At 45.8% G+C, this 144,179-nt stretch overlaps 2 protein-coding genes and 1 long non-coding RNA gene across 9 annotated transcripts; 2 read left to right on the top strand and 1 right to left on the bottom strand.

Moving 5' to 3' along the window:
* Nucleotides 1-26,824: 26,824 nt before the first annotated feature.
* Nucleotides 26,825-47,702, top strand: Ccni (cyclin I). Of its 2 annotated transcripts, XM_059274690.1 has the most exons (7): nucleotides 26,827-27,416; nucleotides 30,185-30,342; nucleotides 40,974-41,102; nucleotides 41,418-41,492; nucleotides 42,531-42,671; nucleotides 42,930-43,160; nucleotides 46,210-47,702. In XM_059274690.1, the coding sequence occupies exons 2-7, from the start codon at nucleotides 30,229-30,231 to the stop codon at nucleotides 46,651-46,653; spliced, it is 1,134 nt and encodes a 377-aa protein (XP_059130673.1). In that variant the 5' UTR covers nucleotides 26,827-27,416; nucleotides 30,185-30,228; the 3' UTR covers nucleotides 46,654-47,702. The 2 variants fall into 2 exon arrangements, with proteins under 2 accessions (XP_059130674.1, XP_059130673.1); XM_059274691.1 differs by lacking the exon at nucleotides 30,185-30,342 and having other exon boundaries at nucleotides 26,825-27,416.
* Nucleotides 47,703-52,316: 4,614 nt separating this feature from the next.
* On the bottom strand, nucleotides 52,317-141,436 carry Septin11 (septin 11). Of its 5 annotated transcripts, none has more exons than XR_009381629.1 (10): nucleotides 141,297-141,436; nucleotides 96,287-96,401; nucleotides 85,279-85,474; nucleotides 78,499-78,685; nucleotides 75,354-75,515; nucleotides 71,447-71,543; nucleotides 70,520-70,688; nucleotides 62,811-62,943; nucleotides 59,999-60,962; nucleotides 52,317-52,519 (listed from the first exon to the last, which is right to left on the bottom strand). XR_009381629.1 is itself a non-coding variant. In XM_059274689.1 (10 exons), the coding sequence occupies exons 1-10, from the start codon at nucleotides 141,321-141,323 to the stop codon at nucleotides 52,516-52,518; spliced, it is 1,278 nt and encodes a 425-aa protein (XP_059130672.1). In that variant the 5' UTR covers nucleotides 141,324-141,436; the 3' UTR covers nucleotides 52,317-52,515. The 5 variants fall into 5 exon arrangements, 3 of the variants coding, with proteins under 3 accessions (XP_059130672.1, XP_059130671.1, XP_059130670.1); XM_059274689.1 differs by having other exon boundaries at nucleotides 60,775-60,962; XR_009381630.1 differs by lacking the exon at nucleotides 52,317-52,519 and adding an exon at nucleotides 52,576-53,149.
* LOC131920355 (uncharacterized) lies at nucleotides 115,680-116,925 on the top strand. 2 transcript variants are annotated; one of them, XR_009381632.1, is made up of 3 exons: nucleotides 115,680-115,734; nucleotides 116,092-116,213; nucleotides 116,759-116,925. It is a non-coding gene; the product is annotated as an uncharacterized LOC131920355 (long non-coding RNA). The 2 variants fall into 2 exon arrangements; XR_009381631.1 differs by having other exon boundaries at nucleotides 115,690-115,745.
* Nucleotides 141,437-144,179: the final 2,743 nt, after the last annotated feature.

Here is a 144,179-nt window from a genome sequence, read left to right as displayed (position 1 = left end):
CCCCTCCCCGGGGAAGGCTGGAAGCGGATACGGTCAATAGCTTGCTGACCTTTATGCTATCTGTGTGACCCAGATCACACTTGATCCACCCCCAGACTTTTATCTTCAGCTTGCTTATCTCAGCTGATCTATGGAGCTCATGTTTATGGAAGAAATCACTTGTACTTGACAAAGAGTTTTGATGTAGTTGTAGCATGAATTGTTAGAACGTCTTATTAATAAAAACAAACCCGGAGCCAGGTATTGGTGTGAACGCTGAAAGATCAGAGAAACAGAACAAGCCAGCCAACCTCACCTCGCCAATTCCTCAGCTGATCTCATTTCCTCAAACTGGAAGCCTCTGTGTCCTCATCCAAATGGATCTCAGCAGAACTGCTGCTAAAAGCCTAAAAGCTTAACCAGGCTCTAGTTTCTGGTCCTCACGCCTTATATACCTTTCTGCTTCCTGCCACCACTTCCTGGAATTAAAGGCGTGTGTCACCATGCCTGGCTGTTTCCAGTGTGGCTTTGAACTCATAGATATCCAATGGATCTCTGTCTCCAGAATGCTAGGATTAAAGGTGTGTGTGCCATCATTTTCTGGCCACTATATCTAATGGCTGTTCTGTTCTCTGACCCAAGATAAGTTTATTGGGGTGCACAATATGTAGTCATTCCCTAAGCTTTGTTGTGCACATGGGATTGAGTTAATATCACCATGAAATTTTTTTCACCAAATTGTTCTGTGCTTCAATATGCCTAAAATAAACTACTTGGGGTCAGACTCTGGAAGTCTGAACCGACACCAGGTGCTGAGATGTTGGACCAAACTGCCTTCCTGACTCTGACAACAACTCTGCTGCCTGTGGTGTCTGCAGAGACCTCCCAAATTATTTTATTTACAAGAAATTGCAATAAAGACAATAAGTAAAAATATATTTAATAATAACAATAAATAAGATTGTAGCAGGAATCTTAAAAGTTCTTATTAATAAAGTCAAACCTGAAGCCAGTTATTGGGGTGAACACTGGATGATCAGAGAGACAGAACAAGCCACAGCTATCTCACCTTGCCAATTCCTCAGCTGGTCCTGTTTCCTCAGACTGGAAGCTTCTGTGTTCTCATCCCAATGGCTCTCAGCTGAACTGTGTTGTTAGAAGCCTGAATGCTTAACCAGCCAAAATGCTTAACCAGCCAAACGCTTATCCAGGCAAATGCTTCTAGTTTCTGGTCCTCACACCTTTTATATCTTTCTGCTTTCTGCCTCACTCCCTGGGATTAAAGGCTCGCTTTCTGGCATTAAAGGTGTGAGTCACCATGCTTGGCTGTATCCTTGAACACATGGATTTCTGCCTCTGGAATGCTAGGATTAAAGGTGTGTGCTACCACTGCCTAACTTCTATGTTTAATATTGTGGCTGTTCTGTCTCTGACCTCAGATAAGTTTATTAGCATGCACATTATTTGGGGGAATACAATACCACATAAGATAACAATAATATATAATAATAGAAACAATAAATAAATAACTGCTGGAGCTTAAACTCAGGGCCTAAATTGTGCTAGGCAACTGTGTTACATCCTCCAGCTCCATAACTTTGTTTTAAAAAAACATTCATCTAGCCAAGCAGTGGTGACACATGCCTTTAATCCTTGCACTCGGGAGGCAGAGGCAGGTGGATTTCTGTGAGTTCAAGGCCAATCTGGTCTACAGAGTGAGTTCCAGTACAGCCAGTGATGTTACACAGAGAAACCCTGTCTCAAGAAACCAAAACATTCATCTACTTATTTTGTGTATATGTGTGAGCACATGTATGCAATGATACATGTTTGGCAGTCAGAAGACAACTTGCTGAAATCCTTTTTCTGTTTTCACTCTTTGGGTCCTGGGGATCAAACTCAGGTCATTAGTCCTGAGAACAAGCACCTTTACCGGATGACTCAACTTGCTGGCCCTATTTTTTTCCCCTGTAACTTCCTCTTTATATTAAACACTGTGTGTGAAAGCTATCTAAGGCACCTGATAGAGATAAGAGCCCAGAGGATGTTTCTAGGATCTTATAATCTAATGTTCTTTTATGTTTCAACAAGCCTTGTAGCTCCGGAGAAGCTGATTGGCTGATATTGTCTCCTGTTTGCAGTCGTCAAACATGTTCACAGAGCTTGGGGCTGGGGCTGGATTATGAACAAGAAACCCTATTATTTCGGAGTGGTAGAGACTGATTGCCCAAAATACTGTGGTATTAAACTGTATCAGGAGGCACTGAATCATAAGAAAGCACAAAAATATTTTTGCACAAGAAATATAAGCCCCAAAACTCTAATGGAATTAATTGCCTAATTAAAACTTTGCTCATAAATTACACCTAGATTAAATGGTTAACTAATAAATGTTTTTATAACCACAAGTTATGGGAGGCATGTAGCTCATGAATAATCACTGGGCTGCACAGAGCTGAGCAAGGTTTCATGTGGGAAAAAGGAGGTGAAACCTTGGAAACCGATTTAGAGAGAGTTTCTGAAATCTACTTTGCATGTAAGTGTGTGCACACTGAATGTCAATAGTGAATGATGTCGGGGCGGCGGCGGCGGCGGCGGCGGCGGCGGCGGCGGCGGCGAGGGTGGGGGTGGGGACCCGGGAAGGATGCAGAGCTGGGGTTGAGAATCTGGAACTAAAGCTGCATCAGATATTTGGAAACAATGGAAAGTTCACAGACCTCTGAGGACAAATCTCACTACTTCAAAAGATTTACTGAGTTGGTCCCCATTCTCTTGATAACCGCATAGAACTCAGATTTCCCTCCTTAGGAGGAAGCCCAGGGGTGGCACTATGGCAGAGTGTGAGAGTATCTACCTAACATGTGTGAAGCCTGGGTTCAACCCCCGGGTCTCCCTCCTTCAGAGAAAAAGAAAAGAAAGAAAAAGCAATTGAGACTCAAAGGCTAGCATGGTTGCTAAGGATGCTGATAAAAAGCACACCACGGATGGGAATGTACATGCACCCATTACGGGAAATGTATAGAGATGCCTCAGAAAATATAATAAAATTTAATTACTATATGGTCCGTCAATCCCACTTCGGGGTGTATATTCAAAGGTAATAAAATCACCATCTTAAAAAAAATCGTCTCGCTTTACTTTCTGTGTATGTGGGCACGCACATGCCATGGTGTATATGTGGCAGTCAGAGGACAACTTTTGGGGGTTGCAGGTCCCCAGGGGTTGAAGTCAGGTTGCCTTCTTGGTGACAGGTGCCTTTATCCACTGAGCCATCTCACCAGCCGTGAAGTCACTGTCTGGAAGAACATCTGCGCTTGCATATTCATTTCATCATGGCTCACAATAGCTAAGAATTGACATAACCTAAAAAAAAATCCATCAAATGCGGGGCGGTGGTGGCCCACGCCTTTAATCCCAGCACTCGGGAGGCAGAGGCAGGCAGATCTCTGTGAGTTCCAGGCCAGCCTGGGCTACAGAGTGAGTTCCAGGACAGGCTCCAAAGCTACATAGAGAAACCCTGTCTCGAAAACCAAAAACTAAAACAAAACAAAACAAAAATCCATCAACAAACAAATGAATACAAAAAATTTTCACATACATATACACATAGTAAAAGTTTACTTTTCTAAAAACATCTTTTACTTTACATCCTTTAAAAGGGACAGAGTCTGGCATGATGCCTCATCCTGCAAGTCTAAATTTGGGAAGGCTGAGGTTCAGGAGGATTGTGGGTTTAAGGCTAGCCTGGGCTATATATTGAGTCTCAGGACAGCTTAAGATAATGCGGAAAATCTGCCCTTTGCACAACCTGGATAGCTCTGGAGGACATTCTGTTTCATGAAATAAGTGAGTCACAAAAATAAAAATACTGTGTAATGTCATATCTGAAATCTGAAAAATTAGTCTCATGGAAGTACCTCATAGAAAAACCTTTGTAGGTGTCAACAAAGGCCGGGGGTGGGGAAACAGAGTATTGTGCAGGCATAGGGGTTCATTCGTGTAGGCTGAGTGAATGATGGGTCTCTACTGCACAGTATGGTGACTACAATTGATAGTGTTTTCAACACACACACACACACACACACACACACACACACACACACACACACACACACACACACACATATACCGCAATGGACATGCTAATTAGCTTGTGGTATCATCTCCCAATATACATGTATGTTACATGATCACATGATAGACCTTTAGAGTAGATAGCTTGTTAATAATACCCCTGAAAAGGTGAGGAAAATCATACTCATTGAGGAGGACTGCACCATTGCCCTCATTAGGCAGAGGCAGGGCCAGATGGAGAACTCTTTGCGCCATCTGTCACATCCTGGCACAGCCAGATGGCAAATAGGTTTTGGGGAAGGACAGTTGATTTTTGCTGGCTTCTCTCTCAGCAGAAATCTCACCTAACTCCATCCCATACATCATTTCCACCACCCAACCCTCCTCTCTCGGTCTCTAACCTGCCTCAGAGAGCTCATTGCTGGAACAGTCTTCATAACTGAGCAGAGATACCCACAGTCAATAAGCTGGAAGCATGGGGTCATGACTGCTGGGTGCCTGGGTGCTGGGAGGAAGGGACATTGAAATATGGTAGGTTTTCCCTAGACTCTCAGAGCCTCCTTTAAAGCTAAGCTGGAGCCATTTGATAGGCTCTCGTCAGTGTACTGGAGGCAGAAGTGGTATGTGTCTTTCCCAATCTATGACAGCCAGGGGCATGGGTGAGTTTCTGACCCTCCATCTATGTTCCCACAAGCCTTGAGTTACTTCACAAAGAGTGGCTGTTAATATGAAAGGAAAGAAGGAAGGAAGGAAGGAAGGAAGGAAGGAAGGAAGGAAGGAAGGAAGGAAGGAAGGAGGAAGGAAGGAAAGAAGAGAATATCATACCAAAAATGCACTGTTAACTTGTAAAAAAACAAAACAAAACAAAACAAAACAAAAAAACAACCAAAAAAACGGGGGGGGGGGGAATTAACCAGAGAAATTAGATTAATTGCAAGCATTCTATAAGACATCGATTTACTAAACTCTAATGGAAATTGCCTTTATTGATGCTGTGGGTGGCATGCACAGGTGAACAGGATAAGAAAATCACCTTCATAAATTCTACTTCACAGCCTTGGCAGCACCCTGGGTCCTAAAATACCTGCATAAAAATGCTTCCCATTTGGACCTGCTGATACACACCTTTAATCCCAGCACTTGGGAGGCAGAGGCAGGTGGATCTCTTTGGGTTAGAGGCTAGTCTGGTCTATGTAGTGAATTCTAGGACAGTCAGTGCTACACAGAGAGACCTTGTCTCAAAAAATTAAATTAAATTAAAAAGCCTCCCCCACATTCCTGTTTCACCAAACATGGAAGGTAGAGGTCCCAGTGGAGAAAAGGGCCCAGGCTTCTCTCCCTGCCCTATTTCCCCGGTCTCCTGTGCCTGGATGCCTGCTTCTCCTCCCTGCCCTGTTTCCCCGGTCTCCTGTGCCTGGATTCCTGCTTCTCCTCCCTGCCCTGTTTCCCCGGTCTCCTGTGCCTGGATGCCTGCTTCTCTTCCTGCCCTGCTTCCCCGGTCTCCTGTGCCTGGATGCCTGCTTCTCTTCCTGCCCTGTTTCCCCGGTCTCCTGTGCCTGGATGCCTGCTTCTCTTCCCGCCCTGTTTCCCCAGTCTCCTGTGCCTGGATGACTACACCTGTAGCAAACTTTCTGGGTGGACCATCTTTGGACTGCCACCCCACAAATAATGACCCAGAGACTTATTATTAATTAGCTTGGCCTTAGCTTAGGCTTTTTCCAAAGTAGCTCTTATAATTTAATTAATCCATGTTTTTTAATCTACATTCTGCCACGTGGCTTGGTTACCTCTTCTTAGTACGGCACATCCAAACTTGTTCCAAGTCTGCTGGGGAAATCGCGGGCCTAGATTCCTCTTCCCAGTTTCTCTCTCTCAGCCTGGAAGTCTCGCCTATTCTCTCCTGCCTAGCTATTGGCCATTTAGCTCTTTATTAAACCAATCAGAAGGTGCCTGAGGCAGAGACACATCTTTACAGTGCAAACAAGCATTCCACAACATACACCCCTCTCCTTCTTCTCAAATTGCTGACAGTTTCTTATCAGTAATTGATTCTCTCTCTGAGAAACATCCACATTTGGGGACAGTGAAGTTCTCTTATTGAATTCCACAATGAAGACTTTCCTCAGAAAGCTTTGAACTCTAATTGTGGCATTGTGGGTGGCTTGACCCATTAAATGGATGTTTTGGTAGATGGAGGAACTAGGAATTTAGGATTATAGTCAAATTATGAGGCAGAAGAATTGATCTTTATTCACAGAAAGAATTTTATGCTAGCAGGGGTAGGGGTTGGGGTATGAAGGTCTAAAAGCACAGCACTCCCTGTCTCTCCTCTTCAAACAGCACCTGTCACCTACACATGAAGAGGAGTGGTCACTTGGGAAGGCCCCGGGAATGCTCAGCAGTAGCCAAGCTTTCCCGAGGCCTGGACATTATCTTGTCATTGCAGAAAACTCTAGAACATTTCTTCTATCCCCTGCCCTCGCCCCTTCTCAGCTAGAGATGGACATCAAGCTCACCTTCCCCATTCTGGATTTTAATATTTTCCTTTCCCTTGCTCTCACGAACTGCCGTTTTAACCAAGGCATGGAAGAAATGCCATCAAACCCATGCTTGTCCACAGGACTGGCCCTCTGTTTGCACGTGCATCCTTACTTCCTTATGAAGACACCAGTCACACCGGATCGAGTGCACCAATGATTTCATTTTACCTTCCTAGCTGCTTTCCAGACCCTTTCTGTAATTACAGTCACGTTCTGAGATGCTAAGAGCTAGAGCTTCGGCAGATGAATTTGGGGGAGGGCACAATTCAGCTCACATCAGAATCTATTTCCAACAAGATGGTGATTACATATCCTGCCCAAGCCACCTGCTGAAAGCCACCAAAATTCCACTTAGAATATGCAAAACATCTTTTTAAAATGCATCACAGAACAGAGAAAAAAACTATATGCATAGGCCCCAACCTAAACTGAAATGGAGATTCAGAAAAATAATAGGAGCAATGAAACAGACTACATTTGCAGGCTCTTAGCAAAACCCACTTAAGAACTGAGAGTTTAGTTTGGTTTGGTTTGGTTTAGCTGTGTAGTTGGATTTTTCTTTGGTCTGCCAGCTCACAAGTAATGACACGGAGGCTTATTACTAATTATGAAAGCTTGCTCTTAGTGTAGGCTTGTTTTTAATTAGCTCTTATAACTTAATCTATTTTTATTAATCTATGTTCTGTCATATACCACCCATCCTGCCTCTTCCATGTCTCCTGGTGTCTCTCTGGCACGCCTTAATTTATCTCTCTCTGCCCAGAAGTCCCACCTATACCTCCTGCCTAGATATTTATTAAACCAACCACAGCAACATATCTTCATACAGTGTACAAATATCCCACAACATGGATCTACATAGTGAGTTCCAGGCTAGCCAGGGCTACACAGTGAGACTTTAAAATGATAAATTTGAAAAGTTAGTGTTTTCAGTTTGCCGTTTTTAATTTTCTGGAAACAGAGAATTTGTAGTTATAAATAAGTCTCAAGCAGGCGTTCGTTCCCCTAAATCAGTGTTTCTCAATCTCTGGGTCAACCTTTGGGGGTGTCAAACAATCCTTTCACAGAGGTCACCTAAGTCCATTGGAAAACACAGATATTTACATTACAATTCATAAGGCTAGTAAAATCACAGTTATAAAGCAGCAATGAAAATAATTCTATGGTTGAGGTCAGCACAACATGAGGAAATGTACTAAAGGGTCGCAGTGTTAGGAAAGTTCAGAACCACTGCCCTAAACCTTCAGACCTAGAATTTAGTTTAAAGTAACCTATGGTTGGTCTTGCTCCCAGGGAGCCAAGAGACATGCCCTGATTGCCAAATTGCTCAGGGAGAACCACAGGGAAGCATGTGGAAGTAGGTTCTTTCTAGAAAAGTCATTGGAGTCTCAGCTGTTTTTCCCCCCAGATAAAGTCCCCTAAAATATCAGTGCAAGACCATAAAATATATAAAATTAATAAAGAAAGCCTTTTATATAAGAGGCAGCAGAAGCAACTAACAGAATAATTCTGTCACAAAACTTCAAACTCTTTTAACTCGGAAAATAAAGTAAGCAGGCTAATATGTTACCATTACATGACTGAGCTCCAGAAGGGCTCCACTCTGGACCACAGATTGCTGACTTATTATTGTGTCCTCAAACGGTAGGAGTTCACAAGAGCCCCACTTTCACCAACGAAAGGCTCCGCATCTTTTTTGTTCGTTTAGGACAGGGTCTCTCTATGTAGTTCTGATTGCCCTGAAACTCACTATATGGAGCAGGCCAGCCTCACAGATCCACCAGCCTCTGCTGCCTCTCAAGTGCTGTCTTCTAGGGCATGTGCCATCATGCCCAGCAAGGCTCCAGCTCTTAACGTCCTTGCATCAGGTGTTAGGACTTGGAGACACGAACTTGGGAGGGACACATATATTTATTCCACAGCAGTGTAAAGCAATAAGAGACGAGTTTAAAACACAGATATGGGGACTAGAGTGATGGCTCAGGAGTTAAAAACACGTTTTCTTTGAGTAATATCACACGTAATTCGCACTTATCGGAGATATTATAAACAGAAAACGCTGAAGAGAAATGTAGAGTTGCTGGAGGAAACGAAATGTACTTAAAACCTAATCTTTCTTATTTATGGTAAATATATTCTAAGTGTTCACATTAACAGTATGCTAACAATTTTAGAAATTCTAAAATGTCAATGAACAAAGAAATAGGTCAGTTGTAACCAATAAGCTAAAAATGACCTTAAATAGAAAAATACCCAGCCTTGCAAGCAATCAAAATTTATAAGACAATTTATAAATGAAAAGCTAAAATGGCCTAATAAACAAATAAAAAACTATTCAGTCTCACTAGCTATCAGGGCAACAGAAAACAATATTTTATTTTTGTCTAAAAAATTTCTCTTAGAATTAGATATCATACTCAAAGCTAGCCCCCAGAAAAGAGATGCCATGTTTGTTACGTTGCTGGCTGGGCTAAAACCTCAGGGAAGTTGGTTTATAAAATTAGATCCAGTAATTCCATTTCTGGGAATCTACCATGAGAAAAATTCTGAGTGAAGCATACAAATGATTCAGGCACAAAAAGGGAATGTAGCTCAAGAAAACTTAAAAAAAAAAAAATCAAATATGCTTTTCTTTCTCTTCTTCCTTCCTTCCTATGCTCCCTTCCACTCAGTTATTCACTGCCTGGGAAATTCAATAATTAATTAATTAATTAATTTATTATTATTAATAATAATAAACAACCTTCTAGGCTGGGAACCAGCAAAGCGGGTGTCCTGTGGGATGAGATGGAGGAGAAAGAACTGGTAACCCATTCAGTGGCTCACACAAGGCAAGAGCCCTAGCGGGAGGAGAGAATTTATATGCACATGGTAAGAGGGGATCCAGCGCCTTGGATGGAGGGCGTTGCAGGTTGAGAAGGTGGTGGCAGCGAGCAGAACTGGTCATATGCGGGGGCACACATCAAATGAGTGTGGCAGCACTTACACTAATGGTCTAGGATTTGATCATTAGTAGAGTGTCAAGTGCCACAAAGTCATAGCTTCATAAGTACCTTAAAACAAATGACCATTTTATTCATTGGAATAGCAACTATCACAATAATAAAATGTGGCTAAGTCAACAGGCTTTTATAACTTAATGATATTATTTACTGAGCCATGACTTTGAAAATCTCTAGTTTAATACTAAAGCCTTTGAGGACTTATGTTCATTGTATAGACACTAGACAGTGCTCTCTACCACGTGCCTGTGTGGCTTTTCTAGGCTCATTTCACTATAAATTCCCCATATTCTTCTCATATTCTTTTTTAAAACACTTTTTTATGTATATGAACATTCTGCCTACCTGTATGTATGTGCACTGCACATGTGCCTGATACCTGTAGAGGACAAAAAACAGCATCAGATCCCCTGGAACTGGGGTTATAGGCAGTTGTTGAGTTGCCATGTGGGTGCTGGGACTTGAACTCAGGTCTTCTGCAAGCACAGCAAGTGTTTAACCATTTAGCCATCTCTCCAGCCCTCTATATTCTTTAAAAATATTTTTAAGCTGGCCATGGTGTCACATACCTTTGATCTCAGCACTTGGGACATAGAGGCAGGTGGATTTCTATAAGTTCAAGACAGCCTGGTCTATACAGAGAGTCCCAGGCCAGCCAAGGCTATCTAGTGAAGCCCTATCTCAAAACAACAAAATAAAACCAAAAAAAAAAAAAAAAAAAAAGGAACAAAACTAAACAAAGAAATGTTTTCCTTTTGAATTAGATATATGCTGTGTGTCTGTGTGGTAAGTGCACTTGAGTGCAGGTGCTCAAAGAAGCCATTGGATCCTCCAGCTGGAGATACAGGCAGTCCTGAGCCTGCCACCCTGAGCTCTGGGAGTTGAACTTGGATCCTCTCCAAGAACAGTATAGGCTCTTAACCATCTCTCCAGACTTTCTTCCTATAGTCTAACCACATCAGATTAACCTGGCAGACTTCTCCTCACCCTTTATATTTGCTCAAATCTAACCTTCCCCTAAGAATTCAAATTCACTGAAGACACACACTTCGTTCACTCTGGCTTCTATACTCCACAGAGGAATGCATAGCACACACTTAAGAATTCATTAAAAAAAATGTACATGCAGATGCTCCCTTTTAATGGGGAGGGACATAAGATCTACACTCAATCTTAGCTCAAAGGCTGAGGTGGTGGGACACTTATTTCTGACACAGCAGACACAGTCTAATGACTTCATACGTGTCTGATTTTGTTAATCAACGAGACACGATTACTGTCTACACTTTGCAAATGAGGGAACAGAGTCTCAGGGAGGCCATATCATCCTCAGTTACTTAGGAGAGAATGGGAAATACTTAGATCTGGGCGACTTCAACACTTGGGCCACATCCTTATGCAATACAATTTTTCAATGTCAGCAATAACCACAGTAAACTATAAAAGCTGGGTTTGTTGCTCTCAAACTAAATTCTCAGTATGAAGACAAAATCTTAGCTACTTCTGTATTCTTGGCACCTACAGAGGATCTGGTAATAAAAGAACCCTGTGTTTTCTTCTGGGATGAATACAACACAATCGTACATTTAACAGTTCAATAAAAATTCAAAGTACTTTGTGATAGAATGTACAAGTGTGTGGTTCAGATGGTAAGCAATTTTCCAGAGACTTGAGAATTAGAGATCCATGCTCACTGTAACATTTTCTGAAGGCTTTATTGTGGTCTGGAACTACATCTTCCCTTAAAATGAGAATTTGATTTGATGATGGGAGAAAACACATGTATAAAGAAATGGAATGAACAGAGTGTGTTTATATACATTAGAGGACTCAGTCTCAATGTATGCAGAGAGAAAGGAAAACTCAAATTTGATCTGAAGGATAGAAGCAGTTTGTGGAGTCACACTAAGGGTTTTTTTGTTTGTTTTTGGAGACAGGGTTTCCCTGTGTAGCCCTGGTTGTCCCAGAACTCGCTCTGTAGCCCAGGCTGGCCTTGCCCTCACAGAGAGCCACCTGCCTCTGCCTCCCAAATGCTGGGATTAAAGGTTAAAGGTGTGCACCACCACCGGCTGGCAACGCTGAGGGGTTTGTAAAGCAGAGGAAAAAACTGAAACCATGACTTGAGGTTTCAAGTGAAGTTTCTGTTCTAGCGTGACCAGTACTGAGTGAACTTGAATGCTCATGCCTCGAGTTCTTCCAGCTGTAGAAATACTTCTTATTGGCATTCTTCTGCTTGACGTGATTAATTCATAAGGAGAGAACTTAGCATGCCATCAGCATATAGTAAACATGCAGTAAATATTAGTTATTGATATTGTAATTGTTAATAATGGGAGCTCTCAGCTAAAACTGCAATGTATTAGAAATGTTCTAGAAGGATTATTCATTCTGTCACACTTGGGAGGATAGAATCTGAAGGCAAGCTAGTGTTGACCTATAGTCTTTAAAGGCATAGGTTAGAACCATGTAAGAAGGGAAAAGCACTCTGAGACATGAATTGAAGGCAAAAATTTTAGAATTTAGGAAGTGGACTTGTGAGACAGAGAATGGAAATGTGGTCTTAGGCCTGTTTGGTAGACCGATCATGTCGTTGATTTTCCTGTGTCGTTCCTCCCCCCCCCGCCCCCCCCCCCCGCCCCCCCGGTCCTGCAGTCGCTTGGTCCCAAGTAAACACACAGAGGCTTATATAATTTACAAAATGTATGGCCTATGGGTCAGGCTTCTTCCTAGCTAGTTCTTATAACTTAACTCAACCCATTTCTATTAATCTACAAGTTGCCACGTGGCCGTGGCCTTACCTGTCTGCTAGCATCTTGTTGCTCCTTGGGTGGCGAGCTGGCATCTCTCCCAACTCCACCCTTCTTCCTCTCAATTCAGTTTGAATGTACTGCCTAACCTTAGCCTGCCCTGCCATAGGCCAATGCAGCTTTGTTTATTATCCAGTAGAAGCCACACATATTCACAGCATACAGAAAGATATCCCACAGCACTGGCATCAGTTTTTCCTACATCCATTGATGGTCATGCCTAGAACAGGGTTGGTACCCAGACTGCACTTAGCCCCAGTAATCACAAAGCACACATCTCCAAGAGCAGAAAGCCACAGACGAAAGGTCTTTAATGCAACAAGCTCAACTGCCATCTCCCAAGTGAGTTTTGTGACCTGTGTTTTCAGACAAGTTCCAGCTTGTCCCTGACAACCATCTCCAGGATAACTGGGGGCAGGGGCAGCACTGCAGGCATAGGTCTGAACACAGCACCTGGGTCTTCCCTGCATTGACCGGAGAGTAGAGTGTCACTTCCAGAGTTGACTCGTGACTGGTTCCTACTGCCTTTCCTGGTGATGTGGAAAATACTTGAAACCATGGAACTTTGTGGTGAACTTTACCAAGTGATTTGGAGTCATGTTCTTATGCTTTTAATGATTAGTTATGAAATCATGAATTGAAAAAAAACACAACTGTTTTTACGTGAGTTAGTGGATATAAAACATGAGATGTGTGTTTGTATTTAGATTCAGTTTTTGAGAATGGCAGGACCTTTCTCAGCCCAGGTGCATTTGGGTCCAGCAACTCAGGATGTTGGGAACTCGGTAGCCCCCGAAGGGCAGCCTGGGACAGTGGCTCTTGGGTGAGGTTTCTAATGCTGATGAAGATTAAAAACTGAACATGCGTGGGAGTAGGCAAAGTGAGGTGAAGCTTTATTAAGAGAAATTAAGGTAAAGTGAGAGAAACTCCGGAGAGTGTGAGTGGTGCCTGACAGAGGACAACTCATTGTCGTGGTTTGTTTCTGGGGTTTTATAGGACTCATTACAGAAACTGGACAAAGATTAAGGCTTCTGCTGGATTGGTTAGCTCTCTGGGCTATCATGAACCAAGCAATGGGGGACCCACAAGTGCTATGCATGTCCCCCTGGCCCAACCATGTACTCATTATCTACCCAGTTAGGGGGGTTTGAGGCCCTCCTTTGTCAACTGCTGACCTTCACAGGCTATTAGCTAGCCCTGGCCATCACTGTAACCCCTGACCTTGCACGTGTCTGGCCGGCTGTTAATTAAACTGGGTTCTCCTGTTCAGGTGGCCAGCCTTTCAGCTTTCCCTTAGGCCTAACTCTGTCATAGCTACCAAAATGAAGCTCTAAAATCCCTTCTCTGCACAGACAGCCTTCAAGCCCACTCTGTATGAGGCTGCTGGGTGCTTCAGGCTGTCTCTCAGAAGACAAATCAGGTCACTCTAGAGCCAGGGCTTAAAGTGACAGCAACAAATGTATGGGGCCAAGTGTCCAAAATGTCCAAAAGACGCAAAATTTTGTTGAAGTGCCTAGAACTTTTTACAATACTGTGACAGACTGCAAACACACATGTATGGTTATGAGCGGTTTAAATAACACATCCATATGTGCTTAGGCCTGCAACTAAGATGAATAAGGCTGTAAATCACACACTGCAGCTTAAAAACCCGTGCAGGAGCCTTTCCAGGAAGCACAGAGCTATGATTTTGTCTAATGACAGGTACTAAAGCAGGCCTATGAGAGGGTTGCATTCACTGGGTACAAGAGGCTTTCTGTGTCCTAGAGACTGTCCTGAGACACAGTCACTTACCTGGAGCAGGTGGACAGACTCATTGGAGAATGAGGCCTTGTTTTTGTCTCAAAGCTCAAATCAGAACTGAGAGAGTGGCTTGTTGGCACTGGGCCAGGAAGGCACTGATAGCAATTCTGGAGAAAGCTGGCAAATGGGCAGCAGAGCCTCGGGGCTTGGACTCAGTTGCTTCCTAACATTCTGGCAGAAAATGACCTTTCTTTAAAAAGTAAAAGAGACCTTTCTTTTTTCCTTTGGGGCTAGAAAGTTTTATGTTTAAAATAAATATAGTTTGTGTTCCAAGAATGCTTGGGTCTACTGAACGCTATTCTGGGCAGCCTTACACCTCCCCAACCCCTTGGAACATGACCTTCCATTCACAGCCCTGAGATGAAACTCTGCCCTTTATTTCCAAGGTCAGAGAGACCCCAGAAGGGCACTCAGGAGAGGCCAATCTTTGCAACAGAAACCATGAAGCTTATGTCCTAAGGCTCCAATGATCAGTAAAGTGTGGTAATTCTATGACTCTCCCATAGGGTTTTGCCACTCTCGAGGTCCCCGAAATTTTTATAATGGTATTTCCTCAAAACTATAAGGTCAGGCTAACTTCTGTAACTCAAAAATATTTTCATCTCTATATAAATTCCACAGAGCTTTTGCTTGACTACATCATGCTGTTAGGTTAGCTCAGTAGTTTAATTCAATAAACTCCCAAATTTGGCCTTGGGTTAAAAATGTGAAGAAGTCGGGCAGTGGTGGCACACGCCTTTAATCCCAGCACTCAGGAGGCAGAGCCAGGCGGATCTATGTGAGTTCGAGGCCAGCCTGGGCTACCAAGTGAGTTCCAGGAAAGGCGCAAAGCTACACAGAGAAACCCTGTCTCGAAAAACCAAAAATAAAAAAAAAAAAAAAAAAAAAAATGTGAAGAACTGGGGTGAGAAATGGTGGAGGGTGGGGAGTGGGGGTAGTGCACCCCTTTAATCCATTTTAAATGTAAGCCTTTAAGCACTCAGGAGGCAGAGGTAGGCGGATCTCTGTGAGTTCAAGGCCAGCCTGGTCTACAGAGCGAGTCCAGAGAAACAGAGAAACCCTGTCCTGAAAACAACAACAAACCAACAAAAAAGAAAAGAAGAACTCGGCATGATGGCTGGTGCCTGTAAAATACTAGCATGTAGGAGGCTGTGGAAGGAAGATCACAAGTTCAAGGCCAGCCTGGGCTATACAGAAAGTACTGAGCCAGCCTAGGCCACAGTCAGACTTTGTCTCAAAAACAACAAATAAGGAAGAAGAAAGGAAAAGAGGGGGAGGGGTGGGCGGGAGGAGAGGAAGACTATGATGGCACATATCAGCATCCCCTACCCACAACCCCAGTGTTCATGCTTCCTGAAGGGAGAGAAAATGTCTGACTCAGGAGGGGTCCATCACACGTTCTCGTGGGAGAATTTGAACCGAAAGGCAGAGCTCAATTGAGGCTGTTTCTACCGTGCACCGTTCTGAGGTATAGGCGCACTGAGACAAACATGGCTACCGTAAATCAAAGCCATATGGGTGAGTGAATCCGCAAAGCCTGGGGAGGTCAAAAAGGATGTGATAAAGGAAGAAGCAGAAATGAGGACCATCTGATCCTCTGAATGGGTAGTTGTCAGATGAGCACATACCCTGAGATAATACTCTGTATTTTAAAGTTAGCTTCCCTGATGTGCCCACCTGCACCCATGGAGCTGAGTGGAAATTTTGGTTCCCATCAACAGCCTAATTAAGATGATGGTGTACTTAACAGCCACAGTTTCTGAGAAGTTAAGGATGGAAGCGCACTTCCTGTGTGTGGACATGCTCAGCTTCCTGTGAACTCAGGTAGTGTTGAAGTTCTAGCTTATAGCATTAGAAAGTAGGAGGCAGAGTCAGTAAGTCAGGAACCCAGGGCGGAGACATTCCAAAAGACAGGGATGGGATGTAGGTCACCGGTAGAGTGCACCCCTGGTAAGCACAAGACCCTGGGTTTGATCCCCCTGGAGTCGGGGGGGGGGGGGGGAGGAGAAGATACTTCCAGACAGGATAACAGCCTACTGACAGAATAAAGTATAAAATGATGGGCATTCAAAACTACTGGACTTTTGGCTACAGAGGGATGTGTGTGTGTGTGTGTGTGTGTGTGTGTGTGTGTGTGTATGTGTGTGTGTGTGTGTGTGGTGTCTGTGTGTACATATATGTATATATACATATATGTATATATATTCATTTTCCTAGTCTTACTATTTAATTATAGCTTAATGTATTATACTGTTGATTTATATTCACTTTTCGTTTTTCGAGACAGGGTTTCTCTGCATAGTTTTGGTGCCTGTCCTGGAGCTCACTCTGTAGCCCAGGCTGGCCTTGAACTCAGAGTTCTGCCTGCCTCTGCCTCCCGAGTGCTGGGTTTAAATGCGTGAGCCACCACTGCCCGGCTGTATATTCACTTTTTGATAGTCAACTAAAATATGGCCAAGGTTATACCTTTTTCGGGATCTGCACAGGGACTGAAATGAGATCCAAATGTCTTATTGTCTCCATCAGGCTCCACTTGACTTCCTCCGTCTCACCGCTCCTAGCCAAGCAGGAGTTCCAAAGGAGCTAGGGTGGAAGCGCTGTGCCGGCCAGAGCACCAACTGCCGGCTATGGCTTTGGAAAGTCCACTTCTAAGAGATACGCGTTATATTAGCAGGTGGTGGAATTTGCTAATGTCCTCTCATAGCTCTGCACCACTAATCAAGAGGAATTCAAGTCTAGCTGGACTACACAGTCAACAGAAGGTCCACAGAAGAGCGATGATGTATGCAACTTCTCTATCAGGTGCATCACTCACGCTTTTCTCTCCGAGTGAGCTGGACTGAGGATGTGCCGGAAGAGCCATCTTGGGGCATAAAAATGAAGCCAGCTCCCTCAGGATGACAAAAGAACAAGGTGAAGGAACTCCATTCTCTGCTACTGAGCCACTCTTTGGAGGTCTTTGTATTTGTCTTTTTTGGTCATAACTTAGTAAGTACCCTAAATAACACCTAATGAACCCTGACCAGCAGGACAGAGAAGGTTCTCTCCACATGTATTTTGAACCTAACAGAAATTTATGAGAAGAATACAGAATAGGGAGATGATAGATACACCACTGTACAGTGAACTTAGACCAGGGGTAGGTGATAAACAGAAGTCCTAAGAGGTAGAGCCCACTAGCTTAAGTGAGATCTTTAAAAAAGGAACATGCTAGCCGGACTGTGGGGGCACTCGCCTTTGATCTCAGCACTGGATCTCTGTGAGTTTGAGGCCAGCCTGGTCTACAGAGCATTCCAGGACAGCCAGGACTACACAGAGAAACCCTGTCTGGGGGGAAAAAAGGAATGTGCTTAAGAATACTCAGGAAGTAGAAACTTGGTGTGGAGAGAGGAATGAGTTTGAGTTCAATGAAAGGAGAGATTGGGGGAGATATACAAGATAGTTGACAAGAAGCGGTTTCTTAGTGGTGATTGTATTTTGACTTTTTCTTTGGCAGAAATCATTGGGAAAGGGGCTCAGAAACAAAATCTATTAAAACTTAGAAGCTGAAGATCTAGTTTGTAGGGATTGGAAAATCTGAGATCTAGGTGCCAGCTAGACACTGTTCCTGGCTCACAGCCAGCGCCTTTCGGTGGGGTCCTCAAAAGGCTAAGGGGTCTTTTCCATACGCTTCTTATAAGGTACTGATTTCACTCATGATGGGCCCACTCTCCTGAAAAAGTTACTTTTCAAAGGCCACACTTCCAAATATCATTGCTTTGGGGATCTGCCTTTAGCATATGAATTTGAGAGAAACACATTCAGTCAGCACTGTGCTACTAGAAAACTGTGGGAATGTATGACTCTACTCTGGCCAGCAATATTTCACACTGGACCACTGCGTAATGGTCAGTTGGTCTATGAGTTTTGGGGCATTTTCTTCCTTTTCTGATCTGGTTAAATTCTGGAGAATATTCAGCACAAACCCAATTTGACATTGAAAAAGATATTTTAAATTATTATGAAAGATTATGAATTAATTGTTCTATGTCTTTGTCTTATCACTGTTCTATTGCTGTGAAGAGACACCATGACCAAGGCAACTCTTAGAAGAGAAAATTTTTAACTGGAGGCTGCTTACAGTTGCAGAGGGTTAGTCCGCCATCATCATGGTGGGGAGCAGGGTGGCGTGCAGCCAGGCATACTGCTGCTGGAGAAGGAGCTGAGAACTGCATCCTGATCCCAGACAGCAGGCAGAGAGGGGAGGGGGAGAGGGAGGGAGAGCACGCGCGAGCACACGAGAGAGAGAGAGAGAGAGAGAGAGAGAGAGAGAGAGAGAGAGAGAGAGAGAGAGAGAGAGAGAGAGGGAACGCGCTTTTGAAACCTCAGTTCATCAACTGAGGACTAAGCCTGCAAATATATGAGTCTCTGAGGGACAATCTCATTGAAACCACCATAGACTTCATGGGTAACTTCATTCAAGATAGAGAGGTTTCTAATTTTGTTACACAAAATATTTTCAGTACTTCACAACTTTCCTTTAAAAATACAATTAAGCCAAGCAGTGGTGTTGCATGCCTTTGACCCCAGCACTTGGGAGGCAGAGCTAGGCGGATCTCTGTGAGTTTGAGGCCAGCCTGGTCTACAGAGTGAGATCCAGGACAGGCACCAAAACTACACAGAGAAACCCTGTCTTGAAAAAACAAAACAAAAATTACAATCAATGTGCATTTACCAATAAATGTACGAGTGTTTGTGGTGTTACCTCCTCTTTATGGCCCGACATTTAATTCATCCCATGATCTCATTCATGGCTGATGTTCAATAACTATTTGGATATTTGTTTATTGAATCACATGGGGTTAAACAGCACCAGCTTTTACCAGAAAATTCGCCTTGTGAAACCAACAGACGCCGGCATGAACATGAAGCGCACGGTCTCGTTCTGTGTTTAATGAAGAAATGGCTCGGGAACTCCTTTGTACTCTGGGTCTTGAAACTGAAAGGCACTTAAATTGCACTTTGAAAAAAGATGCCTAATCTTGGAAGTCACAGACATGGGGACTGTACTGAAAAGGCATAATTTCATTAACTTGCTGGCACACAAGCACACACAGCACAGAATGACTGTGTGTTCTGGCAAGGGTGCCTCATTCTGGGAACTTGTCCCTCCCTGCAGTTTCTCTGCAGGTCCTCCTCAGGAAGGAAGCTTGGGAGGAAAAAAGCAAATAGCAGATCATCAAAGTCCAGTGTGCTCTGAAGAGCCGGAAGTTGTGGAGGAAACAGTTTTCCTGACAGGACAGGCCCCCTGAACACATGAACTCCCAGCAGCTGTGGCTGCATGCATAACACCCAAGAAAGATCGAGACAGTCAAGGTTCCCACATGGCTTTGGGGAGGAGCTCACAAAGCTCTCAGCACCCCAGCGGATGGCAATTAGCCGCTGATGGCTGCTGGGGGCGGGGTGTGTCAGTTTTCTTCAGGTAGGTTGTCTGCACTGCAGTCAACGGCCTCACGCAGATGCACATACCCCCAGCACCCACTCTACTCGGCAGTTAAAAAGTATATGAAGTTGGAAGAAAGACCTGGTGGTGGGGATCAGAGAGGAACTGGAGGGGAGGCACTATGGGGTAGGTGGGATTAAAATATGTATGAGGCTCTCAAATAGATGATATATACAAATGCATCTCAAAGAAATCAATATATCCTTTGAAAAAGTAATACTGGGGCTGGAGAACTGTCTCAGGGGTTAAAGACACTTCTTGTTCTTCTAGAGGACCCAAGGGTTGTTTGGTTCCTGGCGCCCACGTCAGGTGGCTCCCAATTGTCTCTAACTTCAGCTCCAGGGAGCCAATGAGCTCTTCTGGCCTCTTTGAGTACTCATATACATAGTGCGCGCGCGCACACACAAATAAATATACAATCTGAAAACAACTTTAAAAAATACTATGACTAGCAATTTTCCCCCATACAGATAAGATTCAGTTTCTGTAATCTTAGTTAATACCTTGTAGTTTGAGGACTATGGTGTACAAGGAATGTGGGAGTAACTGTCAAACGCAGTCTGACAGTTCTAAATCAATTCAGTGGTACTCTGGAAGGAAAATAATGACTTGGCATCCAAATCAGTCTTTTAATATTCATTACCTATGTATGCTGCAACTTCCTGAGTTACAGAGGCCAAGCTTCAGTGGACCAATAAAAATGGATCAGGGGCCATCTCCAAGAGGCATGGTAGAGAATATTTGATATTTGAGGAAGAGGAGAGTTTCTCTTGCATAAAAATCGAGTCCTTTCACTGCCTACCTCTGATGTTACTTTTTCCCCTCAATATCCAACTTTATCTTCAAGTATTCAGAAAGAAATTCAGATTCTGGAAGAGACATTACCATATACTTTAGAGTAAGGGATTTAGGAATGTATATATATGTATGTATATGTGTGTAATTTTTCCTTCAAAATGCAAGTGGTTATTAATACAAATAAAATTTGAATGCTGAGATTAGATGTTGGCCTCCCACATGCTAGGCTGGTGCTCTACCCTGACCTACACCTCCAGAGGCTTTTTATACTTACTTTGAAATAGGGTCACTAAGTTGTCAGGCAGACCTTGAACTTATGATCATCCTGCCTCAGTTTCCTGTGTCTGCGAAGGCCAGAAGAGGACACCAGAGCTCCTGGAACTGGAGTTACAGCTTACTGCACTGAGAACCAATCCCAGCTCTCTGTGCTGGTGCTCAACCACTGAGCCATCTCTCCAGCCTCCCTTATGGCACTGTCGTTCTGTTTCATTTTGGTTGACTCTCCGCCTCTTCCTCAACTGCTGGATTTTGACATGCTCCTCTGAACCCTTCCTCCCATTTCAATATGCGTTAAGAGTTCTTCATGTTATTTATTACACTGGTGCTTCCTCTCTCCTGACGTCATAGTAGTTGGTCTGGGAAGTTTACTCAGACATTCTGTCTCTGGAGAGATGGGTGAAAACAGCAGGTAGATCCTAGAGATAAGTGATTGCAATGGTATACATGATTTCTTTGGTTTTCACTCTTTCTCCAACAAGACAGTGTCTTTATAAATTGTCTCATGAAAACTTCATCTGAAAAGCTCAGTTAAGACAAAGGAGACAGGCAATTCCAGACATTCAAGATCAATAGGCTTGCAATATGGAAACCAGCATGGCAGTTCCTCAGGAAGACGGGAATCAATTTACCTCAAGATCCAGCTATACCACTCTTGGCCATATACCCAAAGGATGCTCCATCCTACCCGAGACACTTGCTCAACCATGCTCACTGCTGCTCTATTCATAACAGCCAGAAATTGGAAACAACCTGAATGTCCCTCCACAGATGAATGGATAAAGAAAATGTGGTGCATTTACATAATAGAAGATTAATTACTCAGCTGTTAAAAAATGAAATCATGAAATTCATGGATAAATGGATGGCATTAGGAAAAAAAATCATCCTGAGTGAGGTAAGTCAGACTCAGAAAGACAAATATGGTATGGATTCAATTATATGTGGATATTAGCCATGACGTCAATGAAAACAAAGGTACAATCTGAGGTTAGTTAGATACAGAGTAAAGGATGGGGCAGGGGGCAGATAGAGCTTCCCAGTAAATGGAAATAGAACAGATGGGGGGACTGGAATGACATGCAGGAAAGAAGAGGGTGATAGGGGAGGGAACATGGGAAGAGACAGCTAAAATTAAGGGCATTTGAGGGATAGTATGGAAACAATACAGTAGACTCTTCCTACAATCTATACATATATGAAGGTGATCTAAATGAAATTGTCAAATAATGAGGGAGACAGAGCCATTTAGACATCACTTGTCACCAAATGAAGCTTCCAGTGCCAGGAATGGGTTACATCTAATTGAGTTGTTGGTCAAAAGGGTCCCATGGGAACCCCCAGATAGCCGAGACTGTTGCCAAGCCTATAGGGTGCTCTCCACAAACTGATGGCAGGGTCCTATTGCTGGAGACAACACCCACACAACTCACTGAACATGGAAAAGTTGGCTGGTGCCTACATAGAGCCTTCAGCCCAGGAGCTAGTATCTTTGGTACAGGAAGGTACTCTGCAGCTATTAACCCTTTGATCTACAATGCTGTCCTACCTGCAAGCTATACTAGGGCAATGGTGGCACAGAGTCTGTGGGAGTAGCCAACCAACATCTGACTTGACCTAAGACCCACTCCACACGATGGAACCATACATGATGCTGCCTGGGTGACCAAGAACCTGAGACTAGATGGCCCAGGTTTACTTAGGGTAAAACCAATTACCACTGTTTTACTAAAGACTGTAACAGTAAAATGACTCCTAATGCCGTTCCACTACCCTCATAGATCAGTGCCTTGCTCAGCCATCATCGGAGAAGCTTCCTCTTGCCGCAGATGGGAACAAATGCAGAGACCCACAGCTGAACAATATGCAGAGAGTGAGGGAGTGACCTTGGAACACTCAGCCCTGAAATGGATGTCTCCATCGAATCTCACCCCTCAAGGGCTCAGGGAATCCTACAGAAGAGGAGGTGGGAACAACGTAAGAGCTAGAGCAGATGGAGGACACCAAGGAACCAAGGCTCTCTAACTCAATAGGATCAATGCATATATGAGATCTCTGAGACGGAGGCAGCATGCACAGGCCTGCACCAGATGGGGTCCTAGAGCTGAAAGGAGAAGTGGACACATGCCCCATCCCTTACCCTGAAGCTATCTCCAATTGACAACCACTTGCAAATGAAAACTTAGTTTTTCCCTAGAGAATCTCAAAGGGAAAACAAACTGCTCTTAATCTCTCTCTCTCTCTCTCTCTCTCTCTCTATATATATATATATATATATATATATATATGTATGTATATATATATGTATGTATGTATATTATGGCCGGCAGTTTGGTGTTTTTATGGGATTCCTGAGTGTATGAACGGGTCAGCTTCCGCATCTGTATCCACCCCTCGTGCCTTTGCAGTTTGTTCTGTCCTGTTCCGATATGTTAGGGTTTTTTTTGTATCTTATCGTGTTATTATCCCTTAGAAGCTTGTTTGTTTTCTTTTTCTTTCTTTCTTTTTTTTTTCTTTTGGCTTTTGGAGACAGGATTTCTCTGTGTAGTCCTAGCTGTCCCGGAACTCACTTTGTAGACCAGGCTGGACCTGAACTCACAGAGATCCACCTACATCTGCCTCCCAAGTGCTGGAATTAAAGATGTGCACCACCATGCCCAGCAAGTCTAAAATTTTAATAACCCCTTCTCCAAAACAAGGCAAATGCTTTAGAAACAAAAGTAAAAACTAGACTGCTAAAAAAAAAAAAATGTTCTAAGATTAAAGCCAAAAACACAATAGGTTTTTATTCTAAAATTTAAAGAAGCCAGTAATACCCCAGGGACAAATCAGAAATGAAAGCACAGGCAAGCTTTGGGTGGGTCAAGCTGGGGTTGAGTCCCGGCTGTGCGTGGCCAACCTTCACCATCTACCGCTTTCCCTTCCGCAGCACTGGGGCACCAAACAGACAGACACGACAATAACAACAAGGAGCCCTACAGACTTGGGGACTAAAAAAAAGGATACAATGAATGTGCTCAGTGCTATGCCCACCGCACAGTGAGCCACAGTCTCAGACACCATGTGGAAGGGCACTATAAAACCTACTATCTGGGAAACATTCCTGGAAATATACTAAAAACCCACAAATTTCTAACCAATGCATTTGTCTTTATAAGGCTTATTTTCCCAGAGGATTTATAACTTTCCACCATGTAACCATACTTCACTGCAAAATACAGTCGTTAAAAAAGAAAAGATCCCGAGCCAAAGTGTAACAAATGAATGGTGGGGGCCGGAGAGATGGCTCAGGGGTTAGGAGCACCGACTGCCCTTCCAGAGGACCGGGGTTCAATTCCCAGCACCCACATGGCAGCTCACAACTGTCTGCAACTCCAGTCCCAGGGGATCCGACACAGACATGATGTACAGACCCATGGGTAGGCAGAACATGATGCACAGACCCATGGGTAGGCAGAACATGATGTACAGACCCATAGGTAGGCAGAACACCCATTCACATAACTGAAAAATAACAGGTTAAAAAAAACATTTAAAAATGGTGAAGAGTATCCATATTTTTCTTCAGACAACTGAAACTGGTTTCTAGAAGGCACACCATTGCAAAAGGTCTATTTCAATGAATGGTCCATGAAACTTGTGCGTGTTGCTTTGCGCTGGGGCGGCCATGAGACTGGCGGGTGAAACCTGACCATGTTGGGTTTATTTTCAAGGTGATGAAAATGTTCTAAAATGGATTGTGATGATGACTGCTCCAAATACATTAGAAGCTAGTGAACCACACACTTTAGATGGCTCATATGTCAATAAAGCTGTTACTTGAAAAATGAAAACAATCTAGTATCTTTTACACATAACCTTCTTTGAGGTTATTCTTGCATACAACAGTATTTGCATTTTTATGGCTTTTGATGAATATTTTGCCAAGTTGTTTGACATAAGAATTAAGCCGATTAAACTGTAACCAGGGGTATTTAAGAGCTCTCAATCATAAACTTATTTTTTGAAGTTCATGATTGCCAGCGGCAATTTAATCCACAGTACTCTAAGCAGAAACACAAGTCATCAATAAGTGGGTGAGGAAGCAGTTTCTGTTGCTTCCCCTTTTACCTGTTATGAACAATGCTTCTGTGAGTATCTGCATACATCTTCTTTTTAAAATAAGGTTTTCATTATGTGGATATGCGTGTGGGGGAGGTATGTGCCTATATAGTGCAGGTGCCTGTGGGGTCCAGAAGAGGATGCCAGGTCACCAGGAGCTGGAGGTGTGGACAGTTGTGAGACACACACACACGGTGCTACGAGGGATTGAATCGAAGCCCTTCCACAGGTTAGGAGAGTGGACTACTGCCGAGCTGTACTACTGACTCCTACCCAGACATTCCTGCAGGAATGAGAACCAGAAGCGATTCCATGGTCCAACGATAGAGTTGTGCTACACTAAATTATGCAGAAAGACTACATACACTCTTGAGAAAATTATCCAGAAAAACGTTGGTCACATAAAATGAAGACCAGGTAACAATACAGAAAAGGACTGCACTGGGCGGGGAAATGCCGGGCACACACATCCGTACTTGAAATCCTTCCAGCGAGTCCTACTCACCACTGTGTGCTGTGGAACCCTGCTCCCTGGCCTCAGCTTCCTCCCCCTCATCTCTCAGAGGAAGGTCAGCCTCAGAGCCTTTGTGTAGGTTGCTTCTTTTGCTGGTACTTTCCTTTGCCTAGTGGTCTCGAGTCTCATCTTAATCACTTCTTCAAAGAAACCTTCCTGAGCCCAGCCCAGCTGTGGGTGTTTCCATAGCAGCCTGCAATTTTCCATCATGGTCCTCGGCTACTGGTACTGGTTTATTCAGCCAGCAGTCAAACATCGGGAGCCTTTCACACGCAGAGATGCGGCATAAAACAAAGTAAGCAAGACCCCTGCCATCTGGGACCTTATATTCTAGGGAGGGGAGGACTGTACAGTGAAATAGTGATTCCAGATCGTGATAATTAGTTCAATGGCTATTCACTGTGCTCGTACTGCAAACTCCTCGCAGGCAGGGGCCTTCTCTGTCTTCAAGCTAGTTTTGTAAGAACCTGGTCTGTATTTTTTTTTCCTTGATGTAAAATGAGTATTTGACTACCTAAACGGTCGAGTTCTAGCTTTTCCACCTTCCCCAAAGCTATCTGCTAAGACGGCATTCTGTTCATAATTAGGACCATTAAGTGACAAGTAAAACTTACTATCTGGAGTAAAAAGGACTCCAAGTTAATAAAACACACTGCACACTCGCTAAGCACCCACCTGGTGATAAAAACGGACCCTGAAATACTAGACACATTGGTTGGTAACTTGAATTCCCTTGGCGCACCGCCAAAGCGTCAGTAGTGTAATGCACTGTTTTAAAAAGTGGCCGTAAGCACCCGGGATGTGACCCTCTTACTTTGTCCCATTTCTGAAGTGCTTCCGAGTCTCCCATCACCCACAGGGCAGTAAAAAGTCTCACGCCCATACCCGTCAATAGGAAGGGCACAACATAATTTCTTTCGGTGAGGTCAATCAAGAATGTAACCTTTACATAAAAGATCACCAGCCCTGTTCAAGAAATTCGCTCAGGAGCTCTAGAGACAAGCTGGGCTGGAAAACACCAGGAGACTCCAGGTTGGGCGTACCCGCTCTCTCAGAAACCCTTCCCTCGGGCGAGCGCTCGGGGACGCCTTTCTTTACCGAGGCGCATGCGCAGCACACTCTCCGGCCACTGCACGCCTCCTCGGCTCACCAAGCCGCTTACGTCACCGAGCGGAAGGAGAAGGGTTCCTCCGCTGGCCCAAGAGAAAGGAGTCCGCGCACCTCTCCTTCTCCTTCGTGCACACCAAACGCACTTCCTCCTTCCACGGGAGTTCCAGCGCCTTCCCTAGATCTTCCCCGGAGGCTGAGCTTTTGCTCAAGCTCTTTTACGCGTCCGGCGGGGGGGACACCGGAGTTTGCGGGGCGAGAACCCTGGCGTTGTTTACAGACGCGCGCGGCCGAGATCCGTCCGCGAGGGCGGAGCTAGGCGGCCGGCGCTCGTTGCTCGCCCCTCCCTCCCTCCCCAGCCTTCCCCGCGAGCGGACGCGCCAGCGCCTCTGTCTCGCTTTTTCTTATTTTCTCCCCCTTTTCCCCCTTCCTTTTCTTTTCTTTTTTTTCCCCCTTCCCCCCCTTCCACCATTTCCCCTCGGAGGCGCTTCCCCCGGGCAGGGGCAGAGCCGGCCTCACCCCGCGCCTCTCCCCGGCCCCCGCCGCCCTATGGAGAGAGGGCGCCTCCTCCTCACCCGGGCACCAGCGGCGGCGGCGGCGGTCGGAGGAGCGGGACCGGCGGCGGCGGCGGCCTCGGGCCCAGGGTCATCATGGAACTAGTTCGCTGACTGACCCTTCGGCCCGCAGCCGTGCGTCCCGCCCGAGTGCCCGCGCCCGCGCCCGCGCCCGCGCCCCGCCGGCCCGGTTCGCCCTCTTCTCCCTCCTCTGTCGGCCCGGCCCCTGGTCCCGCCGCCGCGCGCCCCGCTGCCGCGCGCCGAGGATCATGAGGTGGTAACGGGCCCCCGGATGACCCCGCGTCACCACTGTGAGGCCTACAGTTCTGCCGGGGAGGAGGAGGAGGAAGAGGAGGAGGAGGAGGAGGAGAAGAAGAAGGTGAGGGCGGGGGCGCGGCGCGGCCGCCGTGCGCGCCGCCCGAGTGGGAGCTCGCGGGGGCGCGCGCCGCTCCCCTGGGACCCGTCCCTTCGGCGGTCCTTATCTGGGCTCCTTAGGGACGCCTCCATCCCCCACCCCACCCCCGCCGCCTCTGGTCGTGCCGGGTGGGTTTCCTTTGGGCCCGGTGTTTCTGTCCCCAAGTAACTTGGAGCCCCCGTGCGTCACCGACTAGGGTTACCAGTTACCGGCTCCGCGAGCCAGGCTAATAAAGAAGGGGACACACCCCCACCCTCCGGGGCTACCGATCCCGCGGGGCCACGCGAAGATCATTTACGGGGCAAGGCGGAGTGAATGCCAAGCTAACAGTGCACCCTCCTGACTGCCTCCCCCACCCCACCCCACCCCACCCCACCCCGCGGTAATTGCGGGAGCGTAACGTTACCCCAGGGCTTGGGCTGGTGGAGGAGACGAGAAAGATGAGGGGCCTGAGTGAAGTGCATCGTGAAAGACAGAAAAAAAAAAATGCCCTCGGCCAACCGGCTCCACCGCGGGTCCTTGAGGCAGAAGTTGAACATTGTGGTACAGTAGTGGAAGGTGTCAAGTAGATGGATCAACTGAAGATCTTAGAAAAGCAAAGTAAAACACTTCGATTTCCCTCGCAGCGAGGAGCCATTGAGCATTTTGAACAGCAGCCTCGTATACCCAGCGAGTTTCTGGACAGCGAGGGCTACATAGTGAGACCCTGTCCTTTTTTTCTTTTCTTTTCTTTTCTTTTCTTTTCTTTTCTTTCTTTTTTCTTTTTTTTTTTTAAGAGGGAGGCGGAGTCAAGATTAGAAGCGAAGAGTGTTTATTCTGGTCGTGTAATTCTTTAAAATTTCAACTTACCTCTGTGTGCTTGTTCATCGTTTAAGTGGGTTTAGTAATTCCACCGTCGTAGTGTTGAGCAAGGATTAAATAGGTTAATATGAACAATAGCTGGCCGAATAGCAAAGCATGGAGGGCTGTTGCTTGATAAGCACCTGACAGGTGCAAGCTGTTTTTTTTTGGGCATGATGCTAAATTCTGGAAACGGTTTGTGGTCAGGGAACTCACTAGTTGAAAAAGCAGGTCTATCAGTGGTCGTGCAGTAGTTAAATGCAAAGGTAGAATTATGTCCAAGTGCAGCTAAAGGAAGGTGGGGTGTTCCTGCACGATTCCAAAAGGGGATATTACTAGATCGATAGCAAATTTAGTGGGAGGAATTGGATCTGCAGAAGGCACTGCAAGTGGGAAGAACCGTGGATAGCATAGAGATTGAACCCACTGTTTGGGAATCAACTATGACCCAGTATTTCTGGTGTGTAAAGTCAAGGAGGGAATAGTAGATAGGAGAACCTCAAAAGTCAGGGAGGGAATAGTAGATATGAGAACCTTAAAGGCTCACGTTGATGATAATCCTTGTTCAGAAAAGGAAGAGCTGGAAGTCAACAGTCGGTCCAAGATTATTAATAGAGTTGGTGTTGTGATTACCTTGATAGGAGTGTAAAAATGCTTTTTCCAAATTTTACTTTTTTCTTTTTTTGTCTTATGTATGTGGCATATATTAGGACATTTTACTCCTAAAATTCATATCTCCTATGAATAGGAATATTCTCTTACAGAATTACAGTACATTTTTTAAATTTTAGTGAATGGAGGTTTGATGCATATAGACTATAATCTACAGTTAACATTCCATTTATCTCTTTGATCTAGTAATGTCCCTTAAAATATGCCTTGTAAAATATGCCATGCTCTCCCCCAGTACAGGAGCCAGTTCAGTTAGAGCTGCATTTGAACTGGATCCTCTTCATGCTAATTCTCGATTTTGTTGTTTCTCCTTTTCATCACATTGTTCCAGCAATTAATTACTTGAAAAGCCCAGGCTGATCTTAAACTTGCAGTGTAGCCAAGAATGACTTTGAACTTCTCATCTTCCTGTTTCTGTCTCCCAAGTTTACAAGTGTGCACCACCAGGCCTGGTTTACAGGTTTGGGGTTTGTTTTTGTTTTAAGGAAGTTTTTTTTTTTTTTTTTACCCCCCCCCCCCCTTTTTTTTAAACACAAGGTCTTGCTGTGTAGCATAGGTCCTCATAAGTTCCAAAATTAAATGCATCACTACACATGACTTACATTGTAAAAAGACAATAAAAAGAAGACCTAAAAAGAGGTGGAGGTTTAGGTGGAGGCAAATAATTTGGGATATTTTAATATAGACATTTTCAGGAATGAATTTTCTCCTTAGCTCCCACAGGTTTCTTTGCATCTTGTAAGTTTTTGATGTCTTCATTTTTCTTAAAATGTTTTCTAGATTCTTTTTTTAGTTGATAACATCTGAACATTACATGTAGGAGAACAGAGAATCCCTTAGATCAGTCTTGTTACCCCTTAACATGGCTTAAAATGGTTTAATGTAATCATGAAATTAGTGTGTTTATATAATAAATAAAAATAATGACCCTTACTGAGTAGTTTTATTTTATTTTATTTTTTAGGGAGAACAGGACAATTATTTCTAATATAAAAAGTCAGTGGTCTTAGAATTTCAGATTTAAAGTGAGGATGCTTTAGATAACATTGTTGCTAGCTTTAATATATGGTATTTTTAAAGAGCTATAAAATCCTATACTGCCTCATAACGTTCTTACTTTGTTTTATAAATTGCTTAATAAGTACTAACATTTATAAATGTGTACATTATACTTATTCTGTAATTAAGTGATGAACATTATTTATATTTGATTTTAATAGGTAGCTACATCAAGCTGGGTGGCAGGCAGATCCAAAGGGATATCATGAAGTTTCCAGGACCTTTGGAAAACCAGAGATTGTCTTTCCTATTGGAAAGGGCAATCTCCAGGGAAGCCCAGATGTGGAAGGTCAATGTGCCGAAAATGCCTACAAATCAGGTAATTTCTCTCTAGAGACAGATGTTTTATTAGAAGTGCACTATTGGCATAATGTATATCCTGATGCTACATTGGGAATATTTGTATTATTAAGCATGTTCTCAGCTGGGTGTGATGATGCATACTTGTAATCCTAGCACTTAAGAGGAGTTCAAGGCTAGTGTTAGTTGGAGGCTCTCCTGAGCTACACAAGACCTTGTCTCAAAAAAACCAAGCAAAAAACATTCTTTAAGAAACATCATCTGCCGGGTGGTGGTGGCGCATGCCTGTAATCCCAGCACTCGGGAGGCAGAGGCAGGTGGATCTCTGTGAGTTCGAGGCCAGCCTGGTCTCCAGACCTAGTCCTGGACAGGCTCCAAAGCTACAGAGAAACCCTGTCTTGAAAAAACAAAAAAAAACAAAAAAAAAAAGAGAAATGCTGTGGGATGGTCTGTTTGGTTACATCTACAAAGAAACATCATCTTTCTGAAACAAAGCAAGATAAAACTTGTTTTACTTGAGTTACAGGAAATTACATCCATTCATTTTCCTTATAGACTAATTTAGTAGTAAGCTTTTATTTCTAAGAGGGAACATCTTCGTACTATTATATTTAGGGAACAACATAAGGAGTTCAAGTGAGTTATTAAGGTAATAGCTGTGTTGCAAGTCTTTTGAGAGATAGTTAGCTGAACTCTTTGCTATTGGCTATCCACTTTTTCCTTTAGACATTTTCATACTTTAATCATATTCTGGTAGTTAACATTTTAATAATAAGTAACTAAAAATGTATCCCCTCCAGTAGTTAACTATGTAAAACTTGTACCTCTTTTTATCCCTAGTACCTAACAAGGTGCTTGGGTGTAGAAGAGTGGCCAAGAAATTTTTAGTAAGTACCAGTGATGAAATGGCAATGCTGTTTTAGGTTTTCTTTAGCTTTATAGGCTTTTGATGTCTATGTTTTCTGATTCTACTCCTGACTTCCTACAAGCTGAAGAAATGTGTTCTGCATTTACTATTTGTCAGTCTGCATGTTGAAGACTGGCTGACTTTGAATAAGTACTGTCTGTAGTAGGAACACTTAGCACGATCATTCAGTATTACATTTGATTCTCTTAAGGTAGGTATGGTCCTGTGTTAACTCAAGACTTCAATAATCAGTGACAGTTATAATTTGAATCTACTTGAGGCAATGCAATCTCTTCTTACACTCTTTCATTCTATTTTTGTATGAATGTAGGTTTAGATTTTTTTGTAAATGCTTATTGAGTATTTGCTACTCCAGGTACAACTCTACACATTGGAGATAGCAGTGGAGAAAACTCTGAATTTTTGGACTGTGTTGAGACTCAAAGCCTCCCAACAGAGTTCTAAAAAGAGCTCTGTCTTTCCCCTTTCTCCTGCCATCCCCTTAAGTCAGTGTGTAGCTAACCGTAATAACCATAGGCAGCATAGCTGTGAAGGGGGTACTTTACGGTGCTGCGGTAAATTGCTGAATTACCGTGTTACCTGGTCTGTTCTGTAGCCAAGCTAACAAGCATCATTGAGGTAATGGCAGAGAACAAGGCAGGATCAAAACTTGTAAGGTGGACCTACTTCTTCTTTTTCCTTTTCTGAAACAACTTTTTAAACAGGACAACTACAACATAATTTAAAATATTTGTAATCTGGTCACAAAAAGATAAAGTATGTTGTGGCTTATAGATTCTTACAACTAAAGTCATTCATCAAATCTTACACTAATGTGTAGGTTCCAAATTGAATAGTCATGAGTTATATTAATGGATCTCTTTCCTTTTAACATTTCTATATTATCTCTGATATTGATTCCCTTTTCAAATAGCATCTACAAATTAAAGGATGTTTAATTTGTTAAAGGATGAATAAAATTCTCCGGCCTGTAGTTTTAGTTTACAGAAAATTCTAGGACCTGTGAGATGAAATACTAACATTTACTATTTATATGTGTGGATGCCACAGTGTTTATGTGGGATCCAACACAGTTTGCTAGATCTGAGCTGCAAAGGCCTCTACCTACTAAGCCATCCTGCTGGCCTTGACACCAAATACATTCCTACTAAATTTTGGAAACATTGATGTGAATGCTACAGATAATCCTTGAGACCAAACCCTTAACTAGTTACTCTTTACACCAAGCTTGCTGATGTGTGACGGACTTTACCTGGGGAGATGCAACACAGTAGTCTGCTTCTCCCAGATAGGAAATCCACAACAGACCCAAGTATGGATACCACTAAAGTCTAAACTTGGTGAACTGTTACTTACAGGATTACAAGACTCAAAGACAGCTATACCAAGGCCCACCCCTGCATGGGTAGCAACTCAAGCTGAAAATCTGGCATACACTGCACAGCTTTGAGGCAGCTTAACAGGATAAAGAGTGTCCTTTCCAGGTGGATCAGTGGTCCTGAACCTTTTCCAGGCAGCTCTAACACACGTGACTAGAACACCTATATTTTCAGATACCAAATGGGTTATTTTTACAAAAGGAATTGGTAACAAATTCCTTCATATAACACTACAGTTCCCTAGAAAAAAACCTCAATATACAAGGTTTTTTGTTTTGAAAGCAGCAGCTCCAGAAAACAGGAAATGACTTGTTACTTTTCCTATGCCTTTGTGTCAGTTTGAAAAACACTAGAGGCAGCATGAAGTGTTGCATATATTGTCCAAGAATTTGATTTTTTTAATTTTAACTTCAGGTTTTCTTCCTTAATTGCATTTGTTCCTGTAGAAAGATCTTCAAGTGTGTATTGGAATTCCAACGCTGGCATGTTCTTTTTCCTTCTGTTCTACCTGGTTTTTAGCATCAACTTGACATCAGCATTCATTATTTTGGGTAACAAACTTAAGCCTTAGATACAAAATCCTTGAAGGTCTCCTGGTTAAGGCACCCAGAGTGGGTGAATCATCAGGCTCCAGTCAGGACGCCTGGACCAGATGATGCAGGCATTCCTGCCCTTCCCGCACACTGATAGTGCACTGAGAGCGGAGGGCCTATGAATGATCCACGTGAGATACTGACAACCACGCTATTCAAACCAATTAAAAGGCTTACCTTTTTATTGATGGCTGGACCAAGAGCAGGCTTGTGCCTCTGAAAAGCCTCTTGGTGCCCCACCAAGCTCAGGGGTACAGAGTTTTTAAAGACAAAATCCACAGACCATAATTGACATCAAAGTGAGAATGAGGGTCAGAGTAACCTTGAATGCTCATTACTGGCATAGCACAGTCATTTTAGATATAACATGCCAGTTATTTTTGACATATGTTTTCTAGTAATTTTAGTCTAATTATTTTGGTTAATACATTTGGACTATGGTCAAGGCCATGGAAATCTCATGTGTGTTGCCAAGACAGATGTGACTGTTGGGAGGAGAGGGATGGGCAGAGGGCTGAGAACTGTCCAAGCAATCACAAAATGGAGTCAGAACAGCGGGGCATTAGTCAAGGCATTTCATCTGTTTAAGGACTCGCTTTAATGCCAAGTAATTCTACTTAATATATTAAACTTAGTGGGCTTGGTCTGATGGGAACAGGAGAGGATATGGGTTTAGGCTTAAAAGAACAGTTCTAATTCCTGGTCAGTGACTGGCCTTTCTACTGTTACACATCTTTAAGTGCTGGTAAAAAGAGAAAAGTGCGGTATTTTAGGGCTTCCCTTTATGCTGCTTGCTTCTGCTTTCTTTTACTTCCTGTGCTTGTCCCCTGCAAGTGCAAGGCCATTCTCACAGTTCTCTTTTCATTTTAGCTCCCACCCTCAATGTCGACCAAAATGTAGCCAGGCAAGACAATACTCCTGTTACACCAGTGACTCCCCTCCCTACCCCCACAGAACCCTGTACTTGTCCTATGATAATACAGTATCATTTCCTGATGATTTGACTCAGTTTCCTTGGTCGTGATGTTGTGTCATTGTTTTTTGACATACTGTAATATTGTTACTTTCTGATGACGTTTGGAGTTGGGGTCTCATGCAGCCTAGGCTGGCCTCAGACTTGCTTTGCAGATGAATGCTAGACTTTAACTCCTGATCATTCTATGTCTACCAGTGAGTGCTGGGGTTTCAGGTGTGTGTTAGCACACCCAGTTAAACTTTTAAATGAATGGTTATGGCTTCTTTATAATTTATTCAAGTAGTGGTCTATTGTGTGTTCTTGGTACTTACAGAAAAGTTCTTCTATAGAATACTTGAAGTTTTTTATAGTTGCATAAATGAATTTAGGGAAAAATTGAAAACAGTGACACTTTCAGATTGTCTACATTTATTTTGCTCCAAGTGCTTTCAATTGCAAAGAAAGTCCTGTCACAAACTTTTTTCTTTTCTTTCTTTCTTTTTCTTTTTCTCTCTTTTTTTTTTTTTTTTTGTGTTTTTTGTTTTTTGTTTTTTTTGAGACAGGGTTTCTCTGTGTAGTTTTGATGCCTGTCCTGGAACTCACTCTGTAGACCAGGATGTCCTCGAACTCACAGAGATCTACCTGGCTCTGCCTTCCGAGTGCTGGGATTAAAGGTGTGCGCCATAGCCACCTGGCCCTGTCACAAACTTTAAAGTGGTTTTGTTAGGCCATCTGATTATATGGTTTCAGAAACAGGATTTATGCTAAGGATGGCTGAAACACAGGTGTGCACGCACCACTTGGTGACTAGATGGGTCAGAATTACCTGAAATTACTTAAAACTTGGCATTTTCAGCTGGGTGTGGTGGTTCACACCTGTAGTTCAGTGCTGGTGTGGCAGAGGCAGGAGAATCCCTGGAGTTCAGTGGCCAGCCAGCCTAATGATGAGCTCCAGGTCAGTGGAGAACTGTGTTTTGAAGGAGATGCACAGCATCCACATCCTTAACATCTGTGGTTGTCCTCTGGCCTCCACATGCACACATCTGGATGCACACACCAGCATATGCACCCAGACACATCATACACACTCATGCACACACAGACAATGCCCTGGCCACTTAGTGGTTCTGGTTCCATCCATGTAAGTAATGTAGAGTAAATCTGTATTTTAAATGATGGTCCTTTACATACCTAAGCTAGATTTTATTTTCACAAAGTCATCTTTTTAGCTGAGTCTGTGCCTGCGTGTATGTTTTGCCATTCCAGTGTTTCCTTTCTCTGGGTAGACTAATGCATAGTGAATTAGATTATGACTTTGACTTACATTGGCTTATTTCGTTAATCTATCCCTAAACTTGGTTTTGTTAGGCAGCAATATGGTATTGGCTTGTATTTGCTCTTTAAGCCGAGTGTATATTGTGCATGTGTTTGCTTTTCATTGTACTAGGCAGTGAACTCAGGGCTCGGCAAGTGCTTGTTAACACAGAGCTACAGCCTCAACTCTACAACTTTATCGCCCTTACCAGCAATTTCCCTGGTAATGAATATAGAAGTGTTAGCTTGCAACTTAGAGTACATTTATTTCCAAATACTGCTTTTTGTTCTTTTTTTTATTATCAAAATTTCATCATTTTGTTATTTGCTGTTTACTTTTTAAAAATATAACTTACTGTTCTTTAAGAGAAACACTTAAATTATTTTCTAGCATTTTTCTTCTAACTGTAATGTGTTTAGATTTATAAATTTTCTATTATATAATTTAGTTTTTTTACATTTATCTACTTAGGGTGTGTGAACACACTTGGGTGTATGCATGGCATTCATGTGGGGATCAGAAGACAACTTTATGGGATTGGTTCTTTCCTTCTACCATATGGGTCTTGGGGATTAAACTTGAGTTTCCAGGGTTGGCAGAATGTGCCGTTACTCTCTGGTTCCTAGACTTAACAAATTTTTTTCAAGGCAACAAACATAGCTGACTAATCATGTAATTTTTGTTAGGTGAACACTTGAGTTTTTTAGTTTTAGTTACTATATTTTTCAGTTTTAGCTCTTTGATTGTATTTGATTTATCTAGCAAAATTCATTTTTGTCTGTTTTTTTCATGTACTGTAAATTTTATAGTTGTGTGTGTGTACATGTGTGACGTGCTCTCTGAGTCCAGAAGGGGGCTTTGTATGACTCCTTGAAGTTAAAGGCATTTATGAGCCACCTGATGTGGATGCTGAAATCGAACTCAAGTCCTCTAATAGAGCAGTGCCACCTCCTGGCCCCTGTACTGAGATTCTTGTGTGGTAAACCCTTTGTTCTGATAAAGATCTTCCTTCCAGTTGCCTGGTTTCTTCTCTTGGCTTTTAGTTTGTTTACTTAGGTGTAGCTAGAGTTTTCCTGCCTGGCCCACAGTCAGGACAAATCTCTCTCACCTGCCAGTCCCACAGCCTCTCAGACCCAACCAAGTAAACACAGAGATTTATATTGGTTACAAACTGTGTGGCCGTGGCAGGCTTCTTGCTAACTGTTCTTACAGCTTAAATTAATCCATTTCTATAAGTCTATACCTTGCCACATGGCTCGTGGCTTACCAGCATCTTCACATGCTGTTTGTCATTGTCGCAGCTGGCAGTGTCTCTCTGACTCAGCCTTCCACTTCTCAGCTTTATTCTCCTCCTTGTCCCGCCTACACTTCCTGCCTAGCCAATGGCCAATCAGTGTTTTATTTATTGACTAATTAGCAACACATTTGCCATACAGAACATCCCACAGCACTTAGGTTTTTGTTGTTGGTCTCCTGATAAATTTTTGATTTAACACTGAACATTCTATTATTTTAAAAATGGTATAGACTTGGTTATTTTTTATCTTTGAGGGGTTGGTCAAACCAGGATATTCTGCTTCCTAAGCAAAAACTATGCCTTTGAGCTACATTCTGAGCCTGTCGTGGGAACTTAGAGGTACTTCCCCTCTGTAGAGGGTTCAGTCTTCCCTCAGCGAGCAGACTGAATTGGGACTAATCACTTTAGTCCAAGGAAGGATTAGGCTAATTGAAGGCCAGACTTCAGTTGGATGTGACTTCTTTAGCTGTTACTAAAAGTGAAGCTGTGTGTGTGCCTAGGTTTTTAGATCTCTACTATTCATCTTTAGGATTTCATTTGGGAAATGTTTTAAGAGGAAAATCAGTCTTAGAGTTTGAATATAAAATGTCTCCCACAGACTCAGTGTATAGAAGCCAAAGGTCCCCAACTGGTGGCCCCGTTTTCACAGGTGCTGGAAACTTTAGGAGATGGAGCCTCACTGGGGACAGACTTTGGTGGTATTTTGTCCCTGGCCTCTTCCTTCCTTTTTGTTTGCCTGCTTCCTCTTTCCTTCCTCTTTCCCCCTTGTCTGCTCTAGGATCCTGTCTTATCCTTTTTATTTACTTCTCTACCCCCTTCCTTTCCTCTCCTTCCTCCTCCAGTGCTACATACACCACTGATATCTTTGAACAGTGAGGCAGAGTAAGTCTTCCTCCTTGGGAATCGTCTGCCAGTTACTTGGTCACAGCTCTGAGAAAAACGTAACTAATCCCATCAGCCAAGTAATTGTTTTTTCCCCTTTCAGATTTCTGACCACCTACTTCCACTAGTTAGTTCCTTGGTTTTTCAAGTCTCAGATTTTGTCTGTCTCTCTGTAACTCTCCTATATGATTTACCAGTTTATTCTTAGCTGCTTGTCCTTATCTCAGAATGTTGACTTATCACTTCATTACTTCCTCTCCAGAATCATGGTTCTTCAGGACCTGGTTGTCACAGCAGTACTGTGACTAAAAAAACCATACCCAGTGTTTTGAAATGTATGTGTGTGATGTGTGTGTGTGTTGTAAGTCAAGTAAAATAGAGAAAGGAGTATTTCATTTAGAAGGGATGATTAACCATGAAAGCAGGATGTAAAATATGGTAAGGAAGAATCAGTCTTAAGTACTGTTGCACTGTGAAGGTTAAGGCAGAAAGTAACATGTGTTCCTTCTATTCATCTTTTATAAGTCTCCAAGTTTTTATGTTTGCTTAAAGTCAAGTGTACCAGGTAAGGATATAGTCTGCTATTTGGGAATATTATTTCTCCCTCTTGAGTGTATGTCTGACATGACTGTATAGTTAATGTTGCCCCTGTTTCTTGTGACTCCCGGTCATTGTTCCTTTTCTCTCCTGAGAGCCCCCCAACTGCATCAGATGGTATCACTACCTACCTCTTGTGAATTTGTTTCTTCATTGTTGGTTTATTTGGCTGGCTGAATTTTCCTTAAGTGTTCAACTTCTTATTTGGAAGAGACTACCTTTACTTCCAGAGATCTTTAGGGGACAGAACGAGATTTTATTAGTAATACCTTGGGGCTCTGAAAATACAGAAAATCATGGAATTAGGGACCTTACCAACTGATAGTTACCAATATCTAGCTGCAAAACTGTACTGATGTCCTCTCACCTAGACAGTGGTGGTTTTTGTCAAAGGGTTGATCAGTTTAGGTTATTGATGGCCTGACTCTAGGCAGGAGGTGTAGCTCTGTGGTTAGAGTGCTTGTCTGGCATACGTAAAGCTCTGGGTTTAGTACCCAGCACTGCATAAACCGGGTGTGGTGGTGCACACCTCTAGTCCCCGTAGTGGAAGCAGGAGAATCAGAAGTTTAAAGTCGTCCTTGGTTACATGGCAAGTTTGAGATGAGCCTGGCCTACATGAGACCCTGTCTCTTAAAGAAAAAAATTTTGACTCCATTTTTCAGTCAAACTGGACAGTAGTCTGCAGTGCATAAATTTTTCTGCTATTCTATTAAAAAAGAACCTTCAGGCTGATAGCTTTAGTCTCAAAACTGCCTTAAGTCCTTTTCTTGTTTGATCTTAGAATTCTAAGGATTGATTCTCTGGGCAGCGGTCCCCGGTTCTCTACCTACCTTAATCTTGTTTGCTTTTCAGAAGAGCTTAACTGTGTTACTGCCTTGAGTTTGAAATCATTTCTATCCTCCGTCAGAAAGTCCATGGGCTTAAACACCAAGACTCCTGTATCTTGTAGCACAGATGATTCCCCCACCTTGTTTTTTTAAGATATGAGTTAGTTGCTGTTTCTTCTATGAAGATTTCATTACACTCCCACACCGGTCCAGTTGTCCCTAGAGCACCATATGTAACTGTGGTTTTAATACCATTTTATGGTCTGCTCGGCTATAAGACTTAAGTTTTGAAGTGTAAACAACTTTTACTCTTTGCCAACTTTGTAGTGAGTTGTTAATAAAACAGATTGTAAATCACTTTTATCTTACTAGTATTTCTATTCATCATTGTTCCAGAAGGGTTGACCAGAAGGTAGGTATATGTTAATTCTCCACTAAAAATACCAGTTACAACTGAGTTTAGAGCTAGATGTAAGAATTATGTAAGTGTGTTAGTTGGTTTGGTCATGTAGAAGAACACTTTGTCATGTCAGAGCTGACAAGAAAAGTGACAGCAAGTCCCGAGGAGGAGGAGGAGGACTGGAATGAGAAGCCAGCAGATGCAGCGGCAAGGACTTGAATGAGTGTAGCTAGATGTGTTCCATCACCCATCAAATGAGCGGTTGACAACAATCAGGAACAGTGTTTGTACTGTGATCACTATACTGAACTCCTTAAAGAAAGATGAGCTAGCATAGAGTTCCGGACTTGGGTAGATTGTGTAGGATGATCCTTTATTGAAAACACTTCCATTGGTACTTCCTTGTGTTCACACTACACACACAGTCTGTGGTAATCAAGGGCTGGGGTGGATGGCTCGTTTGGGAAAGTTGGTCTCCTTGTATGAAGCCCTAGAACCCCAAGCATACATAAACTGGGTGTGGTGTGGGCCTCTGGGTCTAGCACTGGAGAGCTGGACGCCGGAGGAGCGGATCTTTAAGGTCACCCTCAACTACAGAGTGAGTTTGGGACTCACCTGGGCTCCTATGGCCCGTAAGGAGTCTTTAAAAGAACCTCTTTTAGCATCAATAGTACACTCATTGTTTAGTAGTTACTGAAACTCTGATAAAAGTAAAATAATTCCTACCTGCTATTTTAAAGTGTATTTATACCTTTTAAAATGTAAGCTTTTACTCAAAAGTTCAAAATAGTATTTAGGGAAATTAAAATGATTGATTGTTTTGCTTTTAGTGGACTAATCCTTCGGTTTGATTTGATGGTCCATTTATATTTCCTAAGATAAGCTAATGGGTATTTCCTGACTCAGAAATTATATTATTCTCAAGAGTTGAGAAAACTTAACATTATCAATTAGTAGTGATTTACTTACGTTTTAAAATGTTCTGTTTCCTGAATATCTAAACTTAATTCAAACTGTTTCCTGAATATCTAAACTTAATTCAAATAATAGATATTTGGTAAAATGGATAGTAAAGATTTTAATAAAGTAAATTATCAGATAATATTAAATGTGATATAGTATATAAAATTTTCATTTATCTCGGGTGCAATTTTGAATGACCTTAAAATATTTTAACTTATTAGTGCATTTTCTCTTGTATTTCCTAATGTTAAAACCTGTCACATTTATTAATTTTGTGTGTGTGGGCATGCATGTGCCGTGGTCCATGTTGGAGGTTAGAGGACAGCCTGTGGGGGTTGGTTCTCTCCTTTCACTGTGTGGATCTCAGGGATTGAACTTAGGTCATCAAGCTTGGCAGCAGGTGCCTTCACCCGCTGAACTGTCTCCTCAGCCCTCTAGGTAGAGAACTCTAAATGTACACCTAATGAGAACTGAAACTTTGTGATCTTTGTTTTTCTTAATTATTCCCTTATAGAATGTTTCTCCATCCCAGAGAGATGAAGTAATTCAGTGGTTGGCCAAACTCAAATACCAGTTCAACCTTTACCCAGAAACATTTGCTCTGGCAAGCAGTCTTTTGGACAGGTTTTTGGCTACGGTCAAAGTAAGTATTATAAGTAAGGTACTCTCTCTCGTGTTAGCCATAGGTCCCTAGTAAAAACGCTGTCGTGGCCGATGTAGAGATGTCGGGAGGACAGGGTTACTTTGGTTTGAAAATTTTGGAAATAACTCCAGTTTAGACCTTTCCATAGCATTTATTTAACAGTGGGTATGAAAGAACAGAACAGAAACTTATTTTTGTGCTTAGGAAGATGTAAACGGGGAACTGTGAGCTAAATGTATATTTAGGTTTTAAAAACAGAAAAAGCTCAGTTCAGTATAATCACTAACCTTGCTTTTTTCCTTTTCAAAATTTTAGGCCCATCCAAAATATTTGAATTGTATTGCAATCAGCTGTTTTTTTCTAGCTGCTAAAACTGTTGAAGAAGATGAGGTAATGAATCCTTTCGAGGTTTATTCTGTATATGTTGGTAGGTTTTACTTGGAGAATTTTTTCATTTGTTTGTATTTTTGGTTGTGAGCCTAGCCTTTAGCGGCTGAGCCATTTCACCAGCCCCCATTTATTACTTTTTTAAACCTTTATTACTAAACGTGTGCTATACTTCTGAGGGGAGAGGCTTCCCTAGTAACAAGTGTTGCATCTCTGAGGGGAAAGGTATCCTCATAGTTGGGAGCCAAGGAAAGTACCACAAAGTCACACTGCACAACAAACCTCACACGAGATTTATTGGGAAAGACACAGATGGCTGGCTGCCTCTACTCTGAAGAGAAACAGCAAAGAACTAAGGAGGAGGCAGGCTTTTATATAGGGTTTCTTGGGGATGGCGGCTTTCTAGGGTTGTCTGAAATTGGTAGGATTCTATGGCCTGATCGTGGGGCAAGCTCAGAGATAAGTGGGATTTCAAGCTCAGGGATTGGTGGGATTCTGTGGCCTGATCTTGGGCTTTTTTTCTCTGTAGGGTGGAGCTTGGCCACCTTTGGTCTCCAGGGGATGGACACAGCCATTAGAGTAGTCTGGGAGCAGGGCCTGGCCACTTGAGGCCCTAGGGGCTTAAAAAAATGAATGCTGTCTTACATAAATGACAATTTCAGTTAAGTGTTTAGATGTGTTGTCCCTCTAAAATGCTTGCTTTAGAAGATCAGCTTTTTTTAAAATTTATTTTTATTTTATGTGGATTAGTGTTTTGCCTGAATGTATGTATGTGTACTGTGCCTGGTGCACACAGAGGTCAGAAAAGGGCATTGGATTCTCTGGGCCTGGAGTTAGGACGCTTGTAAGTCACAGTGAATTGAACTTAAGTTCAGGAAGAATAGCCACTGCTCTTAACCACTGAGCTACCTCTCCCGTTCATTTTAGTTTTTGAATTTTTTTCTCTATTAGTTTATATTTTGTTTGTCAGAACATTCTGTCAGGTTCATTTCTGACCTGAAAATGAGTTCATTTGTTTCCTGTACCTTTTGCCTTGGATAGAAAATTCCAGTACTAAAGGTATTGGCAAGAGACAGTTTCTGTGGCTGTTCCACATCTGAGATTTTGAGAATGGAGAGAATTATTCTGGATAAGTTGAACTGGGATCTTCACACAGCCACACCATTGGATTTTCTTCATATTGTAAGTATATTCACAATGTTTTAGTTCTTACTGGAACACACAGTTCTGGCCCAGTAACTTGGACAGAGGTTTCCTGTTGATGTATTTTGTATGGATTTGGGGAAACCTATTGAAATTAGTCAAGGAAAAATTAGATTCTGAAAATATATCAAATCACTGCATTACAAACCTGCATAGTACCTGAGAAGTTATTTCTGTGTATACTTTCCTAGTTCTTTTCCTTAAGTAACAGTTGTGTGGTTTTTCTCCCCACCCTAGTTCCACGCCATTGCGGTGTCCACTAGGCCTCAGTTACTTTTCAGTTTGCCCAAATTGAGCCCGTCTCAACATTTGGCAGTCTTGACCAAGCAACTACTTCACTGTATGGCCTGCAACCAACTTCTGCAGTTCAAAGGATCCATGCTTGCTCTGGCCATGGTTAGTTTGGAAATGGAGAAACTCATTCCCGATTGGCTTCCTCTTACAATTGAACTGCTTCAGAAAGCACAGGTAGCTATCAGCTTCACTTGTGTTTCCTACACTTTTTTTCCTTAATGGAAGTGAGAGGGTTACTATATATATGTGGTTTTAAAGTAAATCTAAGAGGGGTTGGAGATTGAGGTCAGTGGTAGAGAAAGAAGGGCCTGGGTTCAGTCCTCAGCTTAAAATAAAAAATCAGTTTGTAACTGGTATTTTCAGACGGTTTCAAATGGTGACCACCTCAGTACAATGAAAAGTTTAGATGGAGAAAATTCTATTCAGATGTAGTAGAGTGATAGTGCTGTGTTAGTAACTATTTAAAAGCCTTGTTCTGCTCATGCCACCTGAGAGAATTCAGGTTTAGATTTGCAAACTGGTGTCCATGGAGACTGATGAGTTTTCTTTGGATGTGTTCTGGGACCCAAAGAAATTCCTTATTTAAACTTGTCTTTTCCTTAGCTGACTTGATGGGATCTTAGAAATCACTTTACTCATCAGGTACAGCTTCAGTTTAGGGAATTTGAGAGTTCATTAGAGTGGCATGGAACTTCTTGGTTGTGGAGGCTAAAAGGAGCGGTGGTGGTCTGATGGTTACATGTATGTTGTGAGCTACCTGATGTGGGTGCTGGAATTTGAACTTCAGTGCTCTGCAAGAGCAGAAGGTGCTCTTCCCACAGAGCCATCTGCATCCCTTTTTGTTTGTAACACCCAAATCTTACAGAGTCTAGTCCAGGGCTAGAGAGTGGCTCGGTGGGGAAGTTCTTTTTTTTTTTTTTTTTTTGGTTTTTCGAGACAGGGTTTCTCTGTGTAGCTTTGCGCCTTTCCTGGGACTCACTTGGTAGCCCAGGCTGGCCTCGAACTCACAGAGATCCGCCTGGCTCTGCCTCCCGAGTGCTGGGATTAAAGGCGTGCGCCACCACTGCCCGGCGGTGGGGAAGTTCTTATGTGCAGGCACAAAGACATCCTTGGGGACCCAGCATGATGGCTGCTAGTTCTTCTGGGCGTAGTTCTGTCCTTGCTGAGTTCGTCTGTCTGTCTGTAGATCAGAATGCAAGGTCTTGTTTCTTTGTAAGTGGACCCATGACAAGACCTAGACTTGACATCAGATCATGTCGGTATTGCCCCCTCCCGTGTTAAGCAAGTACTCTGCCATTGAGTTCACCCCGTTCTGCATGCGTTCGGTTGTCTTCACTCTGCCTCTGCTCCTTCTGGACTTGGCACACATTCTTGCTTTGAAAGGCAAGCTGCCTCTTGTTCCTCTTAGGCTTCCCCCCACTCAGCCCACTCTAATGCTCCTGTGCCACTGTGGATCTCCATGTTAGGATGGCCACGCCTTTATTGTAGTTTATTTATATGACTATGCTCGGGTCCTCCACTTTCTGAACCTATAGCGACCCACCCTGATTATCAGGTAATCGGGTGTCAATTCTGTTGTGGTCTCTGTAGCTGCCTGGTAAGCAGGGGTCAAAGTAGACGTTCTTATTTAAACTAAAATTAAATTGCACACTCTCCTACCATAGACTCTTGGTTACTCTGGAAGGTGCCTGATATTCCAACAGGTATTTTCAGTGTTTGTGCCGCTCACCACATGGGTGCTCTGGGACCTAACACGGTTCATGCTGTGTGCCCCCTCTTTATTGGGAACCTGTGGGATTGTTTTATGGCTGCTGGACACATTCTCCTGGCCGGCTAAGTGGTTAGCAATGTTTTCTTGTTTTTGACAAGGGATACTTAGAAATGGTCACTATATTGAAATTTGGGCGACATAGTCATAAAAATGGCTAGTAAAGGTTCTCAGAGTTCAAAATAGATGGTTTATTTTTAAATGCTTAAATTTTAAGAGCAAGATCAGGACTTGTCTGCACCAAGAGTTGGTAATTGTAGTATATGTACTTAAGTACACTTTACTACAAAAGCAGCAGATTGGGGTTGGCTTGTTGTTATTTTAAAAGGACAAATTCATATTGTGCTAGATTAGGATTTATTTTGATGTGTTATTTTGGACAAGGTTTATTTTGGGACCCCAATGGAAAGTAGAGTTCAAATAGATGGTATTTATTTAAATAATTTCTAATGTCTTACCATTTTTTGATAGTCTTCACCTCTATAAAATAACTCTTGGGGGCTGGAAAGATGACTCAGTGGTTGAGAGCACTGGTCCCTGTTCCAGAGGACCCGGGTTCACTTTCCAGCACCCACATGGCAGCTCACAACTGTCTGTAACTCTCATTCCAGGGGATCAAGACACACACACACACACACACACACACACACATACACACACACACACGGATATACATGTAGGCAAAACATCAATGCACATAAAATAAAAATGAATCATTAAAAAAAATCCTCATTTCTCTTTTTCATCAACAGAGATAATAGTGAGTGTTACTTTTAAATACATTTTCAGGATCATGACCAGTGTACAAGGGGTTAGAACATCTGTGGCACTTTTACTGTTGAAACAGAAACATATGACCATGGAAATTGGGAGTATTCAAGAGGTTGAGGGGGTCAAGTGTTTGTTACTCCAGAAGGGATTAATATCTGAACTAACTATACTGAAGGATAAGGAAAAAATACCAATTCCTAAACTATGTAGTGTTCTTAATGAGTGAGGTCTTACTATTTTCTACAAAAATATGACTTCTTTAACATTTCCAGTTGTTTTAAAACAATACTTAAATCTTTTTAGCTAAGTGAACTTCCCTATCACCCTGATTTAATGGTTTTCATTGCTTTTGACTCTTCTTAAATTGTTGACTGCCATGTGCCTGTCTTCAAGAGAGTGGGGTAAAGGCCTTGTAGACAGACATTGCTAATGCAGCAGTGAACGGGAAAGTTTCTGTTCGTAAGTGCCGAGACACAAGTTCAGATTTATGTTTGAATCATGGATGTAAACATATTTCAGAAGGACAGCCGGTAGGTGGAAGAATCCGTGAGTGAGGTGGAGGGTGTGGTGAGGAGAGAAGAAGCTGAAGGGAGAGAAGGCCCAGGCCGGAACAGTGACTAGTAAAGGTAACAAACAGGTCTGTGTTAATTAATGAGCGATGGCCTTTTGTTTTTCCTGGTCCAGATGGACAGCTCCCAGTTGATCCACTGTCGGGAGCTGGCGGCACATCACCTCTCTGCTCTGCAGTCTTCCCTGCCTCTAAATTCCGTTTATGTCTACCGTCCCCTCAAGCACACCCTGGTGACCTGCGACAGAGGAGCGTTCAAATTACATCCCTCCTCTATCGCAGGCCCAGATTTCTCCAAGGACAACAGCAAGCCAGAAGTGCCAGTCAGAGGTACCTCAGCCTTCTGCCATCACCTCCCAGCTGCCGGCGGGTGCAAGCACGCCTCCGCTAAACGCAAGGTGGAGGAGATGGAAGTAGATGACTTCTATGATGGGATCAAGCGGCTCTACAATGAAGATACTGCTTCAGAGAACATGGGCTCTGTGTGTGGCACTGATTTAGCGAGGCAAGAGGGGCATGCTTCTCCCTGTCCACCTTTGCAGCCTGTTTCAGTCATGTAGTTTCAGGTGTTCCTTCCAGTGCACTAGGGCTGACTACTCAGAAGTGCGACTAGAAAACCAGGAAAGGCTGTAGAGAAGGGCGTGTGCTTTATCAGACTGAAGTGAGCCAGGGAAAGAGAAAAACACCCTTGTTCCTTTGTGCGGCTACTACAATTCAACACTCTTTAATATAAAGGCATATATTTATAGACTCAAGATCCAAAATATATTTAAAAGTAAAGAAAACGTTCTTTGTACTATGGCAGTTCCACTTTTTTCTTTGTTAAAATAATAGTTTGTCCCATGTCCAAAAAAATAAAATAAAAATCCATGAAAGGGGGAAAGTTGCAAAATTTATAGCTAGAGACCTTGTTTCCAGTGTCCTCATTTTTCTCTCACCTTTTCTTGCCTCTCTGTTGGATTCTGAATAAGTTTTGTGCTTGTTGATGTATGTGTTCTGACTTCCACTGAATAAGTAGCCCCCAACTTTTTTTTTTTTTAAGCAAATTAGTTTTTGTGCGGCAGCCATGTTTAATCCATGGCTCAAGTTCGTTAGTTTGAAAAGGGCACTTTGAAGCTATCCCCATGAATCAGTGGTAATGAAAAAGTTCTCTTTGTGTGTCTCATTACAGTTTTTAGTTTAAAAACAAGGTTACTGTCCTTTTGTTTACCTTAAAGCTTAAAAATGGCATGTAATTAGGACATTTTGAGCATTTTTGACATTTTATAAAGAATTTCTTATAAAGTTAATATATCTGGGTGCTCACCAAAGAAACATGTATGTAACATATACTTGGATTTTTGTAAATGATCTGTTTTCATTCATTTAAAATCACTAGGAGCAACTGTCTAGATATTGGGGCAGCCCTGATTTGAGTCTGTAACTTATAATTGAATTCAGTACCCTAGTTTTATATTAAGCTATTAGGATTTTCTTGGTAACAAGTTATTCCCCTTGTTTTTCTGACTTCTGGACCCTGAGCTCCCTTTGCAGTCTGAAGAAGGCACACTGCAGTCAGAACCATGTACTGGTGATAAAGCCTCTGGTAGCAATAAAATGTTGTCCTTAACCCTGGTTTCCGTGGGATTTTTTGTTGGTTGGTTTTACTTATGAAGAAGGTACAGTTTCTGACTTCTTGGGCACTTCATTTTCAACTAAGGAAAACCTAAAAATAATCTTTCTTGACTGTGCTATGGAAGATGAAGGGTGTGGAGTGTGAATGGTTACACATAAGAATTGCCCTTGAGTATTTTCCTGCTGCTGGGCTGTGGACCTTATAGTTAACACCTATGAGGGCAGGCTCAAGGTTACATCCAGGTAATACTTTTCGCTCGTTGATTTTTAAGTTTAACAGAGCAAGAGTATCTTCAGGTCAACATCTGACTTTAGAAACTGGTGGAAGACTTAACTGCTTATTTTATATGACCTTAAAAATCCAATTGGGGAAGCATTGTGTGTGTAAGGATGGGAGTTGGGAGACACAGGAAGAAGTGAAAGAATGGTTTTGTGTGCAAGGGATTAGTTTCACAGACATTTTTTATAAAATCACATCCCGATTTTCAGCTTTCTCGATTCCAAATTATGGGAGCTCCAGCTTCATAGTGTGTATGATATGAATGGAGCCCCCCCCCCCCCCACTCAGATGGGGTATAGAACTAGAGTCAGAGTCTGCATATCTAATCCATAATCCAGAAGATGGGTATAAAACTAGAGTCAAGAGTCTGCATATCTAACCCATAATCCAGAAGATGGGTATAAAACTAGAGTCAGAGTCTGCATATCTAATCCATAATCCAGAAGCTGCAAATTGCAAAACCGGGAGACAGTAAGACTTGAGCTGTTTGATCTCCAGGTTTCCTAATGCTGATGGTAAACGTGCTGGAGTGCATCTGTGGTCCTAGCTACTAAGGCCGCTGGCAGGGCATTGCTTTAGTCTGGGCAGCCTAGGCAATAGTGAGACCTCGTCGTAAAAACCAGTAGTGAATTTGGAGTATGGTTTCCATGGACACGGAAACAAGCGGTTTGGTTCAGTGGTAACAGCTGAGCGCTGCTCTCTTCCAGCTAACCCTAGTGAGTGTCGAGAGCCCCCAGCCATCCCTCAAAACCCACTCTTCAGAACTTCAGCCTGACACTGAAAGCAAACAGTGAACACGAATTTCAGTGGAGAGCATTCCTGCTGTTCACTTTTCTAGTCTTCCCTCAGCTACTCGGGTTACTTGCAAACTACCAACGATTCAGAAGCTTGAGCTTCATGTGTTGTGTCTGTCGCCTCCTGGTGGTTAAAAGAGGCTTCATCCTTGAATCCTCCAGGAAGGAGGTCAAAGGATGGGCATGGTGTAGTATTTGCAAGTTGAAACTAGAAGCTATTCACTGCATCCTCTAAAAGGCAGGTGAGAAGTTGGTTATCGGTGGAGAGGAAGGGGTATGAACATCAGATACAGGTTTTGTTAGTGTTCCTGACACCATGGTTGGCTCTGAGGGAGGCTGGTGAGAACTCAGAGGTTCCCACTTAAGAACTATCCCAGTGGCTGCTGTCTCTTTATGTTGCTTTACCCAGGACCCTGAAGTGAAGCAAGCTGTACTTGAACATCACTGCCCAAAGCAATGTGATGGCCTCTCTCCTTCAGAAGAAAATGTGGTTCAGCTCCTGCAACATGTTCTCAATGGGAAAGGAAGGTACTGTGCCAAATGTTCTCACCATTCAGAGGAGCAAATACCCTCAGATCACAACAAATTCAGGGTTGGATGAAGTTCGTCTTCAAAGTATCTCAGATCTTCACCTTTTATCTGACAGGAAGTTTTAACAGGAATGCTATTTCTGAAAGCTCCCAAGTTAGTGAACCTTTAAGCTATGTTAATGAGGTCTCCTATAACCATTATTAATGTTTTGAGTGCTGGCCACTAGGTGGTGCTCCCAGGAAAAGGATGAATCACCTTTTTAACTTCATGAAAAATTGTGGTGGTTGGGTTCACTATGGTACTAGCAGATAAACGATCATCCGGCGACCAAGTCCCTCCTGATACATCCTCAGGTTTTGTGGTTATAATTTTACTCCATTTCGGGGGGGGTGTACGGATGGAGGTCGTAGGACAACTTGAAGCAGGTTTTTCTCCTTCCACCATTGGGGCTTGTGAGACTGAAGAAATTTGCAAGGAGCAGATAACTGCTGCATACTAAGTCTCAGGCAAACAAAAACCCAGAACCACTTCTATACATCAAGCACCCTGATGAGTGAGTTGTGTGTAGTCCCACAAAGGAGACTAGAAATAAAGGGGAAAGACTGAAAGGCATCCAGATCCCAGAATCTTGCGGCTTTTGGTTTGAGTTGGATTTAACCAATCATTAGGACACGAGAGATAAGTGCATACATTTAAAATAATTGTCATTAGGAATTAGACTGGAAGTTTTCTATTCCTGATCGATTTGTCTTCATGGGGTTTTGCATACACTGATGTGTAAGACGCAGGGTAGGACAGAGAGAAACTGTTTGGGCCAGCTCTGTTACTTTTTGTTGAAAAGGTATAAAGAGGTGACCAAGAATGTCTTGCCTGCTATACAAGTTCTGGGCTAAGGGTAGAAAGAAGAACTCTTGACTCAATATAACCTTCATAGTCTACCAAATACCAGAACTGTTCAGCTTATTGTGTTACACACAGCTAAGCAGAGAGAAAAAACGAACCCCTCTGTGTTCAGTGAACTTGCTGCTCATTTGGTGGAAACAGTTGAAGAGTAGGACACTCCAGAATGAAAACCAACATTAGCAAACAGCTATGGAATGTGCTTGTAGGAGGATGGAGCCCTACTGCTCTTCAGAACATTTGTCTCAGACGAGTAAGAGACTGGCATCCCTTTCCTTGGTTCCAAACACTGGCTGTGCTTAAGAGGTACACTGAGGAGTAAGTATGAGTGAGCATGTGGCTAGTCTCAGCTCCTAATGTGGGCTGGGCACATGGGACAGAATACAGTATTCAGAAAGGGGAAGGAATGGATACGGACAGCTAGGAGAGCTGTCCCCAAATCCCGCTGAGAAAACCTGCTTTTTATGGGATGTTACTCCATTCCTCTCATTCACTAAGTTGTGCTTTGTGGGACAGGATTTGGCAGCCACGGTTTTAAGTTTCCGCAGTGGACTGAAAGGCACCACCAGCAGCAGCGAGGCAGACATGAAACTGCTGCATCTCACGTGATGTTCTGCAGACATCCACCGGTGCACTTATGGACAGCTACCAGTCGGGACTAGGAGGCTGGAGTGGGAGGGAATGGGCATTTAGGGTCAAACCAACACATTCCTTCTTCCCACTAGTCGGTACAGCAGTTGCTTGCTAGTGACTGATCTGAAAGCTAGATGGTGCCAGACATAAAGGACTAGGTGTCACTATAAGCATTCAAGCACAAGGGTCTTTGAAGGAGCTACAGTGCCCTGTCGATCTCCATGGCAGAAAGATGGCTTTCTGCAAAGCAAAAGGCCTTGTGTAGGTCATTATATACGGTCACAATTGTATTTCTTAGACATCCAAAAGTGTTTGCCCCGTAGTCTGTGTCAGTGGTGAACAAAGAACTAAGGAAAGTTTTGTATGGCTGGTACCATCCATCGATGCTGAAATGTCTGCATGTTTGGTCACGCATACATTGATGCTGAAATGTCTGCGTGTTTGGTCACGCATATTGAGATGTGTGCCTGTCCCCCCTTACCACCCCAGCTCAGCATACATTAATTCAGGACATATTTCTCCTTCATAATGTGCTGTGCTGGTCTCAAGCAGAACTATACTTGGATAAGCAAGTATTTGAAACTGAGTGGTACTTCTTAAAGTTTAAGTGGAGAACAAAAAGGCTGTTGCCATCAGAACCAGGTTCTAGAGGCTCAGTTCTGTTTTTCTTTCCTACAGTCTAGGATAAGCCAATACATTTATTATTTCACAGGAGGATCTGAGGACTCAGCAGTTTCGTCAACATCTGAGAAAAGGAGCCCCCTGAAGCAACATGCCAGATGAATGGCAGTCTGTCTTAGGAGACAGACCAGGTACTTGGCCAGTGAGTTCCACAACTGGGGTCCCTAAGGTCACTGAAGACGCTAGCCTGCTTGGACTCCCCGATCCCAGGAGGACAAGCCACTCACACTTCTCACCTAGGGTCTCAGAACAAAGGGAACAAGTATGAGACTACACACTCTTCTTAGGCAAAACCCTGCTACCCGACTTGATTTTTAAACGTGGGTGGATTTTAAGTGATCTGATGCAAATGCTTTCACCCCAGCAAGCCTTTTGCAGACAGTCTGGGGAAAGGCATGTGAGTCCTCTGCGAAGACATGGACCTTTGTTACCGATGCACTTATTGGGGAGGGGTCTAGACATTATTTGGTGTTCATTACATGGTTTAAAAAAGAAAAAAAAAAAACAGTAAAACCATGGACAGGAGGTGAAGCAGGGCTTCAGAACAGACACAAAGGCAGGGACGGGCCAGAACTTATTTTAAGATATCTTTAAATATAAATTGAGCCCCAGAGGCAGAAAAGTCATTTACCCAACACTGGCACAATTTAAACATAATTAAGACTTGTAGATCAAAACTCTAGTAACAAAAAGGGGCATTTTCAAATTGCATCTAAGATAAGATATTAAACAGAATGTTGAGCCTTAAAAGTGATGGTATTTCCCCCTTGAAGTGAGCTTGAGACCGGCATAATTTTTGATACCAAAAGTAAGTTTAAGTAACAAATACAAAAAGCAGGACGGGCTGGTTGGAATCCCCTGCCCCCCCAAATGAACAGAACTTCCTCTCCAACAGCTTATGTAAGGGGTGCAGGCAACAGGGTCAAATAAAAAATGGCTCCTGAACTTAAAGGAAGGATGCCCACTTCTTCCTCTCAAGAGGCAGATGGTCAGCTGAAAAATAAAAACACCGTATCAATAGGACGTTCCAGAGGAAAAACTGCAGCCACCTCTGTACATGCAATAGCAAATACTTTTTCTTTAATCCCAAACCGAAACAACCCACAAAACTAACAGAAGGCAAGGGTTGTCCCACTCTTAGGACCTGCTGATGGCTGAGGATCCTGATGGGGCTGGTCAGAGTTGCCAGAGGGATAGAGATCAAGGGGTACCATGAGCTAAGTTTGCCCCACAGGTGGTGCCCACCTCAAGTGGGGTACATGCTCTCTTCGGTCCATAAGGTCTTAGATCAGGAGGTTCAAGAATATGGCAGCTAGGCAAGAGCATTCCAGCCCGAGACCCGGGGTTTGGACCCAGGTTCTCTATTTCACTTTCAATAATATTGTCACTATTTTTGGTAGTTGAAGTCACTTCAGGAGCCACTGAGGGTGGTGGTTTGTAAACAGACAATGACAAATACAAACAGCAGTGCAATATTTGACCCAGACTGTAAAGGACGGGAGGCGATGACGGAAATGAGGTAACTCTTCCCCAACTCGTGTGAGCAGACAGCTCCTGCTCTTCTAATGCTGTCCATTAAGAGAGAGTAGGGCTTGGCAACGGGATGGCTACATAAAGAAGAAGCTACAGAGAGAAAAAAGAAAGGTTCAGATTCAAATTGATTCTTAAAGCCAAAAAAAATAAAAGCACACTTCTCTACAACCAGCTGTGGAGGCAGCGGTGTGTCCGTTAAAGGGGGGCAGTGTTACGAAGTGCGGCTGAGGGGAGGGGTGTGGTGGCAATGTGGACACCGGACACCCGGACCAAGGGAGGGGAGGATGCCTCTGCTGGACACTGAGGGTCATGGATGCACTGAGCAGGCAGGGGCAGGAAGGACTGTGGTGAGGAATGTGTGAGCTACAGGACACCCTAGGGCAAGCGTCTTGGAGAAGCTGGGCCGACCAGACAGCAGCGCTGAGGTCCACCACACAAGGCAAGATGGCAAGAGACGGTGGCGTCCCCACTTCTTTATGTGATGTAACAAGCACGCGTGTGTACATAGGCATGTCAGGCAGGGGCTGGAAAGAACTCACAAACGGGCACACAGAACAACGGTTGGGTAAAAATATATTTCCCGTTTTACGTCTTGGCACTAGTGATATATGCATAGGTCACCTGTCACCACACCATGTTAACAGACACTGGAGGGACTCAGCGGGCCGCTGAGTCAGCACTTTCGAACTTGCAGGAACGAGATGCTTCACATCAGTACAGTTATTTTAGTTCTTAGAAAAACATGACACGTGTCTAACATGCAGCGTACATACATGACAATTCTGCATCAACACTGAAGGATTACACAACAGTTTAGAAAACATTGGTTATCTTCAAACAGCAAAAAACGACAGTTCTACATCTACAGTTTAAGGCATATCAGCATATTTTAAAATCAAGAAATAGACGAAAGTTCTAATGCTGTTCACAGCTTAATTTGCAATTCATTTTTAAAAATCCCCTTCATACCGACACACAAACTAGACTCTGCAGGTCATAATTCAGCTAACAACTCCGTAATAAACGTCCTGTCATGGAACTAGGACTTTTGGAAACTGACACCTGACAAGTCCAGACACTTGTGAATGGCAAAGTCAAGGGATTCAAATGGACAGTTCTGGTAGGACCACACAGAGACAGTATGATGTGGGTGGGTGGGATGAGGGGTCGCCTGAACACCGACTCTGTGGAACACTTAGGGGTGTGTCAGGAAAGCGAGACAGCCGAGTCCACCCATCAGAGGTGCACAGGATGGAGAGGAGGCAAGAGCTGTTGCTGGTGAGTTGCAAAGTAGAGAGGGAGGAAAGGGAGAAACCCAGGCCCCAAGTCAGGTGGAATGGTTCCCCTGGCTGAGAGATGCCCCTGTGGATCAGTTAATACAGGGCCCAAGCTGGGAAACCAGTCCTGCACTGCCTCCGCATTCTCATGCCGGCCGTTCCGTCGTGGCCTGCAGCATGGAAGACAGCACAGGGAGCACGGTCCAGAAGGAGCAAAAGATGCTCAGAGAGGCCAGACAAGGCTGTCCGACAAAACAAAAAGAAGTGGCCACTGTGCATTCAGCACAAAGGTCAGGCCATGAGACTATGATCCCAATGGTAAGGGAGCAGGAAGGGCGCAGAGACGCTGTTTTCTGACTTTTTTGTTCAGGGGCATGGTGGGAGTTTCTTTCTCCCACTGTCAGAATCAAAGGCCCGCCACAGGATGCCATGCAGAACGACGTCTGCAATGAGTAACCAATACTCTACTTCCACTGAGACCTAGAGGAAGCAGAAACTGTGGGGCAAAATAGAAACATGGCCGGCAGAGATGCACTTAGCTTAAAAAAAAACAGAAACAAAAAAAACAAAAACCAAACTCATCTGTCCCGTTTGTTTCCCCTAATCTCAAACAGAAAGATCCCAGAGTTCTCACTCCTGTACTTACATGCAAAGGCGAAAGCACATCCAATTAGATTTGAGAGTATCGTTTATTCCGTGCAGAGCCAGGGACTACTGTGAAGAAAGGCATAGATACGGAAAGAAAGGAGCAGCAACAACAGACTCCAGGAGGCTTGGGAGCAGTGGGGGAAGAGTTTCAGAAGCAATACAGCTTTTTGTGTTTTCTTTTTTTTTTTTTAAACTTTTTTTTAGGATTCCCTTGGCTTTTTATTCCCTGACTCTCCATAGGATTTATTTTACTGTGAAAAAAAAAAAATTGTAAAGAAAAAAATTCAATCAATAATATCTTGGCATCAAAAAGTCCACTGGATGATTTTTTTAAAAAAAATTTTTGCTGAGCTTATCTTAAAAAGCTTTTAGGGATGTGAGAAACCAAATGCAAAGGGTTATTTTCTATTACAAGGCATTAAAAACAAAACGCTCACACAAGCAGTGGCTGGAAACAAGCACACGACACAAATGCTCAAGCTCTTACGCGGTGCCCAGCGAAGCAGCAAATGCAGCCACAGTTAGTGAGCATGCATGCCACCAGTGCTGCTGCTCCACAGCTAGCCAGAGAAACCGAAGCAAAGCCAGTGTCTGTCCTGGAGCTCCTCCTCCATCCACGAGGATGGCGGCGGTGGTGGGTGGGGGCGGCGGCTGCTCTGCAGCTTCTGTCCAAGCCTGGTCTGTACCCCAGTGAAGGCAAGTTCCTTACTTTGCCTAAAGAAGCCTAGATCAGTTTATGAAAGACCCCTGCTTTCTTCATATGGCTGGGAGATGAAGAAAAGGAGAATATAAAAACTTGGCTGAGATCAGATCGGGGCTGGCTGGACAATTTTTTTTTTTTAAGTGTATGTCACAAAGCGGGAGATGCAGCATTTTTTTTTTTTTTTTTATCCCATTCCTGGGTAACTGGTGATGTTTGAGGGAAGATGCAGAGGCGAAGGCCTGGGTTCATGAGAAGCGTCAGACGGCAGGGAAAGCCAGGGGATCTTGTTAGGAGGGGCAGCTGAGCAGATGACAAGAAGGAAAAGTGGACAGGAGAGAGGTTGTGCCCTTCTCCCTCTCACACAGCAGGCAGATGGGGCATGGGGCAGATGGCACATGAATCAGTGCTGGCCCAGGGGGAGGCCCGGTGACTGATGACCCCAAGAGACAGAGCAGGAGGAACTAGTCACAGTGAGGGATGAGTGAGGAAAATTCCTTAGAGACGGCTGTATCTCAACGTGAGCAAGAGGCAGAAGCAAAGCTGGCCCACAGCCTCTTCATTCTCTACTTTGAGTGACGGTACACTGTGCTCACTCCTGTCCATCCTTCTAGATCTGTGCTACAGGTAATACAGTGAGGCAAGTCTTCTATCTGAACTACTTATGGCGGTTTTTTTTTTTTTTTCATTGCGACTTGTGAAAATTTCTATTAGAAGTAGCCATATCCTGGAGTCAACCTCCATGTCTCCCCTCAGCCTGCTTAAGGCAAATGCAGGTGGGTGGGGAGGGTCTGGAGAACAGGGTGTGGGGTAAATCCCCTCATCCTTAGTGGAAGATTCTCTAGCTAAGCAATATTTAATGAGCTGGTCTTTGAGATCTGGACCCATGAAAGCATCAGGGACTCCCTGGTGGAGGTGAACAGAACCACGTTTCTTACACCAGGCCACAGCAGCTCAGCCAGGCTTTGAAGTGGGCATTCAGATGCAGCCTCCATCCCTAAGAGGGTCTGAGCAGACCACAAGCTTGGGCCAAATAACCAAGTGATTAAATGAAAAAGTCATACAATCGAACAGCCCTCTAGGATGCCCACTCACCAGGCTGCCGACTTCCAAGCCTGCCTGTGGTTTGTGGCCAGTGTGGAGAAGAGACAATCGGCTCAGGGGCTGGGCAAGCATGAGATGAATAATCAAGACAAGGCGAGCTGCTGACATAGCTACTCAGGGTTTTAGTTCAGCTGCTGAGGCGGTGAGCTTTCCCGTCAGATGCACAGGTCGTATTTTACCCCACTCTCCTTGGTCCAAAGCGGCATACGGGTGACAGACATGCTTCCTGCCGCCACTTGGAACAGGCAGACAAGGCAACCCATCAACTTTCCGGAAACCAAGTCCAGCTGCACGAGCGTTTGCTGTCACTCCCCTTGGTCTACGGTTCTCTACCACCCGACAACATTCAGCAAAGTGAGCGAGGAGTTACTGGGATGTGGGAGGGAGGCAACACAAAATCAAAGAGGGCACGGATGACAGAGATGCACTATCACTGCAAAAGCAGGTGAATGCGGGAGCGTCCTTGGCTGGCCCGGCTTTATGTGAAGCTTGCACTGTAAGTTAAAACACAGAACGAAAAAGTTAGAAACGATCACAAATTAAATGAAAAGAAAATCAGGAGCGCCAGCACCAGCATTCAGCGATGGCGAATGCTCATGCGATGATTACGGGACTGACAGAAATCAAGAGGGAAAAAAAAAAATCCGAGTAGGCCATTCCACAGGAAGAGCAAAGCAAACCTTGACTACTGAACAGGCAGCCCGTGCTCCGTTCCCTCTAGCATGGACTTGACATTCGGGAGCGACTTCTTGAAACCAAGGCACAGTCCAGCGGAAGGATCCACTGTTTGGTTTTGTTTCTCTCAAATAACACAAAACTATGGTCTGTGAGGAGTGCAGATCACACTGGGACTGAACGGAAGCTTCATCTTCCACTTCCGGGCTGCGGGGGCGGGGTGGGGGAGTGGGGGGTGGAGCCAGAGAATAAACAGACAACAGGTGTCTTTGTACGGGTGACTTGGAGCTCTACAGGAGTTTGCAAACTGGAATAGAGTGGATGGAGGACACGCTACTGGCCTAGCTGGGCTGAGAAAGAACATGGTCAGAGCTACAGCAATGCCAGGATCTCCCCCCCTTAAGACCAAAGCAACGCCAAACCTGGGATCTGCACGGCTAATTTTAGGCAATTCCAAACATGCACCTTGATTACTTAGCAAAAACCCAAACCAATAATAAAAAATTCGTTTAGAAAAAACAAAACAAAACAAAACAAAACAAAACAGGGAGAGGTGAGTAGACATGTGCACAGTGCAGTCACCATGTGCCAGTTGAAAAGGAGGACGCTGAGGCCCCCTTTGGGGTCAGATGCAGCTCAACCAGCAAGTGCCTCCTTTTCAGGAGAGAGAGAGACACTGTCCACTGCAAAACTTACCCTTGGACAGTCCTACCACAGCAGTACAGCCCCGAATGAGCAAAGTGACTTGGTGGCCAGAGAGGGCAGAAGGTGGGGTCCAGCTAATGGCAGGGCCAGGGTTAGTTCTACTTTGTAATCTTAGGAAATGTTATAGCTCTCATGCCATCTACTTACCTAGGTTAAAAAAGGAGCGTGTTGTTAGAATAGAAAAAAAAAAACAAAAAAAAACCAAAGAGTTTCAAGCTATTAGAAAATGCACTGACTGGAGATGGGTGCACAGCGGCCTTCTGCTCGGCACAGCGGCCTTGTGCTCGGCACAGCCAGCTCCTAGGGGCGTGGGGCAACCTCACACCTGCTGCAGTGATGGCCAGGAGGAAGAACCTTCCTCTTCCTGCTCAAAGCGCTGCTCTGGTTCTCTCGGTTACTGTCTTTCTGTGGTCCTTAGCCAAAACCCTCCACCGTCACTGACAATAAGAGGGGTGCTTTCCCCCCCCCCCTCTTTTTTGAATTCAGGCCTCCAACTAGCCTTTGCTTTCATTATACAAGCAGAAGTATGGAAAAGGGTAAGAACCAAGGGATGCAAAAAATCCATGCCACTGTCAGGCACTGCACCTAGGGATTATTGAGAACCAAGTCTAACACCATCGATAATAGATGAGAATATATAAATAAAGCTAAAATAGATTTTAACACAGACGTCATGTAAACTTTAAAAGCATTATACATTGGTAAAGCCCAGGGTGGGAAGGAAATAAGTCAGCATGTTCCAGAGCAAAAAAATGTCTGTTTCTAGAAGGAGGGTTTTAATGGAGGTACAATAATGGTCAGTTCTTGGGACTTTTATTGCTAAAAGGCACATCTAGTATACATGAAATATTTTTAACATTGCTGGTCTTGTAGAAACATTTTTTAGTTTAAAACTTGTACCTCTGCACACTTCAATGCTTCAGGGTAAGAAAGGCTATGACTTTTTGGGCTTCCTAAGCTCTGAGTGAGCAGCCTCTTCTCTCTCTCTCTCTCTCTCTCTCTCTCTCTCTCTCTCTCTCTCTCTCTCTCTCCCAATTACACACACACACACACACACACACACAGAGAGAGAGAGAGAAAAACTTCTGTAGTTTTTCCCAGATAAACAATTTGGATCAGGGTTCAACGCCAAATGGCTTTGACCCTGGCTTGCTAGGTGGGGATGCCACTCACGGGGTAAGGATGCCACGATCAGTGTTAGAAGCTTTTCCAACACTGAGCAACTAAGACTTGTACTGAACTAGATTGTCGAGGCAGTGGTTTCTCTGAACTAGCCCACAAGTCTGGCTGCTGGACTCCTTTGATGACTTGGATCTACACCAACCCCAGTTAAAACCCTACGTTATCCACACGGACCACTCCCGTTATTGCTTGGACCAGTTTCCGGCTCCTTCGTTCCCTGGACACGTTTCCTACTGCTTCAGAACCTGCTAAAGCAACGTGTGTAGAGCACGACTTTCAACGGCACCACAGTGGTGCAAAGGCCACACACAGGCACACCACAGCTCCTTAGGTGGGGGTAAGCCTGGGTGGGGCGTGTGAGCCAGGACTGAGTGGCCACAGAACTGGGCGGGCTCGCCCGCCCTCCGACGGTCTCAACCGGGACTGCGCAGACTCAGTCCTAAGTGCTACATTCTCCAAAGAGGGAAAGGCTTGGCTCGCATCGGTCCCACCGTTTTTTGTTGTTACTCGGTGCTGCCTTTCTCCCAGCACCTTAGCATCTAAGGATGAAGAACAGGAACCCGAGGGCGGGCTCCAGGGTTCCCTGGATGGCTGCGCTAGCAGGTTCTGGAGTGGAGCGTGGCGTCCCCGGCCTCCCTAGCACCATACCTGTCAAGCCCACAGCTACTGTCGCAACACTACCCCCCCTCTGCTCTTGAAGGTGACTCGAGGGACAGCTTCAAATCACACAAGTTCAAGAAGCGCACCTCTCCGCTGGTTTCTGACGGCTGCTGGGGGTCGGGGATGGGGGGGTGTGGTGTGCCACCGGAAGTGACGACACAAGAGCAGCCTCGGGCCCTTTGGCACTTGAAATCAAGGCTGTGTTGAAACTGCTCCGTGTGGGGCTCAGGGGTGCCATGAGGGCTGCTGGGGCTATGCTAAACGGGTGGCATTTTGGTTGAGTTTGCACAATAAGATAATCGTCCAGCTTGTCGAATTTAGAAAAAAGCCCAGCGCCCCCTAGCTGCACTTTGGAACAACATTCGGTAGCTGGCTCGCCATGCTAACAGGGCAGAGAACCCCGAGAACAACTGGGAATTTAGAACGCTCTTTTACCAAGAGTCAGGAGAACGTCTCCAGAGGCACTCAGAGAAGCCAGCCCGTCTTCCCTGCGTCTCCCGGGGTGGGTACTGAAGCTGCTACACGAAGAGCCGACAGGGTACTCCAGTCCTGACTGCTTGATGGCCCCCGTGACGTCTATAATTAATCCCTGTACCCTTCAGAAATACCTTAAAAACTTCTGCCCTCTTCCCTGCACCGTCGAGAAAAATACTTGCTTTTATTTCTCTGGCAACAGACCAGTCTCCAGTCTGTGAGTAGGAAAGGTGGACATGCAAGAGAAGAGAGTGTTAGCGGTCCCCAGGAGGCGGGCGACACCTGCTTACTTTTTCTTATCCTTGTCCTTCTTGGTCTGCTGGGCCCCGGACTGCTGGGCCTGGGACTGCAGGAGCTGGGCGGCCGCCTTCTTCTTCTGGAAGTTGCTCACCTCCTCCTCAAGCTCCTTCTTCTTGTCTTCCACCTTTTTCTTCTCCTCTTGGTGTGTCCGCTTCAGGAGGTCGAACTTCTCATGAAGCTGGGAGGGATAAAGGAACAAACCGGCTCGGCGAAAGGCATAAAAGTCTGAGCGACACAGGCAGTGTGGGGTCCACAGCTGGAGGCGGGACTCTCAGCTCCTTCTCCAGCACCATGCCTGGGTGCCGCCATGATTCCTGCCATGATGATAATGGGCAACACCTCTGAGGCTGTAAGCCGGCCCCCAGTTAAATGCTTTCTAACTTAAGAGTTGCTGGGGTCCTGGTGTCTCTTCACAGCCATACAAGAGTGACTAAGACAAGCCTGAAGTATCTGGGTGGCTTTATGGAGAGGCAAAGTGAGGATGTTGAGTCCTGAGCATCTGTTACTTGAGCTCCTAGAGGCTAATCACCTCTTGGGTACTCTCTACGATAATAAGGTACTTATTTAATGATTTATTATTATTTTTGGTATTTTGAGACAAAGTCTCTCTATGTAGCCCTGGCTATCCTGGAACTTACTATGTAGACCAGGCTGGCCTCAAACTCAAGAGATCTGTCTGCCTCTGCCTCCTGAGTGCTGGGACTAACAGCATACACTACTATACCCAGAAATAAGGCACATTATGTTTGAAAGCATAAAGATGGCCAGCAAGGTGGCTTACTAGGTGAAGGTGCTTGCTGCCAAGCCTGACCTGAGTTTGGTCTCTGGAACCTACATGGTAGGAGAAAACGGATTCCTTCAAGTTGTCTTCTGATCCACCCCCCTCCCACACACAATTTTAAATAATGTAATTTTTTTTAAAGCATGAAATGGGTAAAAATTAACCATGAGACTAATAACAAAGTCACCCTTTTGACAAAAGTGGGTTCTTGTTTCTGGGCCTTTAGGAACACATATGAAATACTTAGAGATTATAGTGTTCACACACATATATATTTTAGCTGTACACACATTAACCGTCTAAATAAGAAGAATAACTTCTAACATTTGACAAAACAAAAACAAAAACCCACTCATGGGCCGGGGCACAGCTCAGTGGTAGAAGGTCTACCGTGCCGGTGTGAGGCTCTGTCTTGATCTTCAGATCCAAACAAGAAACAAAAACGGAAAGGGAGGAGTCATTAAAGTCTGACTTTTAGCCCATCATCCACTGCGTTAAGGTCAGCTGATAATACTCAATTTTCCTTTCTCTGCGGCAAACCATTTTAAGCACCAGCTACGTAAATGACCTCCAAGCTTCAACAGCTTTGTAAAAAAGATTTATTTATTTCCACGTGTATGCGTGTTTCGCCTGCCTGTCTGTCTGCGTACCACTTGCATGCCTGGTGCCCACAGAGATGAGAAGGGGGCATCGGATCCCCTGGAACTGGAGCCACAGACAGTTGTGAGCCACCATATGGGTGCTGGGAATTACCACCGCTCGGTCCTCAGGAAAAAGAGCAGCCACTGCTCTCAACCGCTGGCCATCTCTGCACCCCAAGTTTCTAGTCTTTGAAAAAACAAGTCGCAAACACAGGGAAGTGTTGTAGTAAAAAGTCATATTAACAGTGAGGTCGGCCCGGGTGGGGACCCAGGTGGAATCAGAGGGTGCCATAGCAGGAAATGTGCTGGAACAGGAACAGTAGGCACGAGCGTGGGGTGTGGGTAAGACCGTAAGGCAAAGCATCTCCACTATTTAGCTCGCTTAGTAGGCTGGGCCCCAAACCTCACATGTGAAGACTTACAAAATGAGGAAACTCAGAGCTGAAAAGACCACATGATCAGGGCTTTCGCTGCCTGGTGGGGAAGCTGCTCTTGCGATAAAGGGGCAGGAAGAGCGCACTTTGTACCAGTGTGATGTCCCATGAATTTAATTACAAAGGCTGCCTCCGGTTTCGGCCTCCTGGAGAACAGACAGACTGCTCACCTCTTTCTCCGCCTCTTTAAGCTCCGCCTCCTTCTCCTTCACTCTCATGACAAACATCTGCCTCATCTCCTCCTCCTTCTTCTGCAGCTCTCCCAGGAACTCGTTCCTTTTTGCTTCATACGTCTCCTGCAGGCTATAAAGACCCACAAACCAAGACGGGGCATGAGACGGCATCAGACGTTTCAGTTCATGTCGCTTCTCCCCTTCTCACTCCAAAAAAGACACAACTGCCGCTTTACCATACTAAAGCGCAAACGAAATGAGTTTTCCTTCTTTACGCTGAGATTGCAGAGACCAATATGTCCAAAAGCGTAACGCAGCGCCAGAGGCCTGCAGCTAAGCAGCCAGGATTTCAGAGTTCTGCAAGATGGCGGGCCTAGTATCACAGGTGAATGAATATGCAGGAGTTGGAGTCAGGCAGAGCAGTGCGGTAATTCTGGCCTCACCAACGGAGGTAATTCTGGCCTCACCAACGGACTGACTTTGGTAGGCACAGCTCGCTAGTCCCCTGCGCAGGGGTTTCAGACACAGTAGCACGTACCTCCCTGAGATGAGACTGTGCGAATGAGTTATGAGGAAATTGAGAAAAGCATCTGACATACAAGCAGTGCTTACTAAGGACTTCCCTCCTCCACGCATCTCCCTCTAACCCACGACGACGACGAGAAACGTCCTGACTCCACTGTATCTCCATCAGAACAAAGACACTGAGAAGAAAGTGCTTTCGGTAACAGGAAGGACCCCCGCCCCCCATGTATGTGCCACAAAGAAACAGTAGCTGGTGTTTCTGTGGCACTGCTTTCTCTCCTGTAGTTTATCTAGGACAGCTGAGTGGCACAGAGCCTGCAGGTAGAGTCTACCTTTGTCACAGACCAAACTTCCCCGAGGGCATACTATACTACAGACCAGACAGCAACTATGGACACCTCCAGGCACCCTGCAGGGCAGCTCACAGAAATCACACCTGTCCACTGAGGCGGTTTATAAAGCAGGAAGGCCCAGCGGGGAAGCACTCTGGTGGGGAACAGCAACAAGTAGACAGCTAGAGTCACAATGAACAGTACAACTAGGGCAGGAATTTCACACTTCCATCACTGATAGCCTCATAGTTCATGAAAGGTAAGTTCTCTACCCTGGAACTACTGTCAACCCTCTGCTGATAAGCAGACATGCATTCTGAGTTTCAGACTTTTTTTTTTTATGAGACAAAAGCAAGTTGGACATATTAGTATTGACTACTTTTTGTTTGTTTGTTTGTTTTTGGTTTTGTTTTTGACAGGGTTTGTCTGTGCAGTTTTGGTGCCTGTCCTGGATCTCGCTCTGTAGACCAGGCTGGCCTCGAACTCACAGAGATCTGCCTGGCTCTGCTTTTTGAGTGCTGGGATTAAAGGTGTATGCCACCACTGCCCGGCAAGTATTGACTAATATTAATAGCAATGTTTAGGTGTCAATATAAGAGACCTAGAATTATATCAAGAGCAGACCTTTAAAATAACTCATGAACGACTGTCTTCATCAGCTCATGATAAACTTTCCGTCACCTTTGTCTGTGTATCAGACTTGCACAAGGCAGAGGATAACCTGGTCCTGGTACACTCTTATAGAAAACTTAGTTTCTTCTTAGTATAATGGATGAATGGACCCCTCTCTTCGAGCAACGCGGCCTTATACAGAAACAACACCTAACCTGTGTTCTGAGATCGTGACCTAGTTTCATCTTCAAAGGAGCGGGTTCTGGGGTCAAAATAGTAAGCATGCTCCTCCGTCAGGGGATTCATCATGCACAGTGGACCCCACCCTGGCAGCACACCACCACATGAGCACATCTCAGTGTACTTTTCTAAAAACAGATGGCCAACTAGCTCCACTCCTGGGGACGCCGATCCTGAACACCTGGCTATGGTCAGTCTGCTTTGGAACGTCTTCCAGGTGACAACCTGTGACCAGTTTCATGGTCATTGCTTGTCTTAAATTACCTGAGAAGCCCTTCAGTAAAAACAACTATCTACCTTGGTTACCTTGGAGCTCCTCAGATCTGATCTGGTTGGGCGTGGACTTTGAGCAGTAACTCAGACAGAACATGTTTCGGGTGACGAGGTCTCTCCGAATGTCTCTGTCACATCCAGTCAGATCACAGCCCTACACGTGTGTTAGTTTCTGAACCTGTTTTCAAACTATGGATCATGACCCAATCAGGGGTTTTTGGTTTGTTTGTTGGCTAGTTGGTTGGATTTTCAAGACGGGGTTTCTCTGTGAAGCAGTCCTGGCTGTCCTAGAACTCACTTTGTAGACCAGGCTGGTCTCAGAGATTCACTCACCTCTGCCTCCTGAGTGCTGGGATTAAAGGCATGCACCACCATGCCCAGACCATCATGGTAGTTTTAACCAGTGTTAAAAGACAAGGTTTCAGAGGCCTGAGTGAGAAAATAAATACCTGAGTATAATGCAGACAAGAGGAGTCTGCACTTTGCCTGAGCTGTAGGCACTGGGTCACACTGCAAAGTGGTTTTTTTGTTTTGTTTTGTTTTTGTTTGTTTTTGTTTTTGTTTTTTTTTGAGACAGGGTTTCTCTGTGTAGCTTTGTGCCTTTCCTAGAACTCTGTAGCTCAGGCTGGCCTCGAACTCACAGAGATCCACCTGCCTCTGCCTCCCGAGTGCTGGGATTAAAGGCACGAACCACCACTGCCCAGCCCAAAGTATTTTGTATGTTAAAAGTTCAATCCAAACTTGGAATGCCTCTGTCCTAGACAAAGCCATACTGAGGGTCAGATTGGCCTTAGGCAAGACTGTCCCAGCCTTGAGTCTGGTAAATGTTGACATCCAGGAGCGAAGGATGAAAAGGGGCTCCACAAACGCCGCTCAGTCGTTCCTCTGTATCCCAGGATGTGAACTAGCTTTTGAACTCTAACACAGGAGCAATGATCAGAGTGATGGATGAGACCAATGTCCAAAGCCTTCGGTTACAAAGGACTCAAAACAACATTTCTGTCTCCAGGTAGGACCCTACCCAGCTCAGAAGAGTCACTACAAGCACAGCATGCTGAGGGTCACCAGGGCAATGGCACCATTGGCAATCCCCAGCTTCAAACTGGAGCCATTGACTCCCTTTGCGAAGTGAGACACTGTGGTCACCACGCAAGGTTTTCAGCTGGTCCGAGAGACCTGATCTTCTCTTTGGAAGCCCAGAGGAAAAGGTTTTCTTTGCTGGCATCAAGGAATGGGATAGCAACACAGACACCCCATCCTGAATCTCAGTGGTTCACAGAGTGGCTTCTTCCTTGTCTGACTCTCCTGGAACCATCTGAGAGAAGGCATGCCAGAGTATGTCCATTGCGACCAGGACTTACGGAGCACTTTATACACGTGAATGCATTCACCCTCGTAATAAGGCAGTAGTAGACATCTCCCATCCCCCATCTTACAGATGGAGGAATGTGGACACAGGGTAGTCACTTGCCTTGGTTGTATCATGAAGATATGAAGGCACCAGGATCGAACCTGCTGAGATGGGAGCCCTACCCACTTCCCACTTGGCTGGTGAACCAGGGCTTGTACATTCCTAAAACAGGCCTGAGGACTCTGAAAAAAGGGTGGTCCCCGAGCATTTTCTTGGGAATGTCATAAAGGGCAAGGGCATCTCAGGAGAAAAGCCCAGGAACACATGACTAGTCCCCATGGGGACCTTGGCCCCTCCTAACTCATCCTAAAATGCCAGCTGGAAAGGGGTTGGGGGAGGGAGAGACCTTGGCCCAGGAAGGTCTTGGGTGCTCTGGCTGGCAGAACAGAGTTCCAAGGGCACAGAGCCACATGCATAGAGGCAAACGGGAAAGGTGGGCAGAGGAAAGAGCGGCTGGTGCCCAGGTATCCAGGTAATCTTCTGGAGGACGAGACAGGCACATGTCTAAATCTAGCTGGACTCGGGGACAATACCAGGACCACAGGCGAGCTCTGGCACTCTCACTGGTACTGCACAGCTCTACTCTATGTGGCCTCACACTGGCTCCCACTACTAGAATCGGCGACCCAATACACAGGCATCGGAAGGTCACGGCATGCCCAAAGGAAGGACTAACTTCATTGCGCAGCCTCACAGGAAACCTCGGCGTGAAGAATTTGGAAAACTTTCTGTCCTTCACTTCTCCAAGTCACCCTGAATTCACCTGGGAAGGGGAGCTCCCAAGCACATCCAGGAGTATTTTCATCTTGAGGGATCTGAGCTAAATATAAAGGTGAGTAGGAAGTTATGGTTAAGGTTTTAACGTCAATGAAATTATTACTGGCCGTGAAAGAAACAACACTGAATTCCTAAATGAAGGCTGTAATAGCTGACTCTACTGTAGCTCTTTTTCTGGTGGCACAAACCTTTAATCCCAGCCCTAAGAAGGCAGAGGAAGGTGGAGCTCTGTGAATTCAAGCCCAGCCTGGTCTATATGGCAAGTTACAGGTCAGTGAGGATTGCACAGTGAGACCCTGTTTACAGAAAAGAGCCCGAGAAGACACTGGTGTGGTGTGAAAGGTTCAGACCCTGAGGTCGGTCAGCTACTGGGTGCTTTTTCTGCTCACTTTGTCCGAGGTAGACTTGAGTGCAATGAGAACATTAAATGTTAGCATCTGAAGAAGGAAAAACATCCGGGAATGGTGCTGTCAATGGTCAACTGTGGTTTCCGCCTGTCTTTAGTTCTGGTACCCCTGTGATCCTGTTCCCCAGCTCCTCTGTCCCAAGGGCTTAGGAACTGCTGCAGGCCCGGGAGTCCCCAAGGGAGGGGCTGAGCTCCCAAAGCAGTGCTTTCAAGAGAGGATGTCACACTCACTTCACACTGGACCAGCCAGGTCCTCTGGTGAGCTTTCCCACAGCAAGAGGGACAGCTGCGGGGTGACTGTACAAGGAGGAACCATCTCCATTCTAAATGGAAAACCCTGCCCTAGTTACTGAGGTAAAGGAATGAACTTATTTTTAAAAGCTCGACTTCTACCTTTGTTTTCTTAAACATGGGCCTTGGTCATAATGTATATACAGGCACTGGTTATAATGTATATGGCCTTAGGTAATAATGTATATGGGCCTTGGTAATAACGTATAGGTATAAACATTTCCCCATTTCAACATCAAAAAGGAAACTTAGGGGCTGGAGAAATGGGACCAAATGGGGAGGGAGGTGGGACCCTCACTTCAGTCTCCTGCTATTTGAGCCCAGGAAGGTGGCATGGCCTGAGTAGTAGGCTGCCCAAGCCCCGCTGGACCTACCCTGTTAAACCTTCTCCAGGCAGGCCTTTACCTTGGGCTTGTAGGAATTGCCTCAATAAAAATGCCAGCAACAGAGTCAGCGGGGAGGTGGGGTGATGACCAGACGGACAGACGGATGGACTGCTTGCCTGCACAGGCAGGAAGGCAGCCCTGGCCATCTTTTTGATGAAAGGCAGACAGAGCACCTGGCTCTTTCTGGTGTTAGCAGGTACAGGTAGCATCCCAGACCCTCAAATCTCTCAAATTCCAGGAGTTAAAAGAACACAGATGTGCGGAATGGTTTTTCACACCATGAGAGGCAAATTACCTCTAATAACCTAACCCCGCCAGGAGTCCAGGCTGTGACCTAGTCCAGGTGTTGGTAGACTGCAGAAACGGATTCAGCCCTCCCCTTCCTGTTATCGCTAGTAAGGTTTTACTGGCTGGAATGCAGACATGCCCATCCATTTCTATTACAGTCTAAGGTGTTTTCCAATGAGACAAGCAGAACTGAATGGCCATGATGAGACTTTATGGTCTGTAGAACTGAATCAGTAAAGAGAGTGCTCTTACTAAGTCCAGTTGCTTCCCTGATCGGGCCCAGATGGTTCAGAACATGAGTAGTAGCAAAGCCAAGACTTGAACTCAGGCTCCTGACACACAGTGTTCCTCCACACTGTCTCGCGCTGGCCGCTGCATTCGACTTTACAGAAGTTGCTTTGTTACACTTTTGTGCACAGAAACAAATACTCTATACAAAACCCATTTTTCATTGGACTTAATAACCCTTGAATGGGCTTGATTTTATGGGGTTGTTTTCTGGTAAAGTCGCTGCAAGCACAGAAGACTGGCTACCCCTGCCTTCACAGAGCTATATCCTATCCGGCTGAAGGTAGTCCTCAAGCCTGTGGGTGGAAGTTAGTCCTCCGTGTGGATCTGCACTTGTTCTCACCAGACACAGGCATGCTTACGGGAGTGCAGTTGCACTGTGTGGGGGACTAGCCCAGAAAGTACTCAACTTTCTCTAACGTGGTTCCAAGAGAGAACGCCTCCCACCAAAGGGGCCGGCCGTTCAGAGGACTGGAGACTGCTTCACTGAGCACTGGGGGCCTCAGGTTCTTTGGCTGACCATCAGATCTACGGCTTGTAGATTTCAGAGTGTCCTGGCGGCGGCCATCAAGGGTGGCAAACAGGTTGTTCAAAGGTACTGTGGCTTTAACCAGGAGAGGCCCAGAGTCCAGACAGACCTCACGCTGTCTCAACTGAGATCAACAGAAGTGCTCAGGCTCAGACGGGACAGTCCCTGCCTCCACCAGGAGGTGGCGACAGTCCCTGCCTCTACCAGGAGGTGGCGACAGTCCCTGCCTCTACCAGGAGGTGGCGGCCTGGCCGTGAGCCCCACCACAGTGACAGAGTCTCCAATCAACCCAATGCTGAGGCTATCCTTTCTCCACCACAGGGAAGGTGGCCCAGTTGCTGGAGTGCTGAGCCCAGTCTTTTAACATTTTAAATGGATTTTTATGTGTACGGGTGTCTTGCCTGAATGTACACATGCACTCACGTGTGCCTGGTGCCCAAAGAAGCCAGAACAGAGTATCAGATCCCTTGGAACTGAAGTTACAGATGGCCATGAGCCTCGATGTGGGTGCTGGGAATCAAACCCTGGTCCCCTCTGCAAGAGCAGCCAGTGCTCTTAACCACTGAGCCGCCTCTCCAGCTACAGTCACCTTTTCTTCCTTTCACAAACTGCAAGTTTATCCATCAGTGGCGTGGGAAATACATACGTTTTCTAAGCTTTTTCCTTCCCTACCCTCTGTCAGAACTGCACACCAGTGTGAAAGAAGCGAGTTTGAGGGCTGGAGAGATGGCTCAGTGGTTAAGCCACTGGCTGCCCTTCCAGAAAACCTGAGTTTGGTTCCCAGCACCCACATCAAGCGGTTCACCTGCAATTCCAGCACCAGGGGATCCGACACCCTCTTTTGGCCTCTGTGCGCGCGCACGCGCGCGCGCACACACACACACACACACACTTTTTTTTTTAAAGAGTACTTGAAAGTTAAGAGCCTTAGGAAGTTGAATCTGTTCCACACGCATGTGGCAAACGTTAGCCAGCAGCTGCACCCCGTGGGGGTGTGGGTCAGGCACTGCACCCCACAAGCATAATTAAGAGCTTGGGCTCAGGAGCCGAGGATTCAGAACAACCCCCTTTCCCTAACTGCTAGGACTTTAGGCAGGTTGTATCCATTCTGGGTGCTTTGGACGTTAGCACTTGTTAACTCGGGCAGCAATAACAACGCCCACATCACTCAGCAGAGATAATAAAAGTGGGTATCACAGCACCCGACGACCTGCCCCATTAATCCCTCCCCACCAAGCCTCTGCAGTACCAGAGCCTCAGTTTCCACAATCCTTTCTGCGGTGCACACCCATACGCCGCCCGGCCACTGTCTGAGACGCCTGTCCGCGGCCGTGTGAGCGGCTCATACCTGAAGGGCTTGCTGTCGGGGTCCGTGTCCTTGAAGCCCATTTCCTCAAGCTTACAACGCCGGTACAACTCATAGTGGCGCGTGTGCGTCTGCTCCCGCAGGTCCTCCATGTTCACCCGGATCAGCATCTCCCGCAGCTTCACAAAATCACAGTGGTTTTCATTCTCAACTACAAGAAAGCAGCAACGGGAGCAAGGCCATCAGTGGTGAGGTCACTGACAACCAGAGAGACACTCCGGAGGGGCTGTCACTGTCCCTCTGAGGAAGCCCTAACCGCGATGGTGGGAGGAGGGTGCTGAGGGAGGGAGGGAGGGGCTTCACAAAGCTGTCCTCTACCTTCCCGGCAGACTGTGACTCACTTTGCAGATGTAGAGGTCTAGGTTTGGGGTGCCAGCTGAGGGCCCAACAGGGGTAACATCTGGCTCCAAAGTCAGATCCGTAACTACCCCTCTGCGCCGTCCAGACCCAGCGGGGCGGTGTTTAAATACCACTACTCCCGATCACCCGATATTTGCTGAAACAACATTTCTTTGGAAAACAACTTTCCCCGGCGACGAGGAAGAGACAAGAGGCCTCTTGTTTGAAGGCTTTCCCTCTCCCAGCTTTCTGACGCTTTGCTGATGTAAGCGGCTCAAACTCCCGAGAAGACCTTTTTCCTCTTTGGGGAGTCTTTACTAATTTCCCACACAGCCCGACATCTTGAGGGGCTGCCTCAGGCTCAGGGCTTGCAGCTGCTTCTCAGCCTGTCTGGCCTGCCTGACGACGACCATTTCCTTCTTCCTCATACCCACAGTGGCTAAACAGCCCACTCATTCCCACCTGCACCATGTGGACACCTCCCCACACAACACGGGGAGGGAAGGAATGTGGCCATCATTGCTTCATCACACGCACTAACATGAGGGTCCCTAACGTGACAAGACATACCCTGCACCACACCCCAAGGGTACTGCCTGGCCTTGGCCATCTTGTTGCCAATCTTCACTTCTTCCGTGCTGCCAACCACCGCAAAGGGGAGATGGACCTGTCAGGCAACAGAAGAGGCAAGTGGTTACCTCGGCGGCTCCCATCACAGCCTCCCGACCCCATCACTCTCCCTGCTAGAGAGGAACGTCTTTCCCTAGAGAAAAGGTGGTCACAGGAAGGAGGATGGGGGGTCCCTGTGGTTGGGCAGATGCCCTTCATGAAGTATGCTCCACAATCAAATACAAACTAGATTTAAGGACCAACCTGAGCTGCGTGCCATTTCTCACAGCTGCCACCCATTACCTGTGTCCATAGGGTACTTCAAACATGGCTTGTGGAGGACTGGAGAGATGGCTTAGTGGTTAAGAGCACTGGCTGCTCTTCCAGAGAACCTAGGTTCAGTTCCCAGCACCCACATGGTGGTGGCTAACAACCATCTGTAATTCCAGTTCCCAAAGATCTGATGCCCTCTTCTGGTGTCCATGGGCACTGAACGTACATGGTACATATACAAAACACCCATACACACAAAATAAGAACAAGTAAATCTTGTAAAATACATATGGCTTGTGGGATCAAGATGATCACTTTTAAATTTCATTTACTTTTTAATTGATTCACGTTTAAATTAAAAAAATGAAAGCAATGCAAACTATCTTCCCATTAAATATTAGATTTACTGATTGGTAGGAGTTTGCATTTCATTTAGCTCTGAGCTAAAATCAAATCTTTAAAAAGAAAAGAGAGAACAGTTTTATGAAGGCAATGCAAATTTTAAGAAAAACTATCTTGGGCAAGCAGGTTAGGAATAACAAATATATGGTCTGCCTTTTGACTGTAATTTCATGATATGTAAATGCAGATCAGTTGTTTCTGATGAAGGTGAACTCTGACTTGAGGTTTCGGGTCGTCAGAAGTATACACTGCAAGTGGAAGTGTCACACTGGTGAGGTCTAAATGGACTGCACTTGGCTTACATGGTACTTCCATTGAACACGGCCGTTCTACTTCCTGGCTTTTCACACTTGCATGTGCTAGGTGTGAGCCGACCACTGAGCTCAGCCTCCAGCTCCAGGACTAGTTCAGAGGGCTCATCAATACACAAATTTCAAGTCAGAAAAACACTTTAGCCCAAAATACTGGCTCCAGCTTTGCACCCAAGCTTAGCTCAAGCAGAGATGGCATGGTGTCCAAGACAACGGACTCTTCCACACTGGGTTATCTGGTAGTTATGGCTACATCCTGGCTGTGGGGGAGAAAACTGCTTTCCACTAGCACACAGGCACAAGGAGAGCTGAAGTAGCTGCTTTGAGAATTACGGTTGATGGTTCCCTGTCCACTGTTGAAAGGGACAGAAGGTTTACACGATGAATCTTCTCCCACACAGAATTTGGCAGCATCCACACTCGGGATGCACACACAGCATTTTGTGTGATGCACAAGATATCTGAATTTCCTAGTCCAGGGTATATCAAGACGGCTCAGCAGTTACAAATCAGTGCAGTGCTCTTACTGAGGACCAGAGTTCTGTTCCCAGAGCCATTTTCTTTTTTTTTTTTTTTGGGGGGGGGTGAGGGGCAACTCACAACCACTCCAGATCTAAAGCTTCTGCTCTCAAATGCACATACTCACATACAGACACACACCCATACACATAACTAAAAATAATTCTGTTTTGTTTTGAGACCAGGTCTGATTATGTAGCCTTGGCTGGCCGGAAACTTGCTATGCAGACCAGACTGGCCTCGAACTCACAGAGATCTGCCTACCTCTGTCTCCCCAAGTGCTGGGATTAAAGGCATGTGCCAACCAGCCTCAGCTAAAAATAAAATAAATATTTAATTTTTTCCCTAATCAATCTCTCACAGTATAGGAAGGAGAACACATTCTCTTCTCAAATCCCAAATCTGAAACACTGTAGGCAAGGAGAAAGGGACCTATCCAGACAACATTCTGACATATGAATCCACAAAATAGTACCCATTCAATGTGACAGGAACAACTTCCAGGTCTAGATTTAATAATGAATACACAGAGCCGGGTGGTGGTGGCACACGCCTTTAATCCCAGCACTGGGGAGGCAGAGCCAGGCGGATCTCTGTGAGTTCAAGGCCAGCCTGGTCTACAAAGCGAGTTCCAGGAAAGGTGCAAAGCTACACAGAGAGCCCTGTCTTGAAAACAAAACAAACAAACAAACAAAACAAACAAACAAAAGAATACACAGATGTGACAGGAAAATGGTGAGGGGCCTGTAAACTGGGGAGAAATAGGCTGAAAGGGAGAGGAGTGTGTAGCAAGATAGGGGACGAAGTAACAAAGTAGCTCATGTTTCCTCTTGTATGGGACCCTAGGTACAAGTGTGTGTGTGTGTGTGTGTGTGTGTGTGTGTGTGTGTGTGTGTGTGATATGGAAGCAGAGGAGACTTTGAGGGAAGGAAGAAAACTGCTAAGTTGGTATGGTGTTCAACATGGCTTGGCATCTTGTCCTAACTGGAGCGACGAAAGAATTGAGAAAGGACAGACACACAGAAAAGCTGGGTCAGGTAGGCCGGGCACGCTGACGGAGCCACACCCACACCTACTTCTATGCTCTGCGGAACCTCATCCAGCTGACTGTACAGCACAGCGGAGGGGGTGGGGGGTCTCAGCAGGAGGTCTCTGTGGTGAGCAGTAAACCTCAGAAGAAGCGGCAGTTGCTAGTTTTTGCACACACTAGTCAATTGTTAGTTACACTTGTACTTGTACACACTGTCAACATTCACACTCAGACTAGAGAAAGGCTTTGCCATCCCTCTGAGTTCATGGTTCAGGCAGGGGAGGCGGGTAGAGGGTAGAGGGTAGGTGGGGGGGTGGCAACAGCATTGCCATTCTTATGGAACTGAGGCATAGGTCTTCGATATTGTCACCCCCATGCCAACAATACACATCCCCTCAAGACTTCAATAGCTCCTTGCACACTCACTCTGGGCTTCCTCGGCTCTCCACAAGTAGGGGTTAACATGAGCAAAGTACGACACAGACTTTTGAGACCCAGTATTTTTGTACACTAAAAATTAATCTAAAAAGAAAAGTACTTATAACTCCCCAAAATAGGTAAATAAATTATGGTTGGGGGAAAAAAAACCCCTCAACTGATCCAGTCATGCTGACTTATGCCAATAACCCTAGCTAGTACTCAAGAGGCTGAGGCAGGAGGATCAAGAGTTTGAAGGCAGCCTTGGCTATACTTTGAGTTTGAGGCTAGTTTGGGCTAGTTTGGGCTAGAAGAGACCTGGTCCTGAAAACAAGGAAAGGCCTGAGACAGCTCATTGATCTCCTGATAGCAACCTCTCTGCCGTGGGCAGCATCCCTCACCTTCCGGTTTACCTACAGATTCAGAAAAGCACAGGAAACAGCACAGAAAAGAAGCCAGCACTGAGGCAAAGGGAGGCAGGCAGGCAGATTCCGCCCACGGGACAGAGTGAGGGCTCCTTCCCTTGAACTGCTTTGTATGAAGTCCTGGACCCATGTCACACTCCTAGATGACTCCCCACAGAAATCAGAGAGGAGAGAAAGCTGAAATAATCCTGCCTATCCTTTCCACTTGACAGCTGGGGAAACTGAGGCAGCGGCTAATTAAATGACTGGTGGCCACAGCAGAGCTGGAGTCCCACTGAAGACCTCAGTGCAGGCTTTTCCAGCCCCGCTGCCACGCTGCCACGCCACCAGCTTTCCGGAAGGCCTGCCACGCTGCCACGCCACCAGCTTTCCGGAAGGCCTGCCACGCTGCCACGCCACCAGCTTTCCGGAAGGCCTGCCACGCTGCCACTACACCAGCTTTCCGGAAGGAAGGCCTCCTCCCTCCGGTCCCCAGCTGACCGACGACTCACACTCATCGTTGCGTTGATCTCGGCCACCGTCTCCTCGTCTGTGGGGAACTGATAGATCTGGACTCCGTTGCTGACCAGTTCACTCATGATCTTACTCTTGAATTTGTGCAATTCGTTCTTGGCAATGGTGTCAGCTTTTGCAATGATTGGAATGATGTTCACCTGCAAAGCAAGCACGTCCATGTTCACACAGTCCCGCTGCAGGAAAGACACCAGAGCTGCAGGGCACCACTGTAAGAGGAATGAATGCAGGCTACGCTGACAATCAGGCGAGATTCAGCCGCAGCCTGGTCTCTGCTCACCCTCTGAACGCTGACTTCCTCGCATCCCACACTGACACTGGTGATTTCCTCTCCTGCACCGCCTCCCACTTTACAGAGTAAAAGGAAGTGTTTGCACTCCGTGACAAACAGTGGCAGCAAGGAAGTCAGGCCACTCTTGGACTAGACAGCCGCTCCTTTCAGGGGCTTGATTTTTGCATGCCCACAAAGCACTGTGAAAGCAGAGCATCATCGGTGCTATGCAGGACCCCCTTTCCTTTCTTCTGATGACCTGAAAATTCCTGGGGGATTCAAGTATTAAACCAAAGTAAAAAAATGATAAATAAAATACAATATTTTTTAATTACCTATGTTGTAAATTTCCAAACTCAGAGTTAATTCTTTCAATTCTTTTGAAAACCATTTTCAATCAAACGACCTTTTCAGTCTCAAAATCAAGGCTCAGTTGAGCACGGTGGCACACATATAATCCCAGCACTAAGGAGGCAGGGTCAGGAGGTGAAGCATCCCAGGCCATCCTCAGCTACACGCCAAGTCTGACGCTGGCAGGGGCTACATGCGACCCTGGCTCAAAAACAGCAAGGCTCACTTCCTGAGTCCCAGCTGCACAACGACGGGAGCATTAGGAGTTTGACATTAACGGCAGACAGCCCAGGGTAAGAGTCCAGGACACCTGGGAAGGCAGGCGCAAAGCCCCAAGGTAGGACGCTGTTTCCAACTCCCCAACCTTGTCCAAAGGACACAGTTTACTTGTCTTTTCGAGAGAGGGTCTCACATAGCCGGCCGCAACACTCTGTGTTCAGGCTGGTTGGGACTCCTGATTTTCCTGAATGCTGGGATGACAGAAATGACCTTTTTTTTGTTAGTTCATGATTTAAGATGAACATTCTCCCTTTTCCTCGTAGGGGTTCACAGGGGTTTTAGTGAACGGTACTGACATCTGTATCTAGACTAGACTCCGCCCGAGCTTAGGAGCTGTCTTTCAGTCACATTTGAATTTTTTGCTGTTCTCCTCCAAGGGCCAAGTCAGAAACTCCTGATAAACCAGAGTGAGAGATGTGCTGACAACGTCTTTGTCTTCACTTCCTCTCCTCCCAAACAACCCCCATGGGCTCGGGCTTCCTCCAGGTAAGGGGAGCATCCCTGACGGCAGAGGAAGCGCCTGGTCAGAACCCGAGGGGCAAAGCCCTCCCTCCGATGTGCTTGCCGACTACCTCGGCACATGCTCCAGACTGAGATGATATCAACACGGAGAAAACAACATCCAGCCATGGATTCTCGGCCAAACCGACCAGGGTAGAGAGACACCCAACCTTCACATGGGCAGAGGCACTTACACTCTTCTAGGATGATCATAATTGCCTAACCCTTCCCTTTCTCTGTAAGAGAAGCTGAGTTAACAGCACGGAAAGATACCACCTGGCTCTCGGACAGCATCATGACCGAGTTGTCTGAAGGCTTACTCTGCTTTGCGGTTGGACTCTTTGGTTTGTTTGTGGTGTCTGTGTTTGTTCGGCCTCTAGTTTTTCCTTTTCAACTCTCAGATAGAAAGGCACAGCCCTCTCCTTTCTTCAGAATGTATCTAACAAAGGGATGCTTGGAGGGCGGAAGGGCCTGCCTGTTTCCGAGGGGAGCAGCCCTCCCGACATGGGATCTGCCACCACCAGAGCAGGGGTAAGGCAAAACTCTCAGGAATTGTTCAGAGAATTGAACAGGGTGAGGAAGAATGTCTTTTATCCTTGAAGAGTCCTCTGGTGGTGGTGGGTGGTGGGTGGTGGGTGGTGGGTGGGGTGGGTGGTGGTGGCGGCGGCGGTGGCAGTAGTAGTAGTAGTAGTAGTAGTAGTAATAATAATATAGTAATAATTATAATAATAATAATGCTTTAAGACCAGTAGAGTGTCTTTCTGTAAAGCACCATGCCCTTGGGTGCTAAAGCCCAAGGAGCCTGGCTGGTCCAGAAAGGAGCCTGGGGACAGGTTGACTGCTGAACATTCTCTCTATGCTTTAGTTCTCGGCACAGAAAGAATCTTTTAAACAGTTTATTTGGGGGGGGGGAGGTACACCCAATATACATCCTAAGGCTTTTTTTTTTTTAAAGATTTATTTATTTATTATATATACAGTGTTCCACTTGCATGTGTCCCTGCACACCAGAAGAGGGCACCAGATCTCATTACAGATGGTTGTGAGCCACCACGTGGTTGCTGGGAATTGAACTCAGGACCTCTGGAAGAGCAGTTAGTGCTCTTAACCGCTGAGCCATCTCTCCAGCCCCATCCTAAGGCTTTTATCATCCAGTAAGACTCTCCACTGAGTGCAAGAGGGAATTAGAGTCTAGGAGAAGGTACCACGGGATAGTTTGTGGTTGTTCTTGACGCCCTTTGTATCATCTCATTCAGAACATACTGCTTTCTGTTTACTTCAAGACAGAAAACTGAATTAATTACAAAATTGGACATCAGATTTTATCACACCAAAGAGCCCTTCCTTCAAGAGCTGTATGTAAAAACAGAGGCTACAAACACGGCAGGCATTTTCTGTTGAGGTGAGTGTAGTTTTAAAATCTGAAAGGCTGAGTGTCCTCAAGCAGGCAAAACATTAAAATCTGATACCGCTCTAAATTCAAATTAAAGCTAGCACTTTATAGAGCTCCAGGAGGGCAAATAAATGTCATGCCTGTATTCCGGCCCCCATCTAAGAGCTAAGTGTAGTTTCGTGGGCCAGTTTTATCTTCTTCTGACTAACAAACTCGATCTCTGTGATCTAGGAAAAAATAAAGTTAACAAAACCCAGCTACACGGATTCCATAAATAACCTGGGGCCTTAGGGAAACCGTGACAGAGAGATGGAGCCACATCCAGTACCTTGCTGTCTAGCTTCTTCATGGTGACCAGGTCCAGGGACTTCAGTGAATGTCCCGTGGGGGCGATGAAGTAAAGGCAGGCGTGAATCCTCGTGTCATGGTAGTTGAAGAGAGAACGTTTAATTTTCAATTCCTCTTGCAAGTAGGCCTCAAACTGGGCATCAATGTATTCCACGATAGGTTTATAGCTAGAATGCAGAAGAACATTTAAAACACGTTTTCAATTTCATGTTTTAGTCTCAAAGCTCCTGCAGGTTGGGGCAAACAGTCTTTCAGTAAACGCGATGGGTGATTCACTCTCCCCTAAGAGACAGGACCCAAGCTCTTGACCTTCCGGCCTCAGCTCCCTTTCTCTGTCCCAGCCGCACACAGCCACTCGCACACAGCCACTCGTACTGGCCCCTAGGCATCAGCCCTCACGTGCCTCTGCTCACAGTGTCCTTTAGCTAGAACCTCTGAGACAACCCATCCCAGGAAAGTGATTCTGACAGCCTTAATGCCTGGTTGGCATTGGTGCAGGGCATGAAACCAGCTTGTGATTTCAGAACGGGGCATCGCTGACCCCAGCTTTTCTCCGGTCCTCGGAACATTCCCCAGAGGCATGCAGGCTGGGCGCTCTGCATTTCCATAAGTTCATCAAGAAAGACACTGAAGAGCCTGGGCAACTGTGATTCAAGATTCTTCCCAGTGTAAGAACCTCTGTCCTCTAACTATAAACTTAGTGCTCCGCTCTTCCACACCAAGCCACAGTTAACTCTGTTTTGGAAAACTGTGTATGATTCTATTAACTGGCCATGAAAATTATCAACAGCGTATCAGGAACATATTCTTCAGCAAGTAAGCAATATGTTGATTATTGTGGGAAAACACATTAATAACCCCTTCAGTCTCCAAGGGAACCAATCAAAGGGACTTTGCTTTAGCAGCAGAGAAACAAGAATGCAAAACTCACTTTCTGTTTTAAGTCTGTAAGAACAATTCAGTTGTAAGAAAATAAAAGTCTTTCAACAGCCAGATCCCAGACCCATAAATTAAACTGAAAGCCCCAACAGGGCACTACAAAACATCACAATGGGGTGACAGCAGACGTCCTATGTCCTACCTACAGAGACCGGCAGAGAACAGACTCATGACCAAGACTGAAAAGTATCAGCAAACAGCTTTTGTTTTATTTAGGAGAGGGGGAGGGGGAGAGCGCGAGCGCTCACATGTATAGAGGCTAGAAGTCAACTTCAGGCATTGTTCCTCAAGAACCACTCACTCTCTTTCTTTCTTCTTTTTTTTTCCCCCCAAGACAGGGTTTCTCTGTGTAGTTTTGGTGCCTGTCCTGGATCTCGCTCTGTAGACCAGGCTGGCCTCGAACTCACAGAGATCCGCCTGGCTCTGCCTCCCGAGTGCTGGGATTAAAGGTGTGCACCACAACACCGCCGCCGGGCCCATTCACTTTCTTTTTTAAGACAGGGTCTCTTACTGGTTGCGGACTTGCCCAGTCAGCTGAGTCAGCTGGCCACTGAGGACAGGGAGGCTTCGGTCTCTCCTCCCCAGAACTAGAATTCCAAGCTGTAGCACCACACTTGGCTTGTAGAGATGTCTTTTAGGGAGTGAACTCAGGTCCTCATGCCTGCACAGAAAACACTTTAGAGCGCTCTCCACATCCCCTTGCTCAGGTGTTTTGAGGCAGAGTCTTGACATGTATGTGGCTGGCCTTGAACTTGCTGTGTTACCTCTGCTCAAACTCATGGTATTTCTGCCTCAGTTTCCCAAGTGCTGGGACCACATGCATGTATGCATTCCTACCCCCAGCTACTAAACAACTGCTCACTGCTTTCCTTGATGATTTGATCATAATCCACCGATGGAATGTAAACAGTCTCTACAGGTTAAAATAAAAGGCAGACTATGTCTCAGCAATTAGAATTAGAATTGCAAAACTCTAATGTAAAGGATAGTAACTGATAAGATTCTCTTTTGCTTCTCAATTTTGAAATATAGGCACAGATTACCTAACAATACTCAGGTTTGTTATTTCCAGATAGTTGTGTAAGAGAATTATGGATTCAGGCCAAAGTGCCTGAGGCCCAAATCAAGCATCACAGTCCCCAGCTCCGTGGACAGGATTTGGTGGACAGATAACTAAATCTTTCTGTCCTTCACTCCTAGATAAAACAGGCACCAAAATAACAGCTTGAGTAGATCCTGGTACACACTTCTCATCCCAGTCCTAGGAGGTAGACGAAGGAAGATCAAGAGTTCAAGGCCAGCCTCAGTGACACAACAGTTCCAGACAAGCGTGGGCTACAAGAGACCCTGTCTTTAAAAAAAAATTAAAACAAATAAAATAAATGTTTTATTATAAAGTTACAGTAACAAGTGAATGAACTAGTAGATGTAAAGGATGTGCACCACAAAAGTATTTCATAATATCATAAACATGAATGCAGTAAATCCAAAGAAAGTGGTTGGAGTTTTTAAAAAGAAGAGGGAGGGAAGAGAGGGAGGGGAGAGGAAGACGGAAGGGGAGGGAGAGGGAGAGGGAGAGGGGAGAGGGGAGAGGGAACAGAGGAGGGGGAGAGGGAGAGAGAGAGAAAGAGAAGGGGGGGCCGAGAGCCAAGAACTCCACACCCTTTTCAGTACCCACTTCCTTAGTGCTGAGCCCCACCCTGGGGGAAGTCCAGGAGGTCAGCCCATCATGTCTGGGGGCTGAGCCAGCAGGGTTTCCTAACAGGGGGCAGGCTGCTCTCCTCAGCAACCCCTTATCCCACGGGGAGGAAAAGACGCTCCCAATGAGTCCTTGCCTCCTTATTTCTGAGTCTGGGCTGTCCCTGCCTCGTCTCAGGAGCAGTCTAAGCTTGTTCCTTTCTGCTTTCTACTAATTTCCGTTCTTGCCTCTTGTCTCTGACACACCTCCACGCTGGAGTGGGGTGCGGCGGGGGACATGGTGGAGACTGCTGTCAGAGCTGGGTTTTTAAGGCCTTGGTTCTCTGTCCCCTAGGCCTCCTCTGCTGCTTCTACCAAACGCCTGCCGGTCTTCACCCCTCTTCCTCTGTGGTCTCCCTGGAAAACCACATTTACTCTGACCATCTCTTTGATTACAAGTCACAGCTCTAGCTCCAGCACTACCCGGTCTTTCTGCTGAGCCTCAGATCCACGCATCCAACCGCTTATGGAACGTTCCCGATTCTCTCTCCTCTCCGCCCCCAGGAGCCCTGCTCCCTACCTGTCATTTTCAGCCTGTGGGTACCAGAAACCTGGAGGTCAACATGAAGACCCCTCCCTCCCCTTCACAGCCAAGAATGAAACCTCCTCCATCTATGGGAGTGAAGGCCTAGTTCGTGAAAGATGTAACTATCCCCTACCAACATCTCCAGCAAAATATCCGGTCAATAAAAGGAATGTGGCACAAGTATTTTTTTTTTAAAGCAAAGAGAAGGAGGAGGAAGAAAAAGGACCTAAAAGGAGAAAGGAGAGAGGAAATTACATCATTATAAATAAACAAAAGCCACGGACTCTTGGAGAACGATTTCCTTAGGCTAAAGTTTCATTATGGGAATGAAACAATGAAGTTTCCTCCAGGGAAACAGGCCGGCCGTGGTCTGTTCTCCCCCAGTATCCTTGGAACAGGTGGTCCACTGTATCTGAACCCCTTTCACTTCTTGTTATCTGAATTCACAGAAAGATAAAGCTTAGGCCCAGCTACCTTCTGCTAGTTTCCATTCTGTAGACAGGACACCGGTCTCTGTTCTGTGTGTCCAATTCAAACTTCTCTGGATTGTGGCCCTATCAAGTGTGTCGGAGGTGGGGAGCACCAAGAAGCTGTTAACATAATTTCCTTTTAGGGGACCACTCCTTCCCACTACTCACTTTATCCATACGTTTCTAGCCATTAGGAAGTACAGTGAAATGAGATGTGTTCGCCCTAAAATTACAGGGAAAAGTTATTTTATGTGATTGTTTTTCTATGATCATTCTTGTAAAATAGTCACTGGTATGATTTGGACACTGACTCCACTTTCCATGATTAAAATGTCAGCATGTTTTCCCTCTTCTCTTGCTATCTGTTAACCAAAGACCATTTTCCTTACCTCTGGACTCCTCTGCCAGGAAGCTCAAAAGAAACTTGGAGTTGAAAGGTCAAACATGCACGTCACTGAAGTTTTATAACTGTGGTGGAGACAGGGATTCTCTCAGTGGACTGGATTGTCCACACTCTTTAAGGCTGGTTACCTTATGTTCATGGTACCTCCCAAAGGTGGGGTAAACTATTCTGGTTCTAGTTAGGGAGCAAGAATTTGCTGGTTCCTGCCTCTCCAGACCCCCTTTCCTCATCCATGAGTACAGACAGCCAGAGCAAGGAAGCCCTTAAACAAGACTTAAACATAACAGGAAATCCTCCCAGGCCCCTCTTCCTGCCTCCTTCTAGCTAGCCAGGTCAGAGGCAGATAATGTTTCAAGAATGCCGACACGTCCCAAGTCTATAAACACACTGGGACATTCTTGATGTCCTGAATCCATGGGAGAAAAGCTTGCTTAACAGAAAACAGATAAGCCTGGCTTTGAGTGCGTCCCTTCCTATACGGTTACACACTGATGCAAAAATGCATATCCTACTTCCAATATTCTGAGGGAAACAGAGACTGTCCAGCAACTATTTTTAGAGAAGCCATTTAAGTTTACAGTCAACTGTCAACAACGCCTTTTGAGGCATGGGCCTAGAGCTCCCGAAGTCATTCAAAAAGGTTATGCAAGAGTTGTCAAGAAATTAAAGAGGAAAAAAAAATTTGGTATCTAGGTTAGGTTAATATCACACTTCCTCTCTTTGAGTCTCCTTGGAAACTATTATTTGACCCAAATGAGTCAGATAATTTCTTAAAGAGGGCTCCAGATGCAGATATGAGGATCTGCATGGTGCTAGCTTAGCTACTTTGCAGCCGGTTGCTGGCCAGTGAAAACCCACCGGCCTGAGGGGAAGTCTCGGTTAGGGGTGAGAGAAAAGAAAAAACAGGGGCAGCGTCGAGGCCACCACTGCAAGCTGGAAGAGCCCATGCAGCTTCTGCAGCAAGATGCTAGCCGGAGGCTGCTGCTGCTGCTGCTGCTGCTGCTGTTCAACGCTGTGGGAAGCCTGACAGGAATCCAGCCAGGGAATGCATAAACATGAAATTCCCTAACTCCCAGAAGAGAGCTATCCCACAAAGAGCCTACAGACAGGCTTTCCTCAGTGCATGGTCCGGAACAGTGCAGGGAACAGAAGCCCCCCCAACCCCTCATCGCCAGCTCCCACAATGCACCTGGGCCCTTCTCCCGGTCCCCAGAGTTTTCTCCTCATTTGTGGTACTTCACATTACAATGGCCTTCAGGCACAAGCTCCCCATCATGCCTAGGCTTCCTAGAGGAAGGTCAGAGCCTGGCTGTCCCTTCCCCAGTGGTGAGGGACAGATGGCCCTCCTTTGATCCTATGCAAATGAAGTCCTCTTCACTAAAGTCACAGTCGCCTGTGTTATCACAGGACAATGTCTACTGCAGAGTGTCTAAAGTACTCTGCAGATAAAACAGACCACAGTGCTCCGCTAAAGAATGAATTACACATTTCTGTCATGAACTGTAGTACTCACTTCTGCTGGGTACTGTTACAATGTATCTAGAGGACACACATTCCTACATTAAAGGGTGGCAAACTCCCCTTTACAGAATACATCCACAGAAACACACACACACCATTTTTGAGATCTTTAAAAACTGTCACAGACGCAGTTTATAAGCAGAACATCCCACAACTATTGATCACTCTAAGGGGTGAGATAGCCCTATAATGCTGTCACTACGCAAAAAATGTGTCTAGAGTCATCTTTGGGCCTGAGATGGTTTTAGTCTCCTTAAATCTCTTTTTGTACGAGCACAGCTCCTGAAAGTCTAGCAGGCCTCCACACTGAGAATGCGGGAGACAAGGGAGCCATGAAATCTACGAGGTCTGGCCTTGGTCTCGTGGTTTTCTATAAATTACAAGGCTGCCATAGGCATGGTGGTAGAAATGAGGTTTTCTCTCCTTGGTCTGGCCAAACTGCAAGGAAACCCACTTCCTTTAGACTACAGGGAAACTGCAGCCGGGGTTATGGGCCGGAGGTTCAGGTAACAGTTTGAGAACAAGTGGGACATTTTAAACAGTCAAGACATCTGAACTTAAGAATGGAGAACAGGTTCACTGACCTGAGAGGACAGTTAACGTACACATTCCACTCTGGCAAGTTCTAAGAATTAACAGCTTCCCTCAAGGGGAGGTAAACAGTCACTCATGGTGAAGACCCACATTTATGTGGCTTTACAAATGAGCTAGTGTGCCACAAAATAAAAACTCACCGCAGTAATTTTACAACATAGCTTCAAGCTTATGTGATGAATCAGGGCCGGATTTTACGACTACACAAGAATCCACTGGTAGCGAGCAGCCTCTACCTGAGCACAAACCACCGTGCCAAAATGCTTTTAGAACATTTTATTTTTTAATTAAGAGCTATTTTCCCATACATACACAGGATTTTGTAGTATAAATTACCTGATGAGACAATCCTCTCCATGTAGAGGACATTTTAATTCGTCCAATTGATCTACATCCCTCATGAGACTCGACCCGCCCTCCCAGGTGTTAGGCAGACACTGTTTGGTAATTCTGCCCCGGAAGTCTTCGAGGCCTTCGATGTACCTGGGCTGGAGCTTCCTTGAGATGGAGCTTCCTTAAGCCGCCTGTCTCCCGACCCATTTCTATAGCCGCAAAACTCCCAAGACATACCTGTCATCTTTATTAATCTGGTCTCCAAATCCCACCGTGTCCACAATGGTGAGCTTCAGCCGGACATTGCTCTCCTGAAGTTCGTAACTTCTGGCTTTCAACCGGACACCTGGCTCGTTGTGAGTAGCTGGGTCACTTTCAAATTTGGTGTTGAATAAAGTGTCCATCAACGTGGATTTGCCAATCCCCGTCTCACCTACAGAACCACAAAAGAAAAGTCAATACTGGGTTAAAAGGCGGGGAGGGCAATATTACCGGAAACTGCACCGTGAATCCCACAGTTCTTTGGAGGATGATCTACGGACCACTTCCTTAGAAAAGCCTCTAAATTCATAAACTACTCAGCAGAAGAGGCTTGAACGTACAGATCAGGCTGTTTTCTAAGTAGCCAAGCCTGCGATCCCAGCAACTCAGGAGGCTGTGGCAGGAGGGTTACATGTTCAACAACTCAGTGAGATACTGCCTCCGAATAAAAAGTCAAAAGGAATGGCTGGGGAGAAAGCTCAGTGGCAGAACTGCCTGGCACACATGAGTTCGATCCCCAGTATGGAGAAAAAAAAAGACATTTTTAACCCCTGGAGAGTCAGTACCTGTGAGTCTGCCTATGGCCACTTTGTATATCACAAGGATAAAAACTATCTCTTTTTCTCCTGAATCAGTCTGTAAAGTTTATTACTTAAGGAGAGATACATTAGTGGATTTAATGTTTAAAAAAAGAATATATTTCAAAACAACTCTTTGATAACAATAATCACCAAAGTTGCCAAGTGCTTGCTGTGTGCCAGGCCCGAGACAGGAGGTCCCACACAGTCCCATTTATATTTCCTGTTCCCAACACCCGGGCACTGAAGTGCCCTGCACTTGGCACAGAGCAGTAAGGCTCCAAAGGATCTTAAAGTCACAGTGCAAAGCGGCAGAGCCAGAGTTTTAACCGAGTGTATACGGTCCTAGTGTTTACATTTACTCCGACTCTGTTACAGCTATGGCTGGGCATCTTTGTCTATCTCTCTGCTCTCCCCCTCTCCCCCCTCCTCTCTCCTCTCCCTCCCTCTTCTCTCTCCTCTCCCTCTCTCTTCCTCCCCTCTGATGAGCTGAAGTCAAGATAACACTTACTAGTTTATGGATTTCATGGCCACACCTGTGGTGATATTTTAAACATGGCTTGAAGCAATGGCTTTATTGATTTACAGTGATATTTCCAGCCAAGGGTGTATACTGGGCTCCTTGTGTGCACCAAGCAGAGGGAAGGACACAAAACAACTGTACCAATCAATCAGAGAGCGCTGAATGGGAAGCCGGGAGGAACTGAGGATTCTAAACCTTCAGCTTAGGACCAAGCGAGACCTCCCCTACCTTCAGTTTACCTACTGAGTTTGGAGCTATGGGACAGAGAACCGAGATCGTCACTGGCGATGCCGGCTGAATGTTGACATGATTATCAAGAGGGGAATGTAGAAATCAGGATGTACTGGCCACAAAATGCACCTTTCGATTGTAGTCAGTGGACTGTCCTCTTAGACACTCAATCAAATGTGTCAACATTTTATACATGTATAAAATGTTCCTAACCCTGACCTGACAACATTCCTGAAGCCCTTCTCTTGAAGGGAAGCTGCGATCTCTTTCCAGATGCTGAAAGCCCACGGGGAAAGGAGAAATCCTAGAATCTGTAGCCTTAAGGCAACTCTCTCACAATCTGGACAAAACTGAGTAATTGGAACTTTTATGTTATTGTAATCACTGCTTCTCGACACAATGTACAACGAAGTGGGAGGGAGGCTTGCTGGTGTGGGCTTTTCTGACGAGCGGCCTGATGGGGCCCGCCACTTAGGCATTGATTCATTTCTTCGATAAACCGTTGCTCGAGTGCATTTTCCTTACTCTTTAACCTCTCCCACTGTGTCCCCGACAGATCTAAGATCACAGAATTCCCGCCCTCATCAGCCCCCATCCAGCCAGTATTTTTCCAGTGCCTACTATGTACCCAGCTCTGTGCCAAGTTCTGGGATACAACAATGAACTAGGCCGATAGAGTGTGTTCTCTGATATCTTAGAATCTGGTCTAGAGTGCAACCAAATACCAAGTGGACTCTAAGGGCGTGCTATGGGAACAGCAGCCAAAGTGTGCCTGCCACAGTCACATTTTTCTCCTGAGCAAGACCACACCTTCCACCCTGTGACCTCGTGAGCTGCCACAGAAAACTGGACGACAGCTTGGCCTCTGACCCAAAGGCAACCACAGAGGCCTGGCTGCTGCAGTGCTACATACGAGACCCATCTTGTAGAATGTCTCTGCATAAGAGACAATCAGCACGCTGCCACGGCCTGAAAAAGGGAAGGTGGACAGAGAGAAGTCAACAGACCGAAATGACAAGGGAGGGAAGGGATGACCACGTGGAAGCCACAGGGGAGACAGAGCATCGGCTGGGAATACGGGAGAAGAGAGCAGATCGCAACAGAAGGGTGAAACACTAGATAGAAACTGAGTTATAACGCTAGTGTCTGAGTACTTACTAGGCTAATGAGTGGAGGTGCGGGGATAGCAGGGTGAACAGACCAAATGCTGACCGCTTACACCTCAGGTACTGCCTGGATCTCATTCCAGATGGCTCTGCATCTGGCCGGATAGTATTTGAGACTGAGTTTGGTCTTCCTTACTTTCCTGAATATCCATTTTCTCATGCATAGTAACACACACGCACGCACACCCCAATATAAAATAACATAAGCTAATCTGCTTCTTCACAAGTGGCCCTTTCCAAGCCCATGGCCATAATTCTCGTCCTCACAAATTAGCCACGAGCAAAACAAAATGACTGTGTGATGGACACAGATAAGAAAGAGCATTCTCTCCTTAAGAGACTCGGACTGTGCTGGGCAGCCTGCTGGTGGCAGGACTTACAGCACCGTGAGCATGTGTTGGGCAGGGACTGCTTGGTTCCCAGAAAACTATACTCGCAGGACATCAGCAAAGAGGCACGAAGTGCCCCCACCCCAGAAGTTTCCACCAGGTCAAAGGTAGTCACAGAGTGACCTACTTCTCTCTCATGTTTCCCTGAGGACAGCAATAAAACTTCCATTTACGAGGCAAGGATTCTAGGCTACCTGAGACTGCAATTACACACACTCACACTCTCTCTCTCTCTCTCTCTCTCTCTCTCTCTCTCTCTCTCTCTCTCTTTACTAGCTAAGAATTACTTAAGTACGTGCAAATTGGGAATACCATCCATCATCTTTTTTAAAAAGACATGGCATGTTTCATGAGGTGGAAATTGTGAACAATTAGCGTTCTAGACCGTACTTACAGCACAGAGTCACTCAGATGGTCGGAAAAACCCCGCTTTCCTCTAAATTTCCGAGTGCTGGGCTTCCCAGTCTGTGCTCCGCGCTTCTGAGGGCTGTCCTTAGAACCAGCAACACTGGCAGCCGTGTGATCTCCAAGAGCAGTCAGTGGGAAGCGCAGAGGGAGGAAAGAGGACCACAGAGGCCGGGGGGTTGTCTTTCCGCAGCCCTGGGGTCCTGTTTGGCTACACAAGGGCTCCACCACTTAGCTGCATCCCAAGTCTTGGATTGTGTTGTTCAGCTGCCTTTTGTCTATCCTGTGTTTTGGAGTCAGGGTCTCACTGTGTAGCCCTAGCTGGCCTTGAACTCACATAAATCTGCAGACCTTTGCCTCCCAGAGTGCTGGGGCCCAAAGCATGTACTTAATCTTTTTTTTTTTTTTTTTTTTTTTGACAAGGTCTTGCTTTGTAGCCTAGGCTGGTCTTGAACTCACTATATAGCCCAGGTAAGCCTCAAACTTGCAATCTTATGCCTCTGCCTCTCAAGCATGAGGCTTAGAGGCCCACATCACCATGCCTGGCATAGGGGAGATTTTTCAATGCACTGGCCTTTGAACCTTCAAGCTGAACTCTAAATGCAAAGCCCTGTCTATACCTGGAAGTTCCCCTAAAGCAAAAACATGTCTTTTTTTTCCTTCTTTGTAAAAAAGATTTATTTTTATTTGATGCAATTGAGTGTTTTGCTTAGTTAAGGTGTCTACTGCTGTGAAGAGATACCGTGACCACAGCAACTCTTATAAAGGAAAACATTTAATAGGGGTGGCTTACAGTTCAGAGGTTCAGCCCATTATCATCATGGTGGGACAAGGCAGCATGCAGGCAGACATGGTGCTGGAGAAGCAGCTGAGAGTTCTACATCTTGATCCAAAGGCAACAGGAAGTGAACTGAATGAACTAGGCACAGCTTGAGCATAGGAGACTTCAAAGCCCACCCACACAGTGACATGCTTCCTCCAACAAGGCCACACCTTCTAATAGTGCCACTCCTGTAGGAGCCTATGGGGGCCAATTACATTCAAACTACCACACTGATTAACTGACAACCTACTACGTACAGGACCCAGCTCCCACCAAACACATAATGACATCTTCGGAAAAGCAGTGACTGACACTAAATTTGCAGCGTTTCAAAGCTCACAGTAGAGCTCCAGGCACAGAGGAGGTTATATTTTTAATGCTAACAGAGAGTCAAAATGGTCGTGTGGAAGATCACTTTACTGGATTGGCCACTTCGGTGGCTTTTCCGTGTGTGGCTGTTCTGGGGTCGACTCATCTGCCTGAGCACGCAATGGCAGGAGTAATGGAAGCCGCTGGTGAAGCGCTCTCTGTGGCTCCTGCCAATGATGGGGAACGTGACACCCACATCCCAGGGGGAAGCAGTCCCCCCCTTCTGCTCACTCAGGCTCACTTCAGGTGGACATTAAAAACAGCCAGAGCTGCAGGATGAATCACACGGATGCCTGAGTCAGACCCTTCACTCTAACTGCCAAGCCTGGCGACTCGGGGAACAGCTGTATGCGAAGGTCTGCTTGCCCCGCTTAATGGAACCAGCCAAGAGTTTAGTGGATGGAGCCGGGTATCAGGCAGCTGAAAGCTATGTTATTACTCCCCGCACACTGGCCTTTGACGGAACCTGCTTTGGCCTAACAGTGCCAGCCTGCAAGGGGATTAAAAGACCACACCACATGACATGACTGACTGCACTTTGGGGATGCTCCCAAACCCTGAACATGACATCCACCAGTACCTCTTTTCTGAAACATCCATACATTTTTTCCTTGTTTGTTTGTTTAGGTGAGTTTTGTCTGAAGCAGTTATTTCTGTTTTTTACTTAATCAATCTCTCACACATCAAACTTTGACCTTGTGTCTGGCACATAATCTGGTAACTGTTGCAGACAAGCCTGTAACAGGCTTGGAGCTCGACCCTAACCTGGGCGCCCCTTATTTTCTGGGGTCAACTTTATCTTCACTCATTTGTCCTATGAGCTGTTTCACAGCCCTTCCTGGAAAAAGGCGGGACCGAGACGTGGAAGATGGGATTGTAAGCGGACACTGCAGTCTTGGGTAAAGCAATTGTAAATGTGTCTGTGTTCTATTCCTCTCCTCCTCAAAACAATTATGCTTGATTGTTTTTTTTTTTTTTTTTTTGGTTTTTCGAGACAGGGTTTCTCTGTGTAGCTTTGCGCCTTTCCTGGAACTCACTCTGTAGTCCAGGCTGGCCTCGAACTCACCGAGATCCACCTGGCTCTGCCTCCCAAGTGCTGGAATTTTTTTTTTTTTAAATCCATTTTCAAAATCCATTACTGACTGACTCTTCTTTGGAACCAGCTCCCTTCAGACAGGGATGGTGACAACCTCTCATTCATCCCCATGCTCCTAAGAACCTACACTCACCCGGGTGAGTGCGGATGGGGCCTCCGAGAGAATCAGTGTCACTCTGGAGGATGAATGACAGTTATAAAAATCTAAAGCTGTGGCAAGAGGCTGAATAAGAACTGATGATTCTTTGCTAAAATACCTCCTGTATAAAAATGAAAGGCTTTATTTAAAGTGCGGTTTGGGCGGGGGTGACTTAATGTAAGCAGGATGGAGAGAGGAGCCAACCTGCTTACAAATACCTCCAGCTCTCATCCTGCATGTAGAATGGAATCTCTCTTCCTTGCACTCCTTCCCAGGATGCAACACTGGTGGATTCTAATGGCGGACAGATAACGCAGTTGCTCTGAAACCGGGCTAAGCTCATGTCAAGATCAGTTTCAGCCCTGATTTATCTTCTCTGCTTACAACTCACAGAACAAAATAGTGATTTGATAGCCTTTTGATTAAAAAAAAAAAAAAGGCTCCTTAATGGAATCATAACATCTGCTGAACCTCAGTTCCTGTTTATATTCCTCACAAGGGAGTAAAAACGAGGTGGGCGTGGTGGCACACACTTTTAATCCCAGCGCTCAGGAGGCGGAGGCAGCAGATCTCTGAGTTCGTGGCCAGCCTGGTCTACATAGAGAGTTCCAGGGCCACATGGTGAGACTCTGTCTCAAGAGATCAAAAACATAAAAAGAAAAGAAAAAGTAAAATGGTGCTACAAATGGGTGGGTTTACTGTATAAAAAGTGTAACGGACAGGTTAGGATGAAAAGCAGTTGAGAAGCTCCATGGACGCCCAAGTCAATGGCTCCTGCTCCTCCACGTGTTCTCCAAATACTTTGGTTGGCTAGAGCACTTTCTCCTAAGCTTTTACTTTAAGCAATCATTGACTGGTAATGGGAGTTTGCTCTTGTTGTTGCTGTAAAATACCTGTGGTTAAGAGCTCTGACAAGCCTCAGTTCTGGTGTGCTAGTATTTAATGCTGATGTGCCCAGCTTCCGGAGAATTTATGTTGCTCCTAACCAAAGAGCCCTGACCAGTCAGCTTCTGTGACTGTCATGAAAGGCCTGAGACAGGGTAGCTTTACGGAGAGGAATGTGTTGAGCTCACATCTGTGGAGATTTGAAGGCATGGTGCCAGCCTCAAGTTGGTGCTAATGAGACCTAATAATGGTGGATGGCGTGGCAACACGGACAAGCTCATGGCCAGACGGGAGGCCAGAGGCCGAGGAACAGCCAGAATAAGCCCTCTCCTCACTGTCCTCACTGCATTCTCACTGCACTCTCCTCACTGTCCTCTCACTGCATTCTCACTGTCCTCTCTTCACTGCCCTCTCTTCACTGTCCTCTCACTGCATTCTCACTGCCCTCTCTTCACTGTCCTCTCACTGCATTCTCACTGCCCTCTCCTCACTGTCCTCTCACTGCATTCTCACTGCACTCTCTGTCCTCTCCTCACTGTCCTCTCACTGCATTCTCACTGCCCTCTCCTCACTGTCCTCTCACTGCATTCTCACTGCCCTCTCTTCACTGTCCTCTCACTGCATTCTCACTGCCCTCTCCTCACTGTCCTCTCACTGCATTCTCACTGCCCTCTCCTCACTGTCCTCTCACTGCATTCTCACTGCCCTCTCCTCACTGTCCTCTCACTGCATTCTCACTGCACTCTCTGTCCTCTCCTCACTGTCCTCTCACTGCATTCTCACTGCCCTCTCCTCACTGTCCTCTCACTGCATTCTCACTGCACTCTCTGTCCTCTCCTCACTGTCCTCTCACTGCATTCTCACTGCCCTCTCCTCACTGTCCTCTCACTGCATTCTCACTGCCCTCTCCTCACTGTCCTCTCACTGTCCTCTCACTGTCCTCTCCTCACTGTCCTCTCACTGCATTCTCACTGCATTCTCACTGCCCTCTCCTCACTGTCCTCTCACTGCATTCTCACTGCCCTCTCCTCACTGTCCTCTCACTGCATTCTCACTGCCCTCTCTGTCCTCTCTTCACTGCCCTCTCCCACTAGGTCAGACACAGAGACCCAGGAGAACTCTCCTCCCTTCTGAAGGCAAAACCTAAGTGCCTCTCACAGACACCCCATTCTTAAAGGTCCCACAAAGTACTGCCACCAAGGCGGCGTCCCCAGCACAGGAACTCTTGGAAGACAGACTCAAACCACAGCCAAATTGTAGTGAAAGGAAACCTGGAAAATCTGAAGAATTACATACCCTGTCTTGGAAGTATATCCAGATTTAGCATGAAGTACAAAACCCTAAAGCACATAAACAGAGTGATCCTTTGCGTAACTCAAACCCCAAACACCTGTGCACCTGTGAGGGTCCTCATCGGTCCAGAGTGTGGGTCCCACACCCATCTCCCTTCTGATAAAGCCTTTCTTTCTCATAGGGAGCCGCTTGGTTCTGGAGCAGGCGCAGCTCCACTCCCAGCCAGGCTGGGCATGTGACCTGCACTCAGAATAATCTGTGGTGGTCGGTGATCTGTGTCAGGGAATGGTTTGTTCCTTCCCACAGCTGGTAAGCTGGTAATGGCTGGAAGGCAGACTGCTGGGGGGAAAAGCATAAACACAAACAGGCTACCAGGAGCAAGCAACATTGACAAGCGGGCGGTGTTCTGACCACATACTTCCATCCCGGGAGGCAGCTGTGTTCTGTGTGTGTGCATGTGCAATGGGTACACACGCATCCATGTGTCAGTGACAGCATCTATGTGTGAAAGCCTTGGGCTTTCCACTTTGTTTGAGACAGCGTATTTGTAGTTTTCTGACTGTCTATGCCAGACTAGCTGGCCCATGAGCTCCTTGCCTCCATCTCTATCTCATAGAGACACTCGAATTCTGCACCAAGCTTATACAGGGGTTCTGGGGATTTGAACTCAGGTTCTCACACTTGTGTAGCGAGTGTGCTTGCTCACTGAACCATGTCCCCAGCCCCGGAGCTAGTTGTTCTTAATTCTATCACTTTAATGCGTTATTTTCTGAGCCGATGTTGGGGGAAGGCAGTCGTAGCTACATTTAAATTAGATTTCTCCAATTCTCTGTGAAAAGGAATTTCCCATTATAAGAACGATAATCAAAGAAAGGCTTTGCTTACACTGGAGATGAGGGAATGACTCCAAGAGCCAAGGATGCAGACATCCTCTGAAATTATAAAAAGCAAGGGATTCGTTCTCCCTGAGGTTCCTGTAAGTGATGGCACCCACAGACCAATGCAGAACTCTGCCTACACAACGGGAAGGTGTAATACATCGGGTGTGTTACAAGCCACCAGACTAATTTCTTATTAGAGAAAGAGGCAGGAAACTCCTAGAAGCACCCCAGGGTTATCTGTGAGGAACACAAATTCAGGTGGGAGTTTTGTAACTTTTCAATAATAAGCACATATTATGTTAATTACTTTGAGAAGCTGCACTTACGAGCCGTAGCAAACTGCCCACATACGAAACAGGGTATTACTGCTTATCCGGGAAAGGGGCTTTTTCTAATCTAACAAGGCAGCATTAACATAAGGAAATCCAATCTGTATCAAAATTGTGCTGTTTACCATGAGGGGTCAGTCACAAAGCCACTGCATGCGGCCTACCCAGTTAGATCCTGCCCTCTAGCAAGCCCAATCCCACAGGATAGTTCTCCACGATAGTGCAGGAGGCATAGTGCAACTCTCAGACCAATTCATGAAGCCAGTTTTGGAAAGGGAATTTGGGGAGGCTTAGAAGGGAAGTCAGAATAGTAATTGGCTCAGACTTATAATTTAGCACACTTCTCAATACAAAACCAGCAAACTGCTACACTAATGAACTGCCCTGCTCTGCAGTGGGCATGCACCAAGACACAACTCATTTATGCCATTCTGTAGACCGACCTGTAGCTCAAGAGGGTCCCATTCAACACTGAAAGGCTTCCGCATGGGGAGGAAAGGGGACACATGAGTTGGCTGCTCTGGCCACGTCTTTCCTGCCATTCTCTTACCCATAGTTTGAAATACAATGCCAGAGAACAAGCTGGCCCAGAGTGCCGGCCAGTACACGTTCTACACCATTGACTCTCACACCCCCTGCACACTGGCTCCATGCAGCAGGCTCCCGAGGAAGAAGAGCATCCACTCCCCAAGCGCCCCTCCGCCCGGGGAGCCAGTGCTTCTCACACTGCAGGCCAGCCTTTCCGATTGGACCGCGTTCCACGTAGCCAGGAAATCAGCCTAACATGTTCTGTCAGTTTGGGGGGGGGGGGGTGCACTTGGCCACACAGAGAAATGCTTCTGTCTGTCTGTCTCAAAGTGATGTCCCGAAGAATCTGCCAAGGAGACTGTGGCCAGCAAACTCCACCCACCAACGGGCTCGCTGCTCTCCAGGGAGGGTGTTTCAGGAACAGTTTTCAATCAAGAGAACAGATTTCTATTCTGATTTTCTTGTTTGCCGCTCCTGTCTACCTTTCTCTTCTTAGTTTAAAATGGATGTAGCTAGAGGGAGAAAGAACGTCCCCCCAGGCCAGAGGTGACCTGGGTTATGGCAGAGCCCTGGGGTGGGGGTGCTGAAGGATTTTTCTGTTTGTCTACAAGGAATAAAATGAAGGTCAAATTTAGATCCCAATTTAAAGACAGCAGGTCAGATACAAAATAGGATCCTAGATTTTTTTTTTTGGTCCTGAGAGCAAAGCTTACTTCAGTCATTTTAACTCTTCCTGACTCAGTGTGTCTTAGAAGCTTCCAGAGAGGTTACTGTTCACAATAGTTCCTAGGAGACCCTAGGAACACACTGCTTAGAGCAGTGGTTCTCAACCTTCCTAATGCTGCGACCCTTTAACACAGCTCCTCATGTGGTGGTGACTCCAACCATAAAATTATTTTCATTGCTACTTCATAACTGTAATTTTGCTACTGTTATGAACTATAATGTAAAAATCTGATATGTGACCTCCTCAAGGGGTCGTGACCCACAGGTTGAGAATAACTGGCTTAAAGGCTTTTGGATGTTATTCTAGTACATACCTGAGCTCTTTCAACTTCCTATAGTCTAATTAGGGTCCAGCGCCTCCTCTCCATGAAAAATTACAATAAAAGTTTTCATAACAATAAGACTGATCAGTCGCATGACCACATGACAAAAATAAAGACAATTTGAACAGCACCAAAAAACTACAAAGCACTTACCAAAATATAGTTCTGAATTTTCACAATGGTGCCACACAGGGCGAGCAATTATTACCCTGCTAAATTGGAAGAAATAGGGAATAAACTATCATCCTCCTGTCCCAGAGACATGTCCCCTTCTGTGCAAGAGGGGACACCTTCACTTACCCACACACAGGATGTTGAAACAGAATCCTTGAGAAGTGGATTTGTTGACCAGCTGGTCAGGGAGACTGTCAAATCCAACATGGCCAGAAAGCGATAAGTTTCGAAGCTCCTCATTCTGGAATTTAAGAGGAGAAATGCTTGAGAAACCATGAACGACATGACCAGACAGATGTTACTTCCGCGATCCTTGTGACACAGGGAGATGGCCTGGTGTCTACGCCATCCCTGGCTTCTTCGCTATCAACTCCAGAACCTCTCCCTTCTACAGCCTCCCTCCAAGAGCAGACTGCCTCCCCAGGGGCTTCGTCCCTTGCATTCAGCGTAGGGTCCCAGGGAACAGAAGCTCGTAGAAGTGGCTAGTTCATATCTGTGATAGGTGACATTAAAAAAACATTTTAATAGCCTCCACCATTCAAGGGGAACTTTCCGTTTATTTTCTACACACGAGAACACTCTTCCAGACACACCAAGGGGGTCTGAGATGCTCACAGCGGAAGATATGGAGGCCTGCAATGAAGGCATGGTACTGTAACCACCATAGTACAACATACTTAAAACTTCTCAACACACAAAGCAGTCCCATCTCCTCCATCTACTGTCCAGGCTTAGTAGCATTTCTTCACTCAGGGTCTGCACACACTGGACCTCCTCAGAGTGGACTGGTGGAGACTGGGTGGAGGCACAGGAGTTGAGAGACTCATCTGTCCTGGATGACACTCCCCTGACCAGTTCCACAACTTTGAGCACATCTCATGGGCTTTAGAGACCCACAGTGAAGGTTTTCTTTCCTGAGAAACAGAACTCGCCGGCAGTCAACCAATTACAGGATCCTAGTTATGCTTTTCAAGTCCAGAAGCTGAACACGAAACACCTTCTGGGAGACAAGATTGCTGGTGTTCTAGCTACGTCACCAACAGATTTTTGGCGCGCACACACAGACCTGAGGTCTGTCTTGATTGGCCTCCTCAGGCCCTCTCCACAGTAGTTTTCGAGACAGGGTCTCTCACTGAACCTGGAGCTCATCAAACAGGCGGGCTGTCTGGCCAGTGAACTTCAGGAACTCAGCTATCTCCATCCCCAGCACACGCTACCACACCTGGATTTCTCCATGGGTGCTGGGGTTCTGAACCCAGGTCCTTAGGTTTGTTTGACGGGCACTTTACCAAGGAATCTAGTCCTCCAGTCTCACAGGTTCATCTTTTAAGTAAAAAAGAAAAAGCTTGGCATCATCAGCCGATGATTTTAAATGATTTTTTTTTTACTCTATTTTTATACTGTGGGATTATGAATGTGATAATAATAACCAATAATAATAATGCTTACTAACCAAAGCACGCTCCATTCTCAAATTTCTATGGTTACTCCATGGGCATAGAAATGTGACTCCATAAAGGCTAGGATTGATAGACTGTGAACACTAAACTGAGTACACACCAGCTCTAAAATTCTTATTTTGTGAAATAAGTCGAAAACTCAACCCCTTGCCTGTAACGGTGGCAGCTGCGGGTTTGAAGTCAATGGGACAGAGAACAGATGTCATTCTATGAATAGTTTCCTTGAAACCTGCCAACAGTAAATACAGGACTAGAGAGCAAGCTCTTAGCCTTGAGTGGGACAACATGGGCCGCAGCACAGTACCCAGCTTCGCAGACAGGCCCAGTGGGCAACGGTCCTGGAGGATGAGCGAACCATCCAACAGCGCTGGACAGTCCGACAGTGCCTGCCCCTTCCTTTCAGATACCTCAAAAGTTCAGAACATAGGTATTTTTAGGGTGTTTACCACATCCGCCGAGTTGTGGGGGAGGAGCATGTGAAGTCAGCCCTAGATTATATTTAGCAATGTTTCCATAGCAGCTGTGTGGTGGCTGCTGGGCACTCGGAGAAGCCACCTCGCCGCCTTCACTTCTGTTCCGTCACACATGTGAACGGTCACAGAGCAGGAAAAGGCAAGGGCAGTCCCAGGCCTAGGCTCCCTCTACTGCCAGTCACAGTTTTAACTTCCAGGGAAAAGCAGGGTGGGTGCTATGGATTCTGCCTTGCTGGATGTCTAGATACCCAATATCTACCCGTAAGCCAACCCCAGGAAGGCATCGGTTAGTAATTATAGCTCTGGTCCCAGAACCCAGAGCTCAGCATCTCACCGTTACCCAAACCACGAGAAACCACCCACGTACCCACCGAGTATTTTTACACCCATTGAAAACCACACACCAAATGCAGGGTTATGAAACATTTTGGTCCTGAAATTTTTGAAATTTCAAGCCATGTCCTTTGTCCTTAGAGTGTCTTGGGAAATATATAAGATTTTAAATGCACCTTTAAATTTTATAATTGATCCCAAAGTCTCCCCAGTGTTAAAGAAGAGTCACTGCTCACAAGTGTGCAGTGAGTAAAAAGGAAACAGGAAGTTCTTCACCCAGCTCAAGAACTCGGAGCATCAGAATGACTAAAGGACCAGCTGAGGAACTCACCTGGTGACTCAGACAGAGGTAAAATGAAGTCCTCCTCCAGCATGTCCCGACACTCACCTAGAGTTCACTATCCAAGAAATGCAGTCTCTTTTGGGTCCAGAGGGCCAAGTCTCAAAGCACTGCATGTATTCCCACATGATCAACACTATCACACATCTGGAAAGGACTCCCGAATTTCATCCACACCACCCTCGTTTGCCTGACTGAACTGGGATGGGGGTTCTCTTGGGTTTTCCTATCTGTCCTGCAAACTGACACAGCATTGGAAGCCAATCCTCCCATCCCCAACTCGCCCTTCCCCAGAGTTCCTGTCTCTATCGGTGGATTACCCGACTGAGACCTCTGCTCCTCAGTTCTCAAGTCACATCACTACTGCCCACGTCCTCTCTCTGTGCCTCAATCCTATGCCCTCTCTAACCTTTCTTTCCACCTTGATGCCAAATGGTCTCAGCATCCACAGGTTCCATCCAAACTCCCTGTCGCCATCCCAAGGCTGTCCAAATCTCCATTCTTACTCGATCTCCTACATCTCACCAGGAAGTACTGGAGGCCTTGATGAGTCACTTTCTGAGCCTGGAACAAACCAGGTATCTTCTTACTTCCTCTTACCTACAGTGATTCCCATTTCCTCTTACCTACAAGGGCCTCATACCTCTAATACTGACATGGCCATACCTTACAGGCCCCACTGAAATGTTACCACCAAATTTATCTTTATGAGGAAATCCTGGGGAATATTTTGTGTAAGCATTCCCCTTCCCAATAAGAAGAAACTACTGATATTCTTTGGCCATTCTAATAACTAACATATAGTAGTAGCTAATGTTCCAGAAGTACTTGAAACAGAAACAAACCGATGCTCTTTCTTTCTTTCTCTTTCTTTCTCTCTTTCTTTCTTTTTCTCTTTCTTTTCTTTCCTCCCTCCCTCCCTCCCTCCCTCCCTCCTTCCTTCCTTCCTTTCTTCTTTTTTCAAGACAGGGTTTCTCCATATAGCCCTGACTATCCTGGTACTCACTCTGTAAACCAGGCTGACTTTGAACTCAAGTCTGCCTCCCAAGTGCTGGGATTAAAGGTGTGTGCCACCATTGCTTGCCCTGATGCTGTTTTCTTAACAACTGCATAAAATAGCAGCTATCACCCAAGTTCACGTCGTAAGTGAGCAAATGGAGGCACAGAAATGAGTAATCTACCCAAGGCTGTACAGCTACGGAAGCTGAGAGGCAGGTGTTTGAACACAAGAAGTCAGCGTCTGGAGCCAGAGGCCTTGCACTTAGCCTTCGACGGTGCGGGCTGATCTGTGACGCGCCAGGCAGCCTTGGACCTGGTGATGCCTTCAGCTACTGGAGACATCCAATATGTTAAGACAACAACAACAGAAACTCTCTAAAACCCTAGTTCTTCGGAATCGTAACGGGTGGAAACGGAGGATTGGAATGGGCAACCTGTTCCAGTATATTTTCACTGCCCTGGCAAGTCAACACACTTTGATTTCTGCAGCCATGGCACATGAAGCCTATAATAGAAGGCTTAGTTTTAACCGTTTTCGAAACAAAAGTAGCAACATGAAGCCACTAAGTAAGCTCCTGGAAAGAAGACTTTAATTGATTTAACACCCCCTTTGCTAATCTAGCTGGTGAAGATTTGTTACCAGATGAATTCCACAGCCCACTTCATCCTTAATGGAGCCACTGTGGCCCAACTTCAACGTGCAAAACAGCCAGTTCTTAATTTGACTATTTCATTTTTCTTTTTAGACCATGTCTTCTTGGATATAATTATTGTTTTCCTAAAAATGCTACTAAAATTACTAAGGTCGAAGTGTTATTTTTGTTACTCATTGATCAACGTTGTTCCCAGGTGTAAGAAGTCTTACAATGTAGATAGCTCATACTAATATACTGCTATTGAGGACAAAGTGATAAACACCATCTTAACAGAGGGACATGGGGAAGAGAGAAGTAACTTTCAGGGGTAGAAATCTGGGGCACCACGGAGGTTCCCTGACGACATTAGTGAGAAACCCTGCACCTTGCAGGGGCATTTCCAGGTAAAATCTACATGTGTCCACGAGGCCAACTGGCAACGGACGTACACCCTTGAGTTTATAATCGGAAAGTTTTTAAGAGGTGCCCAGCTGACTTCATTATTGAAACAACTATAAGACAGCTTATATGAGTGTCAAAAGCTGGACAGTGGTGGCACTTAACTTTAATCCCAGCACTTGGGAAGCAGAGGCAGGCAAACCTCTAAGTTCAAGGCCAGCCTGGTCCACAGAGTGAATTCCAGGACAGCCAGGGCTACATGGAAAAACCCTGTCTCGAAAAACAACAAACAAACAAACATGAATGTGTGTCAACACCCAGTTCTGAGCATCTCTCTAAACTGTGTTCCACACCTCGCCCGCCCACCCTGTGTATCCTTCCATCTGGCTATCAACGCTGGGCTCTGCTTAAGTACACCGTGGACCCGGAACACAGTTGAGAGAGCTGTTCAGAACCAGGTGTTGACACACACACACACTCTTTTTGGACAGACCTGGGCTGGAACCCCAGCTTTTTTTCCTACTTGCTTCCTGTCCTTGTTCTGGCAGCCCTTGGCCGGGCTGCACTTAATGCTGCACTCAGGAAAGAAGAGTTTGCTCTCCCCAAGTGAGGCGGGATGGGGAGGCAACTCCAGTTCTAAAATCTGAGATGAATTAGTTCCGTGATGGCTGTAAGACACTGCAGGAGAAACTGACCGGCAAAGCTCTTGGATCAGACAATACAGTAAAACCACCCGAGAAGAGGAGAATGAACAAAAGGAAGGCAGGTAGGAGAGAGGCTGAGGACTCCAGCACAGAGAAGATCCACCTTCAGGGAGGGAGCTCTGTGGCCGAGCTGGAGGGACAGGGAGCATGCAGAAACAGTGTCTACCGGCATCAGCAGCTCCGAGGCAGGAAGCCATTCCGATTCCCACCCTCACTCCGGCTTCTATTTTAATCCGTCCCAGACTCTCGAAATGAACACGCTTGATGCGCCCAGATGGACTCTATTCTCCACATTCCAAGTGAAATCCCCTTACTTTACTTTAACACCAAACAGCTGAGCACTGGATGTGGTTAGAATGGCCTATATCCTCTGATCCTTATCAGTGGGCGGAAGCAAGAGTGTTGCCAAGGTGGTGTTTTGTTATAATTAAAACAAATTAAAATTAGGAAAGCAAAATAATTTTTACCTTTAAGGTCAAGAAGGGCTTCCTCCTCTTAAATATAATTTTTTGTGATATAATTTATGTATGCAGAGAGCATGCTGAACATTTTTGTGTACAAAAAATTTTTTACCATAACCTCAGTTTGTGCACAGTAAATCATAGTGATCCAGCTGTAAGGTCATGTGATTTAATTTAGCCAAAGGACCCTCTTAAGTAAAGTCTTGGGTCCTCTCTCCAATTCTAAGGTTCTGTTTGTCTGGAAATAAGAGATGCCTAGGTCTGCGGCTGTCACTTGAGGAACAGCGACATAGGAGAAACTCCTGGGAGCACAGTTCTTCTTGCCAGATCAAGACAGCGTCTGTACAAGAGATGGTAGCTGAAGAGTCTATTCGTCATCCTGAGAAACTACAACCAGTGGAGATTGTGTGTGTGTGTGTGTGTGTGTGTGTGTGTGTGTGTTTCTCTCCACCTGAACCTTTCATTTCTGCTTGTTTTCCTCCAATAATTATCAATTAGAAAAGCTGTATGGTTAGATCCCAGGCATGGTGGAGAGAGAGGAAAGAAGGAAAGGGGAGGGGGAAGGAAGAGGAGGGGAAGAGAGGAAGGAGAGGGGCAGGGAGGAGGGGAAGGAGGAGTAGGGAGGAAGGGGAGCGAATGTCCCGCCCTCTTTCTTCACAATTGTCCTTGCTACCGTTTCCTGTGTCTGCAGTCTTCCACAAAAGTGAGTTGGTTATCTGCTGTCAGGGATCGGGGTGAATCTTTACCGATGGCTTCATTCATTTGCACTATTTACACTGATGAGTAATTTGTGCTAGACACCATGCTAAACACTAAGTGGAAATGCAAAGCACTCCCAACCTGTGAGGCAGCAGGTGGGCGCTAGTCCAACAGCCACAAAGGTATCATCACTGACTGAGTCCTAACGCGCGCACATGCCGTTGCTAAGTGCTAAGGATCTGCTGCTAAGAAAGAAAACAGCACCTGTAATGTGGAGCGGTAAGCAGTAGTGGGGGACCCTGCGTTAGTCAAAAAGTTGAAAATGAGGGAGGCTTTGCGACTTTGTACCTCACGGAATCACTCAGACTGCAAGCCTACCTACCATATGTAGAACCATGTACAAGTACCTAAGTATTTTTGAATACTAATTAAGCAGTTAACTCCAGTGGAGCCAAGTGCCTGCTGTATACTTCAGGCTGTATATACAGTGAAAACTTGGAGTCTCTCTGGGCAGAGGTATGACGAGAGGAGGCAGAAATGACTGCCTTAAGTCCTGAGAGGACAGACGCACAACTTCAAGCGAAGCACAGACGTACCCACAGGACAATATGAATGGAGAGCATGGATACGTAGGGCCTACTCCTAGTAAGTGTAGACAGTATACTCCTTTGCCGTCTCCCCTCCCCATGAAAACGCGCCTATGGGGGAAGAGGAGAGGAGCCTTTTCATTTAGGGAGTTTCTGTCTGAGGGCTCTGTTTCCGGAGTACAGATGCCACCCGGCTGAAGAGAAAATGCAGATTCTCTGGCAAGAATGTGACTAAAGCCACCTCCCAGTACCCGAAGAAATCCTGACCTCACAAACTGCCCAAGAACTGTTTCCCCCAAGTACTCTCCCTGATCACTTCTGTAAACACATCCCCCCCTTATCAAGTACCATGCACAGAGAAGTGAGTGGGTCTCAGATTCTCTTTCTAAGAGACAGGCGTGAAGATGAGAACCGTGCTCGGTTCCCAAGCGAAAGGGAAAGCAGGGGGATGTGAATTCCTGACCCAAACCACAGCTATGAAAGCCACACGGAATCCTTTCCAGACGAGGCATTGCTGGGCTGACTTTCAAAATAAAAACGTCTCAAGCTTCTCATTGCCAGTGAGGGTCACATTCTTTAAGGATGATCGGACAACATTTGCAAGTCTGCTTGTCATCTATACCATGAAATTCAAGGCTGGAGCCAAGAAAATTCCCAGGGAAACTGTTCCACACACACAGCAGAATGAGCCAGAGAAAAAGGGGGGAAGTTGGGAAGAAAACAGTGTTGGTTTCTCTTTGAAGCCCAGCTAGATAGGCTGGGGCTGAAAAAAGGGTGTCCAGGGCCTGCTCCCAGGTCACAGAGCCAGGTGGATCAGTGGTAAATGCCAGCCCCAGGGGCACCCTAGAAAGCTCTGAGCGATGGCCCCCATTCCAAGTGCTACATCTTTTACTTTGGGTTGTGAGCCTTGAACAGCTAAGCCATCTCTCCAGGCCCTAAGGGCTACTTCTAAGTAACTTTTTCTTTTAAAGGATTTCCAGGAAAGGAATGAATTATGTGTTTCCAGATCTTGGGGGTGGGGCGGGGGTGCATCTGATAAAATCTGCACAAAGCTATATAGGTCTCGTGGAGAAAAACAGAGTCCACATTTGGCCCCTTTCAGACCTAACCCCATGCTCTCTCTGCCTTGGTCAGTGGGGGGCTTCTCCAGTCCTCCCTACCCAGCTGGCTTTCCCATCTGTGGCCAGATATAATACCTCAAACATTGCCCCCCCCCATATTTTATTTTATTTTCCCAAACGGTTCCTACCTTGCTCTTTGATATCACTGCCGTCAATCTACAAGCCAGTTTCTATTTCCGCACCCAGAAAGCCACGCATTCGCAGGTACTGCTTCCTCCTAACCTTCTCCAGCTAGACCTCACCTAAGCCTGCCTCCAACGTGGTAGTTCTCGTCTCTCGGATGAGAACCTGGGTAAAACTGGCTTCTTCCCCAGAACAGGGAACAGAGGCAGAGCACTGGCAGAATCAACGCCCCGGGCTGTGCCTCACCCTTCACCACACACAGACTGGGTAAGAGCTCAGATGGGTTGCTGGTGAAGCCTTCTACAAGGGGCCTGAAAACGCCACACTCGTCTCACTGTCTTCACGCCCTACCCTTCCACTAAATGGGTGGACAGTCACCTTTCCTGAGGCCCAGCTGTTTTGTCTAGGGCTAGCATTTCAACTTCATTCCATCCCAAGTTAGATTTTTCAGATACCAATTAGAAAAGACACTGCAGGAAGGCAGACCCACCACCCAAAGGTAGTGCACCACAAGGGTGGCTTCCAACCCCAGATCTGGGGGACTAGAACCAGTCAACCTCCATCGGTTCTGTTACTAACAGACAGCATGGCTGTGAGGTACAGACAGGGAGCCTGGAGGTCTCTTGGAGGCTGGCTACATTATTATCCCAAGAGCGGGGAACACTCATAAAATAGCCCACGGGCAAATAACCACCCAGTGTGATGACCCAAAAACGCAAGCCAGTGGAAGCAAAACCTTCCACACAAACATAACGATTTTCAAAAAATCTGTTTCAACTCAAGAGGTCCATGCTGGGCGGTGGTGGCGCGTGCCTGTAATCACAGCACTCAAGAGGCAGAGGCAGGTGGATCTCTGTGAGTTAGAGGCCAGCCTGGGCTACAAAGCTAATTCCAGGATAGCCAGAAACCCTGTCTCAAACAAACAAAACAACTCAAGAAGAGGTCCGATCTAACTGGAAGCCAAGAATTAACAACAAAAAGCCATTTCTTACACTTCCAGAGATCACAGCCTGGATCTGTGGATTCTGCTGGAGTCTGGGTGACTAAGGCCTGTAAGAACCACACAAATCCTCAAAGTGCTGACCGGAGCAAAGTCCCACGTTCGGGAATGACGGGATCCATGTGTGCATTCCAGGAATGCTTGCACATTTTATAGCGCTCGGAGGAAGAAGGGCGGGAGGGAAGGGGGATGCGAACAGGCACAGTGGGCGTGGGGCCGAGGCCTCAGCTGTCCCAACCTCCTCATCACAGTCACCTAGGAACGCCGATGCACATAACACAGGGTATCCATCACTGCAGACCCCTCAGGCTTCCCAAATACAGTACAAAGGTTACACCGTTAGGGGATGGACATTCACATAGCCAAGTCCTCCCTGGAAGGATGTCAGCTGTGATCAGAGCTTCCCAGTGGGACCCCAACTCCATTTAAGACTTAACTAGGTCTCTAGCCACACAACTGCTATCCAATCCCTCACTGGGATCATGTTGGTCCTTCCTGCCCTGTCTTATGGTAGACTATGCCTTGTAGACTAGACACGTTTTCCATAAGCAGGGGTGAATTCACCATCAGGAGAACTAAGAAGCTGGGGTCAGCTGGAAGTCTTCCCCTCAACGTTCACACACCATTCTACTCCTCAGGTTCATGAATCCACTCCTCAGCACTTCCTGGGGCTTAGTTCCTACGTCCACTCACCGAATGCATTAATCAGCAAATAATAAAGCATGGATGGGACACTTCCTTCCCTGGGCCACCATTTCTATCACCGGACATAAATTAGCACTTCCTTTTTCAAAGATACCATTTATTTCTGTCCCTTTCTAAGAGGGGGGTGGGGAGGGCTGATTACGGTAATGAACTCAGTCTGGCAGTGTCTCAGAGACAGGAGAAAATAAGTGAGGCCAACTCTAAAATAGCCAGGGGCAAAAGTCCCGCGGTTGGTCTTCAGTCACAACCTGGTCACTTTCTCCTCCCAAAGTCGGTTCCTTAAGAGAAGCTGACCTAGTCTTCTCTGACATACTGAAAACTGAAGGACTAGACTCAAAATATCTCACGGTATAATAAATATGCTCTTAGGAAATAAACACACAAATGAACATCTGACCTTATTCCACAAATAGCACTCAATGATTACGGCCCCAATTCACAAGCCCTTGATGAAGAGTGTCGTGATGTCTTAGCCACAGGTCCGAATGAAACACTACCAGGATGGAACAGAGGTTGTTCACACAAATTTGGGGTGTGTCTTCATTTCTATTGCCACGTAACACATTATCAGAGACTTAGAAACTTGGAACACACTCACTTTTAGCTTTCTTAGTTTCAGAGGTTATGAGTCTGGCGATCACAGGGCTGAGGTCTCTGCTCAGGAGACCCACAAGGCTGGCTCCACATGCTGGCTGAGCTGGGCTGAGCTTTTACCCACAGGCTCCAGGACAAAGTCTACAACCAAGTGCATTCAGGTGGTTGGCAGATTCAAGACCTTGAAGCTATGAGACGAAATTTGCCTTTCCTTACCAGAGGGCAGCTTGGCTTCAAAGGTCACAGTTCCCAGCCGTCTACTTACCCCCCACTTCACAGCCAGCAATGGAAAGTCTCTAGGAATGCCTCTCTCACTTGGGGTCACATTCACTAGGAAGAGTCCGGTCCCTTATAAAGGACAGCCTGGCCACATCAAGTCTATCCAAGATAATCTCCACTTTTAATCGGGCTGCTTTAGAACTAAACCTGCTCCCAGGAATAGAAGACCCACCGTGGTGACAAGTCCTGGGAGACATACAGAGTGTGTCTATCCCAGGCAGCTGGGGTTGTGGGCCATCTCAGGGATCTGTCAACCTGAGACTGCATCAGGATGGGACATAATCAAGAATATTATTTCCTCAACTCAGAAGAGAATACAGCGAAGTTTCTGTGGAGGGGACAGAAATCGGTAATGTCATAGCAAACCAGATGGCCCCAGGTCAGTGTGGTGTGCCCCTCTCATTTACACTGAATGTGACGATCCTACATGGCCAGGGGCTGACTGCTGGAGTTTCTCTGCTTGGGAAAGAATCTAGAACAAGAGAACTTTGCAAATAGGTGCTGGTAATGGGACAGGAATCCTAAGGACTGAATGATTGATTACTCAGAAGATAAGTCAGGGAGATAAAAGGGAGAATGACTTCCAAGTGTTTTATGATGAAATACAGTACAAAGGTTACAGGGTTAGGGGATGGACGTTCACAGAGCCAAGTCCTCCCTGGAAGGGTGTCAGCTGTGATCAGAGGCACAGAAAACAGAAGTAGAACGGGGTGGTTGCAGAAATGACTAGAGGTTAGAGGAGAGAGAAATGCTGAGTCTGACCATGGGGCTGAGCCTGGCCATGAAGGTACCAAGGAAAGAAGTCCAGAGGCACCGGAAGAATGAACTGGAAAAAAAGAAGCACCAGGAGCCGAGAGGTCCTGGGACTGGAGAGCAGCTTCACAGTTTAGTTTGCTGAATGCTTCTTGGACTAAACCATCTTGAGGACACATCCAAGCACTGGACCTTTATACACCCTGGACCTGCCACTGCATGCTTCAGCACTGTGTGGAAAGATCCAGAAACAACAGTGAGCAGGAGTATTGGGAGGAGTCCTCTGTTTTCCCCCACCCAGTGCACTATGAACTTATCTTCCCATCCCTCTAGCAGAACAAGGCCTCTCGAGTATAGAACTGTCTTCTAGCCAAGGCTCTAGCCCACATTACCAGTCTGGGCAACCATCCAAATAGTTTGCTATTTGGTGCAAACTTTCCCGGGGGGGTGGGGGGTGGTGGTGGGGAGAGCAGGGCGGGGAGAGGGGAAGGGAGGGGAAGTACAGCTTGCAGAGAACCTGACAGAGCAACAGTATTTTATTAGTTACAGCTATAACCCCTGTCCTTCTAGACGTGCTGAAGGGTTTCATGTCTGTCTTAGTCTGCTTTCAAATAAAGGACCTTCAGAATCAACACTCTAAGTAGCAGAAGGGACAACTTCATCTCAGAAGCATCCGTCTAGCCGGGAAAGCAAGCTCGTGGAAGGGTTTTCTCACGTATGTGTCAGTGTGCTCAGGGAGGCAGACCCTAGAGGCTGCACTGCATTTTCAAAGCATGCTACTGCCGGGTGAGTTTAAATGATGACTTTCTTGTCTTGATCAGCTAATGGAAAACAAGCCTTGTCTTCCCAGGCTGCCTGCTTGGATTTCAAGAATGTTCCCACAGTGCCCTTGCCCTCCACTGCCACCTAAACTTACAGAGGCATTTTTATTCTTTTAATATTTTCATTATCATCGAGTTGATGTGCATGAATAACCATGGGGGATCCAGGAGAACACTGGGAAAACTTCTCTACAGACAATAACTCTATGAAAACCCCATCAGCTCTCAAAAACAGTTGCTGAAATACATGTGACATCACAGGTCCCAACTTTGAGCAGGTTATTACAGAAGGCACTAAGGTCGGGTCAACAACCCAGATGCTCATTGAATGATCTGGCATCCAGTTCCCCTGCAGCGCTCAGATTAACTGATTAAAAGTTAGGGGATCTATTATTTCTGACAGCCTCTGATAACATGATTACAGGGAAGGATCAGAGGGAAATCAAAACCCAAAAAATGATCCAGCTCAGCGGGGGACCCTTGCTGTACTTCTTACATTCTGAGGAGAGGAAACCTGTGAGAAAGTTAACCGACCCAGGATGAACAAAAGACCAGAATTAGCATGAGGCTTAGGCGCTGGTCCAAGGAGCTGCCATTAAACATTCCCACTGCCAAGTGGTTTATCAGAATAACTATTATCCAACAGATTATTATCCAAGGGGTGAAAGTGAAAGGCAGGCAGGGGAGTATTCGACAATTAACACTGGCCAAAGTAAGAACCACCCTGGCCATGTGAACTGGAGAAAGAGCCAAGCCTCAAATCCCTGTCTACACGGACAGGCTCAAACAGCCTATCTGCCTGTAATCAGAGCTCCACAGTTAAAAAACCCCTTTTGCCACAACTGTGCCTAATATCAGTGGTGACCAGGAGCAGGGTTAGCACAATGTGGCAGCTGCAACCACAAGGTAAGGGACGGAGGCTTGGCAGCTCCTCCCGGGATCCTTCCCAGTCCAACTTCCCGCCCACTCGAACCACACACTAATTCATGAGACACTGGGACAGACATACTCACGGACACCTGAAGAGCATGGTAAAACCAGATGTATTTGGACAGAGACACTGGTAACGCCTCAGTCACTGTGGAGGGTAAAATAGTAATAAAGTTGTCTTACGTTGTATCTACTACTCCGGCACCAGGGTGGGAAATCAGCTCAGAGCTGAAAGAGGCTATCACGAATGCCAAAGCACTCACAGAAGAACAAATGAGTCCCGTCCCCCCCCCCCCCCCCCACCTCCTCCACCACTTTTTAAGAAGGATTTTTTTTTAATGAGTATTTCCCTGTATATATGTATGTGTATCATGTGTGTACCTGGTTCCCAATGAGGCCAGAGGGGGTGTTGGATCCCCTGAAACTGGAGTTACAGATGATTGTGAGCTGCCATGTGGGTGGTGGGAAGTGAACCCCAGTTTTCCGCAAGAGAGGCTAGTGTTCTTAACAGCTGATACATCTTTTGTAGGACTTTCCTTTGGGTCACCAGCTCATAAATAATGACATGGAAACTTGTTATTAATTATGAAAGCTTGGCCTTAGCTTAGGCTTTTTCCCAACTAGCTCTTCTAACTTAAGTTAACCTGTTTCTATTAATCTACATTCTGTGGCATGGCTCCCTTACCTCTCCTCTGTACCACATGTCCAACTTCTTCAGTCTTTCACGCAGCGCCTAGATTCATCCCAAGTTCCTCTTTCTCCACGGAAGTCCCACCCATTCTCTCCAGCCTAGCTATTGGCCATTCAGCTCTGTAGCAGGAATCTTAAAGTTCTTATTAATAAAATCAAACCTGGAGCCAGGTATTGGGGTGAATGCTGGAAGATCAGAGAAGCAGAACAAGCCACAGCTTCCTCACCTCGCCAGTTCCTCAGCTGATCCTGTTTCCTCAGACTGGAAGCCTCTTGAGTCCTCATCCAGAATGGGTCTCAGCTGAACTGCTGCTCGAAAGCCTAAAAGCTTAACCAGCCAAATGCTTCTAGTTTCTGGTCTTCACGCCTTATATATCTTTCCTTTCTACCATCACTCCCTGGGATTAAAGGCTGCTTTCTGGGATTAAAGGCGTGAGTCACCACGCTTGGCTGTATCCTTGAACAGATGGATTTCTGCCTCTGGAATGCTAAGATTAAAGGCGTGTGCTACCACTGCCTATCCTAAGTATCTAGTGGCTGTTCTGTTCTCTGACCCCAGATAAGTTTATTAGGGTACACAATATTTTGGGGAACACAATATCACCACACAGCTCTTTATTAAACCAATCACGGTAACACGTCTTCACACAGTACGAACAAATATTCTGCAACCATCTTTCTGGTCCCAAGTTCTACCATGTTTTTTTTTTTTTTAAACCAACCACAGAAGCAGAAAGAGGTAACATTTCCCTTAGACAATCATCAAACAGACCATTACCTGCTGAGCTCAGAACTGAGCACGCACGAGCAAAAGCAGACAGGACCCCTGAGGCTGCCACACCTCTCCCACGACCACCAGGGAACAGCTACAGCCCAGCACCAGACGCAGCACTTAAGACAACCTTCCCGCTTCCAAACCCTGTGAGGCACATGTTTTCGGCCCCTTTTCACAGACAGGAAAACCAAAACTCAACTAAATAGCAGGGCCCGAGTTTAAACCAGGGTTACAGATTCCAAGTCTATCTCCACTCACCCCTTACACGGCACAATTAAAATCAAATCTTCTCAAAGGAGGCCCACTTTGACACCACCCCACGTCAAGTCCTGGGCATCTGCGAACTTGTAGGCAAAACGTTGCATTCTTCAGTGAGTGCCTTGGACTTCCTTCTATTTTACAAAGATCCACCACATTTGGGCCGTTCATCACATCCCGCAACTAGCAGTACAATCAGTTTTCATACTTGTCGGGGCCCCCAGAAGAGTGTTTCTTTTTCTTTTCTTTTTTTTTTTTTTTTTTTTGGTTTTTCGAGACAGGGTTTCTAAGAGTGTTTCTTGAGAGAAGGAATTCAGTGTTTCTTATTCCTCTTACTTTGAACTTTACCTACCATAATCCATACCATCTGGAACAAGGGCTCTATGTTTACAGACAGTGAATACAAAAACTAAATGGTCATAAAGTCTCTATGACCTGCTGTGCCCAACAAAAAACAAATGTTACAGACAGTGAATACAAAAACTAAATGGTCATAAAGTCTCTATGACCTGCTGTGCCCAACAAAAAACAAATGTGACTGAGTAGCAGTGAAGAAGAGACCGACCCACAGCACTCAGCCCGGCTGGCTGAAATGCCTCAGGCACATTTGATGGAGGTCAAACTTAAGTGAGGCTTTGACAAGTGGAAAAAACTGAGATGTGAACTCAAGATGCTTCAGTATGGACTCTTCCCATGCTCAGCCCCTGACAGTTGTAAGGATCCAGTAAAAAGCAGGCTGCAGCCAAAGTCCTTGTCACCATGGTATTAGCAGGCCTAGGGAGTGGTCCATAAAGCTACTTCTTGGTAGCCTTTTATAAGCAAGAATGACATGAATATATGCTGACCAGAGCTGGGTACACAAAGCCCCACTGGGGGTACCACACTATCTTCTGAGATGGAGAATTGTTCTCCATCAAGGTCTGCAGAGCTCAGGCTGCCATGTGGGAGCTAATAGGGAGAGAACACTGGAAGCTAAGGGGAGGGGTCACAGCAGGCAGGAAGAGGGAGAAGAATCTGAAGAGAGTCCACAGCCACTGCTGGGATGGACTCCTTACTGTTCTCACACAGAAGAGCAGAAAGTCAGGTTGGGATGATAGTGCACACATATGATTCCAAGCCTCCAGAGGAATGTGAGTTCAAGGCCAGTCTGGGCTACACATGGCCCCCATCTCCAAACACAAACAAAACCAAAAAAGGAGAAAAAGTTCTAATCTAAAGACCACGGATCAAGGGTAAGCAGCCTACAGCAACTGCGCTTCCTCTCGCTCTGGAGATCACCCAGTGGAGCTGAAGAAGCAGAGGCCGGAAGGACAGAAGGCGGCGGGATGCAGTAAGCAGGCCCAGCTGATTCAGACCACATGCCGAAGCATGGAAATTCCTATCGCTGCCGCCGCCTCCTCCTCCTCGGCTTCTGACAGACCCCCCCTCACCGAGGAACAAGCACACTTGAGCAGCCAAACCCCTCTGGGCAGCTAAGGGAGAACAACTCTTCTCCACACTCCTACCTCCCACATGCCAGAAGTCATCCACCTCATCCAGTTAATACTAAAAAAAGAAAAGATGGACCTTTGGGGAGAAGAAGCCATCTCCAGAGCCATTCCCACATCCTGTTAGGGGAAAAGTGAAGGCTGCTTACTGCCTGAGTATTTAAAATTAGACATGCACGCACACACACATTTCTATTATATGATTCTGAGCTTATGTAAAAAAAAACAAATCTATAGGGCTGGCAAGATGGCTTCTCAGATAAAGGCTGACTCTGAAGTCACAGAATGTGCACCTCCCACTTCAAAGTCAACCTTTGGGAAATGGAGGGCTTCTCCCACCTACAGCAGACTGAACAAGAACACAGAGGCTAGGGGTTACTTCCTAAGTGTCCCTCCAAATGTGGTCAGAAGATTCCTGAGGAACACTTCCCAGTACACAAGTTTGTTTGTTTCCAACCTCATAGCCTAGCAGATGTGGCTGAGTTGCAGGGCTCTTGCCTACCACGTGTGAGGCCCTGGGTTCAATTCCCTACATCACCCGAACCCAAGGCAGCTGAGATCACCCATCCTCACATCCATTGGGGGCCGCATCTTCATGTACTTCAGCCAAAACAACATATCACATTAGAGCCAATGGCGAGTTGACCCAAAGACCAGCTGTCTTCCATTAAACAGGCCACTGAAAGGATTTGCAAAAATGTGACGTTGTGCATCAACTCGACATTCTTGGTTTGAAAAAGTTATTCTTTCATAAAGCAATGTTTATGTTAATGTGTAATAAGTTTACCACTGTTACTTTAAGTGAATTTGGCAAATGCTCTTAAATTTAGGAACAGAAGATGGAAGTTGCAAGAAGCAGCCCTGTGAACGCCCAAGAGACAGGCTTTGTTTTAGCACCAAGTGTACCAACTAACCAAGAAATCTCCCAAGCTAACACAGCACACACTCTGGATGGTGGGGCAGTCTCAAACATGCCTTGTGTTGTCTGTAAGGCATCCAATGCCCTTTACTGCCTGTGTTGAGGGGCCACACAAGCAACCCAATAGCATGCAAACTCTGTTACACAGCCCTTACAAGGGCCTGCATGGCCTTCCAAGGTGGGTCCCCAAGAACACTACACGGCACTGAGAATCTGAATGAAACCTGATCCACCCCATCTGCAGCCAGCTCCGTCATGCAGACACTGACCAGGCCCTGAACAGGATTGGGGACAGCGGCAAGAATTCGCCTCCAGACTATCTAGAACGCCTTACTTCTACTGTCCCTGAATTTTTAGTGTAAGCAAGTCAGGGGACTTGGCTCAGTTCTGGGTCCGTGGGCCTTAAGCAGGTCACTTATTCTCCTGGGCCTCGGCTTCCTTCTCTGTACAGAAAAGAACTGGAGGACTGAGTTCTTTAAAAGTCCTTCCTGCACTAGCACACTAAAAACCCTGAACAACAGAAGCCGACCGGCATTCACTGGCCTCCACGGCAGCTCACACAGACACTGGCAGAGTCTCAATGCCTGACCTCTAGCCAGTCAACGAGTCCCAGAGCTGAGTGGAAGTGTTAAGAAGGGAGAAGGCAACAGAAAGAGGCAGGAGAAAAACAAAACAGAACAACAACAAAAAACCCACAACACAGGTGTTTTCATCCTGACACAGGCTCCAGAATAGACAACTTACAAATACCGTACCAGAGGGAAAAGGTCCTAATGGACCACACTTCAGTGAGGGGACAAGAGCTGAGTAAAAATGATAAAAAGGGAAAACCATCCAGACTCAGAACACCCACATTCTCTACACACACACACACACACACACACACACACACAGTGAAAGGAGGAAGAAAGTTTATAGGGAAGGGAAAGGGAACAGGACAGGGTCATAGAACAGATGGGCTATAAAGGCAGGAGAGGACAAATAAGGATATTAATAAGCATAATTATTTATTATATAAGGATACATCTATACAAGAAAATGCCATATTGAAACCCATTACTTTTTATCCTAGCCAAAAAAGTTAAGTAAAGAATGAATGTATAGCGGTCCACACCTGTAACCCAGCAGTGAGAAAGGGGAGACAGGAGAATCAGCAGTTCAAGGCCACCCTCAGCTACCCAGTGAACTGAAGTCTGGTGTGGGCTACATGAGACTCTGTCTCAAAAACAAGTAAAATATAAATGCTGAAAATCACAATAAAAATTAGAAAATAGCATAATATGTTTAATATCTTGAAATTACTAATAAAAATGGTATTTGACAAACTTAATTAAAAAAATGAGTGAAGGTAGAAAATAACTAACTTTTTAAAAAAACTGGTGAAAAAGACTGGCACGAAGCCAGGGCCATCATCTGGGGCTCCAACAACATTTCTCTAGAACCCATCAAGATGTTTTGATCCACAAGTAGAAGCTTTAAGGGCATCCGTTCACCAGAGGGATCACGGCTTTAAGTCCAGCCTAAGGGCTGATCTCAAATAAACAAAGCGCAGGAGGTTATACAGAAGTTGTGTGCAAACCCTATCCATTTCACAAGGATCTGGAGCACTCACAGGTTTGGGGATCCTCCACTCTGAGAAGACTCTCTAGAATTTTTATTTTAAAAACATTCAACCACCAGTCAGGCATGGTGGCACACGTCTTTCATCCTGGCCCTCAAAAGGCAGAGCTGGTGGAGATCTGTGAGTTCCAAACCACCCCTTGTCTCGCCAGCCTGAGCTACATAGTGAAACACTGTCTCAAAACCACAACAAACACGTAACAACCCAAGCCTACAGCTGTAGATTTATTTCTTTGTAAAAAACTGAGTTCAAAGAAGCCCGGATACAACTGTTTGCCAAACAGGCAAGTTGACTTTGTGGGCTTCTCTCCTGGTGGCGTCACACAGGGGGCTGCCTGGTAATGAGATGGTATAGACTGATATAGACGACACAGCGCTCGGACAGCTTGCCCCCAGCTTGCCCACCGCAGTGAGTGTTCAGTGAATGTTCAGTATTACCGACTGCGGCTACTAATGACTTTATTTCCATCTACAAACCACTGAAAGAGGTGTTAAAATGAGGCCTCCACCCCAAACAGCTAACGTTAAGGGTCTGAAAGACTCTCCTGCTGCCTTCCCAGCTCTCTCCCATTCAGCTCTGCCTCTACCCAAGGGCTAATTATGAGTTACACGCTAATTATCTAGTAAAAGTTTCTTCAAATTACAGAGCTTAAATGGCGGCCCCCCTGCAGCACGGCTGGATCCTCCAGCCTCTTCCTTTCATGTCCTGGGACCCAGGCTCTTCGCTTTCGGGCCTCTTTGCCTTGTTTCTAACTTCTTGTTTCAGGGCATTCTCCCAGATGAATGGACACTTGGTTCTCATAACAGACGCTACAACAGTTAACTACGATTACATAAACCAGTGGAAAGTGAGCTGGATTTCAAAATGACACAAAGCCAAGGAGAAAGGTTAGCATGCGTGAGAAAGGTTAGCATGTGAAAGACAGCAGAGACCCGGGTAAACAGGAGATATTTGGACTTACCCAAGAACGGTGTCAACAGACAATGAGAAAGCCCAGTGGTGGAGCTTGGGGAAGGTACCCACAGAAACGGGCTTTTCACCAAAAAATGAATATACATGCCCAGCCCAGACACTAAACCATGGGAATTGGTGATCACAGTCACTATGGTAATAGGCACGAGGCATATCTGGTTTAACCTAAAGACTATGAAGGATGGGTAGGACAAAGGCACTAATGCCAACTACACATAGCCCAGCCTTCCATGGCATAATCCAACCTCTTTCTTTTTTTTCCCCCAAGACAGGGTTTCTCTGTGTGTCCCTGGCTATTCTACAACTCAATTCTATAGATCAGGCTGGCCTTGAACTCAGAGAGCCACCTGCCTCTGTCTCCCCAGTTCTGGGATTAAAGGCGTGCACCACCACCACCCAGCCTCAACTGAACTAGAGATCGGAGGTCAACGCTGGAGTCTTCCTCCATCCATTTCTACAGGTGCTTTCTGAGATAAGACCTTCCATGAAATCTGGACCTCATCCGTTCAGCTAAGCCGGCTGGCCGAGCAGCTCAGGACATCGCCCGACTTGGCCTCCCAGGCACTGGTTTTTGCCCTTCACTGCATGGTGCTGGGGATCTGGGCTCAGTTCCTCAGGCTCGGTTCCGTCAGGTAGGTGGACCACGGGCACTGTCAGCTGAGGATAGTTCTGACTTTGTGGGGGGGGGGGGTTGCCTCGTCAAAAGAGGGGTACCTATACCTGGCACCTCACAACAGGACCTTCTTTCTGGCCCTGGTCTTCCTTCAACATACAGCATTACCACCGATTATCTCCAAAGTCATGTTCATCTTAAAGTGGTTTCTCTGTCTCACTTTCCCAAGTGAATGTTACCATATTACGAAGCTCATAAAAGCCCTGGCCTGTTCCTAATGATGATGCCACACCTACACAAATTCAAGATCATAATTAGGAAGCACTTCAATAAACCATCTCGACATTCTGTTCTAGAAAAACATATAAAACAATGTCAATTTTTTAAATGATCCATGTTTCCTTTTACTGATAGACACTCAGACAGGTCTGCATGAAACACGCATTATTCTGAAATCTAGGATCTAAACTTAATATACTAAATGACACACATGTTTAAAAATTCTCTGTAACTCATAAAAAATGAAGTGGTGTGGCCAGTGTCGTAGCATCGGCGAGGAGTCAACCGAGACAAAAACTCCATCGCTGCTGTTTTTGGGTGAAGGGCTTTGCGGTGTGGCTTTGGGTCTCTTTATCTTTAATTAAGTTGAATGGGTACTAAGTGTGTGCTGTAAGCTGGCTATTGTTTTAGCTGAGATAACGCACAACACCACATAGTTTACCCCCAACAAGCAATCCAGAGTGAACAGCGTTCTCTAACCACCCAGCCTCACCTCTGACAGGCGCGTTTGTTTACATGAGATACAGACATGATACCTAAGCCTGTAAAACAGGAGCAGTCCTCTTCCCATGAAGCCCGTGGTCCCCCGCTCTGGAGATCACAGACATCTATTAATAACCACCTCCGACCCTATTATTTCTAGAACATTTGTGTTGTGCTGGCAGTTCTCCGGAAGGTAATTAAACAACAAAAATGAAAATACCACAAGCAACCTGCTAATTTCCATACAAACTAGCATCAGGGTTCGTGGCCATACATGTAATTTCAATCATTAGGGAAAATAAGCCCGGGGGAAGGCCTGGAACACAGCACCAAAGAGAACTAGTCACACCATTCGCGGTGGCTGGCCTCACCAGGAGTACGGGACATTAAAATGTCAACAGTCCAGGCAACCCAGCACTGACAAGAGAGGCTGGGGGACAAGGAATTGAAATGAAACATATAAAATCTTAAGGCCTCAATGCTGCCAGCTGAGACATCCTCAGCCCCTGAGCACTGACGGCTGTGAGGATTCCCAAGGAAAACTCAGCAGACTGTCAAACTTTAGTTCCAGAACCTTCTCCAAGCATGCCATACCACAGTAATTCCTCCAACCCTAACTCCTTGACACAGGAAGGGAGCTGAGTTGGACCAGCAGTTAATTTTGAAGCACTTACCAAGAAACTCCTTTGTGCCAGCCATTCAGTGCTGAATTTAAAATGCAGAAATGGGGGCTGGAGAAATGGTTCAGCAGTTTGGGAGCACTGGCTGCTCTTCCAGAGGACCCGGGTTCAATTCCCAGCACCCACATGGCGGCTCACAACTGTCTGTAACTCCAGTTCCAAGAGATCCGACACTCTCACACAGGCATACATGCAGGCAGAACACCAATGCACAGAAAATAAAAATAAAGATTTTTTTTAATGCAGAAATGAGTAAGACATGAAAACTACTATAGTATAACAAGGTGTCTGCTAATTACAGGAGCCTAAGTTAAACAAGAATTCAGAAAGTGATCCTGCTTGGGGGAAGGGAAAGCTCACCCAGTCTACAGGGACGAGGACCTGAGGAAGAAGGGAAGAGGCAGAGAAAAGGCCCGTAAGGGATGTGTGGAGACAGCCAAGCGCGAGGAAGCGGGCACGGGCCGGGCCTGCAGAGCACAGGGGAGGGGAGCTGAGCCCTTCTACCTCCTGAAGGGAACAGAATATGGAAGGGTATTTTTGCAGAAATCATTTAAGATGGTTAAAAACAGATTCTGCCTCTCTGATAACGGAAATTCCTTTGGGAAGCTTTTTATCCTAACAAAAAGACCGTATAGTTCAACAGTTTATGTAAAAGCATTATAGGAAGATTTTTTTTCCCAAGAACTAGAGGGAAAGCTGGGTAAGGTGGGCTCTGCCTGGAATCCAAGCACTCAGGAAACTGAAGCAGGAGGGTTCTAAGTTCAAGGCAAGTCTGGGCTACAGTTATAGAATAAGTTCCTGGCCAGTCTCAAAACCACTACCACAATCATACACACACACACACACACACACACACACACAGAGAGAGAGAGAGAGAGAGAGAGAGAGAGAGAGAGAGAGAGAGAGAGAGAGAGAGAACGAACACCACCAACACCCTAGCCAGGCATGGTGGCTCACACCTATAATCCCAACACTTGTGAGGCTGAGGCAGGAGCTCAGAGGATGTAAGGACAGCCTGGGCTACAGTGTGAGACCCTGTTTTAAAAACTGCTAGTGTTTGAAATCTTACTGGTCAAAGGGCCTGGAAATGCTAGGAGTGATTTCCCAAACAACCCCTCGGCTAACTGAAACAACATGCAACCCTACTTCCAAGCTGCTGACCATGAAGACCCCACTGTGTTTACTCAGCGCATTCAGCTCTTAGGAGCCAGGGACTGGACAGAACTTGGCTCGCATCTATCACTTAAGCGTGGTGGGTTTCTCTGCTCTAATTTCTTGAGAAAAATGAACATGCATGCATTTATTAATTCCCTTGACACCCAAAGTCAGAGGTTTGTTTTGTTTGGTCAGGGGCCTGAAATATGATTCGGAGGTCACAACATCTCATTTTTTCCATAACTTCCAATGTTAAGCACTCAAGATGCCTCCTAAGCTTTTTTTTTTAATTTCCAAAATGCTAAAATGCCACTTCTTTCACAAAAGTTGTTCAAATAAAGCAAATATTCAACAGACTCCATTTAGAAAAACAGCAGATAAAGAGGTCTGAAGTCTTCGGAGCTGCTTTCTCTAGGCCAATTCATCTCCAAATCCAAATTAAAAGGGTAATTACAATAACAAGGGACACTTGCAGGAGTACCAGACCTCGGTGTGAGCTGCAGCGTTGGTAACTGCGCATGCACTAAGTCGCTGTGCTCTTGACCAATGCTGAGCACTGCCATTTCCAACTCGCTTCTGTTGGCCTGAAAAACGAGACAGAAATCCAGCACCTGACTGGAGTCTTTCCTTCAAGGCAAGGGAGTTGCTTGAAGCCAAACATAACATGAACAGCAGACAGCGTCACATACATAGAGAGTCTTTAACACAGGGCCATGTTTTGGGGTACAGATGTTCCATGGAAACATTTTAGAGGAGGCATCGAGGGTAGAGGCAAAGCCACATGGAACACCCCGAATGTCTTTTCAAGCAGGAAAATGTCCTGACACTGCTTACGCCTTTCACTCGAGCTGACATCTGGCGTCTCATAAAATTACCATTTTTGCGGTTGTAGAGTGGCTGAATATCAACTATTTCATGAAACTCAATCTTCTAGCAGGATATTTCACCACTTCTTTTTAAAGTCCTTATTATGCAAAGCCCAGGCTGGCCTCAAACTTGTGATCCTCCTGCTTCAGTTTCTTGAATAACACAATTACAGGAATGCAGCTCCATACATAGTTATTGCCCATATTTTTACTATTGATGATCTAACTTTTTTTTCTTTGCATCATAGAAATGTAAGAAAGCAGGCTTCGGGAGAAAGAGTATCATAACATATATAAAAACAAGAGAAATGTGGTAAGCAAAGTCAACCTTCTAGAAGACATTCCTAATAACTTACTAAGCAACTCCCTTTCTGGTTCATCCCAGACTCTTGTCACCAATAGTACATGGATAATACATTTTTCTATAGGCAGGAAGAAGCAAGAAAAACAAAATGCTGGCCTCCTAGTGCCAGGGAAGGGAGGAGAGCAATTTACAACTCCGCTCAACTCCCAGCCTTCAGCATCCTCACCAAAGGGACAGCCCTGAGGGACGTGGCTTCTCACCTCTCTTTGGGTTCCAGCACTAACAATTTATTGGGATTTGGCAATATACTTTCTTGTACCTATATCCACTTGCATTTTATATCATCGTCTTGCCAGATTCATAAGTAATTTATAGACTGTAGGAACAGCCATTAACTGTCATTGGACCTAGCTGGAAAAGAAAAGGTCCAACCCTTCACTATATATAGCACATACTTTGCAGAATGTGCATTTGCTCGCCTCCCACATACCCTAGAATCGCTCTCTGGCTCTCTTGATTACCACACTGTTCAACTATATCTGAACTCTGTTCCTCTTCTCCAATTGGATGTCAGATTATAGTTCAAGCATTTGTTCACTTCTATTTAAAACACACACACACACACACACACACACACAGAATGCTTTCGTTCTTCAAATTTTATTCTATTCTAAAAGGCATCTCAGGGCTGGGGATGTAACACAGTTGGTCAAATGCCTGCCTAGCATGGAGGGAGCCCTGGGCTCCATCTCCAGCATAAAGCCAGGTGTGGTGGCACATCCCTGAAATCCTAGCACTCGGTGAAGAGAGATGGCAGCCAGCAGTTCCTCTTCCATAATGACATAGTGAGTTCAAGGTGAGCCTGGGCTATACAAGACCTGTCAGCATAAATAAATAAATGCCATTGCACTTATTTTTTTATTTTATTTATTATTGCATTTATTTTGAAGGGTTTCTTTATTAAAATACAAGAAAAACAAATGAATTTCTTCCAGTGGAAATCAGATTTTGAATGACCAGAGTCAGATTACTAATGTGTTTATGTGTCCCACACGATATTTCCAAATATGTGGGTTTAACGTTGCCAACATTTTCAGAAGGGAAAATTTCACTTCCAATCTAAATGTCCATCTTCTTTTCCAACACTGAACTCTGGTAACCTCCACTTCTCTCTTCCGAGCTGGTGTGGTGTGTGCTTGTGTGGTCACAGCAGTAGAAGAATCCGAGTCTTGTCCTTCCTGGTACTTTCTCTGCCTCCAATAATGGCACTCGCCTTAGTCAACTATGGGTGCTGAGCCAGACCCCACACTGACTCTTTTACTATCTGTGTGTGTGGTGGTTGGGGGGTGGAGGCCTGAATGTATGTCTATGAACCACATATGTTCAGGGCCCTCGGAGGCCAGAAGAGGGTGTCAGCTAGGGAGTTACAGATGGCTGTGAGCCACCGTGTAGGTGCTGGGAATCGAACCTGGATCCTCTGCAAGAGCAGCCAGTGCCCTTAACCACTAAGCCATGACTTAGGCCCTCCTTTACAATCTTAGCATATATGCTATCAATGCTGCAACTCAAAAATCACATACATCTACCAAAACCACATGATAAATCATTGAGATGAACTACTTAAAAAAAATAACTGGGCATGGTGGTGCATGCCTTTAATCCCAGCACTCAGGGAATCAGAAGCAGGCGGATCTCTGATTTTAAGGCCAGCCTGGTCTACAGAGCTAGTTCCCGGACAGCCAGGGCTACAGAGAAACCCTGTCTCAAAAAGCAAAGCAAACAAACAAAAAGTAAATTTTTTTTTCTTTCTTTCTTTCTTTTTTTTCTCTTTTGGTGTTTCAAGACAGGGTTTCTCTGTGTAGTTTTGGTGCCTGTCCTGGATCTTGCTCTGTAGCCCAGGCTGGCCTCGAACTCACAGAGATCCTCCTGGCTCTGCCTCCCGAGTGCTGGGATTAACGTCTCGAAAAACCAAAAAAAAAAACATGTGCCACCACAACCCAGCTTTAGTTATTTCTTATTAATGTTACGGCAATATCAAGTTGAGCATTTTACTAACTGTAATAATGTATAAACACTAGATTTGGATTATGTGAATGTATTTTCTTTTTTTTCAGAGCTGAGGACCGAACCCAGGGCCTTGTGCTTGCGGGCAAGCGCTCTACAACTGAGCTAAATCCCAAGCCCTGTATTTTCTTTTTCAAGAGGTGTTACTGCTAGTTTAAATCCAGACTATATAAAAGTGTTTGGAAATCTAGAAAAGCAACATTAAAAAGTCTACTCATACTAATCTTGTGCCCTCTTTGCTGACATTTATTTACCTCATCAGATCAGTCATTTAAAAAGCCTTAATGGCTTCCTTCCTGGAAAGGACAGCATAGCTGATTTGAGGATGCATCATCCTAAGTCCCGGGGCTTAGCTCTACCACGGATTTGAAGGCCTCCCGTCACATAAAGATAATATTTGCTTCATGGGAGTATTATATATAAAATGGCAGAGATCTTGATTCAGGAGGCAGCATTGAAATATTGAACATGCTAGCCTTTGAGCCTTGAATGTCTCCCCAACCATCAGTGCTAAAGGGTTAGTTGACATCTTGGTGCTATTGTGACATGGTAGAAACTCTAAGAGATGGAACCTACAGGGAGGTCTTATGTCACTGGGGAGCTGGGGACTTGCCCTTGAAGGGGACAGTGGGATCCAAGCTCCATCTCTCCTTCTGCATCCTGGACAGATCACAACTCGGTCCCACTATGCGATACCCATTATGCCTTGCCTCACCGCAGACCCCGTCAATCCATCATGGACAGAGACCTCCAGAACTGAGAACTACAGCTGCTGCTTCTTGTAGGTGTTTTGTTACAGCAGTGGAGAGTGACTACCTCAGGGTGCTATCCGAGTGCCCACTATGCCCATGAAACATGGAACAAAAAACGATGAGCTTACACAGAGACCCGCCCCTATCTCCCAGAAACACTTTATGGAGGCAAGAGAACCCAAAGGGCGGACTCTGCAGGAGACAAGGACATGAAAAAGAAACCGCATCCTGAGGCAGCTGAAGGCATGCCATGCTCCAGAAAGAGCTGACAGCTTCAACAGGGCCCTTCCTCTACAACACAGTGTCTTCTTCTATCAATAGAACCACTTAGCCGAGACCCGGGAGTGGTTCTGATGATACAAGATTCCCGGTCCCCAGCCATCACAAATCCATCCCTCTGACTCCTGAGAAGATCCAGGTACTGGTTTCCAAATTTAGAATATCCATATCTGCATTCTATCACAAAAACGAAAATCATTATCAACTCTTAAACTCAACGACAACAGCTCAGCTTCATACCTTGCTTTACGCTGGAGAGAACTACACTCCAACATCTCAAAGCAGGCACTATCTCCCTCACTGTATCCACAAGACTCCAACGTCCTTGCTACCCGGGCTTCTGTTATAAACAGCATTTCCCACAATAGGCATAAATTCTCCACCTCCCAGATGCAGTTTCACAAATGACTCTGTTACAGTTTGTCAATGGTGGAAACATTTCCTCCCCAAAAGTGTCTGTAATACTCCAAGTAGAGCTGGGCCTGATGTCTCTGCCCTCCAGAGGTCACACGTTTCTAAAAGCCTAGGTGAGAGGGACTGAGCACTGTGAGGGTTAGCCCAGGGAAGCGGGACGTCCACTGTGTCAACCCCAGGTCAAGCCACTTCTCTGTGGAGCTGAGTTTGCTGAGGAGTCTTGTCTAAAAATGACCCTCGGCCTTTCTGCTCTTTTTAAAGTTTCCATGCTTCAGCACTGCTGCCGTTCGATAAATACTGCATAGGAATAGTGTTCGGGTGCCTTAAATTATGCATCAGCCCAATATCCAATATAAGCCCAGGTAAGAGAGGCCTGGCGCACGGGACTGCCCCACTGGGGTTGAATCTGTAGACGAATTTGCTTTTGATAGACGATGATGGTAGTGTGGTGGTGATGGGGACGAGGGTGGTGGTGGTGATGATGATGATGATGATGATGATCACAGTGGTGGTAGTGAAATGGTGCAAATTCAAAGATGGTCACACACCTTTGCACTCACTACCTATCACTGTCACATCATAACCTTCACTATCTATATACTTTGTCTTGTTAAATCACAAAACCCTCTGAAGATTACTGTGCACTTCTGTCTGATGCCACTCACTGCCCCCTCTCTCCCTCTTCCACATCACTAGCTTGGCTCTTTAAAAGAGACTGGTCAGTATCTCCAACTTCCTCAACCCCTTTGAGGAGGGAGGGAGGTGAACAGACACTCGGGGAAACAGATGGGGGGGAGACTGGCCATACACTAGCGATTGCCCTAGGTAACAGGAGAAAAGGGTTTGCCACACCATTCTCAACTCTTGTAGATGTTTGACATTTTCACTTAACAAAAAAGTTCTGGCTGTCATGGAAGATCAAGCTTATAATCCTCACACTTTCTATAAAACAAAAATCAGAGAGATAGATCAGATTATAATCATCTTCAGACTACATTCCTAAAGTTGTATTATCAATCTGGGAGCCACTAGCCCCATGTGGCTGTTTCAGTGTGAGTTAATGAAAATGAAGCTAAATTACGGGTGAAGAGATGGCTCACGGTTAAGAGCCGTGTTGCTCTCGCTGAGGACACGGATTCCATTCCCAGCACCCACACGGTAGCTCACAATCGTCCGTAACTCCAGCTTCAGGGGTCCAATGCCTCGTCTAACCTCCACAGGGACCAAGTAAGCACAGGGTGCACCTATGTACATGCAGGCAAAACACTCACACATAAAACAAAAATGGGTAAATCTAATAAAAAACAATTTTAATATTAAGCTAAATTAAAGCTTTAGTTCTGCAGCTATCCTAGACCTATTTTAAGGGAATAGTCATCCATACATGGCTGGTGACTACCATCTTTGACAATGCAGTAGAAGAATACTTCCAGCATCACTAAAAATCCTGTCTGCCAGAGCTTTTCTGTAGTTGAGGCTGGTATCCCCACTACGGTAAGAGGGTTTAACCAACACTCAGGACGTGTCCTTGAGAACACAGCCGGTTACCGTGAGCACGTCTCAATCCTGATCCATCACAGAGCAGCTGTAGGCACTGGGTTGAGAATAGCACCTAATAAACCCACTGACAAAGCTGTTGTGAAGGTAAACATTTACCTACCGAGCTCTAACCACAGGAAAAAGATGTGGGGTTACACAACTTCAATTAGGAAATCACTGTGATGTGTACAATGAGTCTAGCGGCAAGGCCCACATGCAAGGTAACAGAAACATTCTCAGAGTGCATGCAAAGACAAAAGGAGAGCTGAAAACGGATCCAGTTCAAGTTGGGAAATGAAGGCATCACACATTCCAACTTCCCCCATCTATCTTCTTTACTTTAGAATATGACAGTAACTTCCTACTTGCTTTTCTTACCACCGTTTTTAAGGTTGTAGCTCAGGCAGGCCTCAAAGTTACTACATAGCTGAGGATAACCTTGAACTCCTCATGCTCCCGCCCTCCATGTCCCACGTGCCTGGAGCCTGTCACTACATCAGGCTCCTACTTGCATTGGTGTCTGTTTGATTTCATCATGTGTTGTATGCACATTGTGCATGGAACTGTGTTACAGGAGGACATTTCCATACCAGTATATACTGTACACTGAGCTACCTGCTTTTTAAAAATTATATATTTATTTATATGTGCATTGGTGTTTTGCCTGCATGTACGTCTGTATGAGGGTGTCAGATCCTTCGGAAGTTACAGACAGTTGTGAGCTGCCGTGTAGGTGCTGGAAATTGAAGCCAGGTCCTTTGGAAGAGCAGTTAGTGTCCTTAACCACTGAGCCATCTCTCCAACCCTGAGCTACTTGCCTTTTTAACACCTAATTTTCCTATGGTTAAGATTAAGAATTAAGGGATTGGAGAGACGGCTTAGCAGTTAATATCATGTACTACTTGTACAGAAGACCAGAGTTCAGTTCTCAGCACCTACATGGGATGGCTTACAACAGCCCCTAACTCCAGCTCCAGGGGATCTGAGGTCTTCTGGCCTCTTACAGAACCTGCACTCAACTGCACATTATCTACACATACACACACACAATTAGTAATTTTTAAAAATACTCTAAAAGGATGAAGAATTAAATAATGGGAAGCTGGCCAGGCTAACAGCTGGTGTGTACCACTTGGGGAAATCCAAGTATTTAAATGAATGAGTGCAAAAACCTAAGAAGGCCAATAGTTCAGACTGTGGCCCTCGCTTTCATCTAGACACAATGAAACAGCCTCCCCTCCCCAGACAGAGCACACGACAGAGAATCTCCAAGAAGGAACTGAAGAGATCTAGCCAGGCATGGGACTGGAAGCCTGCAGCTCCAGCTCTTGGAGGCAGTGGAACACATGAAGACAGGAGCAGAGTTTAAGACTAGCCTGGGCTACATGATGTTCTACCTCAGAGACAAAACAAAAACATAGAAACAAAATAAAAAGCACTAATGCTACCTTTACAGGATGAGGTTAGATTTTTCCATCTAGACTCCTAGTTCCCTCCATTCTAGGCTAATCTAAGAGAAGTCAATCAAATAGGATACTTCTCTAAATCTTGTATTGAAAAATACAACAATACAACAAAAGGAACCTAATAATTATTTGCATTAGGACATAATAACCTAAGTGCATCTCAACCCAGGACAAACAATTCATTTATCCTTTTTTAATAATTTATTTTTATTTTATGCACATTGGTGTTTTGCCTGCATGTAGGTCTGTGTGAGGGTGTTGGATCCTGGAGTTACAAACAGTTGTAGGGTGCTAGATCCCCTGGAACTAGAGTTACAGACAGTTGTAAGCTGCCATGTGGGTGGTTGCTGGGAATTGAACCCAGGTCCTCTGGAAGAGCAGTCAGTGCTCTTAACTGCTGAGCCATCTCTTCAGGCACTTCCAGTACAGACACACAGACATTGTTTGTGATTTTGTTTATTTTGCTTTTTAAAAAAATGTATTTTGTTGAGCATAGTGGTGCATGCCTTTCTTTAATCCCAGCACTAGAGAGGCAGATGCAGGTGAATCCCTGCATGTTCAAGGCCAACCTGGTTTACATAGTGAGTTCCTGAACAGCCAGGACTATGTAAAGAGATCCAGTCTCTCATATATATATATATATATATATATATAGATAGATAGATAGATAGATAGATAGATAGATAGATATAAGTTATATATGTGCGTCTGTGGGCGGGTACGTGCCCAGTGTGGGTGCTGGGAATGAACCTCTAGAAGAGCAGCAAGTGCTATTAACCACTAAGCCACCTCCCTAGCTTCCAGACTCTGCATAAACCCAATCTTGTTCCTCCATCTTTTTTGCAAGTATCCTACCTATATCAAACTCACGAGTTTTATTTTAGCAAAATTCTTACCCTTACTGAATCTTTCTAACACATCTAATTTAGAAGCAAGTCAATTCTCACACTTATATTTCATGGATTTACTGAACATGAAATTAAACCGTGCATACAGGATGACTTCTACAATTGGCATGAGCAGGTTTAAAAACAGACAACTGGTCCACTCGGCACACAACTGTAAGTACAGAGCCGCACACACCTGTTGCCCTCAGCTAAAAACTGCTGCTGGTGTGCTGGTCAAAACCAGCTGGCATATGCTAGGCTGCCAGAGCATTCGGTGGAGAGGACAGCCAGCAGAGTCTGAAAACATTCCCTTCTGATTCTGCTACACTCCTTGTCCCTGTATGTATGTGCCACGTCTATCCCCGCCTTAAACCCAGGAATAGTCACGCAAAAGGACAGCCTAAGAGACAGAAAGCGGGTGGCTAGCTTTCAAGCACTGTTCAAATTCCATAATAAAAGAAAGGAACTAAAATAAGCCCCATTTTTTCTTTCTGATTAGGGAGCCAAATTTCCACATTTATCCAAGAGAAGAGTAAGAGCTGAACACAAGTTACTACAACACAAGACCCTTCTGGTCGTGGAAGATGGGCATCCTTTTGAGTCTCAGCCTTTTCTTGTCAGACGCATTGTAAGCTTGCCACAACAGTCCAGAACACAGGGCTAGCATCACAGAAGGGTCTCAGCTACCACAGTGGTTGAGGAAGCCTGTCAGGATGATTAAGACACGAGGTAGGAATGGCAAGTCTGTATAACTTAGTCAGACCTGAAGCCAAAGACGGACCTTGGATCTGGTATGGTTGTAGTAGGAGAGTGGGAAGAAACAGGGTTTGGGCTTCTTTCTTCTTGCCTGGAGTCAGCCGGGGCACAGTGTCTGTTGACTTAAAGAACAGGAAACAGGGAAAGCCAGTGAAGAAGAACAGCTCTTCAGGAAGGAGAAGGATTTCCAGCATGGATGAGGAAGGGACTCATGAGCAGTCCCCTCTCCCCCACCCACTGTCTGAGGAGCTGCAGGCTGTTAATGGCTGCTGAAGGCCAGTCATTTGTCTTCAGGAGTGGAGCTGATAGAGAGCTGTGTGTGCATGCTTCAGCAAATAGTCTCACACCCATGCTCATGCAAGCAACCTTAATTAAACTCAGTGGGGTTTGTTTTTTTAAGGCTTGAAAGCAGTAAGGGGAATTGATTAAGAGAATTAGAGGGGTCCACAGGGAGTAGGAGGGGTGAGAGAAAGTAATGAGAGGGGGTGAATAAACATGATCAACATATTATATGGATTTATGAAATTATCAAACAATACACTTTATTTTTTAAAGAGAGAGATCCGACAGTATTTAGCGACGTTACCAACTCATCCAAATGCCTACATGAACCCCACTATAGAAAGACAAAAGGTCGTCATCATCCTCTTCTTTGATTGGGATAGAGAACCCAGCTGACTGTTCACTGTTCAGCCGTGAGTCATCTGTATTACTCACTGCAAGGCTCAGGGAACATGGTGGAAAGGGGGCTGGAAAGAAGATATAAGCCAGAAGGAGGGCAGGAGTGTGCGGACTGCTGTCTTCCAAGCATGGCATGGCCACTGCAAACACCCACAGCAGCTGTGATTACTGTCACAGACCTGCAGACAACGGGGACCCTCAGCACCCTGCCCTGTCGGGAGGAGGGGCTCAGGCATCACCTCTGAGGATTTCTTGCCGGCTGGTTGGTGGTAGTGGTGGTAGTGGTGGTAGTGGGGGTCTTCAATAATGTAGCCACAGGTAAGGTGCATAGGCTGCTGTAAGTAACTCTTTACTTAATAAAACCCACTGGGTCATCAAAAAAGAACTGGTCGGTCAATACAAAGCAGCCAGTCCTAAAACCATACCAACATACCACCAACAAAAACAGACCCAGCAGGTCGTATTTATTTATGTGTGCATACATAAACACATATATGTTACAATAATAATCAGGAAAGAGGAGGCTATCAATTTGTGGGGAGGCATTTGGAAGGAGATGGAGGAAGGAAAGGGAAAGGGATGCAATCATATTTTAATAATTAACAATGATATAAAAATTTAAGACTGTAAAAGAACTTTTGAAAGAGTAGAAAGAGATGTGAAGGCAGAACAGAGGAGGTGGAAAGAGAACCGGGGTCGACGGGAGCTGCAGGAGGATAAGAAGGGTCACGGGTGAATACGATCAAAATACATTACATACACCATGGAAATGTCACAATTCAGCACATTACTATGCACAGTTAACATATGCTGAAGAACACCTCCTTTAAAACCTGGTTTAGCTTCGGATCCTCAAGCACGCAGCTCAAAAACCAGTTTCAAGCTGCAGCTGCAGACAGCAAAGTAATTAGTCATTTCAATGGCGGAAACCTGAACTGCCTTAAAACCATAAGCTACCCAGGAATTTTAGTTTCACAATGAGGCAAATCTGACTACCAACAATTACCAAACTTCCTTAGAGGGTTCCAAGATGAATATGTGCTTCAACTCCGCAAGCAACATTCCCTGGGGGAGAGGTGACTAAGGCTGACTTGGGATGGTGTGGAACTAACAGATAGACACGCTACTCCAAGGTACTGCTGGGGCACATGCACGTCGGAGCGAACAAAGATGGGCGGAGGAGAGCTGTTAATTAACGCTGGGGAGAACGTGATGCACAGATGAATCGGCCTGCTGACGACCTTTCTAAGAATCTCTCCAGGATTTCAGACACAGCCTCTGGCCCAGTAAAGAGATCATTTGAGCAATTATCCTAAAAAGTCTTGGGCAAACAAACTAATCCAGAATCTTAATATTGCTCAATCTTGAGACCTGCCCCACAGCAAGGAATCCATGCCTGGTATTGTACACCTGGTTAAAAGCTCATGACCAGGGCAGTCATAGGCCCAAAAGGACTGGGGCAGGGGGACAGGGACGGGGACTACTACTGTTGTATTGCTCAATGGACAGTGTCATACTGCCTTCCAAATGTTTGTTTATACCCCGAGATTAGTGCTGCTCTCAACTTTAGTCAGAGAAGCTTTGGTTTGCAGCTAGCAATGGTTAATACAGAGGCTCAGAACTCTTCAAAGTGCTAGAATACATAATTGTTGAGAGCTCAGCCCTGAAAGGAGACATCTCTATCACTCACTCCAAATCCTGGGAAAGACTGCAGAAGACAGGAGAGAAAGGGTGGAAGATGAAATTCTGTCTTCTTAACATGGCATGGCTGTTGTACATGAGCTCACAAGCAATCCTGCTACACATCACAAAGATAAAACCCACAAGTCGGATCTTTCAAGTTGTGCCTTATTCAGCGAGCTAGCAATCAGAGTGGACTGGATTAGAATCCTAACGATCTGTCTGTTTTCCATCTCATCCTTACTCAGCAAATTATATAGAGAGGAAAATAAAGGTGCTCGATCATTCCACACTGGACTAATAAGAAATGTAATTTCCATAGGTAAATCCAGTTTTAAACGAATGTTATCCATTCTAAAGCAAGCGCATCTAACCTGAGAATATGAGAGTTCCATTCCAAAGATCTACACATGGAAATTATAGAGAACTCTCGGTATACACTCACGTCTTTCCAAAGGCTAGTTTTTACAAAGTTTGATGTCTGCCCTCCACGAAATGGTGGTAAAAACCTAGTCAATGGTCAATTTGCTTGAGCATTTTGTTTGTTTGTTTTTCAAGACAGGGTTTCTCCATGTAACAGTCCAGGCTGTCCTGGAACTAGCTCTGTAGATCAGGCTGGGCTCAAACTCACAGAGCCCTCCCTGCCTCTGCCTCCCAAGTGCTGGGATTAAAGGTGTGTGCCACCACTCAGCACTTGAGCATTGTTTGAACAACCTGGGTAGCCTGCTGCTATAAAACACTCAGATTCCTTTACTGTATGAGGTCAAAGAGCCTCCAAACAAGAAACAACGTGATATCATCCAGGTTTCCTTAAATGCAAGGACTTGAGACAAAGTCTTACATGATGCAGCTGTTTGCTGTGATGAGGTGGAACCAGAGTACAGACTGGAAAGTGACAGAGAGAAGGAGGAGAAGCTGGTGGACAGTGATTGGGAAGCCAATCACCCCTACAGACTGAGGCTCATTATGGAAACCTCAGAAAGTAGGTATCCTGTACCTCAGAACTGCCCAATTTACTGACCCAAGTGAAAGTCTCAAACCACCACCTTCCGTGATGATTCCCTTTGGGATGGTAGTTCTTTGCACATCCAGATATGCAGAGGTCAGAAAAGCTAAGCCTGGGTCATCAGCGCAGCTAGAGTCTACACCTACCGGAGGTTCACACAGCAACAGACAAAGGCAAGCTGGGTGGAGGTAGGCTCCACACACGGGTTCAATGCCAGTCTTAGACCACACACTTGGAGAATGAGTTTTCACTTCTTCAGCCAGTGTTTATTATAGGGAAGGCAGGTACAGAGACCCTTCCCTCAAGTCTGACATCCAGACTAAGACTACATGACCACGCCCAAGAGCTGATCAAACACACTGCCAATGTGAGGGGGGGTCTGTTTGCTTCTTACCATTCAGATCAATATTTGATAATCCCTTGTTATTTATTTACAGATTTATTTATTCATTTGTTTATGAGATTTTTTGGGGGGGGGGGGATGGTCTCATTCTGTAGCTCAGGCTAGTCTCTAACTCACAATAATTCCCCTGCCTCATTTTCCAGAGAGCTAGGATTATAGGTACACCACCATGCCCAACTATTCATAAGTATCTTTAAAAAAAAAAAAAAAAAGATAAAGAAATCTAGGAGTATGCACACAGACACCATGACAGACTCCAGAGAACTCCAAGTGGGATGCCGACATGTGGAAATTCAAAGACAGAAAGTGGCCAAAGCCATACACAATGGGGGTTTCCGAGGAAGCGGGAATGTGAGCAGGGTAGCAGTCTCAAGTTTACTGAACCTAGCCCTCACACAAAGCTGTTACCACCTCAGCATTCACTTCCTCCTCCCCGCCACCAACTGGTTTCACTGTAGACCACCAGGGCATCGCAGTAAGCATGGCTGAGTGAGCTAAATCATCTAATCTGTAACTGTTCAAGGAAAGGACTGTTACTATTCTACAAAGGAGATAAGTTACCTGCCTAAGGTCACAGAGCTTGGCAAACCCTGCTGGAGCATCCTGGTTTCAGAGCCTGCAGTCTACCCCCAAAACGCTCAGAGGCTGCCTCTCAGCAGAAGGAGAACAAGGAAAGGAAGTGAGACATCTGCATTTAGGGCAGGCTGGCTGGGAAAGGTCTGCTCTGCAAGCCTCCCAAGGGAAATGAGTCTGTTGAGCAGCTGGAAATCCTAATGGCCTCGCAGCCATTTCCCATAGAGTAAAGCCCCAAGCTGGGGCCACCAGCAAGCAGGACAGAAGGTCTTTAGGAAGGTCACCACACTGATTGGCGATGATGCCACTGGACGCACAGCATGGGTCACTTTGTGCCCTCAACTCACTGGGCTGTTCCTCTTTCTTTAGCATTCCTTACTGCTCTGCCATCAGCCCACCACAGCCAGCTGTGATCAGAAGAGGCCTGAGAGAGTGAGAGGATGATCACTAACAACCTTTTTTTTTTTTTTAAAGGACCTGGATTTCAATTCAAGACTCTTGAAGGAGAAATGAAACTTTGCTGAGTAAATCAATCTCTCTCTCTCTCTCTCTCTCTCTCTCTCTCTCTCTCTCTCTCTCACTCACTCAAACACACACACACACACACACACACACACACACACACACACACACACCCCTAATAATAACCCTTGGCTTCACTGAGGATTCAGAAGATTCAGTGTATAGGGCAATATGGTCAATTTGTCATTCAAAATACTAGCTACTTCTCCCTGGAGGATCAACCTCCCATCCATGGCTCGCAAGCTTGGCTAAGTAACTTACAGGGCTACTCTTTACCAGACTATTATCCATCCTCATCCTGATGAGTTTGGGATGATCATTCACTACAGCCAATGAAATTCAAGGGCAAGTGACCCATCAAAGTCAGCTCAGGATCCAGCATGTCTTTCTCCTCGGCCACCAGAAATGCAAGCCTGGGTTGGGTGCTGGAGTCAAAACAGACCAGCCCTCAAAGATGGAACTGGTAAGAACGAACCTTCAGTAAGAAATAACTCTTTGCTATGTAAGCCACCAAACCTTAGTCAACTTATTATCTCAACACAAAGCTTTAACCTAATGGAGACAGATGGTAGGCTTGTGTACATATTGGTCTAAAAGCACTATTTTGGGAGGTTGTGTAAGCTTTGGGAGGTGGGGCCTAGCTGGAGGGAGTGGCCTTGAGGGTTACAGCCTAGCTCCACTTCCCCCCCCCCCTCAGACTTCTCTGGTTCCTGATCCTCCATGATGTGAACGAGAAGCCATGGAGCTGGCCACTGCCATTCCTTCTACAACAGGATGGTCTATATGCCCTCAAACCGTGAGCAATAAAGAAATCCTTTCTCCCTTCAACTACTCCTTATCCACAGCAATAGAAAAAATAACCGTCATTGTCCCAAAGCTTTACCCACCAATGGGCTGCCTCAAACTAGATGTGTGATGGCTCACGCCTCACTTTCCTGTGTACATTGCTTCTCACCTGTATATCATACACACACTATATATATATTATATTACATATATATTTGGTTTTTTGAGACAGGGTTTCTCTGTGTAGTTTTGGTGCCTGTCCTGGAACTTGCTCTCTAGACCAGGCTGGCCTCGAACTCACAGAGATCCGCCTGGCTCTGCCTCCCGAGTGCTTGGGATTAAAGGCGTGTGCCACCACCACCAGGCCCTATATTGCATTGAGGACAGTGGCATAATTGTTTCAACAGAAATTTAAATAGAATAAACTTAAAAATCAAGATGCTACCAGACATGGAGACACATACTGTAATATGCCAGGACATGGAGGCAGAGGCAGGGGGTCATGCATTTTGAGACCACACTGTGCTACTTAGCAGTTACACACCTTGTTCAAGGCTAGTGAGACATACACAGAAAGACCCTGTCTCAAAAAACCAAACCAAGATTCTGAACAAGTTCCTCATGCAGAAAGATTTTTGATGGCTACTTTTTTCTAAGTTTCCAAATCAGGTCAGAATGAATTTAGTGGACACTCTTAATGAGATTCACCAATGAATATGGCATAAAAATACACACAAACGAGATGAAGGAAACCGGTCTCGAAACTTAAGGAAACTCTGGTTTTTAATACATATTCTCATTCTCCTACGATCCAGTGGGCTTTGGAATTCCTCTTTCTGATAATCTTAGTTGCAGCTAGAGTTCCCAGTCTTCAGGTTTCTCCTCCAAGGGCTCAGTGTGAAAGGTGTGTCCTCTCCTGATCCTTTCTCACTCCTCCTCTACAGAAATCAACCCTGAAGAATTAGGAGTCTGCGGATTTCCAGTGTCGTCCCTTCAACAATCCCAAGACTCAGAAACAGTTTAGGTTGGGAGCAAGACATGAAAGGATATAAAGTATTCAGAGACACCAACAGTGAAGACTTGTCTACATAAAAACGTCTGCGCCATCTGCACCTCTTGCCTCAACCATCAGTCAGTCCCCTCTCCATCGACCCTGAGTGCTCACAGCTGAGCCATACTACATTTCTTCCAAAGGCTCTCTCTCACTTCCAGAGCTTTTTCTCTCAGCTTATCCAGGCTGGTTATTATAACTTATCACAAGTTTACCAACACCTGTCCATGGCCACCTCGGACTTGATTTCCTCATTCAGCCCTGCTGTCAGGAGAGCCACGCCACTGGAGTTACAGGACAGGGGCCAGGCTCCAGCAGCCCTAACAGGCCAGGCTCAGCCCCGTGGGCCAATACCTCAATTAAAGGCACAAATCACAGTGAGACGTGCGGACTACCTGTGATGATTCACCTCAACAATCTCGGCGCTTGCGCACAAAAAGTGAGGGGGCAACACCTGATAAAATAAGTGTATCACAGAAAAGAATGACTGTTTTCAATTTCTAAGAAAATTATAAAGTCCTCCCCAAGTGATACGACTTATCAAGAGAAATAAGTTTCATATGAATTTCCTTTTGCCCAACAGAAAAATAACAAAGTTTTGTTTGTTTTGAACAGAAGTCCTACTCGTAGGGTCCAAAGTTACCTTCTTGGAGGATGGCTCCTTCCTGCTTTTTGAGCCTGCTCCACCACTCAACACATCACACCCCATCCCACAGGGGCCAGTTCCACAAGTGGACAGACAGCGTCTGCACTGATGACTTCCTGTGTCCCCTTGCTCTCATTCACTGGCACTAACACCAGAAACAAGCTAGCATTTGATTTCGGTCACACCAGGGAGCACACCCCGGCTTCTAACTCAGGCCAGGGCTGAAACAATGCAAACTGTACTTCTGGTCACCCAGCAAATCCTTTTCAGAGTCCTGCCTCTTGTCACCTTAGTCCGTTTATTGTTTTTATGTTCAACAGAAGCCGCATTGATGGCCTGCCAGCAGCACTGAGTGGGTCTGGGGAGGTATTGTTTAGTTGGAAGAAAGTTTTCTGTCTATCTAGATTTAAAAGAGGCAGGGAGGGTATTGGTTATATTATAAAGTGGGTCCCCTTGGGGAAAAGGATATAAAAGCTTTAGATTGCCTGAGTCTTAAATAATGGCTCCACTTTGCTGACCCCAACTGCGACAGGTGTAGCCAAGTCCACAAAAGACAAATCCCAACTGGGGGGAAAAAAATCCACATGCAAATGCAGCCTCTCCTCTCCCCAAACAAATCAAGATCCCATAAAGAAAAAAAGAAAAAACTGAAGCCCACTCCAAAGCGGCATCTTCAATGGGGGAAAATGCTTGGTGCTTTGCCCATCCATCAAAGCCGGCACTCCAAATCGTGACAACGTGGAGTCCCCCCATCATTCATCCCTTTTGTCCCGACACAGACACACGGTGGCCCATGCCCAACACTAAGCATCCAGTATAAAAGTGTCGAGATGGTCAGGCGGGGCCAGCCGGGCACACAGTTTGGTTTCTAATTAGCCGGTTAAGCAAGATGGGCTGTGCTTGGGGACGTAAACCTCCAGAAGCTGATGGAAAGCTGTCACCTGACAATGGTGGGCGTGTTCCCTGCTGACTTCCACTGTAGTATGGACACACTGCTAAAGGTCATGTAAAAGATCCTTTTAGGGGCTGGAGAGATGGCTCAGTGGTTAAGAGCACTGGCTGTTCTTCCAGATGGACCTGGGTTCAATTCCCAGCACCCACGTGGCAGCTCACAACTGTCTGTAACTCCATTTCCAGGGGATCTGACACCTTCATACCAATGCACATAAAAGTTAAATAAATTATTTTTTTTTAAAAAAAAGATTCTTTTAAAGAAATTAATTGGTTTTCAAACAGTTTTAAAAGAAGCATCACTGCACATAAATTGTCCACGGGATTCTTAATCGTGACGTTTTGATCCTCAATGTATGTAATTTGTATTACTGGCTAAAGAGTTAGGATTTTTTTAGAAAACACTCAGCAACAGAATCCATTCACTGTATAGAAGGCTCTTCCCCGAACTTTTTTCAGCTCCGTTAATCTCTCACCCCACATATCAATCTAGATTCCTCCATCCGCTGTCACATCTTCAAATCACAGAAATGTCAGCTTAGAACAAAAGAAAACAACAGCGCTCGGTTGTCACCACTTCCTCACACTCGACCCCTGCCTCTTGAAGAGATGTCGTATCTTTAAAACTGAAGTGATTCAGAAAAACTGCTCTCTGATTCCTGTCCTCAGCAACAGGCACATACTTCCTTTCTCCCCAGCTTACAATTCCACAGAAGTCTGTCACTTTAATACACGGGGATTTTGAACCTTTTAAAAAGGACTAACTGCTTCGGGGCAGAAGGGAGTTTACTGTCCACAGCTGCAGCCCTAACTCCAGGGACAGAGACTGGCATGAAGCAGGTACTCAGGAGTGGTATTTAATCGGCAAGCAAGCAACTTGGTTTTCCATTTCATTCAGTGGAATGGACGAAAGGGTAATTAGATCTCTTGAAGGATATCATATGCCATTTCCGCCGGAAAAGTTGAGAAGACTTTCAGTTAGGAGAAAAAGGAAGAAATACTTCTGCACTGGGGAAGTAACTAAATCATTTCACTCCTAAAGTTCTTTCTAGGTCCTAGACACTATAACATAGACACCATGGCCCAAGAAAGAGCACACGCCATCTACCTAAGGCCAGATTCCCAGGCAGCGTAATTACCGTGCATTGTTCAGAATAAACAGCTGCTTTGAGACGTGGATGCAAAAATACTAATCCATCCAAAACGGAGACACATTCACAGGAGAGAAGCACTCTTGCTAGACTAGGCGCACTCTGGAAACAGCCCGTGTGCTTCGGGTCTTCTCAGGACCACGGCCTGAGGCCAGTGAGGAACCGGTCAGGCTATGAACACAGATTAAAAATGGAATAAACAGTATCACATTAAACTTCAGCTTCTGCTTGGTCACCAACAACACATCTCTCTACCTAAGAAATGTGTGCATTTAGCCTTGAAATTTAAGCAGTTGTAACTGAATATATACATCTCATAATAGAGAAAACACAGCATTTGATGGACAGGGTAGGTAGCTCAGTAGTAGACTGTAAGCACATGGACCTGTATTTAATACTCAGAATGTAAAACCATCACAAAAACCCAGGCATTTATCATCCAAGCATTTCTGTTCATTAAAACTCATTTGTTATCCACGGCAAATGTCACACTCGAATGTCTAAAACTGAGAGCAACTTACTAAAAGTCATTCTTCTCTCTGGACAGGAACGGTGGTTTGTACAGACAGGAGAAAGATTTATGTTTTCCTCAACAACTCTTTTTCAATTTTTTTAAAATGAATTCTAAAGATCTAAGGCAACTCCATTCATGAGTAAGTCTACTTCGGAGTGGCTCTATCCCTTCCCACCCCTTTCTTTTGTCCAAACCCCAGGACAGATAAAGGGACTGGAGAAGTTGAAAATTTCAGGGTTATAGATGCGGCACAGAATTCTCAGGAGCTGGGCTTGGGGAATCTTCTGCACTCGCTGGAGCTGTTCTGAAGGCCTGAAGTTTCAGAGACCACCCACTTAAAAGATCCACGAGTAAACAGCCCAACCATCCTATGCAAATGTGATCACACATTCTCGGTGGTCTCCTAAAAGCCTTATTCAGCTTCCTAGTTCACTCCTGATCATGCTTACAACCGGGGCTGGGCTGGGGTGTCTTGTTTTTAAGTTTTAAGTAATTCGATCTTAATTCCAGTGACAACAGAGAATATGCAGAAGGAAGCACTCTTTTCTGTATACACATAACTTTAAAAATCTCCTCTATCATCTGAATGAGAGGTCTTACACAAGAACTCTGTAGGATTAAGCTCACATATGGCTGGCAGACCCTATGTTGGATATGATTACAGCCACACAACTAAATCTTAAACCCACATATTGTTCCTATTTAACTGACATATATGAACCTACTAATTTATTGGAAATGTGCAGCAAATTATTTCTTCCACCTCCCCCAACCCTCAAGAATGCACCCACAATAAGTGTTGCTGAAAAAGACACCCCTACACAGGATACTTGCATTCCCAGAGGCTTGCCAATGCATCTAAAACACGTATTGTTATTTTAGTTCTTTGAATCCGCGCCCTGAAAATAAGTGTGGGGAGGGCAAGATCTAACCTTGGTTTCTAAAGAAATCAGCACGGAGACTATGCAAATTCCCTCAGTAATGACAGCCTAGGACCAATTAACAAGAGCATAATTCAGACAAAATTCTTAAGACTATGTCATATAATTGAGTTCAGAAGGCCTAACAAACTCACTGAAGAAGACTGAGTGATGACCAGTGCACATTTTCTCACCATGGAAAAAGTCTTTCAAAGCACCTCAAAACAGCAGAAAAAGCAACCGAACCACCAAACTGAGGTAGGTTGATGCAAAGGGTGACCCCATGACTTCCTGCTGGGCTGAGAATCCTCAGGGGTGCAGAAGGTGTCTGGAGGGGCGTAGTGGGGGAGAGCCAAGAGTCTGAGTATCCGGAGTTTCCTAGCTTTCAGCATCTACCTAGGACTTTTCTCTATATCTGCAAAATGTCAGGCCACCACCTGCAGCTAGCTGCAAAGTTCGAAAGGGATGAAAAAGAAGATGGGGTACTAGCCAGGGATGGACTCCACCGGAGGCGCCCCAAAGGCAGAACAGGCAAAAGGGGGGGGGGTTGATCGTCGACAAAGAAAATGAGAAAGAGAAAAGAGGACTCCGCCTTTCCCACTGGGCTTGGCTCCTTTCAATAAAAAGGAAAGGCCGCCGCCACCGCCTCTTCCCTCCTTTTCACCCTAGGCTAGGGAGCAGACCCTGAACTACATCCTCAAAGTCCCACTGGGTCTGGCTGGCTCCCGAGTCGCAAACCCAGAGTCGTATACTCCAAGAGGCGCGGCCCGTGGCGTGGCCCGTGGCGTGTACCCCGGCCCAGAGTCGGGATAGGAGCATCCCCTCCGCCTTCGAGAGCTGGGGCACTCCTCCTCCAAGCACCCACCCTCCCTTCCTCTTCCTCGAGCCCCGCATTCAGTACCGCCGCCTCCGGCCTGCCAGCCGCAGAGTATTTCAGTACTTCCACCCACCCCGAAAGAGAGCCCTTTGAAAACTTTGTGTGTGTGTGTCTAGGGCTTTGTCCACATCCTGGGCAGGGCCGGGTCACCCGGGTGGGCGCCTGAGGGTGTCCGGAATTTCACAATACACCGGGGGTAAGCCACCACGGAAATCCCACCCCTTGGACCCGCTTTTACAGCCGTGTGACACAGCGCTTCGGCTCCCAATTCCCATGCCCCGATCGCCCCCGGGGCGCGGGAGAACCGCGAGGAAACCCTCCGCAGCCGGCGCCTTCCTCCACGATCACCAGCCGAGCGGTGTGCGCGGGGAGAGGAAGGTAGCTGGGGAAAGCAGCGGCTCAAGCTACCCCTTTAAAGGGCGCCTCGCAGAGGGGTCCTTTTTTTCTCCCGCATCCCCGAAATAGGGGCGCGCCAAGGAGATCCACTGTTGCATCAGGTAGGCTCTGAGCCTGCCGGCTCCCCAAGCTCCCCTCCGCCCCAGACGCGCGCCCAAATGCATGCACACACCCACAGCCCCGGCAGCCACCACCCAGAGCCCCCTCATGGTCCCCGCAAGTCTCCACCCGCACGCGCCCCGAAGCGGAGCCCACCCGGCGCCCAGGGATCAGCGCGCTGGGGAAGCGAGGCCCCGGCACTCACACTCGGTCTCCCCACAGCCACGGCCATCGCGACTGCGGCTCCGGTTGCGCCCGACTGCTCTCCGCCGACACAGGCTGCTGCTGCTGCTGCTGCTGCTGCTGCTGGCGCCCCGGTTCCCGCTGGCCTCCCCCGCGCCTCCCTCGCGGCTGCGCCCTGCTCGCGCCCGGCTCCCGCGCGCCTCCAGCCGCATCTGCTCGCCTGCGCCGCCCCGCCCGCTTTATTCCAGCAACATGGCCTCCCGCCTGGACGCGACCATTGGTTGCCCCGGGACGGGGGTGCAGGGAGCGCCCCGGCCCCGGCCAAACGACTGAACGCAGTGCGCAGACCATCAGCCTGGTCAGCTGGTAGAATGAGGCTCTCTAGAATCAGCCACCTTCCCTCCTGTGACTTTCTTCCGTGCCACTAGGGTGTCCCGAGCCTGGGCGCTGCCTGCCTCCCCCCCGCTGCAACACATGCTGGAGTCCGCGTAAAAGCCTAGGCGCGGAGGTCCCAACCCCGGGCTGCCACGCGCAGCGCGGAGCCGGCACTTGGAGCTGCTATGGGGTGGGGCAGGCAGGGTAGGGCACTACTGGGCGCAGGGGCTGCATCTCGAGGAAAGTTGCCCTGGTGGCACGCCCTACCCGGAGGAACCCGCTTAGAAGGTGTGGTGGGACAGAGCTGCCCCACAAGGAAAGAATTGCTGGTCTGCTGGGCTTCCCATCAGAAAGGAGACTAAGCTAGCTGCTGGAAGCCGTCGCCGTGGCGTGCCGCCGGGCTGGGGACCGCTTTTGGAGAGGAAGAGGCTGTAGTAGTTGGTGCCGTGGACGACTCAACCCCCGACTGCTGGACACAGGAGAAAAACTCCGGTGCCCGCTGGAGAATTTAGGTCGTTGTGGACTTGCTCCAGAGCGTTTTCCACGGTATCACTGGAGAGGTCACTGGTGCGCAGAGGTCAGCCGACGTCATTAGATCCCCGGAGACAGACCAGATGACCCAGGGGCCGGAGGCGAGCATGCTCAACCCTGGCTGCGGGGTGTAGGGCTAAGGCGAAGACGAAGGCGCGAAGCGGGTGACAAGTGGGTGCGACTCAACAGCGTGTGGGACTGGGTAGCTCCTCCACCATCGGGAAGGATTCTTCCAACAGATGTTGGAGCATTGGTGTCTGGGTGGCAGGCGAAATGGTGGGGTCCTTGTGCATGCATCTGACATAGGCTACACTGAGGGATGTCACGCGCTGTAGATTCCCACCGGGACCTAGGACCACAAGAGGATAGCTACCTGAGTGAGTTGAGGACACCAGGTGGGTTGAAGCACGGGGAGATACTGAAGGGCTGTATTCAGCCTACGTGAACGCGCCCTCCGGGGAACCAGGTCTATTAACAAACTGCCTGTTTGAACTGGGGCACCTCAGAGTCTGACCTGAGACTTCAAACATCTAAGTTTCTAGGGTCCTTAAGTGTACCTCTCCTGTCGCACCCACGGTGGGCCACAGGCTTCAGACGCCCTGCCCAGCCTTTGGCTGAGGATGAGTGGCCCTGCATCACTGATCGGATGCTGGGCTGCTCTGGTAGGTGAGTGAGGAGCCTGAAGCCTCCGGGGCGAATCCCATCCTTGGCGGGTTGTGGCGGAGGAAGAGTGAGGGGCTCGGACATAAGGCCTGCACTAACTTCTGTTTTGATCACTTGCTATTCTATAGACAGCAAATCTTTTGAGAATGGGGACCTCATTTATGCCAAACACACACACCCTATCAGGGTTGTAAGATGTCACGTGGGCGGGTGCTGTGCAAGAGCGCTCAAAAACAAGAATTCCTTTCCTCTGTGACCCTAATCCAATGCCTTCTTGCTCTTTGATTGAGAGAGGGTAGCAGGGCGGGTGGATGAAAGGATGATGTATAATTTCTTGTCCAAACTGAAAACTTTTAAGATTAAAAGGGAGGCTAGTGCTGTATATAACTTCAGATGACAACAGGCAGGAACTGTGACTTACTGGGCACCCCAGCCATTGTTGCAGATGAACTAGGCAGGTGAGAGGTTGTCATAGTACACATGAACTCAAGGTAAGAGTGTGCCTTTGTCTTCTGGCTTCTAGCCCACAATGTACCATCCTCTGAGCCAAACAACTGCCATCTTGGGGCCTTCGGCTGTACCTGTTTGCAAAAGATGGTCCCAGCTGTGCTTGTTGACTGTTTACATCCCCTCACAGAGGGGCAGTGAGGCTCAGGAGCCTCACTGAGTATCCAGCCAGTCACTGCCACGTTTTCTATGTACCTCTGCCTTAACTGCACTTGGCCTTCAGGAAGGGCTAGAGTATGTAGGCTGGAAAGATTAAGAGAGAGGGGATCTGTCTATTGGAAGGCCTTCATCCCTGCTGGGTGATGTCTGTCTTTAGTGTGGCCTCTAGGAAGGGAGAACCTACCCTCCAGTAAGTAACCCGTTACCTGTGGTCTAGGGAAGCCCAATAAATTCATTGGTTCCCAGAGTGAACTTTGGTAGAAGAGTGTCTCACTTTGCTTCTGGACCTTAGGAGGAAGGGGAGATGTTGCTAGTGTCTCCCCCTGGGAAGGAACTTAACATTGCAATAAAGTTGAATGATCAATAAATATTTACATAGTCTATAACTGTTGAGTCACATTTGGACGGAGATGGAACCAGGGCTAAGGCTATGAACAATCATTATTGCCATGAGCAGAATTCAGTACTTGATTCTGAGGGCAGTGAAGAGCCCAAGGGGCTAGTAAGCATAGAAGGGACTTCCAATTTTCATTTTAGAAAAGATATGTAATGAATGTTTGACATTGTGACTGGTGTAGGATCGATTCCCCTTTTTAGTGGGACCCCTGATTATTTGGAGAGATTTTCAAGTGAATGTTACACCTTGGTAGAAAGTCAAAGTCTCTTATAG

Source organism: Peromyscus eremicus, chromosome 10, assembly GCF_949786415.1.
Source record: "Peromyscus eremicus chromosome 10, PerEre_H2_v1, whole genome shotgun sequence".
NCBI lineage: Eukaryota > Metazoa > Chordata > Mammalia > Rodentia > Cricetidae > Peromyscus > Peromyscus eremicus.
The sequence above is the reverse complement of the archived record's forward strand: the minus strand, read 5'-3'. Positions and strand labels throughout refer to the sequence as shown.

Bases quoted from the DNA above. Each gene is read 5' to 3' on its own strand.
- Ccni (XM_059274690.1), top strand. From the start codon at position 30,229: ATGAAGTTTCCAGGACCTTTGGAAAACCAGAGATTGTCTTTCCTATTG. The intron at 41,103-41,417 runs GTAAGTATTATA...TCAAAATTTTAG, and splicing joins GGTTTTTGGCTACGGTCAAA to GCCCATCCAAAATATTTGAA. The intron at 43,161-46,209 runs GTAGCTATCAGC...TTCCTGGTCCAG, and splicing joins AACTGCTTCAGAAAGCACAG to ATGGACAGCTCCCAGTTGAT.
- Septin11 (XM_059274688.1), bottom strand. From the start codon at position 141,323: ATGGCCGTGGCTGTGGGGAGACCGAGT. The intron at 85,475-96,286 runs GTAAGTGAAGGT...GTGGTTCTGTAG, and splicing joins TTTCAACATCCTGTGTGTGG to GTGAGACGGGGATTGGCAAA. The intron at 62,944-70,519 runs GTATGAGCCGCT...GGGTCTTTATAG, and splicing joins CCCGACAGCAAGCCCTTCAG to CCTGCAGGAGACGTATGAAG.